The following is a 144,179-nucleotide window of genomic DNA, read 5'->3' as shown; positions in this document are numbered from 1 at the left end:
TAAACATGCTGTCGCTGGAGAAATCGAGCAGTTTGCAAATCTGACATAAAACTTGGATTAGCGTACTCACACTTTCCCCAATAGGACTAGCTTTTACAGCACAGGAGTAAACGAATCTGTCACATTACGTATATTTTTTGTTGTATTATAAGGCTGTACACTTTATTCTATTATGTGAGCAGCACAAGAAATTAAGCTTCGAATTTAACCTACAGTACTCAGTTTACATATTACTTTATACTTAAAAACGCACGTTGTTAACATTTTACTTAAACAGTGCTTTGGAGAAGTTCCGCGTACTTTCTGTCGCAGCTGCGAAGATAATATTTCTAATAGCGACCGATAACCTACAAACATATAATATGAAACACTAATAATCGTTCTAACATCAACTAAAATGTACCCGGAGTTAATAAGCTAAGGTTATGACACGATTCATACGACATTCCTGCTATGTCACACTACTCGCAGTTATACTGATAACTAAACTGATGGATTCCAACTATGTGGTTATTTAACTGTCGGAGTTATCGGTATTCGCTAGCGAAAAATAACTTGGCAGTTATTAATAACGGTTAACGATAACGGTTATCAAAGAATAACTGGAACTGTGATAACGGTTACTCCAGAATAACCGTTTGGCCCACCTCTAATAGTAAATATACCTTTAAATGAAACAGAACTTCCAACGTCAAACGTTTATCGGTAGACAAAGAGGTTCGGACAAACATAGTCCGAACCTTCCAAAAATTTATCTTTCAATTTGCTAACAGCACTGTGGTGCAATTTCCCACATATAATAAACACATTAGCAAGAACGTTGCTGGGTGTAAAGTACATTCCTTACAAGTTGACCATATATATGGACATTTATTTCAATTTCCTAAAGCAACTGGAAATAAGTAATTGATATCGATAAGAACATCTTTCTTATTTTAAGCATTTTCCTGCTGAACTACTTATTGCGAGATCCAGTACACAGCTGTTGGGTTCTGCACTGTTGCTCGGCGCCGCCGACAGATGTCAGCTCGAAACGCTGTCGGGGAAAACGTGGCGATCGTTTTAACCACGTCTCTTGTCTGCGTCTGCAGTTCGTCACTACCCGAAATCCAGTCACATTGATTGTGTGCAGTGTGTTAACTTTTAAGAACCCGTTACGGAAAAACAGTTTGTGAAACTGTACTACATTAACTAAATCGCGTTGGAGTGTTTCCGCGAAATTTTGTTAGACGGATAGTTTGACAGAATGGCGGCGGACGTTGTTTGTATCGTGTTTGGCCTCATATGGTTTGGGAAAAAATAGTTCTATTACGATTTATCTAACTGTGTCACAGTGTCGGCCACTGGAGATTGGTGGTGAAAAAAAAAAAAGAAAAAAACTTCGTTGCTTAGCACCAAAAGTAGTAGTATATGCGTCGGTATAGGACGCTTCCCAAGTAAAAACCAAGTAAAAATAAAATTTCTAATCTTTTTCACTTGAAAAACTGACGGAATGGGGCGAAATGAGTGAAAACAAAGTGAAAAATTTTCAACATTAAATTTTAAAACATTTTTGCGCAAAAGTGGTCGCCTCTTTGAACCTGCATCTTTTTGGGCAAAAGATGGCGGACACTTTTTGGCGGTCACCGGTCACTTCTTCGCAAAATTCTGGCGTCGTTTTTTGGCAGTCACGTTTTGCGCTCGCTTTTTTTTTTGTAATGAATTTTTGGCAGTCAAAAGTTTGAAATTTTGTAGGCCTTGACCAATAAAATTATCCTTAGTAGTGTTTATATGTCACCTTTATTATTTGCTCGTTGATGAACGTCGTACAATTATTTCTGTATTGTCATCGAGTATGAGCTCGTACCAACGAGCAGGATCATCGATGTATTCTGTAATCACTGTTTCCATTTACATATACAAAAGTTTTTCTTCAGTAACTCGAGGGAAGGATATCAATTAATCCGCCTTTTTCCTCTTGGAGCATACGTATAACACAGTTAAATTTAAACTCTTTTGGTATAAATTTATTCACGCAATTTTTGGTTTTCTTATCTCTCGTGATCATGTTTTTGCTTATGATAACCTAATCTTCAGAAGTCCGTATTAATTCAATCATCGTATTCATGTTGAGTTTTACGGAATTTCTGTAGTTTAGAGTCAAGCCATTAATTTTGGTAGTCTGTTAGCCTTTATATATTTGATAAACATAGCTTTTTGGCCCAGTGCTTCTCCATTCAATGCCAAAATCGTCTTTCCAAATTTATCTGTCCATTCGCCAAGCATGCAACCTGTTTGCACTGTGTTTGTGCCATCGTCAACGTCTGTGTCGTAGTGTACAACATTATCGCCTAATCTATCGAACATGTCATTCAAACTCACTCTAGATTTGGCGGTGGGGAAACCGGCCACAAATATATAAGTGCTTGTGCTATATTCGACATAGAAATCATTGTAGCGATATGTCACCTCAATTATTGCCTCGTTGAATGGTATCTCATTAGTTATCTCTATTTTGGCGTCGAGCAAGAGTTCGTACCACTGTTTAACGTCGTCTATAACTTCTGTTTGTGACAAGTTCAGCCTCTGACCGAATTTCCCCCAAAGAGAGAATTGAGACGTATTTTGGCAACAGCTCACTTGCCGGCATTCGCTTCAATATCGCTAATGTCGGACTCGATGTCTTGCTTTTCCTTGATAACTCGACCATCGACTCGTAATCATCTTCCCAAGGACTAGTTTCCAGTTTCATCTTCATCAATGTTTTAACGTAGTCTCTGGACAACTCATTACTTACAAGATCAAAAGATCACTGTTGGATATAAATTGCAGATGTCTACGTATCGCAGCATTTGTTCTTCCACCGAAAAACGCGCCTCTCGGATTCAGTGGTTCTACGACATTGATTGCTTTATTTACGTTCTCTTTGTACCCCTTCGAATTTTTCCACTTACAACTCCACATCTCGACAACGTTATAACCGGCATTCCTCAACGCCTGTGTTCGCTCTGCCGTCAATGAAACGAGATCATCCATTGATTCATTGTTCACATTGTTGATAGTATCTGGAGAATAACATTTAGGACAACTGTGCCAAAAGCAACCGTGATACTGGTACACGGTTTTCATGCTTGCGTCGTAACCGTCAACTACTGCACCACATATTGTAACTTTCCCGCCGTTCAATGCATATTGCACATTAGGGAACGAGTTTAACCACACAACTGACTTCTTGCTGAAACATTTCCTTCTTTTGATCTTTGGCTACATCAGTCGTGTTATTCTCAAGGAATTTTGTCCTGTAAGTAGCTATACATACACTAGCGATTGTTATGTACTGAAATCGATCAATATTTGCTATTTCCAGGAAATATCGCCTAAATTCAATAATCCGCGTTGGAATACGTCGACATCAGAATGGCAGTATTGAGCTAGTTCCTTCTGGAAGTCAAACACGTGGTTTTCCTTCACTCTCTGAGCGTGCCATTCTAAGAACGCTTCTCTAGCTTAGGGTTTCATGGTGTCAACACCATAGTACTTGGTCGGCCACACTGGATAAAATTTATGCTGTCAATTAGTTTGAGGTTTAGGTTAGGTATTTTCAGCTCCATAAGCTTCGTCCATTGGTAAATGGTTTTGATCTTAAACCCGTTACTGACACAATATTGCAAAATGAAGTCCGCATCATAAGCCTTTCCAATGTGTGCTATATTTATACTTCCTGTTACTGTGTGATATCAACCATATACAAAATTGATTGTTATTTCTGTACTCGTATCTGTTTTTTCGTAACAGTGCTCAGCGACAAAGTTTGGCATCTGCACTCCCGTATCTTTTTCTGCTTCGAAATCGAAAAAGTAGTACATTTCTGTGTAAGTGCATTTTTTAATTCCTTTAGTGCCTCTCGCTTATCTTTACATTTTCATCACAATTTCGGCATTCAAAGAAACCACCGTTGTGTCCTCTTATGCTTTTACTGCGTATCTTTTTTTCACTTTTTGCACTTACAAGCTGTTTCACAAACTCGTTTGTGGTTATTCATGCATTTCTTACCAAAACAAAACCTGTTGCACTTTTTACAATAAATCCTTGATCACTTACCTTCTGTATTATCATGTTTTGGACTTAAACACAAATTGCACACATTTCGTTTACCTTTTTTGCAAGATTATTTGTCTTTGTGATGGAAGGGAACATCGCACTTCTTGCTGTAGTATATGCCACCACTAAAACACTCATGTGGTTGTTACTTAAGTACATGTAAATCGTTTGCTCTCTTTCCACGCCTGAAGAATGAATTACCTTGTTAAATGCAGCAGCTGAAACGACCGTGGTCTGAACAATCAAAAATTGTGCTGCATCGTTGATATCGGCAAGGGTGAACGCTTTTCATAATTCTTTCCTAGTTTCTCGCACAACTTCTTCGCTAAAACTTCCTGCAGAGCTCTCCCTTTCCAAATGCAGAGAACTTCATTACCCGTCAATTCCTTGCCCAGTATGTTTCTGGTTTGGTAGGCAAGTATTGTGATTAATGCTCGTGGACTGCACAGGCTGTCAGTGTAGGTTATACTGTTTGTGCTTCTCTTACTAAAGATATCATTAGCAATATTCACTATTTTCTTACGATTTGCACCTTTTCCTCTGGACATTTTGTAGACCCCGAAGTAAAAAGTGGTGTTGTTTATGCCTACATGTTCATTAGATGCCAATATTGTTTCAGTTTGTGCAAGTAGCCGTGAAGCATTGACTTTGAAATTCCTTTCCGACGAAATTGCGTGATTTGATTATTTTCAACAACTACCTTCATTTGATCGCCTTGCTTGAAATCAGTTAACTTTCTAACCTCCTTAATGCCTGTGTGTACAGCTTTCCTGACAGCTTTCATCTGCGATATTTCACGGCATCACCTTTCAAGTATTTGATTTTGTAAGTTGTCTGCCAAAGTTATATTTTTTTAACAATACTGTACGATTACCTGGAATAATCTCGAACGGCAGCTTCTTCTCTTTCAACGGCTTCAACAGTTTTTTCTTGAAAGGAAAAGTACCGCCTAGTGTTTCTGTTGTTTTCTTGACTTTATGCTTTGGCGCTGTTTCGGGTAAGTCTGGAGCAAACTGAAACTACCGAATTCTCTCCAACCGCTCCTTCTCTAAATTTATCAAATTAAATAGCTTTTCCTTTGAACGTATCACAGAATATCCTTCGACTCTATTTTCCCTTGCTATTTCACTGAATTCATGAAAATTGTTTTTGGAAAAGTCGTCATAGTTAAACAATCCGCTAACATTTGCTGAAGCTTCACCATGTGCTGATTTCTTCATTTTGTAAAAATCTTTGACCCTGAGCTCTTTTGCAAGAGCTTTTAATTCAGTAACAGTAGCGCCATTGCGGCACTGCTTATTATTATTCTTATTATTGTCATTAGCCATTTATTTATTATACAAAATATTTTTTATTTTTCGATTATGCAATTCAATTTTTATGGTACAACTAATATTTAGAGTGTTGCCACCTGTGGCGAAAGAGCGGTCGCCGTGTAACCAGATAAGAAGTAGGAAGCACGTGTGTGCACGGCCTTCGCTGGGGTTGATTGTGTTCTCTTCTTCTTCTGTCAACAGATTTCGCTGATGTTTGCGCCACATTAATTACTACGGTACGCGTTTTTCTTTATTCATTATGGAAATGAAGACAGGATGGTCATCTCGGCTGAAAATGAAAGAGAATTGAACTTTGCTTTTAGTCTCTTCAAATGAGCTGCAACTAACTTGCGAAGACCATACATTTCACGCGAAAAATAAGCTGGTACCTTAGGCACTTTTAGAAAGTACTTTATCACTGCCACACCAACTATATACAGGGTGAGTCACCTAAAATTAAGGTGGCTGATGACCACAGATGTTAAGTCCCATAATGCTCAGAGCCATTTGAACCTAAAATTACCGCTGGATATATTTCGTAAACCACATCAAATACTGACGAATCGATTCAACAGACCGAACGTGAGGAGAGGAGCTAGTGTAATTGGTTAACACAAACCATAAAAAAATGTACGGAAGTATGTTTTTTAACACAAACCTACGTTTTTTTTAAATGGAACCCCGTTAGGTTTGTTAGCACATCTGAACATATAAACAAATACGTAATCAGTGCCGTTTGTTGCATTGTAAAATGTTAATTACATCCGGAGATATTGCAACCTAAAGTTCACGCTTGAGTACCACTCCTCCGCTGTTCGATCGTGTGTATCGGAGAGCACCGAATTACGTAGGGATCGAAAGGGAACGGTGATGGACCTTAGGTACAGCAGAGACTGAACAGCACATTACGTCCGCATGCTAACACCTTTTTATTGGTCTTTTTCACTGACGCACATGTACATTACCATGAGGGTTGAGGTACACGTACACACGTGGTTTCCATTTTCAATCACGGAGTGGAATAGTGTGTGTCCTGACATGTCAGGCCAATAGATGTTCAATGTGGTGGCCATCATTTGCTGCACACAATTGCAATCTCTGGCGTAATGAATGTCGTATACGCCGCAGTACATCTGGTGTAATGTCGCCTCAGGATGTCACAGTACGTTGTTCATATCCTCTGGGGTTGTAGCCACATCACTGTTCACATTCTCCTTTAACGTACCCCACAGAAAGAAGTCCAGAGATGTAAGATCAGGAGAACGGGCTGGCCAATTTATGCGTCCTCCACGTCCTATGAAACGCCCGTCGAACATCCTGTCAAGGGTCAGCCTAGTGTTAATTGCGGAATGTGCAGGTGTACCATCATGCTGATACCACATACGTCGACGCGTTTCCAGTGGGACATTTTCGAGCAACGTTGGCAGATCATTCTGTAGAAACGCGATGTATGTTGCAGCTGTTTGGGCCCCTGCAATGAAGTGAGGACCAATGAGGTGATCGCCAATGATTCCGCACCATACATTTACAGTCCACGGTCGCTGTCGCTCTACCTGTCCGAGCCAGCGAGGATTGTCCACAGACCAGTAATGCATGTTCCGTAGATTCACTGCCCCGTGGTTTGTGAAACCCGCTTCGTCGGTAAACAGGTAGAACTGCAACACATTCTCTGTTAATGCCCATTGACAGAATTGCACTCGATGATTATAGTCATCACCATGTAATTGCTGATGTAATGACACATGAAACGTGTGAAAGCGGTGACGATGCAGTACGCGCATGACACTACTTTGACTCAGTCCACCGGCTCTCGCAATGTCCCGTGTACTCATGTGTGGGTTCCTGGCAACAGCAGCTAACACATCAACTGCATCCGCTTCTCCTGTGACGGGCCTGTTACGGACCCATTTGCGTGGTACGACCATACCTGTTGCATACAGTTGGCGGTAGATGTTTTGCAATGTGCGGCACGTTGGACGCTCTCTGACCGGGTACCGTTCTGCATACACCCTGCAGGCTTCAGCTGCATTTCGTCGACACTCGACATTGATGAGTGTCATCTCCGCCTTTTCAGAGTTCGAATACACCATGGTCACAGTTCCTACAACACTACACTATCACACGGTGTACTACAGTTGGTCTGCGTGCGGAGACGAATGCAGAATAACAATAGCAGCAAGCGCTACATGCGGACACTGCGACAGCTAGACCAAACCACAACAGTGCACTACAGCCACACTCGTAAACACGGTCGTCATCGTTAACATGTCCCTGCAGATGCTGCTCGCCGACCGTGGCCCGTGTTTGTTACAACACGCATCTGAACGTCGGAGGTTTAAAGCGTCAACTTTAGGTTACAATATCTCCGGATGTAATTAACATTTTACAATGCAACAAACGGCACTGATTACGTATTTGTTTATATATTCAGATGTGCTAACAAAACTAACGTGGTTCCATTTAAAAAAACGTAGGTTTGTGTTAAAAAACATACTTCCGTGCATTTTTGTATGGTTTGTATTAAACAATTACACTAGCCCCTCTCCTCACGTTCGGTCTGTGGAATCGGTTCGTCAGTGTTTGATGTGGTTTACGAAATGTATCCAGCGGTAACGTTAGGTGACTCACCCTGTGTACAAGACTTAACTCCCGTCGCTGCCCAGCCTCCTCCTTTTTTTCTACGTCCCCTCCCTCCATCGGCTCCCACCATTCTTTCCTCTCCTCCCCCTCCTTTCTCCCCTTAATCAGTCCGGGTCCCCCTCCCCCCACCCCCCATGTCGCCTCTATAGTGCTGGTTTAAGTGCATCCCCTGTCAGTTTTGCGAACCAGCGAACAGTCACCATACTGTCACTAGTTGTTTTTTTATCTCATGCAAACAGAAACCAGATTGTAGCCACGTTTTTTAATTGTGCATGTGTCCTTCTTGAGTGTCTTCATCTGCATCATCAATGCCGTGGCTTTGTATTTTTCTTTCTTCCACTTTCTGCCATTTTACTGTTTTCAGGGAAGTCACCGTTTTATCGCCTTTTTATATATTGTTTGTTCTGTTACCATTGTTTGTTTAACTTTTGTCTTGGATGTAGAGCAGTGTATTAAGCTGCCGTCAGCCCGCACTCCCCCGGGTGGTGGAGAATCAAAAATCAATAAAGGAAAAGAAAAACTCCCGTCGTTCTGCTATCTTTGTTTCCCTCGACCTCCAGAAAGCCTACGACTGTGTCTGGCATCCAAGGCTCCTCTTCAAACTCCAGACCTGTGCTCTCCCTGTCAATTTCTTCCATCTCGTTGCTTCCTTCCTCTCCTGTCATCCCTCCTATGTCACTATCCACAGTGCCAACTCCTGTACTTTCTACCCCTCAGCTGCCGTGCCCCAAGTCTCTGTCCTTTCCCCTCTCCTCTATCTCCTGTACACTGCTGATATGCCCAGTCCTCCTCTGCCTGTTCATCTCCTCCAATTTACTGATGACACCGCCTTCCTGGCCCTTTCTCCTACCCTTCAACGGTCCCAACGTACCCTGCAAAGCCACCTTGTCCAGTTTACTTGGTTCCTTCGTATGAACTCCTATAAGACCCAGACAATCATCATAGGCCACACCACCCACTCTTTCCATCTCCACGATTTCTATCTTAACATTTATGGTCGTCCTATCCACCTCACTCCTACCCTAAAATGCCTTAGCCTCACCCTTGACCGCCACCTCATCTGGACTCCTTATCTTCTTAGTATCCAAAACATAGCCCACAACAGGCTCCACCACCTGAAACTCCTGTCTAGTTGGACATGGGGATTGCATCCTTCTGCCACCCTTCTTCACTTCATTTTCTTTTTGTTGTGCTGCTTTCAGATTCTTCAGTCTGCTGCTGCTTATATGGAATGCCATATATGCTTTCACCAATCAAATTTTGAATGATCTGAATAACCAAACACCACCCATTGGGATTTTTTGTGATCTCTCAAAGGGTTTTGATTGTGTAAATCATGAAATTCTGCTAGACAAGCTCAAGTATTGTGGCATGAGTGGGACAGTGCACAAATGGTTTAATTCATACCTAACTGGAAGAGTGCAGAAAGTTGAAATAAGTAGTTCTCATAATATGCAAAGATCAGCACATTCCTCAAACTGGGGAACTATCAAGAATGGGGTTCCACAAGGGTCAGTCCTGGGTCCTTTGTTGTTCTTAATATATATTCATGACTTGCCATTCTATATTCATGAAGAGGCAAAGTTAGTTCTCTTTGCTGATGATACAAGTATAGTAATCACACCTGACAAACATGACTTAACTGATGAAATTGTCAATACTGTCTTTCAGAAAATTACTAAGTGGTTCCTTGTAAACGGACTCTCACTGAATTTTGATAAGACACAGTACATACAGTTCTGTACAGTGAATGGTATGACGCCATTAATAAATATAGACCTTAATCAGAAGCATATAGCTAAGGTAGAATATTCCAAATTTTTAGGTGTGTCCATTGATGAGAGATTAAATTGGAAGAAACACATTGATGATCTGCTGAAACGTTTGAGTTCAGCTACTTATGCAATAAGGGTCATTGCAAATTTTGGTGATAAACATCTTAGTAAATTAGCTTACTACGCCCATTTTCACTCGTTGCTTTCATATGGCATCATATTTTGGGGTAATTCATCACTGAGGAATAAAGTATTTATTGCACAAAAGCGTGTAATCAGAATAATAGCTGGAGTCCACCCAAGATCATCCTGCAGACATTTATTTAAGGATCTAGGGATATTCACAGTAGCTTCTCAGTATATATACTCTCTTATGAAATTTGTTATTAACAACCAAACCCAATTCAAAAGTAATAGCAGTGTGCATAACTACAATACTAGGAGAAAGGATAATCTTCACTATTCAAGATTAAATCTAACTTTGGCACAGAAATGGGTGAATTATACTGGCACTAAAGTCTTTGGTCACTTACCAAATAGTATCAAAAGTCTGACAGATAACCAACAAGTATTTAAGAATAAATTAAAGGAATTTCTGAATGACAACTCCTTCTACTTCATAGAGGAATTTTTAGATATAAATTAAAAACAAAAAAAAACAAAAATATTAATAAAAAAATAAAAAAAATAAAAATAAAAAAACAAAAAAATGAAAAAGTTGTTATATTAACTTAAGTATGTTGTTAAATTAACTTAATTATGTCATGTATTGGAAAATTTGACTCGTTCCACATCATTACGAAATATCGTATTCATGATCCATGGAACTAGTATTAATCTAATCTAATCTAATCTAATCTGCTTGTTAGGATTGTAGCTCAACTTCTTTTTCTCTTCTGTGAAATAACTTGAATAGATTTGGGTGGCATTCTGATGTCTTTGGAAGTAACCACAAAAGAAGAACTAGGCTGTGGTGACATTGGAGCTGGAATATGTTGTACGTTATTAGAGGTTGTAGATGGAACTGGCTCCATTTGCAGGGTTTCTGAATTGGAAAACGTAGGCCTACCTTGACAACTAAGAGGTCAGCCAGAGGACAAAGAGGCAGCCAAATTTGCTTCTTCAAAAACATCACGGTTAAAAGGACAAATGCCACATTTTATAAACCTGTTAATGGCTGTTATAGGTGTTGCCACCCCCAGATACGCTCTTCCTAAGAGTCTACTTGGCATTGGGTCACTTCCCGTCCGTGGTAGTTGTGGGAAAACTTCTCTATAGAAGACACATTAAATGTGTTAAGTGGAAACATGAATTACACATCCAGTGGCTGGAATTTATGGCTTTGATGAGGCAGAAATGTAACTATTGTCACTTTGTTTTTCGCTGTACACATTATGACTCGCATGTTCTTGATGTGTGTCATGTGACCGTCCTATATGAGAAGAACGGGGTTCTTGTATGATGGCTTAGTATGGCTCAGGAAATGGTCAAACCATGAAGGTAAAGTATAAAGTTGCATCCAAGCTGAAGAATTACAAGAAAATATTGTTTACTGTGCATTACCATCAACTAACTCAGCTTTCATACAGATGAACTAAACTAAACTCCGCCCGGACAGGCCATGAAGGGCCAATGGAACCGTCTGGCTGCCATGCCCCCCCTCCCTCCCCTAGCCCAAAGGCGACGTTGTATGAGGATAAGGAGGGGAATGTGGTCAGCACACCGCTCTTCCGACCGTACGTCAGTTTACACGACCCATCCAAGTGACAGCTCAGAAAAGCAGCACTTAACTTCACTGATCTGACGGGCTCCAGTGTTACCACTGCGGCAAGGCCGTTGGCTTTCAGCCAGATGCAAGGGAAAATAATCATTGAGGAGTGGGTGGATGAAATGTCCACCAGCAGACATACAATTGACTGTGTGGACAGAGAACCACGTTCTGTGGATGTAATGGTCCCTAGTTGCTTCTGTCCTCGAAAGACGATGGCCTTACTGGATTTTGGTTGGACAGTAGGTACACCAATCTCATCGACATTTAAGATACGATGGGGCGGAAACTGCTTTTCATCTGAGAGAGTTTTTAATATGGAGAGAAATTTATCTACATTAGACTGTTTATAGGCCTGAGCTCTCGCGGCAGATGTCGCCTCAGGCGATAGCAGTGTAAGGTATGGGTGATGACTCTTGAATCCATAGAACCAATCTTCTCCAGCAAGACGTGATTCTTTGTCGAAAAGCTGTTTAATGTTGTTTTTCTCAGACCGTTGAATAGCGAGATTTATGACATCTCTAACTGCAAAACCAAATGAACATTGTTCCCATTTTCAAAATATAGTCTTCTAGTTCCTTCTCCTGTTCAGGGATGAAAACAGGTCGTTCTGAACCAAGGACTTTGTCTGTTTGGTTGTCTCTTTAAGTTATGGGCTGGTGTCTTCAATGTCATTCTCGTAATACTAAATATTTCTCGCAACTTCTCATTGCCTTCATAGCCTGACGAATTTTTGTGGACTCCAGCATTGTGGTGAAGTTCTTGTGAACTCAATTTCTAGCCTTTTAAGAGCTGTCTGCAAGAGAAAACCAGAGTCATATGTTTGAATGTGTTCGGGGCAAAGCAGTCCCCTTGTAGAAAGGCAGGACCATCTTGCCCCCAGACGCTCTCAGACTAGAAAAACATGGCTACAAGATGTCTAACACATTCTAATATCTCGAAACATAGAGGTGACTTAAGTTAAAGTTGCAGGTAACCAAAATATCTAATATAAATAATAGTTCTCCCACGTAAATCTGATTTAATTATAAAATGAAATTGACCTTACCTTACTTCAGTTCGTCACAAAATCGATTTTTTTTTCGTTAACTTCAAAGCAACACCGGACATTCAACTGACGCTTGAAACACAAGCAGGACATAGTATAAAATTCCAGCGACATATTACAAGGGCGTCACACCAACTGTACGGATACATGGGCCTCCACTACGTCAGCTAACCTTCAATGGCTGCCATTCAGAATGCAGGTGAATGACAAACATAAATTTGGAATAAGGTACCCTGAACTCCTAAGGTACTGAAGAGTGGAAACACATACCTACGGCACATTTGCAAAGCACTTCACGTAATAGAATCGCCAGACTACTGCCATAAAAACTCCAGTAAGCAGTAATAATGTCCAGCTACCACAACCCAAACAGATCCAGTACAGTACCGTCAAGTATAAGATACGCTATACTTGTCACTTGAACAAATTATGTTTACAGGTTATAACCTATACCTAAAATTTACAATAAGGATTTTGTCTACTTGTGTTTTCCTATGAACTTGCGATTTCAGTCCGTAAATTCCGAACTGCAGTCGAAACCGGTTATAGCGACGTCGAAGTGGCCGACGGTTTACGGTCGTTGTAGCCGAAAAGTCGCACAAACCCGGTTTTTTTATTTGTTTTTGACAAAAATTTCGTATTCGTAAATTTTAGATTGCTGTAGAGGTTGTTGTTGTTGTTGTTGTTGTCTTCAGTCCTGAGACTGGTTTGATGCAGCTCTCCATGCTACTCTATCCTGTGCAAGCTTCTTCATCTCCCAGTACCTACTGCAACCTACATCCTTCTGAATCTGCTTAGTGTATTCATCTCTTGGTCTCCCTCTACGATTTTTACCCTCCACGCTGCCTTCCAATACTAAATTGGTGATCCCTTGATGCCTCAGAACATGTCCTACCAACTGATCCCTTCTTCTGGTCAAGTTGTGCCACAAACTTCTCTTCTCCCCAATCCTATTCAATACTTCCTCATTAGTTATGTGATCTACCCATCTAATCTTCAGCATTCTTCTGTAGCACCACATTTCAAAAGCTTCTATTCTCTTCTTGTCCAAACTATTTACCGTCCATGTTTCACTTCCATACATGGCTACACTCCATACAAATACTTACAGAAATACTGTAGAGGTAACACTTCAAAAAGTAACAGCACTACAGTAGACACGCAGTATTTACAATAAAGTATTTGTGAAGAGGAACAAAAGAGGAATTTTTCTTACATTTATGGAGTGCATACAGCAGTAAAATAACAGTAACCTGTAACAGGTGAAGTAAGAAGTTGAAACAATGTAAATTGTTCAATAATGTCGAACACGGTCTTGGATAATGCACGAGATAAAATGATAAGCACGTATAAAACTTTCTGTAAGTGCTGTATGGTACAATATTCGTGAATGACACAACTTCATTCCTGTTATTGCACAGAGGGGTCCAAAAAATGTATCCACTGTTTACAAGTCCGTAACTGGCAAACTAATTGACAGAGTTGTCTCATCTTTGGTAATGTAATAGTTCGTAGTCCCGGCAATCGCCACACAAGCATTGTACTGCGTTGTTTTGTTTTGTCAGATGACAGTCGCCAGATGGTCAGTGTTTTGTTCTTAGTTGCACCTAGTTACTCGAGTAAACATGGCTGACGCAAGGCTTACATTCGATGAAAGGAAGTCAGTTTTGAAGTGGTATTTTAAGTACGAAAACATTAATGAGGTTCAACAGCAATGGCGAAATGAGTATCAAACAGAGCCACCGACACGTTTAACGATTCGTCGCATTCGAGACAAATTTGAAGCCGAAGGCTGTGTTAAAGATATAAACAAACAACGATCTGGACGACCTGTAACAGTAACAAGTCCAGCTAACTCCCGCCGTGTGTTACAACAATTCACTCTCCCACCACAGAAGTCTGTGAGACGGTGTGCCGGTGAAACTGGAGGGAGTCTCTCAAGTGTTCGGAGAATTTTGAAGACAGCAAAGTGGAAGTGCTACATCACACAATTGCTACACACAATGAACGAGGACGACCCAGATAGTAGAATGGAGTACTACGAGTGATTTACTAACATGGTGCACAACGATGAAGAGTTTGTAGAGATGATTGTGTAGTCTGATGAGGCACAGTTCAAACTCAATGGTACAGTAAATCGCCTCAATTACATCTTCTGGGCCACCGAAAATCCGAACGTCCATGTAGACAAAGCTGTGAAATTGCCAGGAGTAAATGTGTGGTGTGGGTTGTCGATTGGGCCATTCTTCTTTGATGGCACAGTTACAGGTGAGGTGTATCTTCAGAGGCTTCGGACATCCATTTTACCTGCCATCCGAGACTTGTATGGAGATAGAAAAGTTTACTTTCAACAAGATGGAACTCCAGCCCACTACCAAAATCGTGTTAGGGCTTACCCCGACGAAAATCTACCAGGAAGATGGATAGGCCGTAGAGGTGCTGTGGAGTATCCACCACATTCCTCAGACCTAACTCCTCTGGACTTTTACCTGTGGGGAATACTAAAGGACGTCGTTTATCGACAAAAGCCACGCACATTGGATGAACTTCGAGAATCCATCATACATTCATGTGCAAGTAGCCAACTGAATACGTTGCAGTCAGTAGTTCGTGTTGCAGTTCTGTGGCATCGTTTGTGCGTGGATGTTAATGGTGACCATTTCGAACACCTACAGTGATATCTTTAAGATGGACTTTAAGCTACACCTTCACCAAAAATGAGACAACTCCATCAATTAGTTTGCAAGTTATGGACTTTTTAACAGTGGATACATATTTTTTTGGACCCCTCTGTATAACAAAAATCAATCAACAGCAACAAAAGGAAAGGTCAGTATTCTACACACAAATTGCACAAGGAACTACAGTTTCTTCTGTGTTTCTCTTTAATGCTTAGCTTCCCAGATCGTTTTTTGTCACACACAGTCCTGGGCGCAGTCTGACAGATTGTAATATTTAAATTGCCATAAAAATGCATTTAGCAATTTCCCTGAAGCAGTACATATTTTTATGTTTACGTTACATTAACACCACTCACAAAATACATTAAAAGAAATTTTAAAGTTTATTATTTCACGAAACAATAAAATCACAAAAATTCCCATAAAGCAACCTGAAAAATGAAAACTACACTATTACTTTTTAGGTTTTTAGTTTCCGTGTCAGAAGTTTTCTTTGCACTCGCTATAAATGTTGTAGAGAGTTCAAGTTAGATTGGCTTCTTGCAACAATTGATAATGTAAGGCGTTTTTCTCTTCTTTTTTTGGTCATGAGTTGAGGTGTTTCGCGTTTTTGCGATAGTTCTACATTGACATCTACTCCTGGTACAATGGATGCAAGAAGTTCACAGAGCATGCGGTAGTTGCTGACTCACTTGATATCTCTGGTGCCACAAACGAGTTGGCAAGCTTCTTGAGAAAAGTGAAGCGGCCCACCTGAGTATTATCATTGCAGAAATTGTGAAGGAGAAACGCATTCACCTCACTGATGTTCAACATGAAGAAAAATAATGTCGTTAGCTAATGCTGGAAGAGGCTTCGACGGGCAGCAATATTTGTTTCGACCAAATATATTTCTAGCAGAGCAATTCGCTAAAGACTCAGTCTCTACACTTCTGTCTTCATCACTTTGACCACCTGTTTCATTCAAGGAACTCGCACGTGGCAAAACAAATTATTCACCTTTGTGTCGTTCCTATTCTGAACTACGTTCGTTTTCAGTTTCATTGGCACTATCTGAAACCAACATCATTTTGTACTCTCTCCTCAAACCATTTTAAAACATCATTCTCAATGTCAGCGTGCATAACACGAGCAATAGATGAAGACTTGGTAACTTAATCTGTGATGCAAAGTACCAGACGTGGTATCAGAGACCGTCGGCATGAAAGAAGCAGTAATACCATAGGTCCATGTCGCAATCAAGTGGCTACTGACGAAAGGAAGCCATGGAAATACACTCCTGGAAATGGAAAAAAGAACACATTGACACCGGTGTGTCAGACCCACCATACTTGCTCCGGACACTGCGAGAGGGCTGTACAAGCAATGATCATACGCACGGCACAGCGGACACACCAGGAACCGCGGTGTTGGCCGTCGAATGGCGCTAGCTGCGCAGCATTTGTGCACCGCCGCCGTCAGTGTCAGCCAGTTTGCCGTGGCATACGGAGCTCCATCGCAGTCTTTAACACTGGTAGCATGCCGCGACAGCGTGGACGTGAACCGTATGTGCAGTTGACGGACTTTGAGCGAAGGCGTATAGTGGGCATACGGGAGGCCGGGTGGACGTACCGCCGAATTGCTCAACACGTGGGGCGTGAGGTCTCCACAGTACATCGATGTTGTCGCCAGTGGTCGGCGGAAGGTGCACGTGCCCGTCGACCTGGGACCGGACCGCAGCAGCGCACGGATGCACGCCAAGACCGTAGGATCCTACGCAGTGCCGTAGGGGACCGCACCGCCACTTACCAGCAAATTAGGGACACTGTTGCTCCTGGGGTATCGGCGAGGACCATTCGCAACCGTCTCCATGAAGCTGGGCTCCGCTCACGCCCCAACATCGTGCAGCCCGCCTCCAGTGGTGTCGCGACAGGCGTGAATGGAGGGACGAATGGAGACATGTCGTCTTCAGCAATGAGAGTCGCTTCTGCCTTGGTGCCAATGATGGTCGTATGCGTGTTTGGCGCCGTGCAGGTGAGCGCCACAATCAGGACCGCATACGACCGAGGCACACAGGACCAACACCCGGCATCATGGTGTGGAGAGCGATCTCCTACACTGGCTGTACACCACTGGTGATCGTCGAGGGGACACTGAATAGTGCACGGTACATCCAAACCGTCATCGAACCCATCGTTCTACCATTCCTAGACCGGCAAGGGAACTTGCTGTTCCAACAGGACAATGCACGTCCGCATGTATCCCGTGCCACCCAACGTGCTCTAGAAGGTGTAAGTCAACTACCCTGGCCAGCAAGATCTCCGGATCTGTCCCCCATTGAGCATGTTTGGGACTGGATGAAGCGTCGTCTCACGCGGTCTGCACGTCCAGCACGAACGCTGGTCCAACTGAGGCGCCAGGTGGAAATGGCATGGCAAGCCGTTCCACAGGACTACATCCAGCATCTCTACGATCGTCTCCATGGGAGAATAGGAGCCTGCATTGCTGCGAAAGGTGGATATACACTGTACTAGTGCCGACATTGTGCATGCTCTGTTGCCTGTGTCTATGTGCCTGTGGTTCTGTCAGTGTGATCATGTGATGTATCTGACCCCAGGAATGTGTCAATAAAGTTTCCCCTTCCTGGGACAATGAATTCACGGTGTTCTTATTTCAATTTCCAGGAGTGTATCAGCAAAGAACAACTAGTAACGCAGTAATCTCCTACCACCCCATTATGCGTTGGCAGCAAACAACAGATGCTAGTGGTCTGTGCTTTGTCTGTTTAAGAGTTAAAATGCTGTACAAATGAAGTCATGTGCGGAAGAACAGGCTAACCGTCAAATATAAAACCTTAGAGGCAAGTGTTGCCATATGTTGCTGGTATGGGAACTATCAAAATTAAAATTGATCTCGCCCCTAAGTGATACTTAGATGTGAGACCAGTGTCAGTTTTGATACTTCCCACACCCAGCAACAGATGTCAACACTTATCTCTAAGTTTTTACATTTGAGGGTTAGCCCATTCTTTTGCGCTTGTCTTAAAATGTGATGTACTGTACCTGACACATTGAATATATCTAGCACACACAACCACAAAACATCAATAATGGACACACTATTATTCCACTTCCAAACATTGAAGAAATAACACATATTGGAGTTTAATTTTCTACTTTTCTGCAATCACAGCGAAGATAGTGTTGTTTGGTTTTTTAACCTTGCTGTTTTAACTTCAGAATGCAATACAGTATGCAAGATACAGTATACTGATGTACTTAAGGTAATAATTTATTTTTGTTTACTTTCTGCACCTAAGAAGTGCGTACGCATTTTACCAAAAACAAGAGTTTGAAAATGAGCTTTATATTGTTATTAATAATCGCCAAAATACATAACAAACTAAAATTAACATTGGACGTTACAGCCGATATATATATCTCAGAAAGTGTAATTAAAATACGTCGTTTTATATGATAAGTCGCACTAAGCGATTTTTTAAAATATAGGGTTTATGTGTAATTTATATGAGGCCATTCTCTTTCGCTGTTATAGCCAATACGGCTTTAGAAGCGATGTCTCTGTGAACGGTGTCAACTATATATCCCGATTATGATGTTTTTCATCCTCAGAAAGCAACAAACCTCTCCGATGACCATATTAATCAGTTTCTGGCAATCCACGCTTTACTGTCGTATCGGCCATTGTGTCCGAAATCTGTACGTGCACGTCATGAGATCGGATACATTGTGACTGCGCGCATAGTGGTGTACTGATCTGACGACATCCGCCGATGTCGGTCGTCGGCGGAATACACCGACATCAGCGCTACAGTCTATGTTAGGCAGTCATTATAACGTAAATTACGAATCTTTGAGCAACAGGTAAGTGATGACATTCGTGTCAAAATCATGACTGCCTCTGTCAAGTCTTGAAAGTCAGCCAATCAGCATACATTAGATCACAGATATTAATGGAGAACCTTTCAGGATTGAGCGTCACCTCTCTTGGGTAGATTTCAACAGCGAGAATCTTTGTTTGTAAATATCCTGCTGCTTGAGAAATGAGCGCACGCATCTATCTGTGGCTATCTGACACAGTTGCCGCCACAAATTTTACGTATATACCACGAACATAGTTTCCAGTTGTAATACCACAACCCTTTGGGACCCTATATCCTTTTCCAGTCTCATCTCCACTCCCCAAAGAGGGTATAAATATAATATTAGTAAGTTTCACTAATTTAAACTGTCGTTTTGGCATTGTTTACACTAGGTATTACCAGTAAATGGAATGAAGGAAACGTGTTGGAGCCGGCCGCGGTGGTCTAGCGGTTCTGGCGCTGCAGTCCGGAACCGCGGGACTGCTACGGTCGCAGGTTCGAGTCCTGCCTCGGGCATGGGTGTGTGTGATGTCCTTAGGTTAGTTAGGTTGAAGTAGTTCTAAGTTCTAGGGGACTTATGACCTAAGATGTTGAGTCCCATAGTGCTCAGAGCCATTTGAACCAAACGTGTTGGATTAAACGCTAATGTACCATCATAATTTACACACAGTACAACCTTGATGCACATTGTGGGAATAATTTCCTTCTTGTAATTATGGAGTAATTAACGATTAAAGTTCCGATATTTCCAAGTCATAGAGAGACATCTATCTTTACGTTCTGAAGTCAGAAATTGTTTGAGTTCCTAATGAAAATATGACACGATGATTTTTCAGGCAGAATCAATCATACTCATGTTGTAATTGTTGTTAGTTAAGAGAACTGTAGTTACGACCATAAAGAAATGTAAATTTTACTCATACAGAAATTAATTAGTTGCATCTAGACCTTTTATTCGATAAAACTAATCACTCTATACACCTGAAAATGATGGCATGTCTTTTGAGTCAATTAATTACCATATGAAAATTAAAAAAAAATACTGTTGCAATGATAAAACATGCAATTTACAGTCTTAATAGAAACAGATTCTTTCCTGTCTTTGTATGGAATTATTCACTTTTATTCTATGTAAATTTCTATGTAATTTGGGAAGGTGTATGGAAAAACTCTGTTCATATGCAAAATTCAATATGTAACAATGAATTGTACGCCGCCATACTTCAATCTTAGGCCAAATTCTGTATCAGCTGTAGGCTGCCAGACTTTCTTGTAAAACATATTCATCCCACAACATCTAGTGTACAAAATAAAAACCTTTGTAAACAAGAACAACTGAAACTTATTTCGACCATTTCATAATATCCATGTGACGATGCAGTAACATCAAAATGAACCTATGGCAGTATCAAGAAGCAGCAACCCGGGTTACGCAAGATATGTGTAAAACTGGTGGAGAGTTATCTGAATACTGGTAATGTGTTGCAAAACGTGGTGTTTAATAATTAGATAGTGACAGAACATTGTGTTCCTCGTGTTAAACTACGATACACATCCCAAACTTCACATAAACATTTTCGGCTCGTTTTATTACGCAGTACCTTCTAGAACAGGGTGTAGTCAATTTAATATTCTCACTTTTCATTAGAAATTACTTTTCAGATGTAACTTACGTCATTTTTTCTTGAAATAATTACTTTCTCTAAGATTTACGAGATCCAACAGTTACTAACAAAGATTGCAAATTTTGACAGTCTGAAAAGTAGCAACTTCCCGTCTTTGTGTAATGTCGACATCATTGCCGATAGTAGAATTAGGAAAATTAAAGATGAAAATAAATTTTATTTTTTATGGAAACTGAAGCATACAGAAAAGCCGTTCTTGGATAATTTGAGCTGACAGTTGTAATACTAATTCAAAATGGATGCTGTGCAATGGATTCGATATGAAAAATAAAAATATATTGTCAGGAAAGTAACGTTTCAACAAACAAATATATGCAAATATATCTTCAGACTTGGATAATTTAAGTATGAAACGTAAGCCAGGCCAAAATTTATACACAATCGAACATTTCAATTGAGATATGAAAGTTACGAGCAGGGAAGATCCATTACAGTAGGCAACTGCAAACATTTTTTTGCGAAGTCATCGCCTATCATGTATCACAATTGGATAAATATATTAACCGTTATTCGTGTTGAAGTAATACATGAGTTAGTTAATTTTTCCATTTCTCTCGGTTTCTTTTGACTGCAGCTTATCCTTACATCTCTAACTGTTGGAATTACTTCAACATTAATTATATCCATATATGTACATATGAGACTGGCAGTGTCGTGTTCACATGACATGGTAGGGTAACCTATACAGGGTGTGCTGAAATTGTTCGTGCAAATTGATACGAGAGGTAGAGAATATCAAAACAAAAAAAATATATTTTATTAAGTACAGTACGTATGGTTCCTGAGACCAATTTCTGATGCTAGGGACGATTTAAACAGATGGTAGTTTAGTGACAGTTCGATTCACAAAAACTGCTGGAACGTGCGACCTATAGGCGCGAATGCACACAGTACCTCTTTGGACCATCGACTGGCGCGACAGTTCGAAGATTCCTTTTTTTTTTCTTTTATTGGTTTTCATTTCCACCCAGAGGATGTCCGGGCTGGCAGCAGTGTAATACGCAGCTCTGCAGCCAACAGAAAAAAAAGAGGTGCTTAAAACGAACATGGTGAAAGGTTGCGAAGAAAATATAAAAAGAAAGCGCGGGTGATGCTGATTTAACCACGACGTAGTTAGACAGACACAATTCCAAAACAAGGTGACAGTCTGGTTTCTATTCGCAACACTTAACAAGGGGGATGCACAACACTGAACAATAACAGGAACACTGCACTATAGATTACAAATGCATATGCGGGGGGTGGGGGGAGGCCGACAGATGAGGAGGAAAAGAGGGGGAAGGAGAGGTTAAACCAAAAAAGGGGGGAGCCGATGGAGGGAGAGGACACAGAAAAGGGGGTAGGGCAGATGCAAGAAGGAGTGGGGAAGGCAGTTTGGGGGGGGGGGGAAGAAAAAGGACTCAGGGAAGAGAAAGGAGTCAAAGAGAGGGTAGGTGGAGAAAAAACAGGATGAAGAGAGAGCCAAGAAGAAGAACAGGGGGAGGGAAGGGGGGAGAGAGAGTTGAGAAGAGGGATCAATGGAGGGAGAGAGGGCTTCATCCCGGAGGGTGAATTGATGGAAGCCACCTTGGGAAAGGAAATGAAGGGTGTAGAGGTGGATGGGAGAGGGACACAACAGTGAAGGTATGGCAGCAGGATGGGTTTGGATAGGAGTAACCAAGGGATGAGGGGGATCAAGGCTTGGATATGTTCGAGGAATAGGAGCAGATGGGGGAAGGGAATCAGGTCATAGAGGATCCGTGTGAGGAACGGGAGGTGTAAACAGAAGGTGAGGCAGAGAACATGGTGCTTATAGAATTTGGGGGGGGGGGGTGCGGTCTGGTATCCATGCAGGACTGGCATAACAGAGGATGGGATGGACCAAAGATTTGTAGCTGTGGAGGAGGGTAGAGGGGCTCAACCCCCATGTCCGGCCGGAGAGGAGTCAAAGGAGACGGAGGGACTGTGGGCTTTGAATTGGATAGACCTGAGATGAGGGATCCAGGTGAGGTGACAGTCAATGGTGAGTCTAAGGTAGGTGAGGGTGAGGGAGAGGCGCACAGGATGAGTGCATATGGTAAGGGAAAAATCAAGGAGCTGAAAGGAGTGAGTGGTTTGACCTACAATGACTGCCTGGGTCTTGGAGGGATTGATTTTGAGCAACCACTGGTTACAACATGTGGCAAAAGAGTCAAGGTGATTCTTAAGAAGGCGTTGGAACTAGTGAAGGGTAGGAGCAAGGGCAAGGTAGGTGGTGTCATCGGCGTACTGTAGGAGGTGGACTGAAGAGAGAATTGGGGCATATCTGCTGTGGACAGGAGGTAGAGGAGAGGGGAGAGGGCAGAGCCCTTGGGTACCCTGCGGAGGGGTAGAAGGTGCGGGAATCTGCATTTTGGATGGTTTTGAAGGACTGGCAGTGGGAGAGGAAGGAGACAATTAGATTGGCATAGTTGATAGGAGAGGCATAGGTCTGGAATTTAAACAGGACACCAGGCTGCTATAGCAGCCATAGGCCTTTTCGAGGTCTACGGAAACAAAAATGGCAGAGCAACAGGAGTTAAGATGGAGGGAGACGAAATGAGTGAGGCATAGGAGTTGGTCGTTAGCAAATAAGGACAGTTGAAAGCCAAACTGGGTGCTGGGGAGGTGGTGGTGTCGATGGAGGTGGTGGTGGACGCACTGGGTAAGGATGGATTCCAAGACCTTGCTGAACACTGAGGTGAGAAATATAGGGCGATAGGAAGAGGCATCAAATGGAGGCTTGTTGGATTTGGAGAACATCAAGATACAGGAGGTTTCGCATAGGTCAGGGTAGAATCTGGTAGAAAGGATTACATTGTAGATGGCAGCAAGGACTGCAAAGAAGGAGGAAGGGCAGTGTTTGAGATGGCAATAGCTAATGCATTTGTGGCCGGGTGTGCTGTTGCGTCCTGTGGAGAGTGTGAGGCTGATGTCCTGTGTAGTGATTGGAGTGTTAAGTTCTGATGGTGGTGTGTGGCCCAAGTACTGGAAGCTAGGAGCAAGGGGAGGAGCAGAAGTATCCATATGATTGATGACATTTGGGAAGAGGTAATAATCAATTTGGGGATCATCTGGATTGGAAAAGGCATTGGATAGTTGGGAGGCAAAGTGGTTGGACTTACTGATGATATCAGGAAAGGGACAGTCATCAAGGAGGAGTGTGTACTACAGGGTAGGGCGGTTCCCAGTAAGGCGATGGAAAGCAGACCAATACTTGGAAGAGTTTATTGGGAGAGTAGTGTTAAGTTGTGTGCATGTCTGTCACCAGGCATGAAATTTCTTAGCAGTAAGCATGCAGTGGATGTCTCGTAATTGACGGTGGTGGGCGAGTAAGTCCTGGTCATGAGTGTAGACGAAAAAGTGGTAGAGGTGACAGAATTCACGAAGGAGAAGGATGGCCTGTAGGGACAGGGCTGGGTGCTGATATTTTATGGGTTTGGTAGGGATATGGGTGGCTACAGCATCAGACAATGTCTGGTGGAGGAAGACAGCGGTCCAAGACATATCATTGGGAGACTGGAGGGTAGGGTAGTGGCATTAGTCCTGGGTGTTTATGGAGTCCCAGTAGGCATCCCAGTGTTGTGGGAGTAATCGTGGACAATTTTAGGAGGAATGTTGGGGTGAGGAATGGGACAAGGATGGCGACTATGAGAGATGGTGAGCAGAATGGGATTATGGTCGCTGCCAATTAGGTCAAGGACTTCCTTGGTGATGCGCTCAATGAGGTTGGGAATGGTGTTGGATTTTGGTCGATTGTGTTGGGGGAGGGGAACCAGGCCTCCCTGGAGGGTGGTGGATATTGAGGTCTGTAGCAATCACGTAGGTGGAGAAGGTGTGGCCAATGTGGGCCAAGAAAACATACAGGGCAAGGGGTGTATGAGGGAGGATGTAGATGGTGGCACATGTGATGAAAGGGTAGGGAAGAAGAGGTTGAGGGTGAGATGCTTCGCAGGATTGTTGAGGAGAGGTTGCGGCTACACAGAAATGTCCTTGTGGTGGCCAATAGCAACCCTGCCATGAGCCAGGTGGTATGGGTTATCAGTATAAGGAGTTGTGGTGATGGAGATATGGGTTCGGAGAAAGGGTTCATTTAGAATGAAGGTCTCATGTGGTATCATTTGAGGGTGTGATGGAAGAGGAGTTTGTGGGCGGGCAGGGAGCAGACATTATGGTGAAGGAAACTTTAACGTTGTCTAAAGGAAATTTAGACGAGGATGGTGAAGGAGAAGTGGGCATTGTTATGCAAGTAGTTGTCATAGGTGGTGAGGTGGAAGATGGAACATGCAATGAGGGAGATTTAGGAGTGTGGGGGTGTTGGAAGGGGTGGATATTTTGGAGGACAACGGTGACAAAGCGGATGTTGTCCTCTGCAGTAGGAGGAGGGCAGAGTGAGTAATTGGGAGGATGGGGTCATTGATGGGGGAGGGGGGACGGAGATGGTGAGATCTAGGGTGAAGGAAAAGTACATCAGGAAGTCCGAATTTTTGCAGTGGGGACAGATAAGGGGATCTTGCAGGTAGTAGTGATATGGTGGTTATAATTGACGCATCATTGGCAGCAGTAGGAATGAGCGGGAGGGGGGGGGGGAATGGGAGGAGTTAATTTTGTGACGTCTAGTAAAGATTAGCTGTCCCTCTGTAATGAGGTGGTCGATGGAGGACGAGGATCTGTGAATAGGTGCATCAGGTAGGTCAGCTCGGCATCATTAAAGATGCAATGGGCCAATCAGATTTCAGTGTCGGGATGAGAATTTAGTTCCAATGACAATTCAGCTTCTGTAATTACAGGGATAACCATCACAATCAAAGCAGTTAAGGTCAGCAGACATTGGGGAGGTTGAGGCTGTTGGGTTAGAGGATGGGGTTTGGTGGGGGTATGGGTGGCTCGTGGGCAAAATTGGATACATGGAATTTTAGAGAGGAGATCGGTGTGGAAGGAAGCATTGGGGGTTTAATGATCAAGTAATTTCAAGGAATCATAAGGGAGACAGGGGAATTGGGGAAGTATTTATGGATGTCCAGGGTGATGGTGCGAGTGTCGCGGAATTGACAGTCAGGATTGGAGAGGGCAAAGGTGCAGGCTGAAGGGGTTGTAGGGGCAGGATCAACATTAGGGCGTTTAGTTGGTTTCTGGGACAGGACAAGGAGGGAAGGGGGCTGGGGGATGGGTTGATGAGGGGGAGGTGTTGGGGCAGATCCTCCCTGAGGTGCAGCAGGTGTGTGGTGTGCAGCAGGTGTGTGGTGTGTGTGTGGCAGAAAATGTGGCATGGTGGGTGGTAATCCGTGCTGCCTGGGAGCCTGTTGTCAGTGGTTCAGTGAGTGATTGTAAGTCTAAAGATGGCGATGGGGTGACAACTAAGGGTGAGGGAGAAGCAGGGGAAGTGACACCTGAAAACAGGGCAGGAGTGGGGTGGACACGGAGAGAAGGGATGTGGTCTGTGGAAAAGCTCCATGTGATCATGGTTGGAGCAGCTGAGGGGGAGGTGAAAATGATGGAGTTTGTAGGGTGGGACGTGCTGGGTTGTGGAAGTGGGGGGTGAAGATGGTGACTGCTGACAGCGACGACTACGAGGAACGGCGGCAGCAGCGAGGAGAGTGGCGGCAGTGAAGGACTGCAGCGACAGCGGAAGCAGCAGCGGTGTCTGCGTCGGCGACCGTGCTCAATGGCAGCGACAGCAGACACACAGATGTCGACAGCAGCAGCAGCAGCAGCAGCAGGGGGCTCTTCCCAATGTGTTGGTTCTACTGTGAGTGCAGCCCAGGCGCTGCAATCTTCTCACTTGAAAGTGAGGGGATCCAACCCTCGAGAGCTCCGAAGATTGCTGGCACATACACAATGGTACCAGCAACAACAGAATTTCATGCGACGAGGTCTACTTCCGTTTCCACAGCGGTTTCCTACAACAGCTGTTTCCACAACAGTTTCCTACCACAAATCAATTGAAGTGGGATACTAAAAAAAAAACTCCTATACAGTTGGGAGAGCGGTGAGCTGACCACATGCCCCTCTGTATCCATATCCAGTGACGCCTGTGTGCTGAGGATGATACTGTTGAGCCTTCATAGCCTGTTTGGGTGGAGTTCTGTTTCCACTAAAAAAATAACGCTTGGCTTGAACAGGAAAGAAAAGAATTTGATTTCTATACATTTCTCCACGCTTTTCTCTTGAAACGTGCTGTTGTGAAAAACATAGGAAAAAGCATGTACGGAAAAAAAGTGGCGAAGCCCGATGCTGCTCTCTGGGCCTGCTTGTTACGTGGACGATTGCACTTTCCCCCGCTGCAGGTAGTACACAGAGGCGACATGAGAGTTAAGGAGCTGCAGGCAGAGGCTAGCAGTGCGCATTGCCACCAGCAGATGGCAGGCGCGAGGTTTTCGACACCACCTTGAAGTTCCTCACAACCTCGTTCTGTGGCGATGCAGACCAGTTGCCCGTGGACGGTCGCTACCATGACCAGTTGAGGCGGCTGCCGCTTGGTTGCGCTGCAGCCTCCTCACAGTTGATTGTGCCAGGTAAATAAATTTTCATTTACATATTTGTTACTAACGAGGGAAACATAGGAAATAAGCTTCATTTGTAGTTCTAAGTTTCATTAAGAAAATTATCCAATAAAATGTATTTACTTGTGACCTGCTAAGATAATTATTTTCAGACTTGCACACATTAACCACCGTATAAGTTACATATAGGATAGAACGCTAAACCCCCACCCTTAAGTACCTTGGTGTCACCCTCGACCGTCGCCTCTCCTGGACGCCCATCTCTAGACAATCCGAGCCGAGGCACGCTCCCGACTCCGTCTCCTCGAGCTCCTTTCCGGCTGTACGTGGGGTCTGGACCCCTCCAACACACTCCACACCTATAAATCCCTCATCCGCCCTATCCTCTGTTACGCCCATCCTGCCTGGATCTCCGCCCCCCCTACCTTTTACAAATCCCTTCAGATCCTCGAACACCATGCTCTCCGCCTCACGTATCGCATCCGTCTCCCCTCCACCACGTGGCTCCTGTATGACCTAATTCCGTTCCCCCACCTCCTCCTTTTCCTCAAACGGATACGGATCCTTTACACCTCCTGTAAACTCGATCCTCCTCACCTGCTTGTCTCACCCATCCTCTCCCACCCCCACCTGCTGCCCTGCTTGTATCTCCACGTCCCACCTGCTCTCCATCTCTCCACCCTCCTTACCCTCTCCTGAGGTGGCTTCCATCAGCTCCCCCTCCCTGATGATGCCCTCCTCCCCTCCATCTACCCCTCCTACCAACTTTGATCCTCCCCTCCCGCTTCCTATGTTTTTTCCTTTGGGCTCCCTCCTCCCCTTCCCCCCTGTCTTTCCCTCTATCCCCCCTTCCTCCACCCCTCGTCCCCCGGGCTTCCCCTACCCACCCTCCTCCCTTCCTTCCTCCCCCTATCTCCCCTGCCCTTGGCATCTCTGCTCTCCCCTCTCCCTCTCCCACCCCCCTCCTCCTCTCTTGGCAGGTCCCTGGACTCGTACTCGCTCAGTGGACATTCTCGCGCCGAAGATCATCGCCATCAGTGTCTCGTGTGTGTGCCTTTGTGTTTGTGTTTAGTGTTCTTTCGCCGTCACACTCCACCGTTCACCTGTGCCGTTGCAGTCGCCAATGTTTGCGCGCCGTGTCAACAGGTTTTTGTGTTTTTTCTTCTCCAGTGTGAATGGCTTCGTGTATATTGTTTTCTGTGTCTACAGTTTTTTGCCCGCCATTTGTATTGTGTCATCTGTGCCTCCCTTATATCTTATATTGTACCACTCGAGGCTGATGAGCTGATGCTGCTGACGTCCCACCATTGTACAAGGTGTTGAAAATAACAATAAAGAAAAAAAAAGAACGTCAAATTCGTTACACACATTCGAGGGTTGTATCCCCCATTTCAGAGTCGAGGAATTACACTGCCTGGACTACAGTCAGGGTGTCTCATGGATTTGGAAGAGCGCCATTCATTGCTGTCGTCTTTTTGTCCATGTCCGCTGTTGCTGCTGCCCACCGCCTGGTCCTCGCTACCAAGTGTTCACCGCTGCCCACTGCTGCTGTCACCTTCGCCGCCGCCGCCGCCGCCGCCGCCGCCGTCGCCACCTGCTCACTGTAGCCCGGTGCTTGCAGCCGCCATCGCTGCTGCCACCAGGTCGCTGTCTCCTGGTGCTCACAACTGCTGCTGGTGCCGCCACCTATGCCCAGTTTCCGCTGACGCCGTCTCCCAGTGTTCGCCACAGCCCAGGGCTCGCCCCTGCCCACCGTTTCAGTTCCTTTGACACTTTGGTGACTCCTGTCGCCTGTGGCCACCGCCTGCGATCATAGACACCCCCTCTACCACCATGATCTACACCGCCCCTTCACCTGCCTCCACTTTAACATCGTGGAGTGCTTCCTCTGGGATTAACCCATCTCATCCACCTTCCCTACTCACAGTCTCCTCCCCTTCTATCTCCTCCTCTTCCCTGTATCCCCAACTGTATGTCGCTCCTTCCCCTACCCCTGCCCCAGCCCCTGCTCCTGCCCCTGGTTCTGCCCTCCCTCCTACTACTGTCGCCCACCGAGACGACTTTCCCCATTCCCCACCCACGCCCCTACAACTATGCAAGCTTCCCTCGCACGAGTAACCGCCTGCCGCTCCACAGTCACCACCACAGAGCACTCCACCCTCTTACCCAGTACAGAACATATTTTTTGGGCCCATGAATACTGATCAGTCAATATTACCAGCACTGACAACACGCCAATTCTCACCTCCAGACGGTCTGTATATTGGCGCATTGTTAATATACTGACAATAGTACTGAACCTGTGAAGAGCCCCTTAAGAAATTCACTGAATGCATGAGGGAGCACACAAGCTTATCCGATCATTGTGGTTTGGAAGGAGTCGTGTGAAGTTAGCACCCATTTTTCTTGAACGATACATTTTTTTCGTAGTTCTTGATAGACGTGCCATAGTTCGATAGTTCTTTGTGCAAAATTTGAATAGTCCTGCAGATTTTAGCGAAGAAAACAACAATAGTCGAAAAAAATTTCCTATCGAAACCATTCTTTGTTAATTTTTGCAAAAAGTAATTTCTTACAACAGTTTTGAGGACAGTTCTGAACATAACACCAAGAGTTCTATCAAAAATCGTAATAAAATCTTTTTGTGGCGATGATAGTTTATACGATAATAGCTTTATTGTTAGATCCACTTTCTCCACAGAAAAAAAATAAATCCGTACAACAGTTTTGATTAACAGTTCTCGATATCAGCCCAAGACTTCTATCATCAGTCATAATAACATTTTTTTTTGTGGTGATAATAGTTTGTAAGATAATTGATTAATTGTGGGGCTCACTTACTCTACAAGAAAAAATATATCTATTCGTACAACAGTTCTGATGACAGCTCTGGATAGCATTGTAGGAGTTACATCGAAAATGCTAGTAACATATTTTATGCAGGTAATTGTTGACGAAGTAACTGCATTTAATAAGGAATGCTTATGAGCATTTCCCGTAAAGTTTGCACCCCTTTTACGAGAAATATAAAGTATTTTCATAGTTCTTGATATGTATGCAATTGTTCTAGAGTTCCCTGCTCAAAACACGAATAGTTCTGCAGAATTTCTGGAAGAAAACAATAACTCGACAAAATTTTTGTAAATTAAAAATTTATTTGTCAGTTTTGAAAAAAATAAATTTTTATAACAGTTCTGTTGGCAGTTCTTGATAGCACCCGATGAGTTGTATTGGAAATGTTAAGAATATTTTTGTGGCGATAATAGTTTTACTCTGATATTCACTTTCTCTACGAAAACAAAATTCGTAAAAGAGTTCTGATGACAGACCTGAATAGCATCCACAGAGTTCTACCGAAAACTATAATAATATTTTTTTTATGGTAACATTATACCAGATATTTTCTTCAATCTGGGACTCACTTTTGTTGTGTAAAGGTAATAAATTTGTACAAAAGGTGTGATGGCTTTTCTTAATAGTACCCTAAGAGTTCTACTGAAAACTGTAATAACATTTTTGTGGGGATAACAGTCAATGAGATAATATCATTTAGAAGAGACCCACTTAGACCACTTTATCATAAGTTGGCACAACCCTTTTGTTGACAGTTCTGGATAGCACCGAAAGAGTTCTTTTAAAAACCCTCGTATGAAACTTGCTGGCAGATAAAAACTGTGTGCCGGACCGGGTCTCTAACCCAAGGGTGTCACGAAGCAAGATCTTCACAATACCGTTTTTTCCAGGAGTGCTACTTCTGCAATTTTCGTAGGACAGCTTCTGTGAACTTTGGAAAGCAGGAGATGAGGTACTACCGGAAGTACAGTTATGAGGATGGATCATGAATTCCCACTTTTGTTTTGGAATTATGTGAGACATAAACAATGTTACAACGTGCAGTGCAGTACACAAGAAGCTCTTTTATCTGGACTAGTTGGGTCGGATGTAATCCGGATTACCGAAAATCCGGAAATATTGTACTAAATACAAAAAGTCTAAATATTCAGCAATGTATAAATGCCGATACAGCTTCGTAACACTGACTGTAGTAACTGTTGGTGGAAGCGTGGGATGTGCACGCTTAGATGGTTCAAAGAGAGAAGGCTCGTCAGTGCAAAACAAACAGATGGCTGAGAGAGCGAATCCATTCACACGCTCCACTACCCAGACGGTGTCACACCTGTCGAGGAGAGCACCAGCGGTACAATGAGCTGTGGTGGGAGAACTGTTGGCGTGGTTACTATGCAGCTTACTTGATGGGCCCCAACGCTGACAGAGCTTCACATGTCGGCCACTTGGCATTAGTATTCCTTGTTTGCTTACAATTCGCCTTTGTTCGCATCACACCTAAAATCCAATTTTTGAAGTGATCTTTTAACATAGAACAATTTTAATAGACCGATGCGATTGTAATCACTGCATATACCACTTTAGGATGGCAAAGGATGATTGATTCTGTATGTCAATGCCTACCTTAGTATAGTATAGGTTAATGAATTACATAGCAGTTCGAAAGAGCTCTTTGTCTTACAAAAATATGTCATATATCCGAAATGACTAGTAACAAATCCTCGAAAACCATATCAGTTTCACCAAATTATTAAAAAACGTAAAAAAATGTTTACGTCAGTTTCCTGGAAGTATCCTTGCTAGGCAGATGTAATTGTTTTACAAGTTTCCCTAAAATTTTAGTAATTATGTTTGTTGGTACTACAGAACTACACTTTGAGCATTCAAATGACCTACATATCGCCGCAAATCTCTTTGTTACTCCTAATTTCTCGTCGACTGAGACTGACTCTCACATTAACGTATCTTGCTTCTCTGATTTATCTCGTCTCAACATAGTTACTTGTTGTACCGGTAGGGTGCAGGACTCGCCAGAGAAAAAACTTCTGGGTCCATGATTCTGATTGTCTGTAAGTTAACATGTGGCCAGTCGGTCCTTTTTTCAACCATTCTCACACCCATTTCGTCTTTTTTATCTGTCATCCGCTGCTTACAAGCTGTAGCTAATATAACTGCAACACACACGAATCCTTTTCGGTGTTCGACAGCTTAGGCTGTAAGACCAGGGTGTCAACGGACGATTTTTGTCAGTATTATTGATGATGTGAGGTCACTTTAATATATTGAAGGTTTGACAAGCTAGTATTATCAATAAATATTGAGCACGCACAGGCCTCCAACAGTTGGCGATACTATGCCGTCTGCATCTAGTTTTAAAAAAACTTGCACCATCTAGGTAAGAGTGTACGATAGTAAGTTCCAAAGTATACCTGAAATTTCAATTAGAACATGACTAAACAATGTACAACAAAGAATTGACGGAGTTCATAAGCAGCTACGAATGAGTTTCTTAAATTTATTTATAACAACAGAATATGATGAGTGGCGAAAGAAAATAAACAAGAGAATGAAAATGATTTGGGGCTGATGACCTGTAAAGTCAGGGGGCTTCCAAAACTGAGCTTCCGACCTGTCCGAAACAGAGGGTTTGTGAACAGAGCAAATAGGAGGTTGACTTTCAGCAACGAGATATCGCGGTGTTCGTTAAATGCGGGAACAGGGAATAAAAAAACACATTGGGTCAGGGACCAGGCGGGATTGGTGGACGTAGTGAGGCGTGTTGGACGTAGGTTGATTGTGAAATCAGGAAGATGGATTACATAAATGTGGCGCACATCGAACGAGTAAGTTCTTTCCTGCATCCGAGGAAATATGAAGCACTTTATATATATTTTAATTTTTCGTCTGTTTAGCGTGAACGCCATCCCGACTTTCAAAAATTATGCACCGGAAAGTCGCGCTTTTTTTGTATTTATTTATTTATTTATTAACATTACATCAGTAGAACATATCATCTTCACAACAATACATTAACAGAAATGTAATGGCCAGTACAGGTTAATATTATACAGAATAAAAAACAGACAAATTCTTTAATGAAACGAGAATTATAACCAAGGAATTAATTTTTAAATGAAACAGATGTATCGGCAGTTCAGAGGTTCAGACAAACATGGTCCGGACCTTTCAAAACTTAGCCCTTATGTTTTGTGTTTTTCCTACTGCATTGTTTTTTTTCCTTTATTGTTATTTTAATACCTGAACAATCAGGTAGGCTGTCAGCGGCATGCTGCGCCGCTCTTCAGCCTTAGTGTTGACAATAACAGAACACAGAATGGAGAATCAGAATGAAGATAGTGACGGGCAAAAATATTGTGGTCACAGATACACAAAAAACATGGAGCCGTTCACACTCGACGATAACGACACTGAAAACACGTTGACACGGCGCACATAACACTGATGAATCCGACGGCACAAGTGAACGTAGAAGCATGACGGTGGACACTAAAAACACAAAACGACGTCACACACACGAGACACTGATGGCGATGATCTCCGGTGCCCGAAAGTCCACGTAGCGTGTGCGAGTCTGGGGATGAGCCAAGAGGGGAAGAAGGGTGAGGGGGGGTGGAGAGGTTGGAGAGGGGAGAACAACGATGCCAATGGCTGAGGAGATGGGAGGAGGAGTAGAGGGGCAGGGGAGGGGAGGCTCAGGGGAGGAGTGGGGAGAAAGGGAGGAGGGAGGGAGGGTGCCCAAAGGAACAGACACCGGAAGAGGGAGGGAGGATCAAAGTTGGTAGGAGGGGTATATGGAGGGGAGGAGGACATCATCAGGGAGGGGGAGCTGGCGGAAGCCACCTTGGGAGAGGGTAAGGAGGGTGGAGAGATGGAGACTGGGTGGGACCTGGGAATACAGGTGCGGCAGTGGGCCAGGGCGGGAGAGGATGGGCGAGACAAGCGGGAGAGGAGGATCGAGTTTGCGTGAGGTGTACAGGATCCATATCCTTTCAAGGAAAAGGAGGAGGTGGGGGAATGGAATGAGATTGTACAGGATCTGCATGGGGGAGGGGGGACGGATGCGATAGATGAGGTGGAGAGCAAGGATTTGAAGGGATTTATAAAAGGTAGGGGGGGCGAAGATCCAGGCCGGATGGTCGTAACAAAGGATAGGGCAGATGAGGGATTTGTAGGTGTGGAGTATGGTGGAGGGGTCCAGACCCCACGTACGGCTGGAAAGGAGCTTGAGGAGATGGAGTTGGGAGCGTGCCTTGGCTTGGATTGTCCGGAGATGGGGGGTCCAGTAGAGGCGACGGTCGAGGGTGACACCAAGGTACTTAAGGGTGGGGGTGAGGGCGATAGGACGGCCATAGATGGTGAGATAGAAATCAAGGAGGCGGAAGGAAGGGGTGGTTTTGCCTACAATGATCGCCTGGGTTTTGGAGGGATTGACCTTGAGCAACCACTGGTTGCACCAAGCGGTGAACTGGTCAAGATGGGATTGGAGAAGGTGTTGGGAGCGCTGCAGGGGGGGGGGGTAAGGACAAGGAAGGCGGTGTCATCGGCAAACTGGAGAAGGTGGACAGGGGGTGGCGGCGGCGGCATGTCCGCCGTATATAAAAGGTACAGGCGAGAGGACGGAGCCTTGGGGCACACCAGCGGAGGGAAAACAGGTGTAGGAATCCGTGTTATGGATGGTGACGTAGGAAGGACGGTGGGAGAGAAAGGAGCCGATTAGACGGACGTAATTAATGGGAAGGGCGAAGGTTTGGAGCTTGAAGAGGAGACCGGATTGCCATACGCGGTCATAAGCACATTCGAGGTCCAGGGAGAGGAAGACTGCGGAGCGACAGGAATTAAGCTGTTCGGAAAGGAAATGAGTGAGGTGAAGGAGAAGGTTGTCGGAAGAGAAGGATGGCCGAAAGCCACACTGCGTAACGGGAAGGAGGCGGCGCTGGCGGAGATGCTGGTGGATACGGAGGGTGAGGATAGATTCCAGGACCTTGCTGAAGACCAGGAGGACGGCGGTTTGCCAGGTTTAAGGAACATTAGGATACGGGTGGTTTTCCACAGGTCGGGGTAGTAACCGGTGGACAGGGCTACATTGTAGAGCCTGGCCAGGGTGAAGAGGAAAGAGACAGGAGCTTCACAAAGGTGACGGTAGGTGACACGATCGTGACCAGGAGCGGTGTTGCGTTTCATGCGGAGTGTAGCAATGAGATCCTGTGTAGTGATAGGGGCATTGAGTTCCATGTGTGCAATGTTGTCCAAGTACTGGAAACCAGGAGCGAGAGGAGGGACAGAGGTGTCAGTTCAATCGCGGACATCCGGGAAGTGGGAGTAATCGAACTGGGGATCATCGGGGATGGAAAAGACATCGGAGAGGTAAGAGGCAGAGTGATTGGCCTTACTAAGGGTGTCAGGGAAGGGGTGATCATCATGGAGAAGAAGATAGTAGGGGGAGAGTTTAGTTCTGGTAAGGTGACGGAAGGCTGACCAGAACTTGGCCGAGTTTATAGGTAGGGTAGCATTTAAACGGGTGCATGTCTGTCGCCAGTCCCGGCGTTTCTTAGCCACGAGCAAATTTCGAATGTGTCGCTGGAGTTGCCGGTGGTGTCGTAGTGTGTCTGGGTCACGTGTGTGGAGGAAGGCACGGTAGAGACAGCGGGATTCACGGAGGAGGACGGCCTGTAGGGGTAAGGTAGGATGGTGGAGGTGGATGACGACAGTAGGGATGTGGGCCTCCATGGCCTCAGACAAGGTCTGCTGGAGAAAGGAGGCGGCATGGGTTACATCATCAGGATGCTGGTAGGTGAAGGGGTGGCTATCAACCTGGATGGAGAGGGTATCCCGGTAGGCATTCCAGTTGGCACGGGAATAGTCATGACATACTTTGGGGAGGGTCATTACGAGGGTCGGGGCGGGGGCGACAACCTTCTGAAAAGGTGAGGAGGACAGGGAGATGGTCGCTACCAATAGGCTCCAGGACATCCACCATTATGCAGCCAAAGAGGTTAGGGGAGGAAAGGATAACATCGGGAGTGGAGTTGGATTCGGGATGAGTGTGCTGGGGGATGGGGATGAGGTCGCCTTGAAGGGAGGAGAGGAACCGATGCCACCGCCGTAACTGGGCAGCAGAAACGACTATGGATGTTGAGGTTGGCGGCGATCACGTAGGAGGAGAAGGTACGGTCAATGTGGGAGAGGAAGTCGAAGGGAATAGGGACGTTAGGGCGGACATAGATGGTGGCGCAGGTGACGTGAAGGCCGGGGAAGAAGAGGCTAAGGATCAGGTGTTCGGTGGGGTCTGGAAGGAGAGGCTGGAGCCGAACTGGGATCTGGCGGCGGTGACCAATGGTAACTCCCCCACGCGCAATCAGGAGGGGATTATCGGAGTGGTGAAGGAGATAGGGCGACGTGTGGATGGTGTGGTGGGGTTGGAGGAAAGTTTCATTGAGGAGGAAGGCATCCACACAGTGGGTGGCAAGGGTGTGCAGGAAGATGTTCTTGTTGGTGGGAAGGGAGCAGGTGTTGTTGAAAAGGATACGGTGCTGTCGCGCCATGAGAGGGGTTTAGACAAGGGTGTCAAGACGAGAGAAGGTGAAATGGGCCTGGTTGTTGGAGTAGGTGGCATACATTTTTAAGTGGAAAATGGAACGGGCAGCGAGGGAGACCTGTTGGAGGGTGTGAGGGCGCTGGAAAGAGTGGACGTTTTGTAGGACAATGGTGAGGAACCTGATGATGTCCTCAGCGATGGGGAGGGGGGGCGGACGAAGGGTATTGCCAGGAGGGGTGGGGTCGGCCAGAGGATGGACAGGGATGGTGAGTTCAGGAGTGGTCGGAGGGGGTCGGGCTTTACACTTTGGGAGTAGGTGGGATGGGGGAGATTGCAGGTATTGCACGAGGGAGGGGATTGAAGGTTAGGACAGTGCTGGAGGAAGTGTGCTTGCCAACAATGTGGGCAGGTGGGAGCCTTGCGGCACTCGGCTGTTGGGTGTGCCTTATAGTGCAGACACCTCTGGCAGCGCAGGGATTTAGGAGGGGAATGGGAGGGGTCGACCTTATAGCGCTGGTTGAAGAGGAGGGCACCCTCCTTCAGGAGATGGTCAATGGAGGGGGCGTCCTCAGAGAAAACCCACATAAGGTGGGTGGGGCCGGCCAAGTTGAAAATGTGGCGGACCGCCCGCACCTCCAGTGTGGGATGCGCCTTGAGCTCCGCCAACACCTCCTCCTCTGTGATCAACGGACTGAGCCGAGTGATCATGACGGTGAGGGTCGGCGGGCGACGCGGGGTTTGGGGTTGGCAGGTAGGAGATGGGGAAGAAGCAGGGGCGAGGGGAAGGATGTCAGTATGAAGGGTGGGGCTAGGGGAGGAGATGAGAACAGAGTCTCTTAGGGGAGTGAGGAGGGAGATGGTGGCTCCAGGAAAGTGTTGACGGAAGAAGAGTGAGAGGTTCTGGGCCTTGAGGAGGGAAGGATCAGGACGAGAGAGGAGATATTTGTAGGAAGAGGGAGGAGGAGGAGGCGGAGGGAGCAGGGCCAGGCGGGGAGACATCCATGGCATCCTGGGGGGGGGGGGAGGAGGACAGGGGGGGGCCTTTTTGGAACCTGAGGAGGTGGTGGTGCCACTAGAGCGTTTGAGGGCAATGGAAGGGTGAGTGGAGACATGTGGGACAGGACCAACAGGGAGGTGGTGGGAAGTGGCAGGTCCCGGCGTGGATGATGGAGCCGGCGCCGGAGATGGGGATGGCGATGGTGAAGGCGATGGCGACGGCGATGGCGAAGGTGAGGGCGAGAGCTGGGCATGAGCAGTGGCCCGTCAGCCCACCACCCTAGCGCCCTAGCGGGAGCTGCAGTTACAGGCTGGGGGAGCGGGGGGAAAGAATCAGAGGTGGAGGTGTGGGAGGAAGAAGCTGGGGAGGGGGACAAAGACCGAGGGTGAAGGGAGAATGAGAAGATGGGGGATGGAAGGAGGGGGGGCGACTGTGCACCCCATGTAATGATGGTGGTGGCGGCAGAGGGGGATGTATAAACTATGGTGGTGGTCGTGGTAGTGGTAGTGGTGGTGGGGGCTGACATGATAAGTAGGAACTAAGACAGGACAAGACGAAAAGTGTAGAGGAAAACAGGGGACGGATGGATGACAACGGGGGCCAAAGTCCCACGCTGCTGGCGCTGGCAGGAGGTGACTGCTGGCAGGAATGCCGACTGGCTGGCAGGAACACAGGCTGGCTGGCAGGAACACCACAGCTGCTGCGGCTGGCTGGAGTGCTGGACCGCTGCTGCTGCCACTCGGTGGACTGCTGCTGCTGGCTGGACCACTGCTGCTGCTGCTGGGTGGACTGCTGCTGCTGGCTGGACTACTGCCGGCTGGACCGCTGCTGCTGCTGGCTGGACTGCTGCTGCTGCTGGCTGGCTGGACCGCTGCTGGCTGGACCACTGCTGGCTGGCTGGACCGCTGCTGGCTGGACCACTGCTGGCTGGTTGGACCGCTGCTGGCTGGACCGCTGCTGCTGCTGGCTGGACTGCTGCCGGCTGGACCGCTACTGGCTGGCTGGACTGCTGCCGGCTCAACCGCTGCTGCTGCTGCTGCTGCTGCTGCTGGCTGGACCGCTGCCATCTGGCTGAACCGCTGCCGGCTGCCTGGACCGCTGCCGGCTGGACCGCTGCTGCCGCCACTGGGTGGACTGCTGCTGCCGGCTGGACCGCTGCTGCTGCTGCTGGCTGCACCACTGCCGGCTGGCTGGACCGCTGCTGCTGCTGCTGGCTGGCTGGACCGCTGCCGGCTGGCTGCTGGCTGGCTGGACCACTGCTGGCTGGCTGGACTGCTGCTGGCTGGCTGGCTGGACCACTGCTGCTGCTGCTGCTGCTGCTGCTGCCTGGACCACTGCTGGCTGGCTGGACTGCTGCTGGCTGGCTGGCTGGACCACTGCTGCTGGTGCTGCTGCTGCTGCTGCCTGGACCACTGCTGGCTGGCTGGACCACTGCTGGCTGGACTGCTGCTGGCTGGCTGGACCGCTGCTGGCAGGCTGGAGTGCTGCTGGCTGGCTGGATTGCATCTGCGGGTACTGGCTGGCACCTGCAAAACCTAACGCTTCGATTAGTGACAGAAATCACGAATCGAAGAGCAGTACTCGTTACGAGGTACCGCCAGAGATCACTGGATTCTTGCAATTTGCCACGTACACTCCTGGAAATTGAAATAAGAACACCGTGAATTCATTGTCCCAGGAAGGGGAAACTTTATTGACACATTCCTGGGGTCAGATACATCACATGATCACACTGACAGAACCACAGGCACATAGACACAGGCAACAGAGCATGCACAATGTCGGCACTAGTACAGTGTATATCCACCTTTCGCAGCAATGCAGGCTGCTATTCTCCCATGGAGACGATCGTAGAGATGCTGGATGTAGTCCTGTGGAACGGCTTGTCATGCCATTTCCACCTGGCGCCTCAGTTGGACCAGCGTTCGTGCTGGACGTGCAGACCGCGTGAGACGACGCTTCATCCAGTCCCAAATATGCTCAATGGGGGACAGATCCGGAGATCTTGCTGGCCAGGGTATTTGACTTACACCTTCTAGAGCACGTTGGGTGGCACGGGATACATGCGGACGTGCATTGTCCTGTTGGAACAGCAAGTTCCCTTGCCGGTCTAGGAATGGTAGAACGATGGGTTCGATGACGGTTTGGATGTACCGTGCACTATTCAGTGTCCCCTCGACGATCACCAGTGGTGTACGGCCAGTGTAGGAGATCGCTCCCCACACCATGATGCCGGGTGTTGGCCCTGTGTGCCTCGGTCGTATGCAGTCCTGATTGTGGCGCTCACCTGCACGGCGCCAAACACGCATACGACCATCATTGGCACCAAGGCAGAAGCGACTCTCATCGCTGAAGACGACACGTCTCCATTCGTCCCTCCATTCACGCCTGTCGCGACACCACTGGAGGCGGGCTGCACGATGCTGGGGCGTGAGCGGAAGACAGCCTAACGGTGTGTGGGACCGTAGCCCAGCTTCATGGAGACGGTTGCGAATGATCCTCGCCGATACCCCAGGAGCAACAGTGTCCCTAATTTGCTGGGAAGTGGCGGTGCGGTCCCCTACGGCACTGCGTAGGATCCTACGGTCTTGGCGTGCATCCGTGCGTCGCTGCGGTCCGGTCCCAGGTCGACGGGCACGTGCACCTTCCGCCGACCACTGGCGACAACATCGATGTACTGTGGAGACCTCACGCCCCACGTGTTGAGCAATTCGGCGGTACGTCCACCCGCCTCCCGCATGCCCACTATACGCCCTCGCTCAAAGTCCGTCAACTGCACATACGGTTCACGTCCACGCTGTCGCGGCATGCTACCAGTGTTAAAGACTGCGATGGAGCTCCGTATGCCACTGCAAACTGGCTGACACTGACGGCGGCGGTGCACAAATGCTGCGCAGCTTGCGCCATTCGACGGCCAACACCGCGGTTCCTGGTGTGTCCGCTGTGCCGTGCGTGTGATCATTGCTTGTACAGCCCTCTCGCAGTGTCCGGAGCAAGTATGGTGGGTCTGACACACCGGTGTCAATGTGTTCTTTTTTCCATTTCCAGGAGTGTATAGTAAACACATTAGCAAGAACGTTGCTGGGTGTGAAGTAAATTCCTTACAAGTTGATCATAGATATGGACGTTTATTCCAATATCCTGAAGCAGCTGGATATAACTATTTGATGCCAGTAAGGACATCTTTCTTATTTTCAGCATTTTCCTGCTGAACAGTTTACTGCGAGATCCAATACACAGCCATTACGTCCTGCACTGTTGATCGACGTCGCCGACAGATGTCAGCTCGAAACGCTGTCGGAAAAACATGGTGATCATTTTAACCCCGTCTCTTGTCGCCGTCTACTGTTCGAGACTACCTTAAATCGAATCACATAGTATTTGCAGTCACATTGATCGTGTGCAGTGTGTCAACTCATAAACGATAAAACAATTTGTAAAACTGTAATACATTAACCAAAATTATGACAGTGTTTAGAGCTAACTGTCGTTTTCGTCGAACAAAGATCGCGTTGGAGTATGTCAAAAGCTGTAAGCACTTTAAAGATAAGCAAAGTATGTCTGCTGCCTTCCTCTTAAGCAGTCACATGGTTTAATTCTCAATAACAGTTCCTGTTGATATTTTCCCACAAAAATTCTTCTCTTTTTATATATTTCATTTGCATGTTGTGGATGCTCTCATTTCAATCATAATATTTTTCACATCTCCTATTATGTATCGGACAAGAAACACAAAAATAAAAATGTGGAACCTTAACATTTCCTGACATTGTCTCGTCATCATAATTCCTCCTCCTCCTGTTTAGTGAATAATTAAATGTTATTTGCTTCATGTGATTAACCAGAAAAGCAAGTGGAGTTATCTTAATGGTGGGAGTGGTGATAATCTGCACAGTCAGTAGTAGTTGGCCCTTTACTGACCGTGATGTATGACAGTGGGAAGAAATTAAGTATTTCAAAGCCAGTATATGTGTTGCACACAATGCTTGTTTTGAAAGGATTGATTGGACTTCGTGATACTGATTCTGAATTAACGCAGGTTCATACTGATTGTCCAAAGTGCATTTAAGGTTGTAGAAATGGTGGCTGACCACTAGCAGCACCATATTAGAGACACCCATCTTCATTAGACGCTCGCCGCTACGGTCTCGAAAAAACATTTAAAAGCAATTTTAGGAAATATTAGTGATGTTAAACAAAAGCATGGCAACTTTAGATCACATGTAATTAATGTAAGTTGTACGATGATTAGCAATATCACCTTCTGCTTTCTGAGCAGACAGAAGAGGCGCCAAGTGGTAAGTGGTACAACAAGCTCACCTGAGCTAGTCCCAACAAACGTTTTAAAACAAATACACAACGAAAAGTTTACACTGAGGTTACAATTCTTTTGCATTGTCTCAGATTTTGAGTGGCTGTGGATTCTCTTTCATAATCTTTTATTACATCAGCCTAGACTAGGGAGCGGATTTGTTGACATGGAGAGGTGAGTCTGGACAAGTAGAGCAAACTTAAGGTAGCCTGCCACGCCACATGTTAGCATCCCCATGTCATACCATTCCACCTGCTCCCTGTCTCTCCATTGTCCTAGTATTGACTGTTTCTGTTGTTCATTTGATTTCATTTCCTATCTTGCCTATTACTGCAGTTTTTCACTTTCTCCAAAACATTTCCATTGTGTGGAGTCCGCATTTTCTTTGTCAGCATCTTCCTTCAGCATCAAAAGACACAGTGCTCTCCACGAAAATCCTCTATAGCGGATACTTCGTAACTTTGGAGATATCTGCGCTGCCTAAATTATAAATTACTAAAATTATTTTTTACCTTATGACACTGTTGCAGATATCCAAGGTTATATCACAATATGGGTTACCTTGTTCATCACCATCTACGCAGCATGGAAAACTTGTTGTTTATACGATCTTCCGAAAGTTTGGTACATCTGTTTAGTAACGTGCATTCAATAGACTGCTGTGGCCTAACTAGTTGTCCTAATGTTCGCATTATGTATTAGGTAAGTGTGATGACAGGCAATAAATGAACATTAATGTGTGTTGCGATGGTGTAATTCTGCAGAGGAAATTGTAAAATTAAATTGAGAGTGTTATGAAGAAATGGAACCGTTCGACAAAAATCCATTGGGTAAATACCAGTACTGACAGTATAATGCCGGCTATTTTGTTTAACTGCGATGGAACCTTAAAAATAATTAAAGAGATGTGATGTCAAACATGGAGCTAATACCGTTTTTATTCCTTATTGAGTTGTGAAAGTGATGACTAAATACAGGTACGGTGTACTTCCTGCCATGTACTGCAAAAAGGTGGGAATTTAAGGAGATGCGACCTGGATAAACTGACTAAACCAGAAGTCGTCCAGAGTTTCAGGGAGAGCATAAGGCAACAATTGACAGGAATGGGGGAAAGAAATACAGTAGAAGAACAATGGGCATCTTTGAGGAATGAAATAGTGAAGGCAGCAGACTATCAAGTAGGTAAAAAGACGAGAGCTAGTAGAAATCCTTGGGTAACAGAAGAGATACTGAATTTAATTGATGAAAGGAGAAAATAGAAAAATGCAGTAAGTAAAGCAGGCAAAAAGGAATACAAACGTCTCAAAAATGAGATCGACAGGAAGTGCAAAATGACTAAGCAGGGATGGCTAGAGGACAAATGTAAGGATGTAGAGGCTTATCTCACTAGGGGTAAGATAGATACTGCCTACACGAATATCAAAGAGACTTTTGGAGAAAAGACAGCCACTTGTATGAATATCAAGAGCTCAGATGGAAACCCAGTCCTAACCAAAGAAGGGAAAGCAGAAAGGTGGAAGGAGTATATAGAGGGTCTATACAAGGGCGATGTACTTGAGGACAATATTATAAAAATGGAAGAGAATGTAGATAAAGATGAAATGGGAGATACGATACTGCGTGAAGAGTTTGACAGAGCACCGGAAGACCCGAGCCGAAACAAGGCCCCAGGAGAAGACGACATTCCATTAGAACTACTGACATCCTTGGGAGAGCCAGTCCTGACAAAACTCTACCATCTGGTGAGAAAGATGTATGAGACAGGCGAAGTATCCTCAGACTTCAAGAAGAATATAATAATTCCAATCCCAAAGAAATCAGGTGCTGGCAGATGTGAAAATTACCGAACAATCAGTTTAATAAGTCACGGATACAAAATACTAACGCGAAATCTTTACAGACGAATGGAAAAACTGGTTGAAGCCGACCTCGGGGAAGATCAGTTTGGATTCCGTAGAAATATTGGAACACGTGAGGCAATACTGACCTTACGACTTATCTTAGAAGAAAGACTAAGGAAAGGCAAACCTACGTTTCTAGCATTTTTAGACTTAGAGAAAGCTTGTGACAATGTTGACTGGAATACTCTCTTTCAAATTCTAAAGGTGGCAGGGGTAAAATACAGGGAGCGAAAGGCTATTTACAATTTGTACAGAAAGCAGATGGCAGTTTTTAGAGTCGAGGGGTATGAAAGGGAAGCAGTGGTTGGAAAGGAGTGAGACAGGGTTGTAGCCTCTCCCCAATGTTATTCAATCTGTATATTGAGCAAGCCGTAAAGGAAAAAAAGAAAAATTCGGAGTAGGTATTAAAATCCATGGAGAGGAAATAAAAACTTTGAGGTTCGCCTATGACATTGTAATTCTGTCAGAGACAGAAAAGGACTTGGAGGAGCAGTTGAATGGAATGGAAAGTGTCTTGAAAGGAGGATGTAAGATGAACATTAACAAAAGCAAAACGTGGATAATGGAATGTAGTCGAATTAAATCGGGTGATGCTGAGGGAATTAGATTAGGAAATCAGACAAAGTAGTAAAGGAGTTTTGCTATCTGAGGAGCAAAATAACTGATGATGGTCGAAGTAGAGAAGATATAAAATGTAGACTGGCAATGGCAAGGAAAGCATTTCTGAAGAAGAAAAATTTGTTAACTTCGAGTGTAGATTTAAGTGCCAGGAAGTCGTTTCTGAAAGTATTTGTATGGAGTGTAGCCATGTATGGAAGTGAAATATAGACAATAAATAGTTGGACAGGAAGAGAATAGAAGCTTTCGAAATGTGGTGCTACAGAAGAATGCTGAATATTAGATGGATAGATCACATAACTAATGAGGAGGTACTGAATAGAATTGGGGAGAAGAGGAGTTTGTGGCACAACTTGACGAGAAGAAGGGACCGGTTGGTAGGACATGTTCTGAGGCATCAAGGGAACACAAATTCAGCATTGGAGGGCAGCGCGGAGGGTGAAAATCGTAGAGGGAGACCAAGAGATGAATATACTAAGCGGATTCAGAAGGATGTAGGTTGCAGTAGGTACTGGGAGATGAAGAAACTTGCGCAGGATAGGGTAGCATGGAGAGCTGCATCAAACCAGTCTCAGGACTGAAGACCACAACAACAACAACTGCGAAATGGTTGGGTGGGTTTCTGAACTTTTATTGAGTGAATCAAAACATGCCAAAATAGAGTTGTGTATGGCACTGGCAATTCAAGTAAATTGCACATACAACATCTGAGCGACCAGCGGCAAAAGAAGTTGAAAATAACTTTTAAATTAAATATACTCCAGGTTGAATGTATGTCTGATAAATGACTAAATGACAGACATTAGTCGTACAGCTGTATCGAGGTACTGAAGTATGAAACGGCATAATTATTGTTTAGGTGTTTATATTAACATGGAATAGCTGTAAAAGATTTATACTACCTTTCGTTTAAAGCACGCGAAAGTGTACAATTGCCACCAATAAAAAGATCAACGAATTAAATAACTTTACTGTATTTCACTCGTACAGTATACATTATTCATTGCAATTATTTAGTTGATTTATGTGCTCAAGTTAACGTAATTGTATTACCTGTAGTTTGATGACTTCCGACCTTATTAGTTCTATTCTGTCTGGTATCTATCAAGTTCTGTGTGTGACATTGTGAAATCTGTATTGATGGCTGGTGTTCAAAGTTGCCAACATGTTCTCCTATATTTATTATAATTATTATTACTGTGGCAGCTGTAACTTCATTAAGACAATGCTACAAGGACTGAACTTTTTTGCATGTGCCTTCGATTATCTCCAATTTTATTTCTGTGTCTGTCAATTGTTTCAGCTGTATTTCTGTAATCGAGGTGGATGTTTGGCATTGCCAAAAAGGAAAGGATGTAGAATGAACTATCTGTAAATTCTACAGTCAAATTTGCTGGATTTCGGACAGATTTATGTTGTACTCTCTGTATTCATTTTTTTGCATTGGAAATGATATATATATCTCGTGTGAAATGTTCCATTTTGTGACCTAAACGAGTGAGGTGGCGCAATGGTTAGCACATTGGACTCACATTCGGGAGGACGACGGTTCAAATCCGCGTCCAGCCATCCTGATTTAGGTTTTCCGTGATTTGCCTAAATCGCTTCAAGCAAATCCCAGGATGGTTCCTTCGAAAGGGCATGGCTGACTTTCTTCCCCATCCTTCCATAATCCGATGGGACCAATGACAAAGCTGTTTGGTCTCCTCCCTCAAATCAACCAACCAACCTAACTGCCTACACGACTGCACAGCATTCCAGTATCAGTTGTACAGTTCCTCATGCTGTAGTTCTGCGTTGTGCCGGCTGGGACACAGGGGGCACTATTGGCTGTGGTGCTGTCCAGCAGAGCTCCTGCGTGGTGGCTACTGTGGCAGTCCCTGCAGGTGCTCTGCTGAAAAGATGCCAGGATGAGAGAAATCACCGAAGATCAATAGAAGGTGAAGTGTAAAGTGACAATTTGCTGTCGCATCCTGCAGTATCAGAGCTAAGATACACGTTACCTGCCAGCACATTTCATATCAGCAGCATTACAGCTCTCTGGGAACCACTCAATTGGAATGTCAACTGATAACTCGATTCCAGATGAAAAGCGCATAATGCATTGTGAATATTACTACTAATGTCAGATTATAATAAAAGACAAGAAGTACTGCACCATGTTTGCTGCGGATGTACAAGTAAATGCAATCTGAAATCAGTATGGAAAATTCTGTCCCTAGAGATCATTCCTCATTAATCTGGGTGTGGTGCGATAATCAGTGGTTTCACGTACACAAAATGATCAAAAGTATCCGCACACCACCAAAAACAGATGTTTTTCATATTAAGTACATTGTGCTGCCACATACTGCCAGGTACTCCGTATCAGGGACCTCAGTAGTCATTAGACATCGTAAGAGAGCAGAATGGGGGAGGAACTCATGGACTTCGAACGTGGTCAGGTGACTGGGTGTCACTTGTGTCATACGTCTGTACGCGAGATTCCCACAATCATGAACATCCCTAGATCCACTGTTTCCTATGTGATAGTGAAGTGAAACGTGAAGGGACACGTACAGCAGAAAGGTGTACAGGTCGACCTCGTCTGTTGACTGACAGGGACCGCCGACAGTTGAAGAGGGTCGTAATGTGTAATAGGCAGACATCTACCCAGACCATCACACAGGAATTACAAACAGCATCAGGATCCACTGCAAGTACTATGACAGTTAGGCATGAGGTGAGAAATCTTGGATTTTATGGTCAAGCGGCTGGTCATAAACCACCCATTACGCCGGTAAATGCCAAACGACGCCTCACTTGGTGTAAGGAGCGTAAAAACTGGACGACTGAACAGTGTAAAAACGTTGTGTGGCGTGACGAATCGCGGTACACAATGTGGCGATCCGGTGGCAGGGTGTGGGTGTGTAGTGCCAACAGTAAAATTAGGAGTCGGTGGTGTTATGGTGTGATGGTATTTTTCATGGAGGAGGCTTGCAGCCCTTGTTTTGCGTGGCACTATTTACAGTATAGGCCCATTCATGTTTTAAGCACCTTCTTGCTTCCCACTGTTGAAGATCAATTCGGGGATGGAGATTGCATCTTTCAACACGATCAAGCACCCATTCATAATGCACGGCCTGGCATAATCCATGGTCTGGCCTGCACAGAGTCCTGACCTCAATCCTACAGAACACCTTCGGGATGTTTTGGAACGCCGACTTCGTGCCAGGCCTCACCGACCGACATCGATACCTCTCCTCTGTGCAGCACTACGTGAAGAATGGGCTGCCATTCCCCAAGAAACCTTCCAGCAGCTGATTGAAGTATGCCTGCGAGAATGGAAGCTGTTGTCAAGGCTAAGGGTGGGACAACACCATACTGAATTCCAGTGTTGCCGATGTAGGGCGCCACGAACTTGTAAGTCATTTTCAGCCAGGTGTCCGGATACTTTTGATCACATATTGTAGCAGGATATAAGCCAGCCTGATATACATGCTGTTTCAGAAAGGTCTCTACAACTTTGAAAATTCATATTAATTCATAGTACCTACAGAGGTGATAGTAGTGTCAATTGGTAGGGAAATACATCGAGTTTTGTCTCTCGTAGCTCGCTAGTGTCGAATCGCACTGTACGGAGCAGTAGAGGCAGTTGCGTTAAAGATGGCTGCCTTCGTTGGACCAGAGAGTGCTAACTGTGTGTTTTGGTTTGAATAATCGAAGTCGGCGAGCGTTATTTCCTCGACCATTATTTACTTTTCATGTACGCAAAAGATCCTCCTAGTAAGTCTACAAGATGGTGCAACACCCCACAACCTGGCTGATGTCCGGAATTTTCCCAGTGACCGCCTTCCAAGTCAATGGATTGGTCGCGATTCGCCAAATGCATGGCCCACCACGTCCCCCAGACCTCATACCACTCGACATTTTTGTGGGGATTCATGAAGGTTATCGTGTTTGTACTACCTGTGCTGGCTTCTCTACCTGGACTTAGAGCAAAAATTTAGGCCGCCACTGATCAAGTTACACCTGCAATGCCACAGCGAGTTTGGGAAGAAATTGACTTCCAAAGGGACGTTAGTTTAAGGTTAAGAAAACTTAATGTGTTCTCCTACAAAGTAACACTAAACTCTGCTCTGCATCTTCTTTCAATAAATTTATATGAGTTTTTTAAAGTTGTAAAGCCCTTTTTGAAACAGCCTGTACTTTTCAGTTACCAGATACCATGCAGTAGTTACGACGTCTGCAAAGCATAGCCTAGAAATGCATTTGAGTTTTTTCTTATGAACAGAGGTAGTGTCTTGTATTTTCAATTCGTTTTCCAGAACCTCAGTTCTCACACAATGCTAATACAGTACCTTCATGTACTACTTAAATGTGGATGTAAATGAGTGACCGGAGAATTAATTTTTTACATTCTTTATTGAAAAATTATACAAAATAAATGTTGAGATGTGTTGAAATGTTACAGCAAAAGAATTTTTTGGACTGCATGCTTCATGATAGCATATCTGCAACCTGCTGCACTCAGTTCTGCATGGCTAGGTCCGGAGGTAAGTGTCCGTAATCATCCCAGGGCCCTCTGTCGACCCCCACATCGAGCAGCACAGCCGCCACCTCTGCGTGGCCCTGCCTCGCTGCATAGTGCAACGGTGTCAACCGGTACTTGTCCTTGGCGTCGGGGTCACCAGAGGAGGCGGCCAGTAGCCGCACCACAGCCGCGTGGCCGCGGTATGCAGCCCAGTGCATGGGTGTGTTCCTCCTGCTGTCTCTGCTTTCGACGTCCGCCCCACCCTCCACCAGACACCTCACCACATTCTCGTGTCCCCTCACTGCCGCCCAGTGCAGGGCAGTCCACATGTCCTCGTCCCTCGCCTCCACATTCGCACCTGCTGCCAGAAGCGCCCTCAGCTCCTCCACTGCCCCCTCCTTAGCTGCCTCGATCAGCCTCCTGCCACACTCCTTTCCAGGAAGGCGTCTGCAACAAACAGAAATATTCCCAGAGTTTACTACAAAAAAACTCACCTAATGAAGAAACCCATCACACACAAAAAACTCGAACAGTTCTGAATGCAGATATAATCAACTTAGACAGTAGAAAAGAGTGTCCAACACCGTTCATATTAAGGTACAGAGATTCTGTTCTACCCTACGATCAAAGTCTTCATCCCTTTTCCATTAAAAATTCCCTTGTTCAGTCTCTCAAGAAACTGTGCTTCTCCTTGTTATCTGGAAGTCAGTTTATTCGACCTTAAAGTGCTATTGCTAACCAATCGTTGACCTCTACTGAAACAGATGCTTCATACTACAGATACTAGTTATCTGTGTGTGCAGCAATCCTCCTAAAACTATTGTCGGTAACACGCCAAACAAATCACCTCTCCATGTATTTAAACATTTTCCTTAGAAGGAGCCAAAAGATTTCAGTCCAGTTATTGCCAAATTTCGTAACATAGCCTCCCCATAGCAATAGAAAAAGTTTCTCCTTCACACAAAACATGAATTTGTCAAAACATTAGGAAAAACACCAACACACACACGAAAACAAACACACACACACACACACACACACACACACACACACACACGAAAACAAACACACACACACGAAAACAAACACACACACACACACACACACACACACGAAAACAAACACACACACACACACACACGAAAACAAACACACACACACACACACACACACACACACACACACAAGCACACACACACACACACACCCACCCACACACAAGCACACACGAAAACAAACAAACACACACACACACGAGCACACACGAAAACAAACACACACACACACACACACACACACATACACACACACACACACACACACACAAGCGCGCGCGTGCGCGAAAACAAACAAACGCACACACGAAAACAAACAAACGCACACACGAAAACAAACAAACGCACACACGAAAACAAACAAACGCACACACGAAAACAAACAAAACTCAAACCTGTAATTAAATTCTTGTGTGCACCACATGTCTGCTGGGTACTGCAAAACTTGCGGTCTCAGACTAAATTTATGCTTCATGCACTTTGCTAGATTATGATTATATATCTAATCTTCCTCTACGCAGACATCAGCTTTGTGAACACAACGTCTACCTCATACCACTGATGCAAGTACTGAGAAATCCATAGCATCACTTTCGTATTACAAGATCACTATAATCACTCTAGCACATAACAGCCTATTTTCTGATACCGCAGACTGTGACTTGCATGCGCTATTACATAAAACATGGCAATATTTCTACAAACATCAAGTGGACAGGAACAATGTACTTTTTTTATTCTGTCAATGAAGTTATTACAGCTAATCAACCTAATATTCGCTTCCAGATACTTTATTTTCGATAAATGTTAAATGGACACAGATAGTGGTGCTACTCTGCCAACTGAAAATAGATCTCTGCAAAGATGTGTCATATACTCAAGATGAATCTCAACTTTCTGAAGATTTACATTTTACATTCCCTATCCTTTTCTATGCAATGACGAGATTGAAAACGTGAATTATGAACGACTATACACAGTTTTATAACCTGGAAGTTGTTCTGATCGCCAGAGTGCTTTACTAGGTGTGGCCATGCTGGAGGTTGTGCTCCATTGGCTGTTTCTGGTGTGTACACTGGCTCACGTGAAACCAGTCTGATTTAGGGTACTAGCAATTAGCCCCAGATCTATGACATTTCAGAACTGGGGCAAAAGTTTGAAACTTTATAGTTGCCATCGCCCCCATCCCCTCCAAGCGTTTGAGACGGGGCGTCAAACATTAAAAAATCAATTTTTAAAAAATATGTTCATTTTGTAGCGCACACCTTTCTGAAGAGCTTTTATATATCAAACGCATATGTTCGAGGAAATGTAAAATATGTTATTTGGTCTCAAGTATGCCAAAGTGTAATGCCACGCCTCTTCACACAGCATTCTTCTATCGCACGTCACTGTATACACTCAGCGGAGTTCAGACGTGTATATTTTATAATGAAGTCCATCAGACATCTATTCAGGACAGTGGAAATTAAAATGTCGTGTGGAGCCTCTCCAGCTCCCTGTCGGCAGGTTTGATGTCGTGCCCCCCTTAAAAAACTCAAAAGTAACACTGGATGAGGTTATCTGTAACCGGGAGAATACGAACTCTTCAGAGAAATTTGCACTCTTTGTTACCTATTATCTAATAACTCTCTGTTTTGTGTGACAAAAATAAATACGGGAAATGTAAAACCAGTAAAGACGAGAGACAAGCAAGACAGTACACATTTTTTCAATCTGTAGGTCCCAACATCTTTTTCTCTTTCTCATCTTGCTGCAGCTTTACACGGCATGCTTTCCTTTCTACGAAAGGGTCTATTACCTCATCAAATTTCGGCAAAGGTTTGCTACGTGGTAAATCAAAATGTCGTTATCTAATACTAAAAAAGCTGTTGATATGAATAGTACGAAAGACTGATATGGTTTCTCGATATGAGTACATATATTTTGGCACTGTATGCTAGATAAAACGAAAGAGACATTTCAAATATTGCAGCAATTGTAATACACGCCAAATACGTGAGACTGGTTTGGCACAAATAGTAATTTTTGTACAACTAATTTACATAAATAACTCATTTACATAAATATCATGACAGAATATAGTTCACAAAGTACCAATATTGCTGTTGTTGTCGTCGTCTTCAGTTCTGAGACTGGTTTGATGCAGCTCTCCATGCTACTCTACCCTGTGCAAGCTTCTTCACCTCCCAGTACCTACTGCAATCTACATCCAAATCTACTTAGTGTATTCATCTCTCTGTCTCCTACCATTTTTACCCTCCACACTGCCCTCCGATACTAAATTGGTGATCCCTTGATGCCTCAGAAGGTGTCCTTCTAATAGATCCCTTCTTCTCGTCAAGTTGTGCCACAAACTCCTCTTCTCCCAATTCTATTCAATACTTCCTCATTAGTTATGTGATCTACCCATCTAATCTTCAGCATTCTTCTGTAGCACTGCATTTCGAAAGCTTCTATTCTCTTCCTTTCCGAACTATTTATCGTCCATGTTTCACTTCCATCATGGCTACACTCCATACAAATACTTTCAGAAAACACTTCCTGGCACTTAAATCTATACTCAATGTTAATAAATTTCTCTTTTTCAAAAAAGCTTTCCTTGCCATTGCCAGCCTACATTTTACATCCTCTGTACTTCGACCATCATCAGTTATTTTGCTCCCCAAATAGCAAAACTCATCTACTACTTTAAGTGTCATCTCCTAGTTCCTCAACATGACCTGATTTGATTTAACTATATTCCATTATAATAGTTTTGGTTTTGTTGATGTTCGTCTTATATCCTCCTTTCAAGACATTGTTCCAAAATACTAAATGCCTAATAGGACTACTACAGGCAAAAAGTAGTAAGTTAGGAAACAGTTTCACATTTCGTTCAAACGCTCCTGTTTCTCAAGCATGAGATCGAAAAGTAGTTGTACCGAATTTTTACATTAATTTTGAATCGTTATATTCTTCCATATAATGTGTGTGATGTCCCCATTTCTTCCCCTTTCTCGTTCTGACAAACAATCTTGTCAGTAATTCGATAACTATTGCTACCACCATCAAAACGTATTCTCCGGTGAACTTCACCAATCCTGCCAGAATCACCAGTTCAGTTATCCTACGTTTATTCTCCAGTTAGGTGTTATTACGTGTTCGTACAACGAGTTTTCCGCACTATTTCGAGAACAGAACTTAAGCGGACGCTAACCGGGGACTCTTCAAGCGGCCCTTAGTGGTGTAGCGACCTGGTAAAAATTTTCTTACAAAATTTCATTTTCTTGGAAACATTGAGGATTAATATGTAACCTTTCTTACTTGTAATTCCCATTAGTCGTTCATCTCCACTCCGGTAGTCTGAATTTATGGATTTTGCAAGTAATTACAACAAAGCCGATCATTCGTAAGTCAGTCACCCACATAAACCGCGACTGGCATTTAACCGTTCGGGTTTATTCGGCTCAGCTCGTGTAGCACCGTCCCCTTTTGTATGCGGGACAGTTTTCTTAGTTCTATATGCGACTGGGATTCCCCTGGCAGAGAATCATGTACACTATGCACGCATTCAAAAATCAACTTATTATTCGTTCAGTAATCAACTTAGAATGTGTTCGAAAACCAACAGCGATATGTTTTAAAATCATACAAATAATAGATAGACCAACATGAGCTGGCTGCCAGGTGGTTTGTGAAACAAGGCTTTCTTTTCTTCAAAATTATGAATTTGGCGCCCTATGAAATTGCCGCCTGGGGCAGATTCTCTGGCTTGCCCACCCTTTCCCCCTAGATCTGGGCCTGCTGACTATGATGGTATTTCATTGTAGACCACAGAATGCAGACCAGTGTGAAAGTCCAGTTGAAACAGCATAGAACTGTGAGTGAATCAGTCCCTAACATGTGGAATCAGAAGCTTTGGTATGCTTCACCTGCATCTACCTTGCAAATCAATGTGGAGCGCGTGGCAGAGGGTACATCCCAGTGTACCACTTATGGTTTTTCCCATTTCGTTCACGTTTGGAATTTGAGAAGTCATTTTAAGTGTGTGTGTGTGTGTGTGTGTGTGTGTTTGGTGATTTTTCTTCAAGATCCCTACCGCAGTGGTACATAGGAGACTGGAGTATATTCTCAGTATTATAGTTTAAAGCCGGATCTATAAACTCTGTAAGTAGGCTTGTTCAGGAAAGACACAAACTATCCTCAGGAGTCTGCCAATTTAGTTTCACACTTCCCCATAGATGAAACAGACCTGTGGCCTTTCATGCTACCGTGCTCTGTATACATTCAACACCTCCCGTTAGCCGTATTAGTATGGGTCCTGCATACTTGAGCCATATTGTAGGATGGGCTACGCAAGTGATTGCAAGGAATCGCCTTTGATTTCATTTCCCTAGTATTCTACCAATAAATCTAAGTCTACCACCCACTAGACCCATGACTGAGGCTACGTTATTACAGTTCATACCCCCCTACACAGTGCTACTACCACGTCTGTGACTCACTCATATTATATTCATAGATACAGAGATTTTTGTGTGTCAGCTCGCCTGCTTAGATGGGTGGTACTGTGCTTACCTCCCATTTAAGTGGGCCCGAGTTGGATTCTTGGCCAGGTTGGAGATTTTCTCCACTCGTGGACTGGCTGTTCTGTTATCATTTCATCCTCATCACCGGTGCGCAAGTCGCCCAATGTGCCATCGAATGAAGTAAGACTTGCACTTGGCGGCCGAAATTCCCTTGAGGGGGTAAACTGGCCAACGATGCCATACGTCATTTTCTTTTTGTGTGTCATAATGATATTGGACAGTAACAGCAATGGTAACCATCAGTGAAATTTAATTATGATAACTTACCACATACTCTCATCACTGAAGTGCATTTTCTGGGACCCACTCTGCTAATTACTAACTACTAATTAAAATTAGCAGCTCATTCTCGCCACACCAGTCGGTGTGCGAGACCCCCTCACTGCTCCATTCCAACAGATTTTCAGGATGGTGCAGGTACCGGAAGTTTACATTCTCTACACTGGGACATCCATATGAGCTGTTCAGTGCCTCAGTGTTTTGGGCTGTTCGTAGAGTTGGAGGTATACTTGGCAAAGGCCTGGAGACGGAGGAGAATACCTGTTGGATTACATCATGGCCAGACAGATTCTGAAATCAGATACTGAATTGTGAGGAATATGTGGGAGGAGATGTAGACTCTGATGACATTTTTATTGTGATAATGAATGAACTGAACCTTAACGAAACCGTCAAGAGAATTCAGTTTGCAAATGAATGGGACTCTACAGTAGTGAGGAGTAAAACGCGAATCGGAAGTTCAATGAAACTTAAGATAATGCGACAACGAATACCGAAACTAGAAATTCAATCGAACAAGAGTGGACTTCTCTAAAAGGAGAAATCACAGGAGACGGCAGGTACGAGAAAAGGGACTGAAGAAATGCTGGCGAATGTGAAGTCCAGTGAAATTGATTGACAAAATAAGAAAATATAACAATATTCATGAAAAGACAAGAAAACAGTGGTACAGCTCGCTAAGGAATGAAATCTATAGGTAGATCACGACAAATAAAGCAAAATAGATGAAGGAAAAATTAGATGAAATCGAAAAATAAGTAGGAAGGGCAGTTTCAGCACAAAGCAAACTCGAAACAACCTTTTGTGAAATTAAAAGTGAGGGTTTCAACAAACTAATAATAGAAAGGAATTCCATTAGTATAAGCAGAGAAGAGAAAGGATGGATGGAAATAGTACACTGGACACCTCTATGAGGGGGAGGAACTATTGGATGATATGATAGACGGAGAAATGAAAGACGAATAGGAAACATAACTTTCAGAAAAATATCATCCAGACGCTCCAGAAGCGACATATTTGGAACAATGAACTAAACAGCTCATGTATAGGAATTACTGACAACAATATACAAAAGAGTAGACAAGAAAGCTAAAAATCTAGTAGAGGATAACGAGTTTGGGTTTAGGAAAGGTAAAACACCCAGAGAGGTAGATACGACATGGAGGCAAGAGTTAAAAAGCAAGGAACCTTCATTTTATTTGTTGACATTTAAAAAGCCTTTGAGAATGTAAAATGGTGCAACACATATGACATTCTCAAAAAAAACCTAATTATAAGATATATGGAAAGTCAGGCAGTATACAATATTGTATGCACTATAATCAACAGGGAAAAATAAGAACGGAAGAAAGAAGTACCGTGATTAAAAAAGTGCAGGACAGGGATGCAGTGGTTCTTCCCAGTTGTTTAAAGTGAACATCAAAGATCGATGGTGGAACAGAAGAAAGTTCCAGGAATGGAATTAAAATCCTAAGGGAAAGGTTTCCGCTAATACGATTCGCTGATGCCATTGCTGTGAACCACGAAAGAGCGAAAAAATTATAAGAGCTGTTAAGTGGAATGAACACTTTAATGAGCACAGGATTAGGATTTATAAACGAAAGGAAAAGTGAGGTATTGGCAGTAGGAGAAATAACATTGGTGGCAAATTTAACATTAAAATTAGGGGCCACAAAGTAGACGAATTGAGGGGATTCTACTACACTGGAAGCAAACAGACATAAGAGACGAAGCGAAGTTGTTACAACAAACAGTAATGTAGCACAGGAAAACAGGGCATTCATCGAAAAACAAGGCCTCTAAGTCTTAATTTGGGGAAGAAATATCTGAGAATGTTCGTTTGGAACACAGTATTGCATGAAAATGAATCACGAATTGTGGGGAAAACATGGAAAGAAGAGAATGAGTGCATTCAAAATGGGGTGCTATAGAAGGACTTTGAAAATTAGGTGAATTCGTAAGAGAGGAACTGTAAGTTCTCTGCAGAATAGCTGAGAACAGCAATATGTGGAAAACAGTGACATGAAAAAGGAATAGGATGGTAGGACTTGTGCAAAGACATCAGCGAATAACTAGCACTGTACTACAGAAAGCTGTAAAGGATAATAAACAGGGGAAGACAGATTGGAATTGTATGGTACTTCAGGGAGCTGTGGAGGGTAAAAACAGCAGGGAAAGACGGAGATTTCAATGGAATGAAGGATAAACACAATAGGGAGAGAGAGATTGCACTGGAATGGTACGACAGGGAGATGTTAACGAGAACAACAACAAGATAGAGATTGGAATACATGCGACAAATAACTAAGGACGGTGGGTACAAATCACACGCTACAGTAAAGAGACTGAACACTCACCGTCCCAGAAATTCAGGAGGGGAATTCGCCAGTCTAAATCTGTTGCTGAAACAGCCAGAAACATCATCTACAGTGGGTGGAGAATCTGGTATGCATACTGTGTGTCGTTGCTGAGACTGGTTGCTACGCCAAACGACGCCAGTGCGACGGGGGTGATCCACACCCTGAGATGGCGAGGTGGAAAAGGCTTCTGATTTTATTCCTGAGCAGTGCATTTCTTGTTACTAGCGGAAATATAACGCGGAATTCTAGCACGCTTGCTCCTCTCTCATTCCAGCGACCCCATATTGTTTCGTTACTCTGTGTTCAAACTTTCCCTTACTACAGCATTCCAATACCGCGTGATTATTATATATTCATCGCTTTTTATATACGAAGTTAGCTGTTCATTGTTGTCATATACTCGTCCTGTCACTAAACTTTCCGCACGTGATGCTGCATTATTGTTGACATCGGTTTGGAGATTGTGATGACAAATCACTGGACTGTTCACAATAACTCACTGTTTGCCCTATCTTCCTATTCATACCTAACCTTTCATGATACAACTCTCTCATCCTGTTCATATATTCCGTTATTCGTCTTTCACTTCACTGAGCACGACTAAATCTAGTGTGGCCAATTACATTTATTTTTCGATCTTCTACCATCCCTACGACATAATGGTGGTGGTGGTGGTGGTGGTGGTGTGTTTGTGTGATGAAGAATGTTTGCAATTTATGATACTGTGGAGTGTAAGCTGTTTTCTGAGCTTCCTATTAATGTGCATACAGGCGGCGTGAATGCTGAATTCTAAGAGGAATTGATGTTAAGCATACAACAAAAAAGCATTGTATTAATGTATGATGTGAAATTGTGCTTATACTGGAACAGTTAAATATTTTATTTTTATTATTATTGAAATTTTACGCATCTGTAGCATTTTAAAAGTAAATCAATTTAAGTTTGGGAGGGCAGGGTGTGAAGAATGCACCAAAAGGGTGCGAAGTATTGGGCAGAGAATGATCTTATGTCATCAGTAACAACAAGAATCTGATGTACATCATTAAGAGTAGAAGAGGTGGGAAAAAAATCAGCCACCGAGTTTCAAACCAAAGGTTTATTTAGCCCTTGGTCCAGGTTACGATATTTCTAAAAAATCTTCTTCAGAATAAGTTGGTCCTATAAACGTATACAAACGGTTACAAACTATTTTTACATATCTAACAAAATATCAATAATCGCGAAATATTTGTAAGGTAAGTGTACTCAATAGTTACACCACAGGGTGGTAAATTACATTAGCTGAAGCTGAGCGGCTATTGCCTAATACATAATTGATGTGAAAACGAGAAACATCACATACCATGGCTTACGGACAGCAGCCAGAATAAATTCGGCGTATGTCAGAATAAATGCACAAATGTATTCGCCCATTGGTAAAGGCTCTTGTCTATATAAAATTATAACGTGAGTCCAAAGGATAAAATATTTGGTAACCTGAGTATTCAGCATGTCAGAGAAAGGTCAACTGTTCACAAGTACAGGCTCAATCGATGAGGAAAATTTGGGATGCGGAGGGTGCTAAATACATGTGCGTAAGAAGTACGCTTGGATTGCGTTCAGTAACAGCATTTTACATTAAAGTAAGAATGAAAATTTCCACTACCAGGATACTAACAAGCGATAAATTTACTGATATACATTACGCATAAAATCTCTAACACATTTGCTGACAGAGTAGTACTGTATGTAAATTCAGCGTGCAGAAGAGAGTTCTATTTACAAAGCACCACTGTTACAAATACATGGGTAAGGAGCAAAGACAACGTCACTAAAAAGAGAAGCTTGCGCTTAACACTACGGAAGCTTAAGCAATAAGGAAAAATTGGGATACAGCAGGCGGTATATACTGCGTCTTGCTGGTAGCAATTAACGGAATTTTACATTAAAGCAAAATGACATTCTCTTATTGAAGATTAGTGATAAGCAGTACTCTTAGAGGTATGCATTAAATACAAAATTATCTGTGAAACATGTATGCAGCAGAGTGAGACTGCACGTAAATGTAATGTGTAGAAGATAAGAATTCTATTAGAAGAAATTGCTTCTGTTTCGGAAAAGTGGAGGAAAGAATAAAATGGATAAAGGTACAACATAAAAAAATGAGAATCTTCTGCTTAACTGTACTAATTCAGTTTTTCTTTTCGGAATGCCAACTGTAGGAACATGTGATGAAAAAGCCAAGAAAAACGAAACCCAGTGATATGAAATGTCAGTAGCTCAACAATAGAGAAAAAAATATTTTGAAGATAGCGGCGCACATTCGCCGATGTTAGCGGAGATCGGTAAACACGTCTTGCGTGTCCGCGAGCGGTATTTTAAAGCCAGCAATGGAGTGCTCACTCGCGTATTGCAACTGATAGTTCAAAATGTTACCGTCTCTCTAACAGGATGTTTATAAATTTGAAGTTGTTCTAGTAAATCTAATTTTCAGTCTTATATTCTTACGTAAAATTACGGTTTCTTCTAATTACCTTCGTGAATGGTGCAAGGTGGCTATTTTTTGATAGCGTTATTGAATGTGTTAATATTTGTAAAGGAAAATGTTGTATTTGAAGAAATATGGTCAGAGACGTACACTACTGGCCATTAAAATTGCTACACCACGAAGATGACGTACTACAGACGCGAAATTTAACCGACAGGAAGAAGATACTGTGATATGCAAATGATTAGCTTTTCCGAGCATTCACACAAGGTTGGCGCCGGTGGCGACACCTACAACGTGCTAACATGAGGAAAGTTTCCAACCGATTTCTCATACACAAACAGCAGTTGACCGGCGTTGCTTGGTGAAACGATGTCGTGACGCCTCGTAAAAGGAGGAGAAATGCGTACCATCACGTTTCCGACTTTGATAAAAATCGGATTGTAGCCTATCGCGATTGCGGTTTACCGTATCGCGACATTGCTGCTCGCGTTGGTCGAGACCCAATGACTGTTAGCAGCATATGGAATCGGTGGGTTCAGGAGGGTAGTACGGAACGCCGTGCTGGATCCCAACGGCCTTGTATCACTAGCAGTCGAGATGACAGGCATATCATCCCCATGGCTGTAACGGATCGTGCAGCCACGTCTCGATTCCTGAGTCAACATACGGGGACGTTAGCAAGACAAGAACCATCTGCACGCACAGTTCGACGACGTTTGCAGCAGCATGGACTATCAGCTCGGAGACAATGGCTGCGGTTACCCTTGACGCTGCATCACAGACAGGAGCGCCTGCGATGGTGTACTCAACGACGAACCTGGGGGCACGAATGGCAAAACGTCATTTTTTCGGATCAATCCAGGTTCTGTTTACAGCATCATGATGGTCGCATCTGTGTTTGGCGACATCGCGGTCAACGCACATTGGAAGGGTGTATTCGTCATCGCTATAGTGACGTATCACCCGGCGTGATGGTATGGGGTGCCATTGGTTACACGTCTCGGTCACCTCTTGTTCGCATTGACGGCACTTTGAACAGTGGACGTTACATTTCAGATGTGTTACGACCCGTGGCTCTACCGTTCATTCGATCACTGCGAAACCCTACATTTCAGCAGGATAATGCACGACCGCATGTTGCGGGTTCTGTGCGGGCTTTTCTGCATACAGAGAATGTTCGACTGCTGCCCTGGTCAGCACATTCTCCAGATTTCTCACCAACTGAAAACCGTCTGGTCAATGGTGGCCGTTCAACTGGCTCGTCACAATACGCCAGTCACTACTCTTGATGAACTGTGGTATCGTGTGGAAGCTGCATGGGCAGCTGTACCTGTACACGCCATCCAAACTCTGTTTGACTCAATGCTCAGGCGTATCAAGGCCGTTATTAAGGCCAGAGGTGGTTGTTCTGGGTACTGATTTCGCAGGATCTATGCACCCAACTTGCGTGAAAATGCAATCACATGTCAGTTGTAGTATAATATATTTGTCCAATGAATACCCGTTTATCATCTGCATTTATTCTTAATGGCCAGTAGTGTAGTTGTTAGGCAACGGTATCTGTGTCTGCGATGGCAGACGTAGAGGTGGAGTCGTAGAATCTTTGAAAGTCAGTAGTGGACAGCTGCGGGGTTCGTCGAGTGTGCAGTGTAATGCATGGACACACTTTTGGACCGGTGTGAACTGGAGATTTATTACGAGGAGGAATGATGACTCAGAACACAGGTTGGATAGCATACGGACATAAAAAATGTTTTGAAATGAAGAACAAGGTATTATTTGATGAGATAAAAGGTTTATTTTTATTTTTCTAGGCTTGAGTTGTTGGTACACTTCCCCATCGTCACAGTCCAGTTTTTGATAATTATTCTATTGATTGATCTTCTGACTTAATTTACGGTACCATGGAAGTTAGTAAATGAATTTTCATATTAGAGTTTATAACTGATTTTTTTTGACAGGTTCCCTCCTAACTGAAATTTCTGTACTTAAAGGTATATATATATATATATATATATATATATATATATATATATATATATATATATATATATATATATATATAAGGCTCACAGGCCATTTGACCATCTTCTTCTGTGCGGATGCACAAACAGTGGCCGAACTCTTACGGGAATCGGCAACAAGCCGCGAGTAATGAGTATAATGGGCACGGACACTATGAACATAGTGCGGGACAATAAGTTGTGAATTTGGGTCTCACGGGAGGCGTGGCAGAGGTAAGTCCCCGCAGTCGCACTGTCCTCTGTGTCTTCGGTGGCTGAGATGGATAGAGCGTCTGCCATGTAAGCAGGGGATCCCAGGTTCGAGTCCCTCCGGGGAACACGTTTTAAACTGCACCTGTTGACATATCAACGCCTCTATGGAGCTAGGGGTATTCATTTCATTGTTAAGTCATGTGTTTCATTGGCTCACTCTGTCAAGATTATCAACCCAATTTCCCTGCACCAACTATAGTTAGTTTTAAGCAGGATTTTTTTCAGTTGTTGCTGAGTCTTGCTGTGTTGCTGTTTCTGCCAGTACTTCATTTTGCAGGTGAGATTCATAATATGTGATTGTTTCGTTTCCTTTGCGCAATGTAGGTTCTGTCAAGTTTCTTTATTTTACCAGAGCCGTATGTCAGTGGAGAAATTTTCGTGTGTTTCAGGTTGCAGTGTTATACAGGTCGACATTACATTTTTTATACAGTTACATTTTTTTTCTTGAACAGTTCGCACTGATCATGTCTCCTGAGCGTGAAACTATTGGTTTGCTTATGAATAAGACCCGTTTTCAGAAACACAGCATTCTCTTCAGTTTCGTGCAAGTGAAGTGGCTTTGATTTAACGGCACATTTAGGCTGTCAGTTCACATTCGCGGGTTTGTATTTACAATAAAACACACACGCACACACACACACACACACACACACACACACACACACACACATGTAGGAGTGGGAAAAACAGGTGAGGATATTATGCTGTCATAATGAGTTTTTCACTCTGCAGCGGAGTGTGCGCTGATATGAAACTTCCTGGTAGATTAAAACTGTGTGCCCGACCGAGACTCGAACTCGGGACCTTTGGCTTTCGCGGGCAAGTGCTCTACCGACTGAGCTACCCAAGCACGACTCACGCCCCGTCCTCACAGCTTTACTTCTGCCAGTACCTCGTGTCCTACCTTCCAGACTTTACAGAAGCTCTCCTGCGAACCTTGCAGAACTAGCACTCCTAAAAGAAAGGATATTGCCGGGACATGGCTTAGCCACAGCCTGGGGGATGTTTCCAGAATGAGATTTTCACTCTGCAGCGGAGTGCGCTGATATGAAACTTCCTGGTAGATTAAAACTGTGTGCAGGACCGAGACTCGAACTCGGGACCTTTGCCTTTCGCGGGCAAGTGCTCTACCGACTGAGCTACCCAAGCACGACTCACACCCCATCCTCACAGCTTTACTTCTGCCAGTACCTCGTCTCCTACCTTCCAGACTTCACAGAAGCTCTCCTGCGAACCTTGCAGAACTAGCACTCCTAAAAGAAAGGATATTGCCGAGACATGGCTTAGCCAAAGCCTGGGGGATGTTTCCAGAATGAGATTTTCACTCTGCAGCAGAGTGTGCGCTGATATGAAACTTCCTGGTAGATTAAAACTGTGTGCCCGACCGAGACTCGAACTCGGGACCTTTGCCTTTCGCAGGCAAGTGCTCTACCATCTGAGCTACCCAAGCACGACTCACACCCCATCCTCACATCTTTACTTCTGACAGTTCCTCGTCTCCTAACTTCCAAACTTTACAGAGGCTCTCCTGCGAACCTTGCAGAACTAGCACTCCTGAAAGAAAGCATCTCATTCCAGGAACATACCCCAGGCTGTGGCTAAGCCGTATCTCCGCAATATCCTTTCTTCCAGGAGTGCTAGTTCTGCCAGTACCTCGCAGGAGAGCTTCTGTAAAGTTTGGAAGGTAGGAGGCGAGGTACTGGCAGAAGTAAAGCTGTGAGGACGGGGCGTGAGTCGTGCTCGGGTAGCTCAGTCGGTAGAGCACTTGCCTGAGTTCGAGTCTCGGTCCGGCACACAGTTTTAATCTGCCAGGAAGTTTCATGTCACGCCGTGCTTACCTGTATTCTGTCGACGGCTCAGCGAGTAGCCGACTCACTTCGACCACTTCGTCAGGGTGGTTGAGGACTGCATCGGCCCAGCCCTGTGTGGCCAACACCTGCCAGTTGGCCTTTATGAAAGCGACAGCGGCCTCTGTGAGGCTGAGACACGAGTGCCCGACTGCCAGCACCACCGTGGCTGCCGCGTTCTCCACTGTCAGCTGAGCGGCCAGCTGCCGCTCACAGTCTCCCTTCAGCCCCGGGACACAGCAGGTGTCCGCAGCTGCCAGTAGGGCGGCCGTACCGGACAGCCGGGGGGCCCGGAGGGAATACACGTAGGCCGGCAGCTCCCGGAGTGCTGGACCCTCCACGTCGGGGACCGTGACCTCTCCGCCGCTGGCCTCCAGTGTGACGCGCTGGAACGTGGCGGCCAACACGGGGCTCCCGCCTGCCTGGAGAGGCGTGTCGCCCGCCACCGGCGCCACCTCCTCACTGTCCCCCCTGCCTGCGGCCACAGCCTCCTGCATCTCTTCACTGTCCCCCCTGCCTGCGGCCACAGCCTCCTGCATCTCTTCACTGTCCCCCCTGCCTGCGGCCACAGCCTCCTGCATCTCTTCACTGTCCCCCCTGCCTGCGGCCGCAGCCTCCTGCATCTCTTCACTGTCCCCCCTGCCTGCGGCCACAGCCTCCTGCATCTCTTCACTGTCCCCCCTGCCTGCGGCCGCAGCCTCCTGCATCTCTCTGGCAGCTGTCATTGTGGACGGTTCTGAAACAAAATTAGAATCATATTAATACTGCCAGCTGCCGACGGGCGTTGATATACACTCCTGGAAATTGAAATAAGAACACCGTGAATTCATTGTCCCAGGAAGGGGAAACTTTATTGACACATTCCTGGGGTCAGATACAACACATGATTACACTGACAGAACCACAGGCACATAGACACAGGCAACAGAGCATGCACAATGTCGGCACTAGTACAGTGTATATCCACCTTTCACAGCAATGCAGGCTGCTATTCTCCCATGGAGACGATCGTAGAGATGCTGGATGTAGTCCTGTGGAACGGCTTGCCATGCCATTTCCACCTGGCGCCTCAGTTGGACCAGCGTTCGTGCTGGACGTGCAGACCGCGTGAGACGACGCTTCATCCAGTCCCAAACATGCTCAATGGGGGACAGATCCGGAGATCTTGCTGGCCAGGGTAGTTGACTTACACCTTCTAGAGCACGTTGGGTGGCACGGGATACATGCGGACGTGCATTGTCCTGTTGCAACAGCAAGTTCCCTTGCCGGTCTAGGAATGGTAGAACGATGGGTTCGATGACGGTTTGGATGTACCGTGCACTATTCAGTGTCCCCTCGACGATCACCAGTGGTGTACGGCCAGTGTATGAGATCGCTGCCCACACCATGATGCCGGGTGTTGGCCCTGTGTGCCTCGGTCGTATGCAGTCCTGATTGTGGCGCTCACCTGCACGGCGCCAAACACGCATACGACCATCATTGGCACCAAGGCAGAAGCGACTCTCATCGCTGAAGACGACACGTCTCCATTCGTCCCTCCATTCACGCCTGTCGCGACACCACTGGAGGCGGGCTGCACGATGTTGGGGCGTGAGCGGAAGACGGCCTAACGGTGTGCGGGACCGTAGCCCAGCTTCATGGAGACGGTTGCGAATGGTCCTCGCCGATACCCCAGGAGCAACAGTGTCCCTAATTTGCTGGGAAGTGGCGGTGCGGTCCCCTACGGCACTGCGTAGGATCCTACGGTCTTGGCGTGCATCCGTGCGTCGCTGCGGTCCGGTCCCAGGTCGACGGGCACGTGCACCTTCCGCCGACCACTGGCGACAACATCGATGTACTGTGGAGACCTCACGCCCCACGTGTTGAGCAATTCGGCGGTACGTCCACCCGGCCTCCCGCATGCCCACTATACGCCCTCGCTCAAAGTCCGTCAACTGCACATACGGTTCACGTCCACGCTGTCGCGGCATGCTACCAGTGTTAAAGACTGCGCTGGAGCTCCGTATGCCACGGCAAACTGGCTGACACTGACGGTGGCGGTGCACAAATGCTGCGCAGCTAGCGCCATTCGACGGCCAATACCGCGGTTCCTGGTGTGTCCGCTGTGCCGTGCGTGTGATCATCGCTTGTACAGCCCTCTCGCAGTGTCCGGAGCAAGTATGGTGGGTCTGACACACCGGTGTCAATGTATTCTGTTTTCCATTTCCAGGAGTGTATATCGACGGGGACAGGTGAAAATGTGTGCCCCGACCGGGACTCGAACTTGGGATCTCCTGCTTACATGGCACATGCTCTATCCATTTTCTTTTTTTAGAAAATTTTAATTCAATATTTGTTCATTATAATTTCTACTTGACAAAAAATAGACCTTAAATAAAAGTAAGAAAAGGTTTACTGTAAGAGAGATTCGAACCAGACACACTCCACTTACCAGACATCGACGCTGTTTATATACATGGTGTCCCAGTTATCTTGTCCACCCAAAATATCTCTGGAACAATAACAGCTATTGGAAAACGACTTTCACCGGTATCAGTGCAGCGCTGGGGCCCACGAATGTACATATTTGGAAACATTCTAAAACGAAAGCATATGTGTTTTTTAATACAAACTTATGTGTTTTTAAATGGACCTCCTATATTTTTTCTTCAGCAGTCCATAGCATGGCAAAGCACATACACAATGGCCTTTTTTCCATCGCAATATTCCCATCACATCCCGAGATATTGAGACGCGAAGTTGACGCTTGAAACACCCGACATGCGCTGCTAGCGCTGGTCCTGAGGCTCAGGCGTGAACCCCAGGCTGCCCGTAATCGCGATGTGATTGACATGCGTAATCACACCTCCATACTTATCAAGAGGGACACTTACTTGTCAATCACATCACGATTACGGGCAGCATGGGGTTCACGCCTGAGCCTCAGGACGTGCGCTAGCAGCGCATGTCGGGTGTTTCAAGCGTCAACTTCGCGTCTCAATATCTCGCGATGTAATGGGAATATTGCGATGCAAACAACGCCATTGTGTATGTGCTTTGTCATGCTATGGATTGCTGAAGAAAAAATATAGGAGGTCCATTTAAAAAAAACATAAGTTTGTGTTAAAAAACACATATGCTTTCGTTTTAGAATGTTTCCAAATATGTACATTCGTGGGCCCCAGCCCTACATTGATACCGGTGAAAGTCGTTTTCCAATAGCTGTTATTGTTCCAGAGATATTTTGGGTGGACACGATAGATGGGACATCCTGCATATGTACAGGGTGAGTCACCTAACGTTACCGCTGGATGTATTTCGTAAACCAAATCAAATACTGACGAACCGATTCCATAGACCGAACGTGAGGAGAGGGGCTTGTGTAATTGTTTAATACAAACCATACAAAAATGCACGGAAGTATATTTTTTAACACAAACCTACGTTTTTTTAAATGGAACCCCGTTAGTTTTGTTAGCACATCTGAACATATAAACAAATACGTAATCCGTGCCGTTTGTTGCATTGTAAAATGTTAATTACATCCGGAGATATTGTAACCTAAAGTTGACGCTTGAGTACCACTCCTCCGCTGTTCGATCGTGTGTATCGGAGAGCACCGAATTACGTGGAGATCCAAAGGGAACGGTGATGGACCTTAGGTACAGAAGAGACTGGAACAGCACATTACGTCCACATGCTAACACCTTTTTATTGGTCTTTTTCACTGGCGCACATGTACATTACCATGAGGTGTGAGGTACAAGTACACACGTGGTTTCCGCTTTCAATTTCGGAGTGGAATAGAGTGTGTTCCGACATCCCAGGCCAATAGATGTTCAATGTGGTACCGTGTGTACCGTGATGTGCCTACAACCCCAGAGGATATGAAACAACGTATTGTGGCAGCCTGCGGCGACATTACACCAGATGTACTGCGGCGTGTACGACATTCATTACGCCAGAGATTGCAATTGTGTGCAGCAAATGATGGGCTCACGGAACAGCCCATGGTGTAGTACACTGGTAGGACAATTCCTCCCTGCCGCTGTTACGCAGCTATACCCCAGGGTCGGGTAACAGGACAAGAGAACGAAGGTTCTGCAAATCTCCAACAAATTACACTACTGGCCATTAAAATTGCTACACCACGAAGATGACATGCTACAAACATGAAATTTAACCCACAGAAAGAAGATGCTGTGACATGCAAATGATTAGCTCTTCAGAGCATTCACACAAGGCTGGCGCCGGTGGCAACACCTACAACGTGCTGACATGAGGAAAGTTTCCAACCGATTTCTCATACACAAACAGCAGTTGACCGGCGTTGCCTGGTGAAACGTTGTTGTGGTACCCCGTGCAAGGAGGAGAAATCCGTACCATCACGTTTTCGACTTTGATAAAGATCGGATTGTTGCCTATCGCGATTACGGTTTATCGTGTCGCGACATTGCTGCTCGCGTTGGTCGAGATCCAATGACTGTTAGCAAAATATGGAATCGGTGGGTTCGGGAGGGTAATACGGAACGCCGTGCTGGATCCCGACTGCCTCGTATCACTAGCAGTCGAGATGACAGGCATCTTATCCGCACGGCTGTAACGGATCGTGTAGCCACGTCTCGATCCCTGAGTCAACAGATGGGGACGTTTACAAGACGACAACCATCTGCACGAACTGTTCGACGACGTTTGCAGCAGCACGGACTATCAGCTCGAAGACCGTGGCTGCGGTTACCCTTGACGCTGCATCACAGACAGGAGCGCCTGCGATGGTGTACTCGACGACGAAACTGGGTGCACGAATGGCAAAACGTCATTTTTCCGGATGAATCCAGGTTCTGTTTACAGCATCATGATATTCGCATCCATGTTTGGCGACATCGAGGTCAACGCACATTGGAAGCGTGTATTCTTCATCGCCATACTGGCGTATCACCCGGCGTCATGGTCACCTCTTGTTCGCACTGACGACGCTTTGAACAGCGGACGTTACATTTCACACGTGTTACGACCCGTGGCTCTACCCTTCATTCGATCCCTGAGAAACCCTACATTTCAGCAGGATAATGCACGACCGCATGTTGCAGGTCCTGTACGGGCCTTTCTGGATACAGAAAATGTTCGACTGCTGCCTTAGCCAGCACATTGTCCAGATCTCTCACCAATTCAAAACGTGTCGTCAATGGTGGCCGAGCAACTGGCTCGTCACAATACGCCAGTCACTACTCTTGATGAACTGTGGTATCGTGTTGAAGCTGCATGGGCAGCTGTACCTGTACACGCCATCCAAGCTGTGTATGACTCAATGCCCAGGCGTATCAAGGCCTTTATTACGGCCAGAGGTGGTTGTACTGAGTAGTGATTTCTCAGGATCTATGCACCCAAAATCCGTGAAAATGTAATCACATGTCAGTTCTAATATAATATATTTGTCCAATGAATACCCTTTTATCATCTGTATTTCTCCTTGGTGTAGCAATTTTAATGGCCAGTAGTGTAGTAACAAAGTCGCAGAAATGAGTTAAAAACGTTTAATAACCTTTGTGACTTGTTGAATGATTAAATCTGCAACACTGCTTGTAATAAAACACAAAAAAATCCCTAAGTGCAAATAATCAAGCGTAGGTAAACTTCAAAGTACATAGCAATGCAATTTACGATAATTGTCTCTTCATTTCTAAGAGTTCACTAAAGGATGTTCCCTGTCTAGGCCAGCCCTGGGCGATGATCTATAACCAAGTGGGTGAGGCCTGCTCTTCTGAGTGGGCTAGGCTTCTGTCCCTTGTCTGGTCATTGGCGGATTGTACTCGGGCGGCAATTGGCAGAGGCGAAGTCGATATCTTCATCCTCATCGTCGCCCGTGGCGGTGGTGGAATTCGCGCAAATGGAAAGAGTCTCTACGGCACTGGCTGCGGGTCGCATCTTCGCGCCTGTGGTGCTTTGGCCCTGGCAGTGTACTGTTCGGACGACACAGCACTTCTGACATCTGTTGATCTTACGGCGGGTCTGTTGTATCTGCACTGTAAGCCCACATTGTACGTACATATTAACATTCCGGAAATGTGGCTCACTGGTTCCTCACTAAAATGTGGGATCGAAGACGGTGTACTTTTGGCCTATATGGTTGTCAGCTCCTCATTTGTATTCTAGTCAAGTGACCTTGTTGGTAGATCGTACTATCTGAACCCGCAAATGGCACTTTGTGTCTGGAGTTGGTTGCTTCCTGTGCAGGAATCAGCTTTCCTGTGCAGTGTCGACCTGAACTTAGAAGAAAAGAAAATTACCGGGAAAAATTAGCCACAAAGGAATTAGGGCCATCCAGACCAGATCCGTTGTCTGAGAGAATGACGAAATCAAATAACCATCACTACAAACGAATATTTAACAAAGAATTGTGTAAGTTGGGTGTAATTTAAGAATGCCTGAATTTCAACCCGGAAGTTTATTCAGGAACTAATACATGTATTAGGGATGTTTTACGTTTGTCTGACAAAATAAAAAATGCACAGAAATTCCCACTTACACAAAAATACGAAATGAAGAGTAGGGAAAGCTTAAAAATTATTTCGTTCTTCCCACAAATTGCATTTAATTATGTACAAAACAACAAAATTCCACAAAAACTTACCTTTCTTTTTTCGGACAAGCTATGCATATTATTATTAATATCGCCGGAATCGCCGGCTGAAGTTGAATACGTATGTTGATAAGCGTAACTGCTATGCAGCAGATGCTGTTGAATTGACGCTTTCATATTCATCCGAATTTAAAAATTTGTGAACACTCAGAATGTATACTTACTAAACGCTACTGACAATACCGAACTTTTCTTTTTGCAGGATATGTCAACAGAAGGAGTGGAGATACTATTTCTACAAACTGTAACTATAGTGCAGTGTCACATGATCAGAAAGGTTTCCAAAATGGGCACCTAGCACAATGAAACAAGCCCAGAAGGGTCTATAGTGTTGTGTCACGGAAAGATTTACCTTCCTTATTATGCAATATATTTAGGAAAACGATATTTTGCTATTGTAATCTAAATTAGTCTGCTCTTAACAACTAGTCTATGTTGCAGTGCGGGATTTGATAGGCACAGCCAACCGACCTACCGCTGCCGAAGTTTGGGGTTCGACACCTGGAAATGTTACCTCAGGCCAGCTGCTCCAGTCCGTCTGCAACTCCTTCCCAGCTCACCTGTCGTATACCAAGCGTGCGTACGACGAAATGTTGGTCCAGTTATAGAGAATGTGCCCTCCACCAACTAACATACGTTTTATCATTTTGGACCTCCTCTCACATTACCACTGCTCTGGAGATGATACTGGAAAGAGGAAAGTTTTCGCTTGTACACTCCTGGAAATGGAAAAAAGAACACATTGACACCGGCGTGTCAGACCCACCATACTTGCTCCGGACACTGCAAGAGGGCTGTACAAGCAATGATCACACGCACGGCACAGCGGACACACCAGGAACCGCGGTGTTGGCCGTCGAATGGCGCTAGCTGCGCAGCATTTGTGCACCGCCGCCGTCAGTGTCAGCCAGTTTGTCGTGGCATACGGAGCTCCATCGCAGTCTTTAACACTGGTAGCATGCCGCGACAGCGTGGACGTGAACCGTATGTGCAGTTGACGGACTTTGAGCGAGGGCGTATAGTGGGCATGCGGGAGGCCGGGTGGACGTACCGCCGAATTGCTCAACACGTGGGGCGTGAGGTCTCCACAGTACATCGATGTTGTCGCCAGTGGTCGGCGGAAGGTGCACGTGCCCGTCGACCTGGGACCGGACCGCAGCGACGCACGGATGCACGCCAAGACCGTAGGATCCTACGCAGTGCCGTAGGGGACCTCACCGCCACTTCCCAGCAAATTAGGGACACTGTTGCTACTGGGGTATCGGCGAGGACCATTCGCAACCGTCTCCACGAAGCTGGGCTACGGTCCCGCACACCGTTAGGCCGTCTTCCGCTCACGCCCCAACATCGTGCAGCCCGCCTCCAGTGGTGTCGCGACAGGCGTGAATGGAGGGACGAATGGAGACGTGTCGTCTTCAGCGATGAGAGTCGCTTCTGCCTTGGTGCCAATGATGGTCGTATGCGTGTTTGGCGCCGTGCAGGTGAGCGCCACAATCAGGACTGCATACGACCGAGGCACACAGGGCCAACACCCGGCATCATGGTGTGGGGAGCGATCTCCTACACTGGCCGTACACCACTGGTGATCGTCGAGGGGACACTGAATAGTGCACGGTACATCCAAACCGTCATCGAACCCAACGTTCTACCATTCCTAGACCGGCAAGGGAACTTGCTGTTCCAACAGGACAATGCACGTCCGCATGTATCCCGTGCCACCCAACGTGCTCTAGAAGGTGTAAGTCAATTACCCTGGCCAGCAAGATCTCCGGATCTGTCCCCCATTGAGCATGTTTGGGACTGGATGAAGCGTCGTCTCACGCGGTCTGCACGTCCGGCACGAACGCTGGTCCAACTGAGGCGCCAGGTGGAAATGGCATGGCAAGCCGTTCCACAGGACTACATCCAGCATCTCTACGATCGTCTCCATGGGAGAATAGCAGCCTGCATTGCTGCGAAAGGTGGATATACACTGTACTAGTGCCGACATTGTGCATGCTCTGTTGCCTGTGTCTATGTGCCTGTGGTTCTGTCAGTGTTATCATGTGATGTATCTGACCCCAGGAATGTGTCAATAAAGTTTCCCCTTCCTGGGACAATGAATTCACGGTGTTCTTATTTCAATTTCCAGGAGTGTATTAAGATCTCATGCTGTGCTAAGGTATTCTCAGTTAGTGTAGGAACACAAAGAACGCCGACAGTGTGCGTGTGCGTGTGTGTGTGTGTGTGTCAGTTTGACGCACACGGCGCTTGCCACAGAGAATGCTGGTCTGCCCGCCAGCCACACCGTAGCAGAGACGCTACCAGCGGAACGCCGTCCAAGCTCAGTTTTGTCTGAAGTTTCTCCTCACACGACCTTAAAGAAACTATTCAGGGAAAGAAATGATTCTCTGATATCTTACAGATGTACTCGTCAGCTACACGACGAACTTCCTACGGTTTCACTAATGTTGGTAGTTATTGTGATATTTATGGGGGGTAGGACGTCAAACGGGCCGACTTGGGGCACGAGAGCCATCACAGGACATTTCAATTTCCGCTGTCTATACTTTTACAAGTAAATTCATGAGACTTTGTCAGCATCACCAAGGAGGATTCAGGATTCACACTCATTGCAGTGGAAGTTCGAAAACATAACAAATTAAATTTTTCTTACGTGTGAAATTTCATCATTTTTTACACTTACTAATGGCTACATTTGTTGCTATAGGTACACTTTCCTTCATAAGTTAGAGAGATTCTTCGATGAATTTTTCATATCATACATACCATACTTACAGGCGTATGAAACTCTAGAATTTTTTAAATTTATGAAAAAACGAATGAGCTGTTGTATTTTAAACATCATGTTTAGAAAAAACACAAATTTTATAGTTAATTACCTTATTTTTTACCACAGTTTTTAATAGATTCGGAAAATTCTAGAGTTTCATACACCTTTAAGTATGGTTTGCATGCTGTGCAAAATTCATCGAAGAATCTCTCTTACTTATGAAGAAAAGTGTACCTATAGCAACAAATGCTGCCGTTAGTAAGTGAAAAAAAATGATGAAATTTCACATGTAAAAAAATTATTTCGTTATGTTTTCGAACTCTCACTGCTAAGAGTGTGAATTCTGAATCCTTCCTGGTCATGCTGACAAAGTTTTATGAATTTATTTGTAAAAGCATAGACAGTGGAAATTAAAATGTCCTGTGGTGCCTCTCCTGCTCCAAGTCGGCCCGTTTGACGTCCTACCCCCCTTAATGAGCACTTAGCTCACTGCACGAAATTTCAGTAGTGTGCAAAGAAAAACAGAATCTTTGAATTTGCATTTGGTGCATGTTGCACCATACATTATTGCAACGAAAAAAACCTGCCAAATTTAAAAGAACGCAAAATTCCCAAGAGTGGCAAAGTTTTACAGAAGTTCGAAATATAGCGCATACTTCAATGCGAGATGCTTTTAATAATTTCCACAACGAAATTATTTCTCGAAATCTGGCAGAAAACACAAAGACATTCATGTCATACATAAAGACGCAAGACGCAATCAATACTTTCACTGCGTGATAACAACGGTGAAGTCACTGATGACAGTGCCACTAAAGCAGAGTTATTAAACAGGGTTTTTCGAAACTCCTTCATCAAAGAAGACGAAGTAAATATTCCTGAATTCCAATCAAGAACAACTGTCAATATGAGAAACATAGAACTAGATATCCTCGGTGTAGCGAAGCAGCTTAAATCACTTAATAAAGGCAAGGCTTCCGGTCCAGATTGTATACCAGTCAGGTTCCTCTCAGAGTATGCCGATAAAATAGCTCCATATTTAGCAATTATATTCAGCCACTCGCTCACAGAAAAATCCGTACCTAAAGACAGGGAAATTGCTCGTCACACCAATACCCAAAAAGGGAAGTAGGAGTAATCCGCTGAATTACAGGCCCATATCACTAACGTCAATTTGCAGTAGGGTTTTGGAACATACACTATATTCGAACATTATGAAGTACCTCGAAGAAAACGATTTATTGACACATAGCACAGCTTCAGAAAATATCGTTCTTCTGAAACACAACTAACTGTTTATACTCATGAAGCAATGAGTGCTGTCGACAGCGGATGGCAAATTGATTCCACATTTTTAGATTTCCAGAAGGCTTTCGACACAGCTGCTCACAAGCGTCTTCTAACTAAACTGCGTGCCTACGGAATATCGCCTCAGTTGTGCGACTGGATTCGTCATGTCCTGTCAGAAAGGTCACAGTTCGTAGTAACAGACGGAAAGTCATCGAGTAAAACAGTAGTAATATCCGGCGTTCCCCAACGAAGTGTTATAGGCCCTCTATTGTTCCTGATCTATATTAACGACATAGGAGACAATCTGAGTAGCCCTGTTAGATTGTTTGCAGAAGATGCTGTAATTTACCGCCTTGTAAAGTCATCTGATGACCAAAACGAATTGTAAAATGATTTAGATAAGATATCTGCACGGTGCGAAAAGTGGCAATTGACCCTGAATAAAGAAAATTGTAAAGTTATTCACATGAGTACTAAAAGAAATCAGCTAAATTTCGATTACGCGATAAGTCACACAAATCTTAAGGCAGTAAATGCAACTAAATGCTTAGGGATTACAATTACGGATAGCCTAAATTGGAAGGATCACATAGATAATATTGTGGGTAGAGCAAAGCAAAGACTGCGCTTCATTGGCAGAACACTTAGAAGGTGCAACAAAGACTGCTTAAACCACGCTCGTCCGCCCTGTTCTGCAGTATTGCTGTGCGGTGTGGGATCCGCATCAGGTGGGACTGGCGGATGACATCGAAAAAGCTCGAAGAAGGTCAGCTCGTTTTGCAGTATCACGAAATAGGGGAGATAGTGCCACAGACATGATACGTGAATTGGAGTGGCAACAATTAAAACAAAGGCGTTTTTGGTTGCGACGGGATCTTCTCATCAAATTTCAATCACCAGTTTTCCCCTCCGATTGCGAAAACATTCTGTTGGCACCCACCTACATAGGGAGAAAGGATCGTACGGTAAAATATGAGAAATCAGGGCTCGCACAGAAAAATTTTAATTGCTCGTTTTTTCCGCGTGCCGTTCGAGAGTGGAACGGTAGAGAGACAGCTTGAACACATACAAGCTTCACCACAACTGGGTTGTTCGCAACGGGCGGAAAATCCAGAGGAAAACATGCAGTCTTCATCATAAGCAACAGATATGCCCTCGACAGTGACAACAGAAGAATCTCAAATAACCCCTGGCAAACTCTTGGACCATATTTCGCCGATACCTATCCTAGATAAAGTTGCATCTGCAAGGAAGAAGTCCAGAGTTTTAGCTGAGGTTTTGACTTCTCCAGAAATCATCGACAACCTGCGAAAAAGAAAACGACAAAATGAGTCAGTGAAGAGTTGAGCAAATGCTAAAAAGAGGACCAAAGGAGAAACAGTAGCCAAAGGGAAAACCGTAACCAAAGGAAAAACCGTAACCAAAGAGACTACCAAAGGAATTATCAAAAAGAAGCAGCCTAAGAAAAGAAAAACGTCTACCACTGACACCGAATCCGACTCGTCGCTGGATGATGACGACGAGGATGGTAAAGAGTGTTGTTGTGTAGGGTGCGGTGAGCTGTACAGTCGCACTAAAAAGGATGTCGATTGGATCAAATGTATTAGCTGCCAACGTTGGGTGCACGAAGACTGTTCAAAATATGAATCTATGTGTGACGTATGTGGCAAAAAGCAGGGGAAATAAGTTCACCATTTCACCCAAAGGGCATAAAAATAAGTATTGTTTATTTTTATCTTTTGTAGTGCCTTAAAGAGGATGTGGTACTGTTAGTGTGTTACTTATGTATTTTGTGAAAGGAGTGTGTTTTTATTTTGTTTAAATAAACAATTCCTTGTCTTGTGATTCTTGAGTTTCTCCCGGCGTATTTGATAATCAAAATATCCACGGGTGTACTGCCGGTCTACAGCGTCCAACGGGCACAATATTTCGGCGATCATACATGTCGGACTGAGCTCCTGTGAACGTGCCGGCACGGAGATCCGTACGCTACGGCTGCTCAGAGGGAACTGGGTTCGATCGCGGCGGCGGCCGATTTAAATACCCTCCGCCCGCGGCGCGCTCCCTCCGCCGTCCGCGCCCCGCGCCACGGTCGCGCGGTGGAACAGATTGCGACGGCGTCTGAGATGACGTCGGTGTGATGGCTCTGCCCGGCGTGGTCGTCACAACTATACGTTTGCTCGATTTACTCTCGATTAACCCAATCGCTGGTTGCCAAGCCTTGCTAGGATTATAGCCACAGTAACGGTTTATGAGGTCGTCATTGGTGCGAATTTCGATGTCCTCTCTTAACAACGCTGTCCCAGTATCTCGACGTCTGTACCAGAATCCTCGTGCGTTCGTACTCCATAGCGTGATTTTCCGACAAACAATGTTCAGCGACCGCCGACTTGCTCGGATACATCAGTCGAGTGTGCCTCTGGTGTTCACGGCATCGATCCTCGACGGTACGCATCGACTGACCAATATACGACTTGCCACATTGACACGGAATCTGGTACACGCCGGCCTTCCTCAAACCGAGGTCATCTCTGGCGCTCCCTACCAGTGCACGAGTTTTATTTGGAGGACAAAACACAGTTCCGACCCGGTGTTTCTTCAGAATGCGGGCGATTTTCCCCGAGAGTGCGCCTGTATATGGAATAAACGCAGTGCCTACCTCCTCCCTCGTGATTTCATCCATCTCCACAGGTTGTACTGTAGTGGTTGGGCGGAGAGCACGTTGAATCTGCCACTCTGAGTACCCATTTTTTCGAAATACAGTTCTCGGATGTTCCAATTCCTGGGGTAGACTCTCTGCGTCAGAGATAGTGCGCGCCCTACGTACTAGAGTTTTAAGTACCCCATTCCTCTGTGAAGGGTGGTGGCAGCTGTCTGCGTGCAAATACAGATCAGTGTGCGTTGTCTTCTACGAGGCCCAAATCTTTTGTTCACCATATCACCCTAATTTACCCTACACAGCGATTCCAGTATCTCCGTGGGTAGTACCGTCGAAATACTGCAACGTCATAAGTATCTTTCATATCACGTGCCATTGCATCAAGAACTTTAGGGCGCGGATTTCCATAACCAGTTAGTGTTTCGAGAATGAGCACGTCAACAAATGCAAACAACCCCCATCATCTTTTCCGAGCTACTATTTTGCGATGGGTTTACACTCACAAACCAGTGTTAAGTTGCATTACTGGAGTGTAGACAATCCCCACTTATCACGGCAAGTTGACCATCGACGTCCTTGGTCGGTTAACCTACGGTGTGGCATCATGGGGAATGAACTCATTGGTCCGTTTTGTATCGACGGTACGTTGAATGGACGAAGTAGTAGTCGTTGTTGTTGTTGTGGTCTTCAGTCCTGAGACTGGTTTGATGCAGCTCTCCATGCTACTCTATCCTGTGCAAGCTTCTTCATCTCCCAGTACCTACTGCAGCCTACATCCTTCTGAATCTGCTTAGTGTATTCATCTCTTGGTCTCCCCCTACGATTTTTACCCACCACTCTGCCCTCCAATACTAAATTGGTGATCCCTTGATGCCTCAGAACATGTCCTACCAACCGATCCCTTCTTCTGGTCAAGTTGTGCCACAAACTTCTCTTCTCCCCAATCCTATTCAATACTTCCTCATTAGTTATGTGATCTATCCATCTAATCTTCAGCATTCTTCTGTAGCACCACATTTCGAAAGCTTCTATTCTCTTCTTGTCCAAACTATTTATCGTCCATGTTTCACTTCCGTACATGGTTACACTCCATACAAATACTTTCAGAAACGACTTCCTGACACTTAAATCTGTACTCGATGTTAACAAATTTCTCTTCTTCAGAAACGCTTTCCTTGCCATTCCTGGCCGAGCGGTTCTAGGCGCTTCAGTCTGGAACCGCGCGATCGCTACGGTCGCAGGTTCGAATCCTGCCGCGGGCATGGATGTGTGTGATGTCCTTAGGTTCGTTAGGTTTAAGTAGTTCTAACTTCTAGGGGACTGATGACCTCAGATGTTAACTCCCATAGTGCTCAGAGCCATTTGAACCTTGCCATTGCCAGTCTACATTTTATATCCTCTCTACTTCGACCATCATCAGTTATTTTGCTCCCCAAATAGCAAAACTCCTTTACTACTTTAAGCGTCGCATTTCCTAATCTAATTCCCGCAGCATCACCCGACTTAATTCGACTACATTCCAGTATCCTCGTTTTGCTTTTGTTGATGATCATCTTATACCCTCTTTTCAACACACTGTCCATTCCGTTCAACTGCTCTTCCACGTCCTTTGCTGTATCTGACAGAATTACACCGTCATCGGCGAACCTCAGAGTTTTTATTTATTCTCCATGGATTTTAATACCTACTCCGAATTTTTCTTTTGTTTCCTTTACTGCTTGCTCAATATACAGATTGAATAACATCGGGGAGAAGCTACAACCCTGTCTCACTCCCTTCCCAACCACTGCTTCTCTTTCATGTCCCTCCACTCTTATAACTGCCATCTGGTTTCTGTACAAATTGTAAATAGCCTTTCGCTCCCTGTATTTTACCCCTGCCACCTTCAGAATTTGAAAGAGAGTATTCCAAGTCAACAGTCAAAAGCTTTCTCTAAGTCTATAAATGCTAGAAACGTAGGTTTGCCTTTCCTTAATCAAATCTCTAAGATACGTCGTGGGGTCAGTATGCCTCACATGTTCCAACATTTCTACGGAATCCAAACTGATCTTCCCCGAGGTCGGCCTCTACCAGTTTTCCCATTCGTCTTTAAACAATTCGCTTTAGTATTTTGTAGCTGTGACTTATTAATCAGATAGTTCGTTAATTTTCACATCTGTCAACGGCTGCTTTCTTTGGTATTGGAATTATTATATTCTTCTTGAAGTCTGAGGGTATTTCGCCTGTCTCATACATTTTGCTCACCAGATGGTAGAGTTTTGTCAGGACTGGCTCTCCTAAGGCTGTCAGTAGTTCTAATGGAATGTTGTCTACTCCTGGGGCCTTGTTTCGACTTAGGTCTTTCAGTGCTCTATCAAACTCTTCACGCAGTATGATATCTCCCATTTCATCTTCATCTACATCCTCTTCCATTTCTATGACAATGCCCTCAAGTACATCGCCCTTGTATAGACCCTCTATATACTACTTCCACCTTTCTGCTTTCCCTTCTTTGCTTAGAACTGGGTTTCCGAGCTCTTGATATTCATAGAAGTGGTTCTCTTTTCTCCAAAGGTCTCTTTAATTTTCCTGTAGGCAGTATCTATCTTACCCCTAGTGAGATAAGCCTCTACATCCTTACATTTGTCCTCTAGCCATGTCTGCTTAGCCATTTTGCACTTCCTGTCGATCTCATTTTTGAGACGTTTGTATTCCTTTCTGCATGCTTCACTTACTGCATTTTTCTATTTTCTCCTTTCGTCAATTAAATTCAATATTTCTTCTGTGACCCAAGGATTTCTACTAGCCCTCGTCTTTTTACCTACTTGATCCTCTGCTGCCTCCACAACTTCATCCCTCAAAGCTACCCATTCTTCTTCTAATGTATTTCTTTCCCCCATTCTTGTCACTTGTTCCCTTATGGTCTCCCTGAAACTCTGTACAACCTCTGGTTTAGTCAGTTTATCCAGATCCCATCTCCTTAGATTCCCACCTTTTTGCAGTTTTAATCTGCAGTTCATAACCAATAGATTGTGGTCAGAGTCCAGATCTGCCCCTGGAAATGTCTTACAATTTAAAACCTGGTTCCTAAATCTCTGTCTTACCATTATATACTCTATCTGAAATCTGTCAGTATCTCCAGGCTTCTTCCATGTATACATGGACGAAGATACCGAACGGTTTCCGAACAGGAACTACCGGTACTACTGCAGGGTGCTGCCCTGGACGTTCGACAACGTATGTCGTTTCAGCATGATGAACGGTTGCCCTGCGTATTGCTCAAGTGAAGCAGAGGAGGTATCAGACTACACTGGTCGCTGGATCAGCAGAGCTGGCTCTATTAATTGACGCACTGTGTTGTCTGATTTGATGTTGCCAGATTTCCTTCTGTGGGGATATTTAAAAGATAAAGTGTACCACCAAGTTCCAACAGGCCGTGAAGACACAGTCGACTGCATCAGAAACGCCTGTGCCGAAATCTCCACAGGCATGCTTCTGTCCTGTGCACGATCATTTGGAAAGCGGATCATGAAGTACAGTAAAGTTGACGGTACTGCTTTTGAACAGTTACTATGATTGGAAAAGCCTCGAGCCACGGCCACAGTGACGCTCCGAGCAGTCCACTCTTAGATGTGACAGAGGAATACAACGATGTGAATGGGGCTTCCAATTAGCAGTTAGGAAACACTGGCCCGTCCTACCCTCGCAGCACGGATTTGCGGTCTCAGATGGCACTGGATATTCAGGGCCATTGAGTAGCACGTCATAAATTACTACTGTGAATCCATTTCTGTTCTGCATCCACACAGATGCTCCGTAATGCGCCGTACGGTATGTGACGAAGGGTACCATCTACCATTACTAGTCATTCCCTCCCCTGTTCCACTCGCAAATAGAGTGAGCAACAAACGACTGATTGTATTTCTCCGTATGAGCCCCAATTTCTGGCGGAAGAATCGGCCAGTTCCCATTTGAATAGCAATCACATAACACGGTTCCTTAGAAACCTAAGACGAACGTACAGGGTGTTTCAAAAATGACCGGTATATTTGAAACGGCAATAAAAACTAAACGAGCAGCGATAGAAATACACCGTTTGTTGCAATATGCTTGGGACAACAGTACATTTTCAGGCAGACAAACTTTCGAAATTAAAGTAGTTACAATTTCCAACAACAGATGGCGTTGCGGTCTGGGAAACTCTATAGTACGATATTTTCCACATATCCACCATGCGTAGCAATAATATGGCGTAGTCTCTAAATGAAATTACCCGAAACCTTTGACAACATGTCTGGCGGAATGGCTTCACATGCAGATGAGATGTACTGCTTCAGCTGTTCAATTGTTTCTGGATTCTGGCGGTACACCTGGTCTTTCAAGTGTCCCCACAGAAAGAAGTCACAGGGGTTCATGTCTGGCGAATAGGGAGGCCAATCCACGCCGCCTCCTGTATGTTTCGGATAGCACAAAGCAATCACACGATCATCGAAATATTCATTCAGGAAATTAAAGACGTCGGCCGTGCGATGTGGCCGGGCACCATCTTGCATAAACCACGAGGTGTTCGCATTGTCGTCTAAGGCAGTTTGTACCGCCAGAAATTCACGAAGAATGTCCAGATAGCGTGATGCAGTAATCGTTTCGGATCTGAAAAATGGGCCAATGATTCCTTTGGAAGAAATGGCGGCCCAGACCAGTACTTTTTGAGGATGCGGGGACGATGGGACTGCAACATGGGGCTTTTCGGTTCCCCATATGCGCCAGTTCTGTTTATTGACGAAGCCGTCCAGGTAAAAATAAGCTTCGTCAGTAAACCAAATGCTGCCCACATGCATATCGCCGTCATCAATCCTGTGCACTATATCGTTAGCGAATGTCTCTCGTGCAGCAATGGTAGCAGCGCTGAGGGGTTGCCGCGTTTGAATTTTGTATGGATAGAGGTGTAAACTCTGGCGCATGAGACGATACATGGACGTTGGCGCCATTTGGACCACAGCTGCAACACGGTGAACGGAAACCCGAGGCCGCTGTTGGATCACCTGCTGCACTAGCTGCGCGTTGCCCTCTGTGGTTGCCGTATGCGGTCGCCCTACCTTCCCAGCACGTTCATCCGTCATGTTCCCAGTCCGTTGAAATTTTTCAAACAAATCCTTTATTGTATCGCTTTTCGGTCCTTTGGTTACATTAAACCTCCGTTGAAAACTTCGTCTTGTTGCAACAACACTGTGTTCTTGGCGGTGGAATTCCAACACCAGAAAAATCCTCTGTTCTAAGGAATAAACCATGTTGTCTACAGCACACTTGCATGTTGTGAACAGCACACGCTTACAGCAGAAAGACGACGTACAGAATGGCGCACCCCCAGACTGCGTTGTCTTCTATTCTTTCACATCACTTGCAGCGCCATCTGTTGTTGAAAATTGTAACTACTGTAATTTCGAAAGTTTGTCCGTCTGAAAATGTACTGTTGTCCCAAGCATATTGCAACAAACGGTGTATTTCTATCGCTGCTCGTTTAGTTTTTATTGCCGTTTCAAATATACCGGTCATTTTTGAAACACCCTGTACAAGTTAGCAATGTTTAAAGTATTTACTGCAGATGTATAAGGCGTGAAGTGTATAGTGACGTTTACTTCGATGACAAAGTATTATTGACTGTTTACGGTCTAATAAAAGTATCATAGATTACGAAAATGCCTAAGGATGGAAAGAGAAAGCGTCACTTTTCGGATGACTGCACAATAGAGTGGTCTTTTGTCAAGAAAGGACGTGCAGATCAGGAAGACAGAGATTTTTAGCTGTTTCATCTCAGTAACTACACAGCCCATTTCTCTGAGTAATCAAACGCTACAGCATAGAAAGTCATTCTCTCTTCCTCAAATTTCGAAATCAAATTATTTATTGGTTTAGGGTTCTCATTCTTTAATTTGTTCAAAGTCAACTTGGTTTGTATGCCAAGAAAATTGGCAGTCTTCCTTTCATTCAGACGTCATTAAGTTCCGATTAATAATTTCTTATCCAAATTATCTAGACTTTATTCTTCTCCATGCTTTAAATTTTTTTCCGACAGATCCAAGTTTGTCTGCAGAAAGATGAAGTAAATTTCACTTATCGGACTACCAAGGAAGTCTGAAATTATTTTAGGAGGCCTGTCTTCAGCGTCAAAAGATTGTTGGAATGGAATCCAAAGCTTAAGAATTCTCTCAACTGTGACATTAACGACAGCGATCTTGTTTTTGAGTGAGACAAAAAAGTCTGATGACTGACGATGTACAAGCAGAACTCTTTCAGATTCTCTGTCCTTGAAGTGTATATTGAAAAATAGTGAAACATTTTCAGGGCGATTAATAAACATTCAAAAATGGTTCAAATGGCTGTGAGCACTATGGGACTTAACTTCTGAGGTCATCAGTCACCTAGAACTTAGAACTACTTAAACCTAACTAACCTAAGGACATCACATACAATCATGACCGAGGCAGGATTCGAACCTGCGACCGTAGCGGTCGCGCGGTTCCAGACTGAAGCGCCTAGAACCGCTCGGGCACTCCGGCCAGCGTATTAAACATTTTCGTGATGATTATTTCAATGTCGACAGTTAAGACTCCAGCAGCGCTTGATACAATATTGTGGAGGATATGGGCAGAGCATCCTATTTATTCTACATTGTTTTCTAGCTCTTTAACACTTTCGCTGCGGCTGACGCTTACGAGATGCATTCAAGTTCTAAGGCCTCCGATTTTTTTTCTCCGGACAGGAAAGAGATAGAAACATGCGCATTGTTTTAAAATGAGGCCGTGTTCATTGTCAATACGTCCCAGAGATGGCAGCACCGTATGGCAGATTGAATTTTACCGCCAGCGGCGAGAATGAGAACTGTTTTAAATACTTAAAATGGCGACGTTTTCCTTACTTGAACAGCGTGCAATCATTCGTTTTCTGAATTTGCGTGGTGTGAAACCAATTGAAATTCATTGACACTCAAAGGAGACATGTGGTGACGGAGTTACGGACGTGTCGAAAGTGCGTTCGTGGGTGCGACAGTTTAATGAAGGCAGAACATCGTGTGACAACAAACCGAAACAACCTCGGGCTCGCACAAGCCGGTGTGACGACACGATCGCCTCCAGAGTTGGCATTTCTGTGGGTTCTGTGCACACAATCCTGCATGACGACCTGAAAATGCTAAAAGTGTCATCCAGGTGGGTGCCACGAATGCTGATGGACGACCACACGGCTGCCTGTGTGGCATGTTGCCAAGCAATGTTGATGCGCAACGACAGCACGAATGGGACTTTCTTTTCGTCGGTTGTGACAATGGATGAGACGTGGATGCCATTTTTCAATCCAGAAACAATGCGCCAGTCAGCTCAATGGAAGCACACAGATTCACAGCCACCAAAAAAAATTTCGGGTACTGTCAGTGCTGAAAAATGATGGTGTCCAAGTTCTGGGACAGCGAGGGCGTAATCCTTACCCATTGCGTTCCAAAGGGGACTACGGTAACAGGTGCATCCTACGAAATTGTTTTGAAGAACAAATTCCTTCCTGCACTGCAACAAAAACGTCCGGGAAGGGCTGCGCGTGTGCTGTTTCTCCGAAACAACGCACCCGCACATCGAGCTAACGTTACGCAACAGTTTCTTCGTGATAACAACTTTGAAGTGATTCCTCATGCTCCCTAATCACCTGACCTGGCTCCTACTCACTTTTGGCTTTTTCCAACAATGAAAGACACTCTCCGTGGCTGCACATTCACCAGCTTTGCTGCTATTGCCTGAGCGATTTTCCAGTGGTCAAAACAGACTCCTAAAGAAGCCTTCGCCGCCGCAGCGTTGTGAAAAATGTGTACGTCTGCAGGGCGATTACGTCGAGAAGTAACGCCAGTTTCATCGATTTCGGGTGAGTAGTTAATTAGAAAAAAAAATCGGAGGCCTTAGAACTTGAATGCACCTCGTATAAGCGTTCGCGCCCACTGCCCAATTACTCAGTCTACTTGCAGCGTCTGAGCCAGCATCAAAGAGTGTAAACTTTTGTTTTGTGTGGTCAGTTATCGAACGTATATTGTCCGTAATGGCGGCTAATGAACCGACACCTGGACCTTCCAGTGTGAAGAGGAGCAGGAAAAGTGTTCAACTGACAGAGGAACAGTTACATAGTGTACTAGACGCCAGGATTTTCTGTGTAGTGAGGACGAGGCGTACCACGGAGATTGTCATTTAGAGGCCGCAGAAGAATTGCAGAGTGATGATAGCGTGGAGGCACAGCTTTCGAATCTGTTTCGTGACAATTCCGAATCTGACGGTACGGATCACAACGACTGTGTCAGGAAATCGACGACGAAAAAGAGCCCGACCTGTCACACAGAGATAATCCAGTTGAGTCCTGGCATAAAGAACCGCATAATATGCAGTACCACCCGTTTACGAAGGAAGAAGTTTTGAAAATTCACCCTGCTGGTAATTCTCCTATGGATTTCTTCAGATTATTCGTAACAGACGAAATGTTGCAACTTGTAGTTGACGAAACGAACGATAGCGCAGTCAACATATTGCTGAGCTAAAATACAAAAGAGGGATCTGGGAACTGTAAATGGAAACCTCTAAGTATAGGCGAATTACTAGTTTTCCTGGGTGTTTCGTTACATATGGGTAACGTTAAACATCCGCGATTACAAGACTACTAGAAGAAAGAATCGCTGTCTGAGAATAGAGGAATAGCGATGATATAAGCAGAGACCGGTATTTGATCATATTACGCTGTCTGCATTTTGCAAAAATATTCACTTTCAGGAAACCCGAAACCAGACGATCGTTTATACAGGGTGTTACAAAAAGGTACGGCCAAACTTTCAGGAAACATTCCTCACACACAAATAAAGAAAAGACGTTATGGCGACATGTGTCCGGAAACGCTTAATTTCCATGTTAGAGCTCATTTTAGTTTCGTCCACCTACGCTCAATGGAGCACGTTATGATGATTTCATACGGAATACTCTACCTGTGCTGTTAGAACATGTGCCTTTACAAGTACGACACAACATGTGGTTCATGCACGATGGAGCTCCTGCACATTTCAGTCGAAGTGTTCGTACGCTTCTCAACAACAGATTCGGTGACCGACAGATTGGTAGAGGCGGACCAATTCCGTGGCCTCCACGCTCTCCTGACCTCAACCCTCTTGACTTTCATTTATGGGGGCATTTGAAAGCTCTTGTCTACGCAACCCCGGTCCCAAATGTAGAGACTCTTCGTGCTCGTATTGTGGACGGCTGTGACACAATACGCCATTCTCCAGGGCTGCATCAGCGCATCAGGTATTCCATGCGACGGAGGGTGGATGCACATATCCTAGCTAACGGAGGACATTTTGAACATTTCCTGTAACAAAGTGTTTGAAGTCACGCTGGTACGTTCTGTTGCTGTGTGTTTCCATTCCATGATTAATGTGATTTGAAGAGAAGTAATAAAATGACCTCTAGCATGGAAAGTAAGCGTTTCCGGACACATGTCCACATAACACATTTTCTTTCTTTGTGTGTGAGGAATGTTTCCTGAAAGTTTGGCCGTACCTTTTTGTAACACCCTGTATAAGATACGACCTATATTGGATTATTTTAACACGAGAATGCCTCAAGTGTATTACCCAGGAAGAGATTTATTAATAGATGAATCAATCATTCTTTGCAGGGGAAGATTGTCATTTAGACAATACACAAAAAGCAATCGTAATAAATATGGCATAGATATACATGGAATCAAAATTTTTCCTGAATGCAGTGGATTTGTTGCTTGTTTGAATTGTATTTTTTGTTACATTATCAACAAATCACGAACATTTGAATGACGCCTGTAACCCCTACAGGTGTCAGACAGCAAACAGACTTTAAAACATGACCACCTGCGATGTTTCGTTATTCAGCCAATCAACCTTCAACAGCTTGCGTTACATGCCGTCAGTTTCAGTAAAGCATCGGACAACTAAAGGAATCATCTCTTCGGCCTTGTGGTTCGATGCATCGGTGTCTGTGCGCTCGGACACTGGGTGTGGTGCGAGAATATTTTTAATAATCGCTGTGGCTTTGGTCCTGGCTGTAGGCTGCTTTCAGGCGGCTTTGGAGTCAGGATACATTTTCGCATTCAGTTTTACGGTACAGTCAAAGCAACTGAAGGATTTACGATTCTTGACAAAATCGCTCTGAGCACTATGGGACTTGACTGCTGTGGTCATCAGTCCCCTAGAACTTAGAACTACTTAAACCTAACTAACCTAAAGACATCACACACATCCATGCCCGAAGCAGGAGTCGAACCTGCGACCGTAGCGGTCGCGCGGTTCCAAACTGTAGCGCCTAGAACCGCTCGGCCAATGAGTCCGGCGATTCTTGACAATTTTATAAGCTGTGATTAGTTCTGCTGTAGTAACGAGCAATTGCTCCTGAGTATCTTCTTTCATGACGAATGTAGAAACAGGCTTTAATGTCTGTTTTACTGCGTGTCTATTTGATTCTGCGTAAAAATAGGATGCCTCACATCTGACTTACCTCCATTAGTTACTTCGACGAAACAGCTACAAATTTGACCCATCGCTTCCTGATCCGAACGTTCTTTCTTGACACTGGACCACTCTTTTGTGCAATCATTCGGAAAGGACACTTTCTTTTATCATGTTTCGATCCTTAGGCATTTTCGTACGCTATTGTAAGTTTATTAGACTGAACAGTCGATAATAACACTAATCATTGAAGCACACGTCACTATACACTTCGCGCCCTCTATACCCGCAGTAAACACTTCAGCCGTTACCAACTTGCGCTCGTGCGTATTGATCGGGAACTGCCAGATTCCTCCGCGTGGCGCTGCTTAAATGTTTCCGGCTCCGTACTGCCGGAGAAGTCTGGTATTTTCTAGAATAATGGCACTAAATCTAAAAGGAGCTTGCGTCGTGGAGGGAAGATACGCAACATGCAACGCCATCTATGAGCCGATCTTGCAATCATATGTTGACATAAATAAATCTAACAGGCTGAATTTACGTGTCGCGCCAACAGATGGCGTTCCGTCAGTACCGAAGTCAAATTCTTAACCTTTTTTTTTGTGTCGGAATATCGGGACAAGAAGCTCCATAATGTTGAAACTTTTTCCGTTAAAGGAGTTGGATTGCGCGTGGCAAATTTAGAAACATACCAGTAGTAAAAGCGTTACGTTCACAGGGCAGCTTCGCCTACATAGGAAACGATTCCACGTTTGTTTCTAAACAACTAGATGTTATCACTATAGCCAACATAATCGTCTACAGAGAGTGAGCAACTGTACTTATATAAGATAATTCTCATTTATTGTTCGCTCCCACTTATACATTTTTAATTACATTAAGTGTTTCCATCGCTCTCTGGACCATCTTCAGATCTAAAACAACGTAATACGAAATAAGTAACATCTAAAATTTTCCAATAAGTTGAAAAGGAAAGAACTGTTGATAAATGTAAAATTTACCAAAGTAGTTGTATTTACTCAGTGCCACATATCAGAGTAATGTGTTTCTTAATTGCGGTCTTTTTATTGTAATACGGATGTGTTGGAAGAAGGGAGGGATGGGGGAAGGGGATGTGGAGTGAGGCTTCCCAGTCAGACTCCCCCAGTCAGCGATCCACACATTCAATGTAATTAAAAATGTGTAACTGGGAGCAAAGAATAAGTGAGAAATACCTTAAACGTGGTACTACCATGATTCAGTTTAGAACCTACTGAAACACATGGGAAAACTAAATACGAACTAATCATAACGTGTAGGCTTTCACAGCCCGCGTCTTCATTAGTTAAAAGTTATTGGGCTGAGAGGCTGGGATGGGTTTGTAAAACTACTTCCTGGCGTTTCGTTGCCAACTGCAGGCATCTTCCGAGGGGAGTCAAAGACTGGCTGCCAGAAACCCATGTGTGTTTTGAAGAGCCATCGTTCTGTCAACGCTCTGTCTCACGAAATGGTCCTACGTGTACGAATATGGCTTGTGTGTGGTACTGGCTTGGGGAGTACGACCCCAGGTGGATGATGTTAATGATGAGGATGATGTTTATACTGATGGAGATGAGTATATTGTTTTATGATGATGAGACGAAGTTTACCGCCTAAAGTGGCGATGAAGTGTATTGATTGGAGCTCTGAGTTCAGGATGTGCGTTCCTTCCCAGAGTACTGATGAGATGATACGGTGATGAAGGAGCTGATAGTCCGTGGGGGTCCCGTTTATATAGAGCGCATACAGCGCACCACCATTCGTCACGTGGAGCCGACTAAGTCTATCTCTAACGTCATTATTCTCGATCGAAGATAATCGATTGCCACATCGCTGGTGCAAAGTCGACAGCATATCTTGTCTAACTTTAAGCGTTCCTCTTTTCTGTTGCAATTATTGTGGTGTTTCTGAATCCCTATAGCGTCTCTATACACACGTGCATAATAATGCGATGTCTGGGCTAGCACACTCGTCTCACTAAATTTTATTTTCATGATCTCCGTCTTTAAAAACATGTTCCGCTACGGCTGATTTGTCGGTATGTCCCAGTCCACAGTTCCTTTTGTGTTCGGTTAAATGGGTATTGACACTTCTTTTCGTCTTTCCAATATAAACCTTCCCACAGCTGCACGGAATTTCATACACCCAAGGAGTTGCTAGGGGGTGTCGAGCGACTTTCGCCAATCTCGAACACTCACTAATCTTCTTGGTGGGTCTAAAGATGGTTTCAGATGGAAACTTGACCAGAACTTTATGCCATTACGGTCTGTAATATTGCTGATAAGTGGAAGAAAAAGCTACTCCGGTTGACAGTTGTTATTGCTGATTGTTGTCAGACTCTTTTCTTCTGGGATGGAGTACGCGATCTAACTCGTTGTCAGCGTATCCATTTTTCTTAAAAGCCATTCGCAAATGATTTAACTCAACTTGCAAATAAACTGGCTCGCAGATACACTACTGGCCATTAAAATTGCTACACCACGAAGATGACGTGCTACAGACGCGAAATTTAACCGACAGGAAGAAGATGCTGTGATATGCAAATCATAAGCTTTTCAGAGCATTCACACAAGGTTGGCGCCGGTGGCGACACCTACAACGTGCTGACACAAGTTTCCAACCCATTTCTCATACACAAACAGCAGTTGACCAGCGTTGCATGGTGAAACGTTGTTGTCATACCTCGTGTAAGGAGGAGAAATGCGTACCATCACGTTTCCGACTTTGATAAAGGTCGGATTGTAGCCTATCGCGATTGCGGTTTATAGTATCGCGACATTGCTGCTCGCGTTGGTCGAGATCCAATGTCTGTTAGCAGAATATGGAATCGGTGGGTTCAGGAGGGTAATACGGAACGCCGTGCTGGATCCCAACGGCCACGTATCACTAGCAATCGAGATGACAGGCATCTTATCCGCATGGCTGTAACGGATCGTGCAGCCACGTCTCGATCCCCGAGTCAACAGATGGGGATGTTTGCAAGACAACAACCATCTGCACGAACAGTTCGACGCCGTTTGCAGCAGCACGGACTATCAGCTCGGAGACCGTGGCTGCGGTTACCCTTGACGCTGCATCACAGACAGGAGCGCTGCGATGGTGTACTCAACGACGAACCTGGGTACACGAATGGCAAAATGTCATTTATTCGGATGAATCCAGGTTGTGTGTACAGCATCGTGATGTTCGCCTCCGTGTTCGGCGACATCGAGGTCAACGCACATTGGAAGTGTGTATTCGTCATCGCCATACTGGCGTATGACCCAGCGTGATGGTATAGGGTCACCTCTTGTTCGCACTGACGACACTTAGAACAGTGGACGTGACATTTCAGATGTGTTACGACCCGTGGCTCTACCCTTCATCCGATCCCTGCGAAACCCTACATTTCAGCAGGATAATGCACGACCGCATGTTGCAGGTCCTGTACGGGCCTTTCTGGATACAGAAAATGTTCGACTGCTGCCCTGGCCAGCACATTCTCCAGATCTCTCACCAATTGAAAATGTTTGGTCATTGGTAGCCGAGCAACTGGCTCGACACAATATGCCAGTCACTACTCTTGATGAACTGTGGTATCGTGTTGAAGATGCTTGGGCAGCTGTGCACGCCATCCAAGCTCTGTTTGACTCAATGCCCAGGCGTACCAAGGCTGTTATTACGGCTAGAGGTGGTTGTTCTGGGTACTGATTTCTCAGGATCTATGCACCCAAATTGCGTGAAAATGGAATCACATGTCAGTTCTAGTATAATATATTTGTCCAATGAATACCGGTTTATTATCTGTATTTCTTGTTGGTGTAGCAATTTTAATGGCCAGTAGTGTACTATTACCTCTGGCCACTAATGTTTTAATGACACCTCTCTTCTGCCTAGGACGATCGTTCGAATCCCTATGGAGGTTACGGTCGGTGTGTGTGTATCTGTTCTATGCAGTGTATAACATACACTCCCATTGCCCGTTTAATTACTGCTACATCCAAAAAATTAAGCCCTCCATTACTCTCTTTCTGCATAGTAAATTGTATCTTTGGATTATTTTATTTATTTATTTATGTATTTATTTTACCTGGCAAGATTAGGGCCTTCAGGCCCTCTCTTACACCTAACCAGGCATACTCAGATTCAACAAATTTCATTTTCTACAGAACATTAAGGGCTTATAACATGTTATACAGTATTAATGTTAAAGAAAAAAATAGAGATTATAAAAGTAGTACAATGATAATTATAACAATCAAAAAATAATTATAACAATCAATAATAATAATAATAATAATAATAATGACTATGTATATGAAAGTAAACATATTTTTCTTTTATGAATGTCAGTCCTATTGCTAGCAGGGAATTTTCTCGTTATATTCTCGCAGCTTGTGAGTTATTCTCATCAAGCAGAGACATAAGACGATAGAATGGGGTGAAAGAGATATAGAAGAGGTAGATAGGTTAGAGGAAGAGAAATAGAATGGTAAAATTCAAAGCTATGATGGAGAGGAGAAAGAAAGAGATGAGAGGGGCACTACAATGGTGGCTATACCGTCCCTAATATGTAAGTCTTGAGTTCCCTCTTGAATGTTAAGTGGTTCTGAATAAGACGCAGATCACAGGGGAGCGCATCCATAGTCGTATGGCTTAGATGGAAAATGACATGGAGAAAGATTTTGTGTTATGTAAAGGTACAGCCAAGATGCTAGACGTATCCGATCTGGTATTGAGGTTGTGGAATGATGATAGGTGTTTAATGTGAGAAGATAAGTATTGGGGGCACCAGTGGCTAAGAAATCGATGAAGTAAGCACATCGTGTGGAGATCGCGTGCCTTATGTGGGCGTATCCAACCTAGCTGGGAGTATGAAGGACTGATATGATCATACAACCGTATATTGCATACGTATCTAACGCAAGCGTTCATCACTAGCTCGAGGCATCTCGAATTTTCACTATTTGTGCCGTGTTGAACTACATCACAGTAGTAAAGAGTAGGCAAGACTAGTGTTTGGACTAATTTTTGTTTAACATGGGTTGGAAATATTTTTCTAAATTTTTGAATTGCATGTAGGGAGGAGAGCGATTTCCGGCAAGCTGTGACTGTTTGTTCTTCCCAATTTAGGTGTTCATCCAAGATTATTCCAAGGTCTTTTACTGTTTTTTGGTATGGTAGTTGGGTACCATTGAGGAGTATTTGAGGGACTGTTTCGCGAAAGTACCGACTGATTAACTTTGGATGAGATATAAGTATGACCTGGGATTTCTTGGGGTTTAGTTTCAGACCTAGGTTCTGTGCCCATCGAGAAACAGAGCAAAGATCTGCGTTCATACTCGCTACTGCGTCAGCAATGTTCTTGGGGCTTGCACTTATGTACAGTTGGATGTCGTCGGCATATAGATGGTAGTTGCAGGAGTGAATCACTGGAGAAATATCATTAATGTACAGTGAGAAGAGTAATACTATTTAGGTGCAACAAGAAACCATACAATTCCCCTCCCCCATGATTCCATACCACAAAAGTGTCATCCACATACCGATACCACTTCAGAGGGCTTTCACTGGCAGAGTCCAGTAGCTGCGACTAATTTCCAGTATGATAATGAGTTTTACGAACAAAGCGCCCGAGTCCAGCTGTTGCAATTTATGGAATATTTCGAACAGCAGGCGCTGCAGTGTGCCAGTAAAAGCCCTTTGAAGTGGTTCAGCTTCCCATTTAAACGGAATGTTTCCTCATCACCAAACACTGTGCAAGAAAGCACTCATCCTGTTATCTTGGCAAGAAGGAAATTACATAGCTCTACATGTTTGTCACCGTCACCAAAAGCTTGCAGTAGTTGAATTTTGTTTGGTTTCGTGTGTAAACGTCGACGCAACACACGCCAGACGGACATCGGGGGCACGTGCTGTCGAGCCGCACGGCGGACGGATTTCTGCGGACTCCTCGTGAAATATGGCGGATACGTTCGTCGTCTGTGGGCTATTTGCCTTTACACAGACAACCTGTTTCTCGGAACTGTTCACGCCATCGTCTAAGGCTCGATTCACACGGTGGGAAACGTCACGTCAACGTCAGTGACGTCACACACCGTCAAAAATCCACTTGCATTCACACTGGACGGAACGTCAAGCGACGGCAAAACTTCAACCGCGTTTTGGCGCGTTATTGGAAACTCGCAGAAGTGTTCACGAGAGGATGGCGGACATTATATTTAGTCTTGATGAACTTGCTACGATTGCAATTGCTTTAGATGACGAGGAAAGAGAGCAAGGCAATCAAAACGAACGTGGGTGAAGAAAATGATTTTGAAGAGAATGTGTGAAGGCGAATGTCACACATTGTATAGAGAGCTGGAAGAAGAGGAGACGTCATTTTATAAATATTTACGAGTGTCGAGACAGCAATTTTTTAATTTGCTGTCTTTGATAAGCAGCAGCATCAAGAAAGCAGACACAAACATGCGCCGTGCAACTTCTCCACGAGAAAAAATAATAATTTGTTTGAGGTGAGTCTGATGCTCCAGCTTTAGCAATTCCTTTGAGGGTTCCTGTTCAGTACGTTTACGTATTTTATAGAACAGAATATTGATTGTAATATTGCACACTATCAACAAATTGATCTATAGGCTAAACATTCACAATTTATGGCCCCTTGTTATGTAGATCTAAATCTGCTACAGTTCGTCCTGCATAAACTTTGGCACTGCAGAGAACCAACTGCACACTGTATATGAATGTGGAACATCGAACTTTTTACTGCAGTTGTGCTTAAATAAGCTGTATCCATACGAAATGTTGAGTGAGACTCAGTACCAGAAAGTATGTAAATAAATACTATACATAAGTAAACTACTAGCCAAAATGAGTATGTGGCGTAGAGTACTCATATTTGCTTCGGAATGATAAGTATTACATATAAACGTGGTCGAAATAAACTTTCACGACTCGCGAATAATTCTGAAATTGGAAAGCAGGAAGGCTCTAACCTCTGCTAAGCGTTTACACCTCCTAATCGTGAGTACATACATACATACATAAATAGATGCAGGTGCGATGTTATACATCTAAACACATTACATACAAAATAATCTGCAGTAGGCCTACAATATTCATACAGTTATTTACCTGGGCAGCCGATAACCAGTCCAATTTTCTTCCATATTTCTTCTTTAAACAATGTGTTGCTGTTTTTTACTTTTTTAATTTTTTTTTTCAACTCATGTCATACAACTCCACATTTTGGCGAACAAGTTCGATTAACTTCTCGTCGTTCATGTTCATATAAAAACATTTTATAACTAAAAATTCGGTAGATATTTTCGATGTGGAGAACACTGCTAGCAGAATCAAACTCGTGCCATGCGAGCAGCCGCAGAACAGAGAGAAAAGTAACAGCCAATCGTATGCAGTTCGCCAACCACGTGGCCCCCACCGTCAACGTCGAACTATTCTTCCGAAGTATACCGGCCGGCAGGCAAACTGACGTTGACGTGACGTTGCTCTCCGTGTGAATCGAGCCTAACGCTCTGTGCTGTTGGAGGATCCACACCATGCCCAGTGCGAAACTCACGCTTAACAGTTATCACTGATCCGCATTGCGCAAAACGTAGAATACGAAACGGTTTCTGTTGTCCCGACACCATTTTTACCAGAACTGAAGTGGGCACACACTGCTGCTACCTAGCGGGAACCGTGAAAAACTCGGCAGTTTACTCTTTCCAACTGTACGTTGCTCACGCACATATGTCAAACATTTTTTTTATATATCTGATGATTCTTTTCGATACATCCTGTATTTTCAAATACACACCTGGAAATGGAAAAAAGAACACATTGACACCGGTGTGTCAGACCCACCATACTTGCTCCGGACACTGCGAGAGGGCTGTACAAGCAATGGTCACACGCACGGCACAGCGGACACACCAGGAACCGCGGTGTTGGCCGTCGAATGGCGCTAGCTGCGCAGCATTTGTGCACCGCCGCTGTCAGTGTCAGCCAGTTTGCCGTGGCATACGGAGCTCCATCGCAGTCTTTAACACTGGTAGCATGCCGCGACAGCGTGGACGTGAACCGTATGTGCAGTTGACGGACTTTGAGCGAGGGCGTATAGTGGGCATGCGGGAGGCCGGGTGGACGTACCGCCGAATTGCTCAACACGTGGGGCGTGAGGTCTCCACAGTACATCGATGTTGTCGCCAGTGGTCGCCGGAAGGTGCACGTGCCCGTCGACCTGGGACCGGACCGCAGCGACGCACGGATGCACGCCAAGACCGTAGGATCCTACGCAGTGCCGTAGGGGACCGCACCGCCACTTCCCAGCAAATTAGGGACACTGTTGCTCCTGGGGTATCGGCGAGGACCATTCGCAACCGTCTCCATGAAGCTGGGCTACGGTCCCGCACACCGTTAGGCCGTCTTCCGCTCACGCCCCAACATCGTGCAGCCCGCCTCCAGTGGTGTCGCGACAGGCGTGAATGGAGGGACGAATGGAGACGTGTCGTCTTCAGAGATGAGAGTCGCTTCTGCCTCGGTGCCAATGATGGTCGTATGCGTGTTTGGCGCCGTGCAGGTGAGCGCCACAATCAGGACTGCATACGACCGAGGCACACAGGGCCAACACCCGGCATCATGGTGTGGGGAGCGATCTCCTACACTGGCCGTACACCACTGGTGATCGTCGAGGGGACACTGAATAGTGCACGGTACATCCAAACCGTCATCGAACCCATCGTTCTATCATTCCTAGACCGGCAAGGGAACTTGCTGTTCCAACAGGACAATGCACGTCCGCATGTATCCCGTGCCACCCAACGTGCTCTAGAAGGTGTAAGTCAACTACCCTGGCCAGCAAGATCTCCGGATCTGTCCCCCATTGAGCATGTTTGGGACTGGATGAAGCGTCGTCTCACGCGGTCTGCACGTCCAGCACGAACGCTGGTCCAACTGAGGCGCCAGGTGGAAATGGCATGGCAAGCCGTTCCACAGGACTACATCCAGCATCTCTACGATCGTCTCCATGGGAGAATAGCAGCCTGCATTGCTGCGAAAGGTGGATATACACTGTACTAGTGCCGACATTGTGCATGCTCTGTTGCCTGTGTCTATGTGCCTGTGGTTCTGTCAGTGTGATCATGTGATGTATCTGACCCCAGGAATGTGTCAAGAAAGTTTCCCCTTCCTGGGACAATGAATTCACGGTGTTCTTATTTCAATTTCCAGGAGCGTAGTTACTCAAAGTGGCCTACAGCAATGTAAAAACTGGAGCTGTAGTGGGAAAAATGTTTGGTCGGCTTTACTGACAATTAGTGAATCGAATGTACGGGGTGTTCAAAAAGTCTCTCCGCAGTGCCGTATGATTGTTCGCCTGCCTGGGTTACTTCCCTCCAAGCGGACTCTCCCAACATTCCACTGTTTCGCGTATCTCAGCCAGCGGCAGCAGTATCGTTGGTGTGTGTCTTACGTGTTCACGTGAACGTTTAAGTTTAGTTCCCTTGTTCGTTTGTTTCTTTTTTGTTACTATTAAAATGCTAACCATTGAAGAATGTGTGTTTTTAGTCGAACAAGTGTTCAAAGCTGGCGGCAAATACACACTTTCAGTTCGTCAAACATTTAATTCAGCTTGCCCAGAGACAACACTCGCACATCACGATACTGTGCGAGATCTGACAAACAAACTTCGAAGTACGGGTTCAGTGACAGATGCACCGAGAAGTGGTCGTCCTAGCGTTTTGTCTGAGGATAAACTACTCGATATTTCCGATAAAATGTCCACGAGTCCGAACAAGTCAGTAAGAAAACTCGCTCAGGAAATCGACGTTAGTGTCGGAACGGCCCACACAGCTGTAAGGAAAAAATTAGAACTTTTCCCATACAAAGTGACAGTCGTGCGAGAACTGAAAAATACTGATCATGGCAAGAGGCTGCATTATTGTCAATGGTTCCAAAATTTCGTTCAACAAATTGGAAGGGGTATTCTTAATGAAACGTTTTTCAGTGATGAGGCGTGGTTTCATTTATCCGGGTACACGAACTCGCAGAATTCTGGTCTGTGGAATAGTGCAAATCCATTGTGTATTCATGAGGAAGCACATCATTCTGTGAAAATAGGAGTTTGGATTGCAATTTCTAGACGTCAGATTGTGCGTCCCATATTTTTCAACGCAACAATAAACGCACAACGATACTGCAGTGATATTCTGCAACCATTCATAGCCGGCCGCTGTGGCCTAGCGTTTCTAGGCGCTTCAGTCCGGAACCGCGCGCCTGCTACGGTCGCAGGTTCGAATCCTGCCACGGGCATGGATGTGTGGGATGTCATGAGGTTAATTAGGTTTAAGTAGTTTCTACGCCTAGGGGTCTAATGACCTCACAAGGGAACCTCCCCATCGCACCCCCCTCAGATTTAGTTATAAGTTGGCAGAGTGGATAGGCCTTGAAAAACTGAACACAGATCAATCGAGAAAACAGGAAGAAGTTATGTGGAACTATGAAAAAAATAAGCAAAATACACAAACTGAGTAGTCCATGTGAGATAAGCAATATCAAGGAGAGTGTGAGCGTAGGAGGACCGTGGTCCCGTGGTTAGCGTGAGCAACTGTGAAACGAGATGTCCTTGGTTCAAGTCTTCCCTTGAGCGCAAATTTTAATTTTTTGTTTTCAGACAATTATATCTGTCCGTCTGTCCGTCCGATGCGATCACATTTTTGGGAGTGATAATCACATCCAGAAGAAAATCTAAATCGGGCAAGGTAGAAGAATCTATTTACCCATTCGCCAAATGTACAAGTTAGATGGGTCGACAACATATTACTGTCATATGACGCACATGCCGTCACCAGTATCGTATAGAATATATCAGACGTGTTTTCCTGTGGAGTAATCGGTTGACCTATGACCTTGCGATCAAATGTTTTCGGTTCCCATTGGAGAGGCACGTCCTTTTGTCTACTAATCGCACGGTTTTGCAGTGCGGTCACAAAACACAGACACTAAACTTATTACAGTGAACAGAGACGTCAATGAACGAACGGACAGATCATAACTTTGCGAAAATAAAGAACATAGAATTTTCACTCGAGGGAGGACTTGAACCAAAGACCTCTGTTTCCGCAGCTGGTCACGATAACCACGGGACCACGGCGCTCCTGAACTTCCGTCGTCCATGTTGTTGCCAATGTTGCACAAGGACTACGCAGTTTGTACAATTTGCTTATTTTTTCGTAGTTCCACAGAACTTCTTCCTGTTTTCTCGATTGATCTGTGTTCAGTTTTTCAAGGCATATCCACTGTTCAAACTTATAACTAAATCTGAGGGGTGTGTGATGGGGAGGTTCCCTTGTCAGAACTTAAGTCCGATAGTACTTAGAGCCATTTGTACCCATTCATAGGAGAACTTGTGTTAAGTGAAATAGTGAACGGTTTTTTTCAACAAGATGGTGCAACCGCGCATGCAGCTCGCGTTTCAGTGTCACTGCTTGCTGATGTTTTTGGTGATCGCATAATTTCACAGGGACTTTGGCCTCCACGATCGCCTGACGTATCAAAAAAAAAAAAAAAAATGGTTCAAATAGCTCTGAGCACTATGGGACTTAACTTCTATGATCATCAGTCCCCTAGAACGTAGAACTACTTAAACGTAACTAACCAAAGGACATCACACACATCCATGCCCGAGGCAGTATTCGAACCTGCGACCGTAGCGGTCGCGCAGTTCCGGACTGAAGCGCCTAGCACCGATCGGCCACCCCGGCCGGCGCCTGACCTAACACCACGTAACTTTTTCTTCTGGGGTGCAGCGAAAGCAACTGTCTATAAAAACTGTCCAAAATCCGTCGACGAATTGAAAACTGCAATATCCACTTTCACTGCTCCTGTTACAGAAGAGATGTTACAGCCTGTGTTTGGAAACATGATTAGACGAATGGAATTGTGTATTCAGCAACAGGGGTGACACTTTCAACATTGAATTTGAACATTTTAAGTAAAAATGAATATTCAATAAATTAATAACTTGTATTTCACTGAGTTTTATTTCGGTATATTCACTGCAGCATACGGCACGCGTGGCTAACTATCATACGGCACTGCGGAGAGACTTTTTGAACACTCCGTATCTACGAAACGGGATCTGCATCTTTTCCAAATAACATTAAACAAGTCCGCGACAGAGCGATTACACACTTCGTACGAGGGCAGTTCAATACGTAATGCAACACATTTTTTTTCTGAAACAGGGGTTGTTTTATTCAGCATTGAAATACACCAGGTCATTCCCCAATCTTTTAGCTACACAACACTATTTTTCAACGTAATCTCCATTCAATGCTACGGCCTTACGCCACCTTGAAATGAGGGCCTGTATGCCTGCACGGTACCATTCCACTGGTCGATGTCGGAGCCAACGTCGTACTGCATCAATAACTTCTTCATCATCCGCATAGTGCCTCCCACGAATTGCGTCCTTCATTGGGCCAAACATATGGAAATCCGACGGTGCGAGATCGGGGCTGTAGGGTGCACGAGGAAGAACAGTCCACTGAAGTTTTGTGAGCTCCTCTGTGGTGCAAAGCCTTGTGTGAGGTCTTGCGTTGTCACGAAGAAGGAGAAATTCGTTCAGATTTTTGTGCCTATGAACACGCTGAAGTCGTTTCTTCAATTTCTGAAGAGTAGCACAATACACTTCAGAGTTGATCGTTTGACCGTGGGGAAGGACATCGAACAGAATAACCCCTTCAGCGTCCCAGAAGACTGTAACCGTGACTTTACCGGCTGAGGGTATGGCTTTAAACTTTTTCTCGGTAGGGGAGTGGGTGTGGCGCCACTCCATTGATTGCCGTTTTGTTTCAGGTTCGAAGTGATGAACCCATGTTTCATCGCCTGTAACAATCTTTGACAAGAAATTGTCACCCTCAGCCACATGACGAGCAAGCAATTCCGCACAGATTGTTCTCCTTTGCTCTTTATGGTGTTCGGTGAGACAACGAGGGATCAAGCGGGAACAAACCTTTGAATATTCCAACTGGTGAACAATTGTGACAGCACTACCAACAGAGATGTCAAGTTGAGCACCGAGTTGTTTGATGGTGATCCGTCGATCATCTCGAACGAGTGTGTTCACACGCTCCGCCATTGCAGGAGTCACAGCTGTGCACGGCCGGCCCGCACGCGGGAGATCAGACAGTCTTGCTTGACCTTGCGGCGATGACGACACACGCTTTGCCCAACGACTCACCGTGCTTTTGTCCACTGCCAGATCACCGTAGACATTCTGCAAGCGCCTATGAATATCTGAGATGCCCTGGTTTTCCGCCAAAAGAAACTCGATCACTGCCCATTGTTTGCAACGCACATCCGTTACAGACGCCATTTTAACAGCTCTGTACAGCGCTGCCACCTGTCGGAAGTCAATGAAACTATACGAGACGAAGCGGGAATGTTTGAAAATATTCCACAAGAAATTTCCGGTTATTTCAACCAAAATTGGCCGAGAAAAAAATGTGTTGCATTAGTTATTGAACTGCCCCCGTAATTTCAAAGGAATCCCACAAGCCAAGGTCACTCAACTTTAGCTTGGAATGCACCTGTTACGCACGATCGATAGTAACATTCGCAATGCAATGTAAGAAAACACACTGTGAAACCGTTTTCTGGTATTCAGACTTGAGAAGTGTTTTTACTCCATCGAGTCTTAAAACATCCAGAGATCATAGTTATATGTGAAACAGTTTTGTGCTCCACGCAGTGAATTACCTGCTCCGTACTCGCAGCACTGCGCTCTCCGCCACGCCTCGCCAGCGACTGCCTGGCCGCCCAGCACAGCGCGAGAGCGGCGCAGCTGTGTCGTCACGTGACCCACGCTCTCGGGACGCTGGCGGAAACGGCGAGGTGCGGCCTCGGAGTTGAGCAACGCCCTTCCGACAAACCAGCCGACTCGACTCTTCCTTCTGCGAAACACTGCCGTCGTTGAAACTTCCTGGCAGATTAAAACTGTGTGCCACACAAAGACTCGAACTCGGGACCTTTGCCTTTCGCAGGTAAGTGCTCTACTGACTGTCGTGCTGGGGAAGCTCAGTCGGAAGAGCACTTGCCCGCGAAAGGCAAAGGTCGCGACTTCGAGTCTCGGTCTGGCACACAGTTTTAACCTGCCAGCAAGTTTCATATAGTGCACAATCCGCTGCAGAGTGAAAATCTCATTCTTGAAACATGCCCCAGGCTGTGGCTAAGGCCGGTATTACACTATCAAATTTCTTTGTCAATGATTTGATCAAATATCCCGTCAAATATGTTTGGCAAAGATCTTTGACGTGGCGCTAGAAGGGGTATTACACTGTCATCAAATTTGTCGTCAAAGTTCAAGATGGCTGACAACAACTTGTTGTTAACCGCAGCAGTTCCACGTACCGCAATTGCATTGTGTGCACATGCGGAAAAGAAGTGGGGGACAAAAAGGAACCATACGTACGAGGTTGACACTCTTAAATTCCTGGGACTACAACTTGATAATACTTTCAGTGGGGAGGAGTACACCACAGAACTGCAGAAACTCCTTAACAAATCTGTATTTGCAATTCGAGTGTTAGCAGACATAGGCAACATAAAAATGAAAAAGCTTGCATACTTTGCCTGCTTTCATTCCATAATGTCATATAGTATAATATTTTGGGGTGAATATTCAAGTCAAACAAAAGTTTTCAGAGTCCACAAGCGTGTAATACGTTTTATTTGTGGAGTAAATTCACGGACGTCATGTAGAACCCTCTTCAAAGAACTGGGTATACTAACCACTGCCTCTCAGTATATTTACTCCTTAATGAAATTTGTCCTAAATAATATATCTCTTTTTCCAACAAACAACTCAATTCATACATACAATACCAGGAACAAAAATGATCTGCACAAGGACTTAAAAGCACTTACTTTACTTCAAAAAGGGGTCCACTACTCAGGAACACTCAGCTTCAATAATTTGCCAGCAAACATAAAAAGTTTATTTACAAATAAAGATCAGTTTAAAAGGAGCCTGAAAGACTTACTAGTGGCCAACTCCTCCTACTCCATTGACGAAATTTTTAATAGAAATATATGATGTATTGTATTTATTCATACTATTAGTGTTGTTATTTCAGATTTTAAAAAAATTGACATGTTTCACATCCATGAGGATCTCCTTAGCACGGATCTATGGAACGAAAAACTAATCTAATGTGGGTGAAGCCGTGGGTTTTACGACGACACAATAACAGCATTGAACAAAACTTGTTACGTGAGCTTACAGTGGAAGACGTCAAGTCATACATCAGTTACTTAAGAATGGATGAGCATACATTTCTGTATGTGCTCAATGAAGTGTATCCTCATATCACAAAGCACATTACTCACTTAAGAACTGCAGAAGACAGGCTCACTGTAACACTCCAATTCTTGCTACAGGAGAGGTTAGGTTAGGTTAGGTCAGGTTAGGTCTCCAATCTTCTTATTTTATTTTTGTATTCAGGGTGCCTCACGTTGTAAAGCGCCTCATCAGGTTCATACATCCCTATTAATTTTGTAGTTGTCGGCACACACCAATTGTATTTACCGGCAATGTTTATAAAAACACTACAGACAACAGAATGCTGCAGCGATGCTAGCGCTCCATGTGGTAACATGTCACATTGCAGTGAACAGAATACAACCGACTTCTTTGATCAAATCTACAGCGAGGCCCCAGATTTCGTCAAATATTGGACGACATTTGACAAAGTTCCTACTACACCATCAAATATCTTTGACAAAGATTTTTGACAAAGATATGTGACAAAGAAATTTGATAGTGTAATACCAGCCTAAGCCATCTTTCCGCAATATCCTTTCTTCCAGGAGTGCTAGATCTGCAGGTTCGTTTCTGTGAAGTTTGGAAAGTAGGAGACGAGGTAATGGCGGAAGTAAAGCTGTGTGGACGGGGCGTCAGTCGTCCTTGGATAGCTCAGCCGGTAGAGCACTTGCCCGCGAAAGGCAAAGGTCCCGAGTTTGAGTCTCGGTCTGGCACACATTTGTAGTCTCCCAGGAAGTTTCATATCAGCGCACACTCCGCTGCAGAGTGAAAATATCATTCTGGAGGCTGCCATAGATTTTTCCAAGACGCCCTCTCAAACCTCCTTACTAGCGGCACGTGCAACTTGCCATATTGAAAAGTAGAGACGCCGGTGAACAAGCAGCTTCAGCCTCACTATATTCGAAAGGCTTTTCATACTGCCCAACACTGTCGACCGCCAACCGAGATATTAGGTTCGTTTGAGCAGTTGCCAGCGGCCTCGTGCCCATGCGCAGAGCTGAATTCGCGTACGAGCAGTGCCTTCCTCCCGCTACTGGCTACTTGAAGCGTGGCTGTTTACCGTATGAGCAGTAGCAGCAAGTAGCCAGATGCTACAAGGAAAAACATTTTCGGCGCGTCCAAGTTGCCAGATTCGCGCATGCACAGAGCAAGAGGAGTTATAGTGGGGGGTCACTCTCCACGTAACCCGTGTATATGATTCGTGATATTGCTGTTCTCTCTTCGTTTATAACTCCCACACTGAATGAAAACAAAACAGATTTCTCTGGCCGGGTGTCATCAAGTGAAAAAATATACACTCCTGGAAATTGAAATAAGAACACCGTGAATTCATTGTCCCAGGAAGGGGAAACTTTATTGACACATTCCTGGGGTCAGATACATCACATGATCACACTGACAGAACCACAGGCACATAGACACAGGCAACAGAGCATGCACAATGTCGGCACTAGTACAGTGTATATCCACCTTTCGCAGCAATGCAGGCTGCTATTCTCCCATGGAGACGATCGTAGAGATGCTGGATGTAGTCCTGTGGAACGGCTTGCCATGCCATTTCCACCTGGCGCCTCAGTTGGACCAGCGTTCGTGCTGGACGTGCAGACCGCGTGAGACGACGCTTCATCCAGTCCCAAACATGCTCAATGGGGGACAGATCCGGAGATCTTGCTGGCCAGGGTAGTTAACTTACACCTTCTAGAGCACGTTGGGTGGCACGGGGTACATGCGGACGTGCATGTTGGAACAGCAAGTTCCCTTGCCGGTCTAGGAATGGTAGAACGATGGGTTCGATGACGGTTTGGATGTACCGTGCACTATTCAGTGTCCCCTCGACGATCACCAGTGGTGTACGGCCAGTGTAGGAGATCGCTCCCCACACCATGATGCCGGGTGTTGGCCCTGTGTGCCTCGGTCGTATGCAGTCCTGATTGTGGCGCTCACCTGCACGGCGCCAAACACGCATACGACCATCATTGGCACCAAGGCAGAAGCGACTCTCATCGCTGAAGACGACACGTCTCCATTCGTCCCTCCATTCACGCCTGTCGCGACACCACTGGAGGCGGGCTGCACGATGTTGGGGCGTGAGCGGAAGACGGCCTAACGGTGTTCGGGACCGTAGCCCAGCTTCATGGAGACGGTTGCGAATGGTCCTCGCCGATACCCCAGGAGCAACAGTGTCCCTAATTTGCTGGGAAGTGGCGGTGCGGTCCCCTACGGCACTGCGTAGGATCCTACGGTCTTGGCGTGCATCCGTGCGTCGCTGCGGTCCGGTCCCAGGTCGACGGGCACGTGCACCTTCCGCCGACCACTGGCGACAACATCGATGTACTGTGGAGACCTCACGCCCCACGTGTTGAACAATTCGGCGGTACGTCCACCCGGCCTCCCGCATGCCCACTATACGCCCTCGCTCAAAGTCCGTCAACTGCACATACGGTTCACGTCCACGCTGTCGCGGCATGCTACCAGTGTTAAAGACTGCGATGGAGCTCCGTATGCCACGGCAAACTGGCTGACACTGACAGCGGCGGTGCACAAATGCTGCGCAGCTAGCGCCATTCGACGGCCAACACCGCGGTTCCTGGTGTGTCCGCTGTGCCGTGCGTGTGATCATTGCTTGTACAGCCCTCTCGCAGTGTCCGGAGCAAGTATGGTGGGTCTGACACACCGGTGTCAATGTGTTCTTTTTTCCATTTCCAGGAGTGTAGAATGAACTATCTGTAAATTCTACAGTCAAATTTGCTGGATTTCGGACAGATTTATGTTGTACTCTCTGTATTCATTTTTTTGCATTGGAAATGATATATATATCTCGTGTGAAATGTTCCATTTTGTGACCTAAACGAGTGAGGTGGCGCAATGGTTAGCACATTGGACTCACATTTGGGAGGACGACGGTTCAAATCCGCGTCCAGCCATCCTGATTTAGGTTTTCCGTGATTTGCCTAAATCGCTTCAAGCAAATCCCAGGATGGTTCCTTCAAAAGGGCATGGCTGACTTTCTTCCCCATCCTTCCATAATGCGATGGGACCAATGACAAAGCTGTTTGGTCTCCTCCCTCAAATCAACCAACCAACGTAACTGCCTACGCGACTGCACAGCATTCCAATATCAGTTGTACAGTTCCTCATGCTGTAGTTCTGCATTGTGCAGGCTGGGACACAGGGGGCACTATTGGCTGTGGTGCTGTCCAGCAGAGCTCCTGCATGGTGGCTACTGTGGCAGTCCCTGCAGGTGCTCTGCTGAAAAGATGCCAGGATGAGAGAAATCACTGAAGATCAATAGAAGGTGAAGTGTAAAGTGACAATTTGCTGTCGCACCCTGCAGTATCAGAGCTAAGATACACGTTACCTGCCAGCACATTTCATATCAGCAGCATTACAGCTCTCTGGGAACCACTCAATTGGAATGTCAACTGATAACCCGATTCCAGATGATAAGCGCATAATGCATTGTGAATATTACTACTAATGTCAGATTATAATAAAAGACAAGAAGTACTGCACCGTGTTTGCTGCGGATGTACAAGTAAATGCAGTCTGAAATCAGTGTGGAAAATTCTATCCCTAGAGATCATTCCTCATTAATCTGGGTGTGGTGCGATTATCAGTGGTTTCACGTACACAAAATGATCAAAAGTATCCGGACACCACCAAAAACAGATGTTTTTCATATTAAGTACATTGTGCTGCCACCTACTGCCAGGTACTCCATATCAGGGACCTGAGTAGTCATTAGACATCATGAGAGAGCAGAATGGGGGAAGAACTCATGGACTTCGAACGTGGTCAGGTGACTGGGTGTCACTTGTGTCATACGTCTGTACGCGAGATTCCCACAATCATGAACATCCCTAGATCCACTGTTTCCTATGTGATAGTGAAGTGAAACGTGAAGGGACATGTACAGCACAAAGGTGTACAGGTCGACCTCGTCTGTTGACTGACAGGGACCGCCGACAGTTGAAGAGGGTCGTAATGTGTAATAGGCAGACATCTACCCAGACCATCACACAGGAATTACAAACAGCATCAGGATCCACTGCAAGCACTATGACAGTTAGGCATGAGGTGAGAAATCTTGGATTTTACGGTCGAGCGGGTTGGTCATAAACCACCCATCACGCCAGTAAGTGCCAAACGCCTCACTTGGTGTAAGGAGCGTAAAAACTGGACGACTGAACAGTGTAAAAATGTTGTGTGGCGTGACGAATCCCGGTACACAATGTGGCGATCCGGTGGCAGGGTGTGGGTGTGTAGTGCCAACAGTAAAATTCGGAGTCGGTGGTGTTATGGTGTGATGGTATTTTTCATGGAGGGGGCTTGCACCCCTTGTTGTTTTGCGTGGCACTATTCACAGTACAGGCCCATTGACGTTTTAAGCACCTTCTTGCTTCCCACTGTTGAAGATCAATTCGGGGATGGAGTTTGCATCTTTCAACATGATCAAGCACCCGTTCATAATGCACAGCCTGGCATAATCCATGGTCTGGCCTGCACAGAGTCCTGACCTGAATCCTACAGAACATCTTCGGGATGTTTTGGAACGCCGACTTCGTGCCAGGCCTCACCGACTGACATCGATACCTCTCCTCTGTGCAGCACTCCGTGAAGAATGGGCTGCCATTCCCCAAGAAACCTTCCAGCAGCTGATTGAAGTATGCCTGCGAGAATGGAAGCTGTCGGCAAGGCTAAGGGTGGGCCAACACCATACTGAATTCCAGTATTACCGATGTAGGGCGCCACGAACTTGTAAGGCATTTTCAGCCAGGTGCCCGGATACTTTCGATCACATATTGTAGCAGGATATAAGCCAGCCTGATATACATGCTGTTTCAGAAAGGTCTCTACAACTTTGAAAATTCATATTAATTCATAGTACCTACAGAGGTGATTGTAGTGTCAATTGGTAGGGAAATACATCAAGTTTTGTCTCTCGTAGCTCGCTAGAGCCGAATCGCACTGTACGGAGCAGTAGAGGCAGTTGCGTTAAAGATGGCCGCCTTCATTGGACCAGAGAGTGCTAGCTGTGTGTTTTGGTTTCAATAATCGAAGTCGGCGAGCGTTATTTGCTCGACCATTATTTCCCGTTCATGTCCGCAAAAGATCCTCCTAGTAAGCCTACAAGATGGTGCAACACCCCACTACCTGGCTGATCTCCGGGATTTTCTCAGTGACCGCTTTCCAAGTCAATGGATTGGTCGCGATTCGCCAAATGCATGGCCCACCACGTCCCCCAGACCTCATACCACTCGACATTTTTGTGGGGATTCATGAAGGTTATCGTGTTTGTACTACCTGTGCTGGCTTCTCTACCTGGACTTAGAGCAAAAATTTAGGCCGCCACTGATCAAGTTACACCTGCAATGCTACAGCGAGTTTGGGGAGAAATTGACTTCCTAAGGGATGTTAGTTTAAGGTTAAGAAAACTTAATGTGTTCTCCTACAAAGTAACACTAAACTCTGCTCTGCATCTTCTTTCAATAAATTTATATGAGTTTTTTAAAGTTGTAAAGCCCTTTTTGAAACAGCCTGTACTTTTCAGTTACCATATACCATGCAGTAGTTATCTCCATTTGCAGTGAAGTATTTATTTTTCGGTACTTGTTGACGTCTGCAAAGCTTAGCCTAGAAATGCATTTGAGTTTTTTTCTTATGAACAGAGGTAGTGTCTTGTATTTTCAATTCGTCTTCCAGAACCTTAGTTGCCACACAGTGCTAATAGAGTACCTTCATGTACTACTTAAATGTGGATGTAAATGAGTGACTGGAGAATTAATTTTTTACTTTCTTTATTGAAAAATTATACAAAATAAATGTATAGATGTGATTAAATGTTACAGCAAAAGAATTTTTTGGACTGCATGCTTCATGATAACATATCTGCAAGCTGCTGCTCTCTGTTCTGCATGGCTAGGTACAGAGGTATGTGTCCGTGATAATCCCAGGCCCCTTTGTCGGCACCCACATCGAGCAGCACAGCCGCCACCTCTGCGTGGCCCTGCCTCGCTGCATAGTGCAACGGCGTCCACCGGTACTTGTCCCTGGCGTTGGAGTCACCAGAGGAGGCGGCCAGTAGCCGCACCACAGCCGCGTGGCCGCGGTGTGCAGCCCAGTGCATGGGTGTGTTCCCCCTGCTGTCTCTGGTTTCGACGTCCGCCCCACCCTCCACCAGACGCCTCACCACATTCTCGTGTCCCCTCACTGCCGCCCAGTGCAGGGCAGTCCACATGTCCTCGTCCCGCGCCTCCACATTCGCACCTGCCGCCAGAAGCGCCCTCAGCTCCTCCACTGCCCCCTCCTTAGCTGCCTCGATCAGCCTCCTGTCACACTCCTTTCCGGGAAGGCGTCTGCAACAAATAGAAATATTCCCAGAGTTTACTACAAAAACACACTCACCTAATGAAGAAACCCATCACACACAAAAAACTCGAACAGTTCTGAATGCAGATATAATCAACTTAGACAGTGGAAAAGAGTGTCCAACACCGTTTATATTAAGGTACAGAGATTCTGTTCTACCCTACGATCAAAGTCTTCATTCCTTTTCCATTAAAAATTCCCTTATTCAGTCTCTCAAGAAACTGTGCTTCTCCTTGTTATCTGGAAGTCAGTTTATTCGACCTTAAAGTGCTATTGCTAACCAGTCGTTGACCTCTACTGAAACAGATGCTTCATACTACAGATACTAGTTACCTGTGTGTGCAGCAATCCTTCTAAAACTATTGTCGGTAACACGCCAAACAAATCACCTCTCCATGTATTTAAACATTTTCCTTAGAAGGAGCCAAAAGATTTCAGTCCAGTTATTGCCAAATTTCGTAACATAGGCTCTCCATAGCCATAGAAAAAGTTTCTCCTTCACACAAAACATGAATTTGTCGAAACATTATGAAAAACACCAACATGCACGCACACGGACACGCACCTAACCTAATCTAACCTAACCTAACCTAACCACACACGCACACACACGCACACACACGCACACACGAAAACAAACAAACAAACAAACACACACACACACACACACACACACACACACACACGAAAACAAACACACACACAAGCACACACGATAACAAACACACACACACACACACACACACACACACACACACACGATAACAAACACACACACACACACACACACACACACACACACACACACACACACACACACACGATAACAAACAAACACACACACACACACACGATAACACACACACACACACACACACACACACACACACGCGCGCGCGCGCGTGCGCGCGAAAACAAACAAACGCACACACGACTTTGCTGTTTTCTGTTCCTCCTCTAGTGTTGCATCCGCGAGCCATCAATTGCAACTAACGGTGCGGCGGTTAGAGGAGTGGGCTGCAAAGACGGGTTTTAGGTTTTCTGCCGATAAGTGTGTTTGTGTTCATTTTAATCGTTCACGTCGTCTTTTTACGTTGCCTGCCTTGCATATGGGGGATACTGTCCTACAGTTTGGAGACACAGTGCGGTTTCTGGGCCTAATTTTTGACTCCAGGTTGTCATGGTTGCCACACCTACGTGACTTGAAAACCAGAACGCTGAAGGCACTGAACATCCTCAAGTGCCTCAGCCACAGGTCTTGGGGAGCGGACAGGGCGCGTTCCCTTCAGTTTTATCGAGCTTTGGTGCGCTCACGGCTGGACTATGGCTGCACAGTATATGGGTCAGCGAGGCCGTCTTATTTGCGGATCCTTGACGCTGTTCACCATGCTGGGATTCGACTGGCTACGGGTGCTTATCGGACCAGTCCCGTACCCAGCCTCTGTGCTGAGGCTGGCGAACCGCCACTTACCATCCGGCGGCAGCTCCTGCTGGTGCGCCAAGCTTGTAAGTTTCTTGCAGCTCCCAGCTCGCCTGCTCCCCATCTTGTTGCCCATCCACCTCTGGATCGCCTTTTTTCCCGCCGTCCCCGGGCTACGTTGCCGTTTGGGATCAGAGTGCACCGTGTGCTTGAGTCCCTCGGTGTGGAGTCTGTACAACCCCAAATCCAGGGTTTTAACCGCCTGCCACCATGGTTACTGAAGAGGCCACGTGTGATTTTAGATTTATTGCAGTACAAGAGAGATTGCACTCCTGCCACCGTTTTTAATGCAGCATTTTCTGCCATTTTATCTGAGCACCACGACTATGTAGCTGTTTTTACGGATGGGTCGAAACAAGGGGATTCCGTGGGTTGCTCAGTTGTTTCTCTGGATTGTGTCCTCAAGGTCCGCCTGCCTCAGACTTTTACTGTCTTTGATGCAGAATTGTCTGCGATCTTGCGGGCACTGGAGCCGATGAGTCTTTCTTCCTCTCTTAAATTTCTTGTCTGTTCCGATTCCCTCAGTGCCCTTCAATCATTGCACCATTTGTATCCGGCGGATAAAGTAGTCCAGACCATCCAGGATGCCCTCCTCCGGCTACAGCGACTGGGGAAGGTTGTAGCTTTCTGCTGGGTTCCGGGGCATGTCGGCATTGCTGGGAATGAAAGGGCAGATGTCGCAGCCAAGGAGGCGTGTCTTGATCCACACCTATCTCAGTGTGCTATCCCGTTGCACGCACTCACCTCGCTGTTGAGCTCCCGAGTCATGTGTCGGTGGGAGGATGAGTGGCTGGAAGTGACTGACACTAAGCTCCGTCTACTCAAGCCCACAACGCGTGTGTGGTGTACTTCCTTTCAGCCCCGTCGACGGGACGAGGTTCTCCTCACTCGGCTTCGAATAGGCCACAGCCCTATGACGCATGGCTTCCTGCTCCGGCGAGAAGACCCTCCATTGTGTGGTGCTTGCGGCGTTCAGGTCACTGTGAGAGACATTTTACTGGATTGCGTTTTATTTTCTGACCAGCGGGCCTCGGCTGATTTGCCAGCGGACCTGCCAACTCTTTTAGGCAACACTCGGACGAATGTGGTTAAAGTTTTAAAGTTCTGTGCCTTGTCAAATGTTTTTACAAAGATTTTAGGGAGAGGATTTTAATTTGCTCACTGTGTGACAAGCTCGCCCATCTTTTATGTAAGTGGCCAGCCAATGACACTTTCCTGTGTCATTCTTGTTGCTATGTTTTCCCTTCCCTTAGGTTTTACTTTCTTATGTAGTATTTTCCCTCTTTTCCTGCTTTCTTTGAATGTGTTTTTCAGTTTTATTAGGTCTCTCCACATTCGTTCCTTTTAATGTGTGTCAGGGCGCTGATGACCTCGATGTCGAGCGCCCATAAACCCCAACACACACACACACACACACACACACACAATTAAATTCTTGTGTGCACCACATGTCTGCTGGGTACTGCAAAAGTTGCGGTCTCAGACTAAATTTATGCTTCATGCACTTTGCTAGTTTATCTAATCTTCCTCTAAGCAGACATCAGCTTTGTGAACACAACGTCTACCTCATACCACTGATGCAAGTACTGAGAAATCCATAGTATCACTTTCGTATTACAAGATCACTATAATCACTCTAGCACATAACAGCTATTTTCTGATAGCGCAAACTGTGACTTGCATGCGCTATTACATAAAACATGGCAATATTTCTACAAACATCAAGTGGACAGGAACAATGTACTTTTTTTATTCTGTCAATGAAGTTATTACAGCTAATCAACCTAATATTCGCTTCCAGATACTTTATTTTCGATAAATGTTAAATGGACAGACACAGATAGTGGTGCTACTCTGCCAACTGAAAATAGATCTCTGCAAAGATGTGTCATATACTCAAGTTGAATCTCAACTTTCTGAAGATTTACATTTTACATTCCCTATCCTTTTCTATGCAATGACGAGATTGAAAACGTGAATTATGAACGACTATACACAGTTTTATAACCTGGAAGTTGTTCTGATCGCCAGAGTGCTTTACTAGCTGTGGCCATGGTGGAGGTTGTGCTCCATTGGCTGTTTCTGGTGTGTACACTGACTCACGTGAAACCAGTCTGATTTAGGGTACTAGCAATTAGCCCCGGATCTATGACATTTCGGAACTGGGGCAAAAGCTTGATACTTTATAGTTGCCATCGCCCCCATCCCCTCCAAGCGTTTGAGACGGGACGTCAAACATTAAAAAATCAATTTTTAAAAAATATGTTCATTTTGTAGCGCACATCTTTCTCAAGAGCTTTTATATATCAAACACATATGTTCGAGGAAATGTAAAATATGTTATTTGGTCTCAAGTATGCCAAAGTGTAATGCCACGCCTCTTCACACAGCATTCTTCTATCGCACGTCACTGTATTCACTCAGCGGAGTTCAGACGTGTATATTTTATAATGAAATCCATCAGACATCTATTCAGGACAGTGGAAATTAAAATGTCGTGGGGAGCCTCTCCAGCTCCCTGTCGGCAGGTTTGATATCGTGCCCCCCTTAAAAAACTCAAAAGTAACACTGGATGAGGTTATCTGTAACCGGGAGAATACGAACTCTTCAGAGAAATTTGCACTCTTTGTTACCTATTACCTAATAACACTCTGTTTTGTGTGACAAAAATAAATACGGGAAATGTAAAACCAGTAAAGACGAGAGACAAGCAAGACAGTACACATTTTTTCAATCTGTAGGTCCCAACATCTTTTTCTCTCTCTCATCTTGCTGCAGCTGTAGACGGCATGCTTTCCTTTCTACGAAAGGATCTATTACCTCATCAAATTTCGGCAAAGGTTTGCTACGTGGTAAATCTAAATGTCGTTGTCTAATACTAAAAAAGCTGTTGATATGAATAGTACGAAAGACTGATATGGTTTCTCGATATGAGTACATATATTTTGGCACTGTATGCTAGATAAAACGAAACAGACATTTCAAATATTGCAGCAATTGTAATACACGCAAAATACGTGAGACTGGTTTGGCACAAATAGTAATTTTTGTACAACTCATTTACATAAATAACTCATTTACATAAATATCATGACATAATATAGTTCACAAAGTACCAATATTGCTGTTGTTGTCGTCGTCGTCTTCAGTTCTGAGAACAGTTTGCTGCAGCTCTCCATGCTGCTCTATACTGTGCAAGCTTCTTCACCTCCCAGTACCTACTGTAATCTACATCCAAATCTACTTAGTGTATTCATCTCTCTGTCTCCTACCATTTTTACCCTCCACACTGCCCTCCGATATTAAATTGGTGATCCCTTGATGCCTCAGAAGGTGTCCTTCTAACAGATCCCTTCTTCTCGTCAAGTTGTGCCACAAACTCCTCTTCTCCCAGTTCTATTCAATATTTCCTCATTAGTTATGTGATCTACCCATCTAATCTTCAGCATTCTTCTGTAACACTGCATTTCGAAAGCTTCTATTCTCTTACTTTCCAAACTATTTATCGTCCATGTTTCACTTCCATCATGGCTACACTCCATACAAATACTTTCAGAAAACACTTCCTGGCACTTAAATCTATACTCAATGTTAACAAATTTCTCTTTTTCAAAAAAGCTTTCCTTGCCATTGCCAGCCTACATTTCACATCCTCTGTACTTCGACCATCATCAGCTATTTTGCTCCCCAAATAGCAAAACTCATCTACTACTTTAAGTGTCATGTCCTAACCTAATTCCTCAACATGACCTGATTTGATACAACTATATTCCATTATAATAGTTTTGGTTTTGTTGATGTTCGTCTTACATCCTCCTTTCAAGACATTGTTCCAAAATACTAAATGCCTAATAGGACTACTACAGGCAAAAAGTTTTAAGTTAGGAAACAGTTTCACATTTCGTTCAAAGGCTCCTGTTTCTCAAGCATGAGATTGAAAAGTAGTTGTACGGAATTTTTACATTAATTTTGAATCGTTATATTCTTCCATATAATGTGTGTGATGTCCCCATTTCTTCCCCTTTCTCGTTCTGACAATCAATCTTGTCAGTAATTCGATAACTATTGCTACCACCATCAAAACGTATTCTCCGGTGAACTTCACCAATCCTGCCAGAATCACCAGTTCAGTTATCCTACATTTATTCTCCAGTTGGGTGTTATTACGCGTTCGTACTACGTATTTTCCGCGCTATTTCGAGAACAGAACTTAAGCGGACGCTAACCGGGGACTGTTCAAGCGGCCCTTAGTGGTGTAGCGACCTGGTAGAAATTTTCTTCCAAAATTTCATTTTCTTGGAAACACTGAGGATTAATATGTAACCTTTCTTACTTGTAATTCCCATTAGTCGTTCATCTCCACTCTGGTAGTCTGTATTTATGGATTTCTCAAGTAATTACAACAAAGCCGATCATTCGTAAGTCAGTCACCCACATAAACCGCGACTGGCATTTAACCGTTCGGGTTTATTCGGCTCAGCTCGTGTAGCACCGTCCCCTTTTGTATGCGGGTCAGTTTTCTTAATTCTGTATGCGACTGGGATTCCCCTGGCAGAGACTCATGTACACTATGCATGCATTCAAAAATCAACTTACTATTCGTTCAGAAATCAACTTAGAATGTGTTCGAAAACCAACAGCGATATGTTTTAAAATCATATAAATAATCGATAGGCCAACATGAGCTGGCTGCCAGGTGGTTTGTGAAACAAGGCTTTCTTTTCTTCAAAATTATGAATTTGGCGCCCTATGAAATTGCCGCCTGGGGCAGATTCTCTGGCTTGCCCACCCTTTCCCCCTAGATCTGGGCCTGCTGACTATGATGGTATTTCACTGTAGACCACAGAATGCAGACCAGTGTGAAAGTCCAGTTGAAACAGCATAGAACTGTGAGTGAATCAGTCCCTAACATGTGGAATCAGAAGCTTTGCTATGCTTCACCTACATCTACATGTATACCTTGCAAATCAGTGTGGAGCGCATGGCAGAGGGTACATCCCAGTGTACCACTTATGGTTTTTCCCATTTAGTTCACGTTTGGAGTTTGAAAAGTCATTTTTAAGTGTGTGTGTGTTTGTGTGTGGTGCTTAATCTTTTCTTCAAGATCCCTACTGCAGTGGTACACAGGAGACTGGAGTATATTCTCAGTACTATAGTTTAAAGCCGGATCTATAAACGCTGTAAGTAGGTTTGCTCAGGAAAGAGACAAACTATCCTCAGCAGTCTGCCAATTTAGTTTCACACTTCCCCATAGATGAAACAGACCTGTGACCTTTCATGCTACCGTGCTCTGTATACATTCAACACCTCCGGTTAGCCGTATTAGTATGGGTCCTGCATACTTGAGCCATATTGTAGGATGGGCTACACAAGTGATTGCAAGGAATCGCCTTTGGAGACTGATTTCATTTCCCTAGTATTCTACCAATAAATCTAAGTCTACCACCCACTAGACCCATGACTGAGCCTACGTTATTACAGTTCATACCCCCCTACACAGTGCTACTACCACGTCTGTGACTCACTCATATTATATTCATAGATACAGAGATTTTTGTGTGTCAGTCCACCTGCTTAGCTGGGTGGTACTGTGCTTACCTCCCATTTAAGTAGGCCCGGGTTGGATTCTTGGCCGGGTTGGAGATTTTCTCCACTCGTGGACTGGCTGTTCTGTTATCATTTCATCCTCATCACCGGTGCGCAAGTCGCCCAATGTGGCGTCGAATGAAATAAGACTTGCACTTGGCGGCCGAAATTCCCTTGAGGGGGTAAACTGGCCAACGATGCCATACGCCATTTTCTTTTTGTGTGTCATAATGATATTGGACAGTAACAGCAATGGTAACCATCAGTGAAATTTAATTATGATAACTTACCACATACTCTCATCACTGAAGTGCATTTTCTGGGACCTACTCTGCTAACTACTAATTAAAATTAGCAGCTCATTCTCGCCACACCAGTCGGTGTGCGAGACCCCCCCACTGCTCCATTTCAACAGATTTTCAGGATGGTGCAGGTACCAGAAGTCTACATTCTCTACACTGGGACATCCATATGAGCTGTTCAGTGCCTCAGTGTTTTGGGCTGTTCGTAGAGTTGGAGGTATACTTGGCGAAGGCCTGGAGACGGAGGAGAATACCTGTTGGATTACATCATGGCCAGACAGATTCTGAAATCAGATACTGAACTGTGAGGAATATGTGGGAGGAGATGTAGACTCTGATGACATTTTTATTGTGATAATGAGTGAACTGAAGCTTAACGAAACCGTCAAGAGGATTCAGTTTGCAAATGAATGGGACTCTACAGTAGTGAGGAGTAAAACGCAAATCGGAAGTTCAATGAAACTTAAGATAATGCGACAACGAATACCGAAACTAGAAATTCAATCGAACAAGAGTGGACTTCTCTAAAAGGAGAAATCACAGGGGACGGCAGGTACGAGAAAAGGAACTGAAGAAATGCTGTCGAATGTGAAGTCCACTGAAATTGATTGACAAAATAAGAAAATATAACAATATTCACGAAAAGACAAGAAAACAGTGGTATAGCTCGCTAAGGAATGAAATCTATAGGTAGATCACGACAAATAAAGCAAAATAGATGAAGGAAAAATTAGATGAAATCGAAAAATAAGTAGGAAGGGCAGTTTCAGCACAAAGCAAACTCGAAACAACCTTTTGTGAAATTAAAAGTGGGAGTTTCAACAAACTAATAATAGAAAGGAATTCCATTAGTATACGCAGAGAAGAGAAAGGATGGATGGAGATAGTACACTGGACACCTCTATGAGGGGGAGAAACTATTGGATGACATGATAGACGGAGAAATGGAAGACGAATAGGAAACATAACTTTCAGCAAAATATCATCCAGACGCTCCAGAAGCGACATGTTTGGCACAATGAGCTAAACAGCTCATGTATAGGAATTACTGACAACAATATACAGAAGAATGGACAAGAAAGCTAAAAATCTAGTAGAGGATAACTAGTTTGGGTTTAGGAAAGGTAAAACACCCAGAGAGGTAGATACGACATGGAGGCAAGAGTTAAAAAGCAAGGAACCTTCATTTTATTTGTCGACATTTAAAAAGCCTTTGAGAATGTAAAATGGTGCAACACATATGACATTCTCAAAAAAAAACCTAGTTATAAGATATATGGAAAGTCAGGCAGTATACAATATTGTATGCACTATAATCAACAGGGAAAAATAAGAACGGAAGAAAGAAGTACCGTGATTAAAAAAGTGCAGGACAGGGATGCAGTGGTTCTTCCCAGTTGTTTAAAGTGAACATCAAAGATCGATGGTGGAACAGAAGAAAGTTCCAGGAATGGAATTAAAATCCTAAGGGAAAGGTTTCCGCTGATACGATTCGCTGATGCCATTCCTGTGTACCACGAAAGAGCGAAAGAATTATAAGAGCTGTTAAGTGGAATGAACACTTTAATGAGTACAGGATTAGGATTTATAAACGAAAGGAAAAGTGAAGTATTGGCAGTAGGAGAAATAACATTGGTGGCAAATTTAACATTAAAATTAGGGGCCACAAAGTAGACGAATTGAGGGGATTCTACTACACTGGAAGCAAACAGACATAAGAGACGAAGCGAAGTTGTTACAAACAGTAATGTAGCACAGGAAAATAGGGCATTCATCGAAAAACAAGGCCTCTAAGTCTTAATTTGGGGAAGAAATATCTGAGAATGTTCGTTTGGAACACAGTATTGCATGAAAATGAATCACGAATTGTGGGGAAAACATGGAAAGAAGAGAATGAGTGCATTCAAAATGGGGTGCTATAGAAGGACTTTGAAAATTAGGTGAATTCGTAAGAGAGGAACTGTAAGTTCTCTGCAGAATAGCTGAGAACAGCAATGTGTGGAAAACAGTGACATGAAAAAAGAATAGGATGATAGGACTTGTGCAAAGACATCAGCGAATAACGTGCACTGTACTACAGAAAGTTGTAAAGGATAATAAACAGGGGAAGACAGATTGGAATTGTATGGTACTTCAGGGAGCTGTGGAGGGTAAAAACAACAGGGAAAGGCGGAGATTTCAATGGAATGAAGGATAAACACAATAGGGAGAGAGAGATTGCAATGGAATGGTACGACAGGGAGATGTTAACGAGAACAACAACAAGATAGAGATTGGAATACATGCGACAAATAACTAAGGACGGTGGGTACAAATCACACGCTACAGTAAAGAGACTGAACACTCACCGTCCCAGAAATTCAGGAGGGGAATTCGCCAGTCTAAATCTGTTGCTGAAACAGCCAGAAACATCATCTACAGCATGTGGAGAATCTGGTATGCATACTGTGTGTCGTTGCTGAGGCTGGTTGCTACGCCAAACGACGACAGTGCGACCGGGGTGATCCACACCCTGAGATGGCGAGGTGGAAAAGGCTTCTGATTTTATTCCTGAGCAGTGCATTTCTTGTTACTAGCGGAAATATAACGCGGAATTCTAGCACGCTTGCTCCTCTCTCATTCCCGCGACCCCATATTGTTTCGTTACTCTGTGTTCAAACTTTCCCTTACTACAGCATTCCAATACCGCGTGATTATTATATATTCATCGCTTTTTGTATACGAAGTTAGCTGTTCATTGTTGTCATATACTCGTCCTGTCACTAAAATTTCCGCACGTGATGCTGCATTATTGTTGACATCGGTTTGGAGATTGTGATGACAAATCACTGGACTGTTCACAATAACTCACTGTTTGCCCTATCTTCCTATTCATACCTAACCTTTCATGATACAACTCTCTCATCCTGTTCATATATTCCGTTATTCGTCTTTCACTTCACTGAGCACGACTAAATCTAGTGTGGCCAATTACATTTACTTTTTCGATCTTCTACCATCCCTACGACATAATGGTGGTGGTGGTGGTGGAGGTGTGTTTGTGTGATGACGAATGTTTGCAATTTATGATACTGTGGAGTGTAAGCTGTTGTCTGAGCTTCCTATTAATGTGCATACAGGCGGCGTGAATGCTGAATTCTAAGAGGAATTGATGTTAAGCATACAACAAAAAAGCATTGTATTAATGTATGATGTGAAATTGTGCTTATACTGGAACAGTTAAATATTTTATTTTTATTATTATTGAAATTTTACGCATATGTAGCATTTTAAAAGTAAATCAATTTAAGTTTGGGAGGGCAGGGTGTGAAGAATGCACCAAAAGGGTGTGAAGTATTGGGCAGAGAATGATCTTATGTCATCAGTAACAACAAGAATCTGATGTACATCATTAAGAGTAGAAGAGGTGGGAAAAAAATCAGCCACCGAGATTCAAACCAAAGGTTTATTTAGCCCTTGGTCCAGGTTACGATATTTCTAAAAAATCTTCTTCAGAATAGGTTGGTCCTATAAACGTATACAAACGGTTACAAACTATTTTTACATATCTAACAAAATATCAATAATCGCGAAATATTTGTAAGGTAAGTGTACTCAATAGTTACACCACAGGGTGGTAAATTACATTAGCTGAAGCTGAGCGGCTATTGGCTAATACATAATTGATGTGAAAACGAGAAACATCACATACCATGGCTCAGGGACAGCAGCCAGAATAAATTCAGCGTATGTCAGAATAAATGCACAAATGTATTCGCCCATTGGTAAAGGCTCTTGTCTATATAAAATTATAACGTGAGTCCAAAGGATAAAATATTTGGTAACCTAAGTATTCAGCATGTCAGAGAAAGGTCAACTGTTCACAAGTACAGGCTCAATCGATGAGGAAAATTTGGGATGCGGAGGGTGCTAAATACATGTGCGTAAGAAGTACGCTTGGATTGCGTTCAGTAACAGCATTTTACATTAAAGTAAGAATGAAAATTTCCACTACCAGGCTACTAACAAGCGATAAATTTACTGATATACATTACGCATAAAATCTCTAACACATTTGCTGACAGAGTAGTACTGTATGTAAATTCAGCGTGCGGAAGAGAGTTCTATTTACAAAGCACCACTGTTACAAATACATGGGTAAGGAGCAAAGACAACGTCACTAAAAAGAGAAACTTGCGCTTAACACTACGGAAGCTTAAGCAATAAGGAAAAATTGGGATACAGCAGGCGGTATATACTGCGTCTTGCTGGTAGCAATTAATGTAATTTTACATTAAAGCAAAATGACATTCTCTTATAGAAGACTAGTGATAAGCAGTACTCTTAGAGGTATACATTAAATACAAAATTATCTGTGGAACATGTATGCAGCAGAGTGAGACTGCACGTAAATGTAATGTGTAGAAGATAAGAATTCTATTAGAAGAAATTGCTTCTGTTTCGGAAAAGTGGAGGAAAGAATAAAATGGATAAAGGTACAACATAAAAAAATGAGAATCTTCTGCTTAACTGTACTAATTCAGTTTTTCTTTTCGGAATGCCAACTGTAGGAACATGTGATGAAAAAGCCAAGAAAAACGAAACCCAGTGATATGAAATGTCAGTAGCTCAACAATAGAGAAAAAAATATTTTGAAGATAGCGGCGCACATTCGCCGATGTTAGCGGAGATCGGTAAACACGTCTTGCGTGTCCGCGAGCGGTATTTTAAAGTCAGCAAGGGAGTGCTCACTCGCGTATTGCAACTGATAGTTCAAAATGTTACCGTCTCTCTAACAGGATGTTTATAAATTTGAAGTTGTTCTAGGAAATCTAATTTTCAGTCTTATTTTCTTACGTAAAATTACGGTTTCTTCTAATTACCTTGGAGAATGGTGCAAGGTGGCTATTTTTTGATGGCGTTATTGAATGTGTTAATATTTGTAAAGGAAAATGTTGTGTTTGAAGAAATATGGTCAGAGAAGTACACTTCTGGCCATTAAAATTGCTACACCACGAAGATGACGTGCTACAGACGCGAAATTTAACCGACAGGAAGAAGATACTGTGATATGCAAATGATTAGCTTTTCAGAGCATTCACACAAGGTTGGCGCCGGTGGCGACACCTACAACGTGCTGACATGAGGAATGTTTCCAACCGATTTCTCATACACAAACAACAGTTTAACGGCGTTGCCTGGTGAAACGATGTCGTGACGCCTCGTAAAAGGAGGGGAAATGCGTACCATCACGTTTCCGACTTTGATAAAAATCGGATTGTAGCCTATCGCGATTGCGGTTTATCGTATCGCGACATTGCTGCTCGCGTTGGTCGAGACCCAATGACTGTTAGCAGAATATGGAATCGGTGGGTTCAGGAGGGTAGTACGGAACGCCGTGGTTGGTCCCAACGGCCTCGTATCACTAGCAGTCAAGATGACAGGCATATCATCCCCATGGCTGTAACGGATCGTGCAGCCACGTCTCGATTCCTGAGTCAGCATAGGGGGACGTTAGCAAGACAAGAACCATCTGCACGAACAGTTCGACGACGTTTGCAGCAGCATGGACTATCAGCTCGGAGACAATGGCTGCGGTTACCCTTGACGCTGCATCACAGACAGGAGCGCCTGCGATGGTGTACTCAACGACGAACCTGGGGGCACGAATGGCAAAACGTCATTTTTTCGGATCAATCCAGGTTCTGTTTACAGCATCATGATGGTCGCATCTGTGTTTGGCGACATCGCGGTCAACGCACATTGGAAGGGTGTATTCGTCATCGCTATAGTGGCGTATCACCCGGCGTGATGGTATGGGGTGCCATTGGTTACACGTCTCGGTCACCTCTTGTTCGCATTGACGGCACTTTGAACAGTGGACGTTACATTTCAGATGTGTTACGACCCGTGGCTCTACCGTTCATTCGATCCCTGCGAAACTCTACATTTCAGCAGGATAATGCACGACCGCATGTTGCAGGTCCTGTACGGGCCTTTCTGCATACAGAGAATGTTCGACTGCTGCCCTGGCCAGCACATTCTCCAGATTTCTCACCAACTGAAAACCGTCTGGTCAATGGTGGTCGTTCAACTGGCTCGTCACAATACGCCAGTCACTACTCTTGATGAACTGTGGTATCGTGTGGAAGCTGCATGGGCAGCTGTACCTGTACACGCCGTCCAAACTCTGTTTGACTCAATGCTCAGGCTTATCAAGGCCGTTATTAAGGCCAGAGGTGATTGTTCTGGGTACTGATTTCGCAGGATCTATGCACCCAACTTGCGTGAAAATGCAATCACATGTCAGTTGTAGTATAATATATTTGTCCAATGAATACCCGTTTATCATCTCCGTTTATTCTTGGTGTAGCAATTTTAATGGCCAGTAGTGTAGTTGTTAGGCAACGGTATCTGTTTCTGCGATGGCTGACATAGAAGTGGAGTCGTAGAATCTTTGAAAGTCAGTAGTGGATAGCTGCGGGGTTCGTTGAGTGTGCAGTGTAATGCTTGGACACACTTTTGGACCTGTGTGAACTGGATATTTATTACGAGGAGGAATGATGACTCAGAAAAAGGCTGGATAGCATACGGACATAAAAAATATTTTGAAACGAAGAACAAGGTATTATTTGATGAGTTAAAAGGTTTATTTTTATTTTTCTAGGCTTGAGTTGTTGGTACACTTCCTCATCGTCACAGTCTAGTTTTTGATAATTATTCTATTGATTGATCTTCTGACTTAATTTACGGTACCATGGAAGTTAGTAAATGAATTTTCATATTAGATTTTATAACTGGTTTCTTTGACAGGTTCCCTCCTAACTGAAATTTCTGTACTTACAGGTTAAGTCATATATAGTTAAGGCTCACAGGCCATTTGACCATCTTCTGTGCGGATGCACAAACAGTGCCCGAACTCTTACGGGAATCGGCAACAAGCCGCGAGTAATGAGTATAATGGGCAGGGGCACTATGAATATAGTGCGGGACAATAAGTTGGGAATGTGGGTCTCACGGGAGGCGTGCCAGAGGTAAGTCCCTGCAGTCGCACTGTCCTCTGTGTCTTCGGTGGCTCAGATGGATAGAGCGTCTGCCATGTAAGCAGGGGATCCCGGGTTCGAGTCCCTCCGGGGAACACATTCTCAACTGCACCCGTTGACATATCAACGCCTGTACGGAGCTAGGGGTATTCATTTCATTGTTAAGTCATGTGTTTCACTGGCTCACTCTGTCAACATTATCAACCCAATTTCCCTGGACCAACTATAGTTAGTTTTAAGCAGGATTTTTTTCAGTTGTTGCTGAGTCTTGCTGTGTTGCTGTTTCCGCCAGTACTTCATTTTGCAGGTGAGATTCATAATATGTGATTGTTTCGTTTCCTTTGCGCAATGTAGGTTCTGTCAGTTTCTTTATTTTACCAAAGCCGTATGTCAGTGGAGAAATTTTCGTGTGTTTCAGGTTGCAGTGTTATACAGGTCGACATAACTTTTTTTATACAGTTTCGTTTTTTTTTCTTGAACAGTTCGCACTGATCATGTCTACTGAACGTGAAACTATTGGTTTGCTTATTTATTTGCTTACGAATAAGATCCGTTTTCAGAAACACAGCATTCTCTTCAGTTTCGTGCAAGTGAAGTGGCTTTGATGTAACGGCACATTTAGGCTGTCAGTTCACATTCGCGGGTTTGTATTTACAATAAAACACACACGCACACAAACACACACACACACACACACACACACACACACACACACACACACGTATCCAAAAAAATACACACATACAAATGTAGGAGTGGGAAAAACAGGTGAGGATATTATGCTGTCATAATGAGTTTTTCACTCTGCAGCGGAGTGTGTGCTGATATGAAACTTCCTGGCAGATTAAAACTGTGTGCAGGACCGAGACTCGAACTCGGGACCTTTGGCTTTCGCGGGCAAGTGCTCTACCGACTGAGCTACCCAAGCACGACTCACACCCCATCCTCACAGCTTTACTTCTGCCAGTACCTCGTCTCCTACCTTCCAGACTTTACAGAAGCTCTCCTGCGAACATTGCAGAACTAGCACTCCTAAAAGAAAGGATATTGCCGAGACATGGCTTAGCCACAGCCTGGGGGATGTTTCCAGAATGAGATTTTCACTCTGCAGCGGAGTGTGTGCTGATATGAAACTTCCTGGTAGATTAAAACTGTGTGCAGGACCGAGACTCGAACTCGGTACCTTTGCCTTTCGCAGGCAAGTGCTCTACCAACTGAGTTACCCAAGCACGACTCACACCCCATCCTCACATCTTTACTTCTGCCAGTACCTCGTCTCTTAACTTCCAAACTTTACAGAAGCTCTCCTGCGAACCTTGCAGAACTAGCACTCCTGAAAGAAAGCATCTCATTCCAGGAACATACCCCAGGCTGTGGCTAAGCCGTATCTCCACAATATCCTTTCTTCCAGGACTGCTAGTTCTGCAAGGTTCACAGGAAAGCCTCTGTAAAGTTTGGAAGGTAGGAGGCGAGGTACTGGCAGAAGTAAAGCTGTGAGTACCGGGTGTGAGTCGTGCTCGGGTAGCTCAGTCGGTAGAGCACTTGCCCGAGTTCGAGTCTCGGTCCGGCACACAGTTTTAGTCTGCCAGGAAGTTTGATGTCACGCCGTGCTTACCTGTATTCTGTCGACGGCTCACCGAGCAGCCGACTCACTTCGACCACTTCGTCAGGGTGGTTGAGGACTGCATCGGCCCAGCCCTGTGTGGCTAACACCTGCCAGTTGGCCTTTATGAAGGCGACAGCGGCCTCTGTGAGGCTGAGACACGAGTGCCCGACTGCCAGCACCGCTGTGGCTGCCGCGTTCTCCACTGTCAGCTGAGCGGCCAGCTCCCGCTCACAGTCTCCCTTCAGCCCCGGGACACAGTCGGTGTCCGCAGCTGGCAGTAGGGCGGCCGTACTGGACAGCCGGGGGGCCCGGAGGGAATACACGTAGGCCGGCAGCTCCCGGAGTGCTGGACCCTCCACGCCGTGGACTGTGACCTCTCCGCCGCTGGCCTCCAGTGTGTCGCGCTGGAACGTGGCGGCGAACACGGGGCTCCCGCCTGCCTGGAGACGCGTGTCGCCCGCCACCGGCGTCACGTCCTCACTGTCCCCCCTGCCTGCAGCCGCAGCCTCCTGCATCTCTTCACTGTCCCCCCTGCCTGCGGCCGCAGCCTCCTGCATCTCTTCACTGTCCCCCCTGCCTGCGGCCGCAGCCTCCTGCATCTCTTCACTGTCCCCCCTGCCTGCGGCCGCAGCCTCCTGCATCTCTTCACTGTCCCCCCTGCCTGCGGCCGCAGCCTCCTGCATCTCTTCACTGTCCCCCCTGCCTGCGGCCGCAGCCTCCTGCATCTCTTCACTGTCCCCCCTGCCTGCGGCCGCAGCCTCCTGCATCTCTTCACTGTCCCCCCTGCCTGCGGCCGCAGCCTCCTGCATCTCTTCACTGTCCCCCCTGCCTGCGGCCGCAGCCTCCTGCATCTCTTCACTGTCCCCCCTGCCTGCGGCCGCAGCCTCCTGCATCTCTCTGGCAGCTGCCATTGTGGACGGTTCTGAAACAAAATTAGAATCATATTAATACTGCCAGCTGCCGACGGGCGTTGATATATATCGACGGGGATAGGTGAAAATGTGTGCCCTGATCGGGACTCGAACTTGGGATCTCCTGCTTACATGGCACATGCTCTATCCATCTTTTTTTTTTTAGAAAATTTTAATTCAATATTTGTTCATTATAATTTCTACTTGACAAAAAATAGACCTTAAATAAAAGTAAGAAAAGGTTTACTGTAAGAGAGATTCGAACCAGAGACTCTCCACTTACCAGACATCGACGCTGTTTATATACAGGGTGTCCCAGCTATCTTGTCCACCCAAAATATCTCTGGAACAATAACAGCTATTGGAAAACGACTTTCACCGGTATCAATGCAGGGCTGGGGCCCATGAATGTACATATTTGGAAACATTCTAAAACGAAAGCATATGTGTTTTTTTAACACAAACTTATGTTTTTTTTTTTTAAATGGACCTCCTATGTTTTTTCTTCAGCGATCCATAGCATGGCAAAGCACATACACAATGGCGTTGATTGCATCGCAATATTCCCATTACATCCCGAGATACTGAGACGCGAATTTGACGCTTGAAACACCCGACATGCGCTGCTAGCGCACGTCCTGAGGCTCAGGCGTGAACCCCACGCTGCCCGTAATCGCGATGTGATTGACATGTGTAATCACACCTCCATACTTATCAAGAGCGACACTTACTTGTCAATCACATCGCGATTACGGGCAGCATGGGGTTCACGACTGAGCCTCAGGACGTGCGCTAGCAGCGCATGTCGGGTGTTTCAAGGGTCAACTTCGCGTCTCAATATCTCGGGATGTAATGGGAATATTGCGATGCAATCAACGCCATTGTGTATGTGCTTTGTCATGCTATGGATTGCTGAAGAAAAAACATAGGAGGTCCATTTAAAAAAAACATAAGTTAGTGTTAAAAAACACATATGCTTTCGTTTTAGAATGTTTCCAAATATGTACATTCATGGGCCCCAGCCCTACATTGATACCGGTGAAAGTCGTTTTCCAATAGCTGTTATTGCTCCAGAGATATTTTGGGTGGACAAGATAGCTGGGACATCCTGCATATATACAGGGTGAGTCACCTAACGTTACCGCTGGATATATTTCGTAAACCAAATCAAATACTGACGAACCGATTCCATAGACCGAACGTGAAGAGAGGGGCTAGTGTAATTGTTTAATACAAACCATTAACAAATGCACGGAAGTATGTTTTTTAACACAAACCTACGTTTTTTAAAATGGAACCCCGTTAGTTTTGTTGGCACATCTGAACATATAAACAAATATGTAATCAGTGCCGTTTGTTGCATTGTAAAATGTTAATTACATCCGGAGATATTGTAACCTAAAGTTGACGCTTGAGTACCACTCCTCCGCTGTTCGATCGTGTGTATCGGAGAGCACCGAATTACGTGGGGATCCAAAGGGAACGGTGATGGACCTTAGGTACAGAAGAGACTGGAATAGCACATTACGTCCACATGCTAACACCTTTTTATTGGTCTTTTTCACTGGCGCACATGTACATTACCATGAGGGGTGAGTACAAGTACACAGGTGGTTTCCGCTTTCAATTACGGAGTGGAATAGAGTGTGTTCCGACATGCCAGGCCAATAGATGTTCAATGTGGTATCGTGTGTACCGTGATGTGCCTACAACCCCAGAGGATATGAAACAACGTATTGTGGCAGCCTGCGGCGACATTACACCAGATGTACTGCGGCGAGTACGACATTCATTACGCCAGAGATTGCAATTGTGTGCAGCAAATGATGGCCACCACATTGAACATCTATTGGCCTGACATGTCGGGACACACTCTATTCCACTCCATAATTGAAAACGGAAACCACGTGTGTACGTTTACCTCACCCCTCATGGTAATGTACATGTGCGCCAGTGAAAAAGACCAATAAAAAGGTGTTAGCATGTGGACGTAATGTGCTGTTCCAGTCTCTCTTGTACCTAAGGTCCATCACCGTTCCCTTTGGATCCCTACGTAATTCGGTGCTCTCCGATACGCACGATCGAACAGCGGAGGATTGGTACTCAAGCGTCAACTTTAGGTTACAATATCTCCGGATGTAATTAACATTTTACAATGCAACAAACGGCACTGATTACGTATTTGTTTATATGTTCAGAAGTGCTAACAAAACTAACGGGGTTCCATTTAAAAAAAAGTAGGTTTGTGTTAAAAAACATACTTCCGTGCATTTTTGTATGGTTTGTATTAACCAATTACACTAGCCCCTCTCCTCACGTTCGGTCTGTGGAATCGATTCGTCAGTATTTGATGTGGTTTACGAAATATATAGGCAGCGGTAATGTTAGGTGACTCACCCTGTATATAAGGAACCGCTGCAAGGGCAAGATGACGGGTAGGGCAGGGTTCGACACCTGAAGCCTGGCCATCACCACCGCCAGGCCCAAGCAACGAGGATCGAAGGATCAGGAAGAGGATGTAGCGGGTTGGTCTATGTTGTTTTATTTATTTATTTCTTTAATCATCATCATCATCATATCATCATTTAAGACTGATTATGCCTTTCAGCGTTCAGTCTGGAGCATAGCCCCCCTTATACAGTTCCTCCATGATCCCCTATTCAGTGCTAACATTGGTGCCTCTTCTGATGTTAAACCTATTACTTCAAAATCATTCTTAACCGAATCCAGGTACCTTCTCCTCGGTCTGCCCCGACTCCTCCTACCCTCTACTGCTGAACCCATGAGTCTCTTGGGTAACCTTGCTTCTCCCATGCGTGTAACATGACCCCACCATCTAAACCTGTTCGCCCTGACTGCTACATCTATAGAGTTCATTCCCAGTTTTTCTTTGGTTTCCCCATTGTGGACACCCTCCTGCCATTGTTCCCATCTACTAGTACCTGCAGTCATCCTAGCTACTTTCATATCCGTAACCTTAACCTTGTTGATAAGGTAACCTGAATCCACCCAGCTTTCGCTCCCATACAACAAAGTTGGTCGAAAGATTGAACCGTGCACAGATAACTTAGTCTTGGTACTGACTTCCTTCTTGCAGAAGAGAGTAGATCGTAGCTGAGCGCTCACTGCATTAGCTTTGCTACACCTCGTTTCCAGTTCTTTCACTATGTTGCCATCCTGTGAGAATATGCATCCTAATTTCCTTAATTTTTTCTTTTTTTTAAATTTTTTATAACATTTTTAATTTTTTTGTATTTATGGATTTATTTTGGTTTCATTACAAAAAGGATCCTAACAACCGCCGTAGTTGAGCGTCCGAGTCGTCTTCTCGTCTGTTGGGAGGGGTTCCGCCATAATCCGTCCGTAGAGGATCAATATGCTCGAGGACTCTTCTTCATTTTCAGCGTCTCATACCCGGAACGCCCCAGTGAGCAGGAGGATCCGTAAATAATGAAACTAAATAATTTGCGAAAGGGGTTCTGTACTTCGGGTGGCGGCTGAAAGCTGCACGTGTCGTCATCAATAGGGACCAAAAGTCGAGTGGGCCTTTGGGAGCTCCGCAAAATATGCAGTAAAGGGCCATGCCTTTTAGCCATCTAACGGCGTTCGTCCCGGTTGATGGAAAGTATACGCCGTCGGGGCGCAATATATCATCCGGGGAGACAGACTCCGGCAATCGCCGCAAGAGCAATGCCAGCCAGCATGCGCTGGGTCAGTAGCCAGCACTCGCTGGTCGCGGCACAAGCCAGACGGTGTGTGATCCATCTGAGCCACCGAGGGCACAGAGGGTAGCGCGACTGCAGGGACTTGTCCCTTGCACGCTCCCCGTGAGACCCGCATTCTCACCTTGTACGTCCACACACTACGTACGTAGCGTCCCACCCCAAGACACTCATGACTCGTGGAAGGCATTCTAACCAAGTCCCGTAAGATTTCGAGGAATGTGTGTGCATCCGCACAGAAGAAAAAGGTCATGGCCGGTATTGCCACAACTATATATCTATACGGATACGGTGTCTGTTCTTTCGGTCATAGTTCAAATGGCTCTGAGCACTATGGGACTTAACATCTCAGGTCATCAGTCCCCTAGAACTTAGAACTACTTAAGGGTCTCCGGAAAGGCTCAAAATCATGAAAAGTTCAATTTTTACTTTTTTGCGTTTTCTGAATCTGCAGACTATTACCTTTTAATAGATATATAATTTATTCAATTCCGAAGACTACAACTATTTTTAATTTTTTTTTGAAATGTATTCTACATGGGCGTGACCCACTGTGGCGCTGTTAAACTGCTGTCAAATGGTGTTATTATTAACTTCCGTGTTCATCAGGTACATTTTAGTGATGTGAGATAAAGTATGTGTTGTGGCTAACCTGTGATGGTTCAATATATATCGCTGGTGTGATTGTCGATTGTTTCATGTTTATTTACTCTGTCGTTATCTCGAAAATATTCGTAATTAATTCTGTTTCTTGAGTCTCTGTTTTGTTGAAGTATAATAATGAGTAAAAGTAATGTTATTAGAAATCCTCTGAAGGCTTTTAAGAAAAGGAGAAATGTTGGAAAGCCAAAGGTATGTGTTATTACTGTAAACAATAATGGGAATGAAGATAGGTTCTAACATGGTACGAAGGAACGCCTTCGGGCTGCAGACAGGGCTGTAAAGAGTCTAGAAATACTAGGAAGAGTAAACAGGAGGAGGAACAAGAGGAAGCTGGAGGAGTAGTTTGCAGAGGATGAAGATAATCCATCCTATGGACCTGGAATGCACTAAAAAATAATCCAATCTTTGTCGCTCGATTCCCAAAACTTTTATTTTCTCATACTAATTACATGTTTTCTAGGGATCTTCCAAACATATTTGTTTCAAACTTTCAGTAAATGTTACACAATACCTTCTGCATAATTTAACACAGCCTTTTTCCAAAAAAAACTGTATATTTTTTAATATATAAATAAAAAATTGCAAAAAATGTTGTGAATTTTCATTACAATTGAAAAAAATCATCTTTAATAACTGAACTAAAATTTTGTAAAATCCCTGTGTTAAGTTGTAGCCCATATTCCAATAAATAATCTGTAAAAAGTTCAACTTCCTACCTCAAATACTTTGTGAGGAAAGATGTAATTTATAAGCGTTATTTTAACATTGCAAGTATAGGGCATTCCGGAGCCCCTTAAACCTAACTAACCTAAGGACATCACACACAACCATGCCCGAGGCAGGGTTCGAACCTGCGGCCGTAGCGGTCGCGCGGTTCCAGACTGAAGCGCCTAGAACCGCTCGGCCACCAACGGCCGGCTTTCGGACATCTCAGAAACAATATGATTCTAATTTCTTTCTAGGCGGCTGCAGGTCATCAATGGTGTCCGTCCGAAAGAACACCCACCATTTCCGTGTAAGTGTATAGTTCTGAACCAAGTCGCCACTGAACAGGGCTCTGCCCTTATGCAGTACCCTCAGGCGCACGTAGACCTGTGGCAAGCAACAAACAACTGCCAAATGTAACCCGCTACCAAGTAAGTTACAACACTGCGATATGCTTGTGTTTCAGGCAGATGCCACAGGTGTACAGCTACAGATCTCGAACAACACAATATCAGCTGTTGTGCAAGAGTAAAAGTACACGTTAACACCCCAACTTTTGACACCTAGCGGATTTCTTGGTTAGTTTTCTCCGAATGCTGTTAAATGTAATCTAGAAGCGGTAATCTGAAATACGTCGCACTGAATCTATTGTGCTGTGTTGGTAAAATCTGGCATCTGGGTCGCGAGCACACCATCGGTTGGGCCAATTTTAAGGAGCTTTCTGCTCCAAATACATACAGAGTCGATAAACAACGTGCACAGTTCATGGCATGCACAGCTAGCCTTTACCATACAACTACAAGTTCACGTCAATGCCGCTAGGTGCTAGGACATTCCTTAGATATGCCAATTCACTCACTACGTAGTAAAGTTAGACCGGACATCACTATGTGATATTTATACTGACAGAAAAACCTATTTTGTGGCTTTCTGAGTAAGTTTTGGATTGTGTCGTACAGTAATAAATTGTGGCGCCGAGAACCACAAAACACACTGACTCGTGCTAGACCTTGCGTTTAAATTTCATTGGTTTTCCTTTTCTTCCCCTGACATGTTTGTTTGATATGCTGTCTGTCATTGAGTGGCTGCTCGGTTGGCTTTTCACTCTGCTATCGATATCTGCGTTTTTGCTTTCGGGAAACTGCTATGCAGGAAGTGAGATCTTTGGCTAGGCGCAGATTGAGACGCGTATAGCGCGTGTGGCTCGACGCAGCGCAGCGCAGCACGCGTTTTTGTAACACCACAGGTTCAAGTGGGGCCGCGCAAACTGCGACGCGACGCGACTGGGCCGCGACACGCGTCGGCGCCAGGTCGCGCGGCGTTGTGGTTGCGGCTAGAGATGGGGGTCCGCTCTTGAACTAATTCATAGAGTTGAATCTTTCAAAGGAATGAACAATCAGTGATTCAGAAAAAAAGAACGGTAGCTCCAAACGTTTCCCACGGCAGAGAGAGAGAGAGAGAGAGAGAGAGAGAGAGAGAGAGAGACGGAGCATATCAGCAGCGCCTCTGCTGGTCAGAGCACAGTGCACGCCACACAACACAGCCAGCGCCGGCCTCTGCCCTGCTTCTACCTTGGCTGCCTGCATTGTGCAGTGCCCCATTGGATTTTGTGTTTCACATATGCCGTGCCGTCTCTGTGCGTCGTCTGCCGCGTGCAGTGTCGCACTCTGTCGGCGATCATTTCAGTCGCACGTCCTGCCCTCTGGGCAGCTGATGCGAGCAACAGGAAGAGAGCCACCTAGCGGATAACATAGGAACTACTTGCAACAACCTGCTCGCAAGGGAACGGACGATTTGTCTCGGAGCGGGTGAGTTCACCGCTCCCCCCCACCCTCGGAACTCGCCTGCTCAACTCTCACCCCACCGTCTCGACTCTAGCCAGAGCGTTGAGCAAAGCGACTCAGGTGTCACTCTGGTCTCTGCGGTCTCAGCTCACGCAGTAATACAGCTCGCGGCTCGACCTGCTCGACTCAGCGCCTCTGCATCGGAGTTCGTCCCTACTGGATATTGTTCTTCGTAGTAATACCGCTATGTATATTACATTATTATGTTATGTATACATCAATTGTTTTTATTTTATTTTTATTTGTTTAAACTGATTAGATTAGGTTCCTGATGACTCCTCTTACTATAGGATTTTTATTATGGACACTCGAATTTACGCTTTAATTACGAGCGAACCGATAAATGTATCGCAAAATGTGATACACCAATATTTTCCTTGTTTTATTCTGCGTAAGGCTATATGCAGCACTTTCGTTTTATAGTCAAATTTATATTTTGCGATTTTAGGCGTCTTCGGAAGGAAACGTTCACTTTAAAAATATATGGCTTGCGATGTATTTGTATGAGGTTAATGAAATTTTAATACATTATAGCCAAATACATTGTTAATGTAAATCTCAAGTTACGAAATTTTCCGATCACCCAAAAAACCACGATAGTGCAAAATAAATCAATAATCAAAAACTTTGTCATATCGTGGAAATTTCAATAAACAATACAAAATTCTTACTCATTATCTGTGTTCAAGATCAAAATACAGGTATAGTACTGGAATAAACCAAGTTTAAAGGGCAATGTGACTTCCATTTATTTTCTACTGTAAATGAGTGGTGAGTCATGAAAAAGAGCTAATTCATTTCAGGGAGTGAACAGTTCTGATCCAATCTCTGAAAAGAACAGTTTTGCCCATCTCTAGTTGCGGCACAGTTTCTCGCGCAGCGCGTTGCGCTTGCCTCGCTAGCACTGTGGTAAATTTGAGGCGGGGAGCGGAAAAGTAGCCCGGCCATGTGCTCACATCGGAAAGGCGCATATCAGCAGTGGTGGTATTGCCCATACGATAAATTTTGCCTTACTGTGTACTGAATTTTATTGCCTTTGGGTAGTGTTTCGTTTTTCGCCATTTAAACGCCCCAGCTTTCTTCGTTAGCACGTTATACTTTTCTGTTATTTATATCTGCATAGTTTTGTTTTGTTTTTCTTCTGTCAAGAAAAATGTATACTTCAGTAACTGATGAGCCACTGGCCGCTGGAATTTGCACCATATGCCTCCGCGATGTTTTCAGATCGCAAGAAGGGACAGAGGGTAGTGAATACGAAAGCAAGGAATACTATAAAATCATGTGATTAAGAATGAAGGCAGGAAAGTAAAGCAAGGTTATATTCTGGCTGCCTAGTATTCTGGCGTATCTGTACGATCTGTTACAAAAATTTAGAAAGGGATAATCTCCACAGGTGTGATCCCTTTGTTCTTGTGGTAAAAAGCGTCCATGATCTGAAGTATAAAAGTTTCACTGTGATTACTCTGATATGTATGTAATAATGTAATACGACACACTGTACTACATGCGTTTGAACAACATATTTCCACTGGAAGCTAGAAACAGTCGAAAAGCAGTCACAAATGACAATGTTCTAATTGGTTCGCCGTGATGAGAAAAAGCATTTCAATTGTTGCGCGCACATTATCAGCATTAATAAACTAATTATAGAACAACAGGCTACACAAATGAAGAAAATGGTCGGTATTATTACGAAAAGTAGGAATATCCTAAAAGAGTGTTATGATTAGATGTATTTAATTTGTTGAAATGTGCTGCTGACAAAGGCATATCTACTGTCATGACAATGTTTTTCGAACTCCATCTCACATGGCTAGCTTGTGCATTCCTGTCGCGCGCATTATCCTTCGCTGCTGACAATACACTGACCATTGTGTTGTGAGACAGATCAATTGTTTATTTTTCTCAATAACAACTATTTTATTCGCGATCACGCATTGTCGGTTTGGTCAGCCCTAGGTGAGTAAACAGGAACGCTCGTCATTATTTTAATACTGCTCAGATCAAGAGAAGCAATAAAATCCTTTGGTAAGTTTCCATTCCAGTGGCTCAGTGTTAAAAATACGATGGGTTACGGGGATTCCACCAAAATTCCAACAGAATTTCCAATCTGTTTTTGTGTGAGTTGTTAACCTTTTCTCATTCGAAGATGCATCACCATTTATGAGTAAGGCCAAATTTCTCTTGGTGACTGGTTTAATTGTACTTGCTTTGTCACAATGTAATTTGCCAAACTCATCTCACAGCAGCTATTGAGACAGAAATCCGAAACGTAGGGCCTCATTAAACAAGTAATTGGCAATCACAGAGCTCAATAGCTTACGAAAAACCTCATAGTATCGGTTTGAAGTAACATAAAAGAAGAAATTTCATGTTTATTTTCGTACTAGGAAGCTTTTGTTTCGCTAGATGTATATAACTCTTAAAAAATTACAGTCACTGGAGTGAAATAAATAAAAAAAGAAGTATAAATAGTGATATATCGCCATAGATAAGAAAGTTCCGTGTGTTTAAGAATTGGCTATCATTCGCCAAACTTTCGTTTCGATGTCTCCAGCGGTTTAAGAGATACGAGAGATGTTGCGAGTATTTCATTCTCGCGGGCGTGAGATCGGAAGTGAGCGCGCTACATGGGATCCATTTCATCGAGATCGGAGGCAGATAGAGATCTCCTCCCCAGTCTAAACAAAAATTCAGCATGTTAGCTAAATTTCATACGCAGCAACATATGGTGTAATACGCACCAAACGCAAAATCATAGCGACCCCTAATTTTCGTTGCAAACTTTTTGAATTTTGGGTAGTGTCTTACTAAAACGTGTACATCACAATAAGAATGGTCATTAGCGAGGTGACGGGCACGAAGTTGACATACAACGCTACAAGTAAGGCAGAAATCATATACACTCCTGGAAATGGAAAAAAGAACACATTGACACCGGTGTGTCAGACCCACCATACTTGCTCCGGACACTGCGAGAGGGCTGTACAAGCAATGATCACACGCACGGCACAGCGGACACACCAGGAACTGCGGTGTTGGCCGTCGAATGGCGCTAGCTGCGCAGCATTTGTGCACCGCCGCCGTCAGTGTCAGCCAGTTTGCCGTGGCATACGGAGCTCCATCGCAGTCTTTAACACTGGCAGCATGCCGCGACAGCGTGGACGTGAACCGTATGTGCAGTTGACGGACTTTGAGCGAGGGCGTATAGTGGGCATGCGGGAGGCCGGGTGGACGTACCGCCGAATTGCTCAACACGTGGGGCGTGAGGTCTCCACAGTACATCGATGTTGTCGCCAGTGGTCGGCGGAAGGTGCACGTGCCCGTCGACCTGGGACCGGACCGCAGCGACGCACGGATGCACGCCAAGACCGTAGGATCCTACGCAGTGCCGTAGGGGACCGCACCGCCACTTCCCAGCAAATTAGGGACACTGTTGCTCCTGGGGTATCGGCGAGGACCATTCGCAACCGTCTCCACGAAGCTGGGCTACGGTCCCGCACACCGTTAGGCCGTCTTCCGCTCACGCCCCAACATCGTGCAGCCCGCCTCCAGTGGTGTCGCGACAGGCGTGAATGGAGGGACGAATGGAGACGTGTCGTCTTCAGCGATGAGAGTCGCTTCTGCCTCGGTGCCAATGATGGTCGTATGCGTGTTTGGCGCCGTGCAGGTGAGCGCCACAATCAGGACTGCATACGACCGAGGCACACAGGGCCAACACCCGGCATGATGGTGTGGGGAGCGATCTCCTACACTGGCCGTACACCACTGGTGATCGTCGAGGGGACACTGAATAGTGCACGGTACATCCAAACCGTCATCGAACCCATCGTTCTACCATTCCTAGACCGGCAAGGGAACTTGCTGTTCCAACAGGACAATGCACGTCCGCATGTATCCCGTGCCACCCAACGTGCTCTAGAAGGTGTAAGTCAACTACCCTGGCCAGCAAGATCTCGGGATCTGTCCCCCATTGAGCATGTTTGGGACTGGATGAAGCGTCGTCTCACGCGGTCTGCACGTGCAGCACGAACGCTGGTCCAACTGAGGCGCCAGGTGGAAATGGCATGGCAAGCCGTTCCACAGGACTACATCCAGCATCTCTACAATCGTCTCCATGGGAGAATAGCAGCCTGCATTGCTGCGAAAGGTGGATATACACTGTACTAGTGCCGACATTGTGCATGCTCTGTTGCCTGTGTCTATGTGCCTGTGGTTCTGTCAGTGTGATCATGTGATGCATCTGACCCCAGGAATGTGTCAATAAAGTTTCCCCTTCCTGGGACAATGAATTCACGGTGTTCTTATTTCAATTTCCAGGAGTGTATTTTCAGAGAACAGTTTCTGTAAAATCGTTTGAGACAGATAAGAGGTTGCGCGCGCTTCGGTTCAGTCAGCGCAGAGCGTCGCCAGTCGGCGCGTGCGAAGTACGGTGTACGCGTCGCAACATGCGCTGCACCCGCCCAACACGTGCGTGTCGCGCTGCAGTGTCGGGTCACGTCACACGCGCTGTACGCTTCTCAATTTGCGCCTAGCCTTTGACCGGTTGTAACGTCGTGTGGTGGCGTGGAAGTAGGAGGGGAGGGGGGGGGGTTGCGCTCAGAGAGTCTGGTGGACACGGGAGGGCAGTGTGGCTCTCCAGCGCGGACCAGGCGTGGTCGGCTGTACCGAGTCGCCAGGTGATGTATGTCGGTCGTGTGTAACGAGCGGGTCGAGTTGACGGAAGAGCTCCCCGCGGGTTGGTTGTATACAGAATCGCCCCACGAGTAGCTGCTGTTCATGTCGCCTCGGTGGGACGTTAACGAGCTTCTTCAAATGCTCCGTTTCAACACTGGAGTTTAAAAAGGAGACACCTAACGTGAAGGAGCGGTGACTAGCCGTCAACGTTGCAGAGGAGACGTGAACTCCGGTGACAGAGCGTGTTGTGGCTCAGAGGAGGCCTCGGCGCTTGTTGGTGACGTCACGTCAGCTAGGCACGGCCAACGCCAGGTCTGTTGCAGGCAGAAACGCCTGGGCGTGCTTATCACTATAAATCTCTTATTTTTGGACAAAATGTTTGGTACTGTTTTGGAGTCTGCAGTTCTGTTTAGATGAAAGATTTTCTTACTTTCGTAAAGCTACAAATGAAGATCATAGTTCTGTATTACTGAATCCTGTCGAAACAAACGCAGATCAATATGAGAAGGCGCTCTGCCCCATTGCGAGCTTCGGAAATTTTACATTCGAGTAACTATATTTACTTGATCCATTTTGTCATCGAAACTTACCCCAACCCCCTTACAATGAACGTGTTTCTCTTATTTATTTTCGTTTGACATCGTCACTGGAAATGTGAACTAATTTACATGTGTAAATGTCCAGCTGTTGCCAGTCATTAGATTACAGTCGTTTTCAACGAAAGGAATTCTAAACAGGAAACAGCTTCATACATCGAAAATACTGCTGAGCTTAAACTTTGTTAAACATGCACATTAGAAAAGATAAATATTCCCCTCTTGCAACTGAAAGGAGAAATTTTATGAGATAAAAAAAATTTATTTGATAAAACAAGTATCTCTCTTTTGCCTCTTCTTCTGTCCACGACCCCTCCCCCAACGTGTACAATCGCAAGATATTTCATTAACATTCAGTGCTCCTCACCCCATAGTCAACCAAGATACCTAAAGAAGGGCACCAATATGTTCACAGTTTCTTGTAAAAGCAACCCAGTACAAACGTAACTTCCTCAGATTTACAAATACGGTAAAGAAGCACGAATTCTGTTGCTGCTGGACCGTGAAGTTCTTTTTGTATGTCAGTCCTTAAAACAGGTGGAAATTTAAGTTCAGGAGTACACTATTTGTTAAGAAGTGTAATGAATTGCACAATTAATTGATTGCAGAAATCTCTCAGAACTATGTGTGTTGGTCAACTACCGCCAATAGTTTCACATTTTCCTGTGTCAGAGAGGGAGACACCACCATTATGAGTATGCCTGCAACAGACCTGGCGTTCGCCGTGCCTAGCTGACGTGACGTCACCAACAAGCGCCGAGGCCTTCCTTTGAGTCGGTGTTGGTCGGGTACGCTGGCGACGCGTGCGCGGTCGGATGTGTGCATCCCTGCCATCGGAGGTCGTGTCCTGCCTGTTCGAGCATAATTCCCAGTTAAGTTCGTGGAAGGTTTAATCATTAAGTAATGATTTTGTGTAACCAGCGTCTCTTCTGCCTTGTGGCCTCCGGCGATCGGGTTTCCTGTCCCCGGCACCGGTGTGATTGAAGACAGTGATCTTTCCTCCTCTCGTTACTGCCAGATGGGAGGTGTAGTTTTGGCAGTTTAATTGTTTCGCTATTCTGTCGTGTGTTATGAGTAAGTTCATGCTTCTTGTCGTTTGATCATGTGGTCGCTCATTCAGGACTGTGTGGTGTAATGTTTCCTTTCACGAGGTCAGCAAGTTAAGCCATCTTATTACAAGTTTTCGCTGGCTAAAAGTCGGAGCAGTGACCAGCCTGAGAGTCGCAATTGTGTTTACGGGCGTATTTAGATTGGTCAGTACTCTGCCTAGCCTGAGCATCCCTGAGTGGGCGATTTGTGGCCGCCTTACAGGGGTCCGTCATATCTGCTATGTTCTAATGATATTCCAGGACACTTCTGTTTAAAAACTTTTTTTAATTCCTCAATTTCTTTATTGCCATTAATCGTGTGTTTGCTGAGACATTTGATTTTTTTTTTAAATGGCGGTGTTGGTAGCTTCACTACCTCACCGTACTTTATTAAAGTTCTGTACTTACTTTAGTAGCTTGTTTACTAATGCCGGCCGCGGTGGTCTCGCGGTTCTAGGCGCGCAGTCCGGAACCGCGCGACTGCTGCGGTCGCAGGTTCGAATCCTGCCTCGGGCATGGATGTGTGTGATGTCCTTAGCTTAGTTAGGTTTAAGTAGTTCTAAGTTCTAGGGGACTGATGACCGCAGCTGTTAATTCCCATAGTGCTCAGAGCCATTTCAACCATTTTTTTGTTTACTAATGTTCTTTAAATTTGTTTAAAACTGATGTATTGCTATAAATTACTTGATTGCCGGTAGCGGCGTGTTTTGAAAGGCTGTTATTGCTTTACTGCTAGCTTTTCTTTTTTTTAAAGATTTTTTTTAAAATTGTGGGATTGCTATAAATGACTTGATTGCCGTTAGCGGCGTGTTTTGAAAGGTTGTTGATTGCCGTACTGCTGGCTTTTGTTTAAACTGTTGTATTGCTATAAATTACTTGATTGCCGGTAGCGGCGTGTTTTGATAGGTTGTTTATTGCCGTACTGTCACTTCTATTTTCTTTTAAAAAAGAAATTTTTTAAAAATTGTTGTATTGCTATAAATTACTTGATTGCCGTTAGCGGCGTGTTTAAAAGGCTGTTTATTGCCGCACTGCTAGTTTCTGTTCGATATGAATAAAACATTTGTGTGTGAAACTCTCAACTCGACAGTAAACTACTAGAAATTTGGCCCCGTTTCCCAACTTGCGGTGTTGCTTGTAGTAACCGTAACCACTGTGTGTGTCACACACCATCGTCGATTGTGACGATCTAGTATTTATTTACGCTTCTTTTTGTAGACCCCCGTCGCCAGTTTAGTGAAGGCCTCGTCGCTATTGCTGTGGAGGCCGAGTTGCCACCGCTGTTACGGCAGGCCGAGCTCGTGGGCTCACGGCACAGCCCATGGTGCGGTACGCTGGTAGGACAATTCCTCCCTGCCGCTGTTACGCAGCTATACCCCAGGGTCAGGTAACAGGACAAGGGAACGAAGGTTCTGCAAATTTCCAACAAATTACACTACTGGCCATTAAAATTGCTACACCACGAAGATGACGTGCTACAGAGGCGAAATTTGTCCCACAGAAAGAAGATGCTGGGATATGCAAATGATTAGCTTTTCCGAGCATTCACACAAGGCTGGCGCCGGTGGCAACACCTACAACGTGCTGACATGAGGAAAGTTTCCAACCGCTTTCTCATACACAAACAACAGTTTAACGGCGTTGCCTGGTGAAACGTTGTTGCGATGCTTCGTGTAAGGAGGAGAAATGCGTACCCATCACGTTTTCGAGTTTGATAAAGATAGCATTGTTGCCTATCGCGATTACGGTTTATCGTGTCGAGCCGGCCGCGGTGGTCTAGCGGTTCTGGCGCTGCAGTCCGGAACCGCGGGACTGCTACGGTCGCAGGTTCGAATCCTGCCTCGGGCATGGGTGTGTGTGATGTCCTTAGGTTAGTTAGGTTTAAGTAGTTCTAAGTTCTAGGGGACTTATGACCTAAGATGTTGAGTCCCATAGTGCTCAGAGCCATTTTTTATCGTGTCGACATTGCTGCTCGCGTTGGTCGAGATCCAATGACTGTTAGCAGAATATGGAATCGGTGGGTTCAGGAGCGTAATACGGAACGCCGTGCTGGATCCCAACGGCCACGTATCACTAGCAGTCGAGATGACAGGCATCTTATCCGCACGGCTGTAACGGATCGTGCAGCCACGTCTCGATCCCCGAGTCAACAGATGGGGACGTTTGCAAGACAACAACCATCTGCACGAACAGTTCGACAACTTTTGCAGCAGCATTGGACTATCAGCTCGAAGACCGTGGCTGCGGTTACCCTTGACGCTGCATCACAGACAGGAGCGGTTGCGATGGTGTACTCGACGACGAAACTGGGTGCACGAAAGGCAAAACGTAATTTTTCCGGATGAATCCAGGTTCTGTTTACAGCATCATTATATTCGCATCCAGGTTTGGCGACATCGAGGTCAACGCACATTGGAAGCGTGTATTCTTCATCGCCATACTGGCGTATCACCCGGCGTCATGGTATGGGGTGGCATTGGTTACACGTCTCGGTCACCTCTTGTTCGCAATGACGACACTTTGAACAGTGGACGTTACATTTCGGATGTGTTACGACCCGTGGCTCTACCCTTCACCTGATCCCTGCGAAACGCTAAATTTCAGCAGGATAATGCATGACCGCATGTTGGAGGTCCTGTACGGGCCTTTCTGGATACAGAAATAGTTCGACTGCTGCCTTGGCCAGCACATTCTCCAGATCTCTCACCAATTCAAAACGTGTGGTCAATGGTGGCCGAGCAACTGGCTCGTCACAATACGCCAGTCACTACTCTTGATGAACTGTGGTATCGTGTTGAAGCTGCATGGGCAGCTGTACCTGTACACGCCATCCAAGCTCTGTTTGACTCAATGCCCAGGCGTATCAAGGCCGTTATTACGGCCAGAGGTGGTGGTTGTGGGTAGTGATTTCTCAGGATCTATGCACCCAAAATGCGTGAAACTGTAATCACATGTCAGTTCTAATATAATATATTTGTCCAATGAATACCCGTTTATCATCTGTATTTCTTCTTGGTGTAGCAATTTTAATGGACAGTAGTGTAGTAACAAAGTCGCACAAATGAGTTAAAAACGTTTAATTACCTTTGTGACTTGTTGAATGATTAAATCTGCAACACTGCTTGTAATAAAACACAAAAAAATCCCTAAGTGCAAATAATCAAGCGTAGGTAAACTTCAAAGTACATAGCAATGCAATTTACGATAATTGTCTCTTCATTTCTAAGAGTTCACTAAAGGATGTTCCCTGTCTAGGCCAGCCCTGGGCGATGATCTGTAACCAAGTGGGTGAGGCCTCCTATTCTGAGTAGGCTAGGCTTCTGTCCCTTGTCTGGTCATTGGCGGATAGTACTCGGGCGGCAATTGGCAGAGGCGAAGTCGGTATCTTCATCCTCATCGTCGCCCGTGGCGGTGGTGGAATTCGCGCAAATGGAGAGTCTCTACGGCACTGGCTGCGGGTCGCATCTTCGCGCCTGTGGTGCTTTGGCCCTGGCTGTGTATTGTTCGGACGACACAGCACTTCTGACATCTGTTGATCTTACGGCGGGTCTGTTGTATCTGCACAGTAAGCCCACATTGTACGTACATATTAACATTCCGAAAATGTGGCTCACTGGTTCCTCACTAAAATGTGGGATCGAAGACGGTGTACTTTTGGCCTATATGGTTGTCAGCACATCATTTGTATTCTAGTCAAGTGACCTTGTTGGTAGATCGTACTATCTGAACCCGCAAATGGCAGTTTGTGTCTGGAGTTGGTTGCTTCCTGTGCAGGAATCAGCTTTCCTGTGCATTGTCGACCTGAACTCTCTTGATTCTGTTTTAAGTACTCGAGGAAAAGAAAATTACCGGGAAAAGTTAGCCGCAAAGGAATTAGCGCCACCTAGACCAGATCCATTGTCTGAGAGAGTGACGAAAACAAATAACCATCACTACAAACGAATATTTAACAAAGAATTGTGTAAGTTGAGCGTAATTTAAGAATGCCTGAATTTCAACCCGGAAGTTTATTCAGGAACTAATACATGTATTAGGGATGTTTTACGTTTGTCTGACAAAATAAAAAATGCACAGAAATTCCCACTTACACAAAAATACGAAATGAAGAGTAGTGAAAGCTTAAACATTATTTCGTTCTTCCCACAAATTGCATTTAATTATGTACAAAACAACAAAATTCCACAAAAACTTAGCTTTCTTTTTTCGGACAAGCTATGCATATTATTATTAATATCGCCGGAATCGCCGGCTGAAGTTGAATACGTATGTTGATAAGCGTAACTGCTATGCAGCAGACGCTGTTGAATTGACGCTTTCATATTCATCTGAATTTAAAAATTTGTGAACACTCAGAATGTATACTTACTAAACGCTACTGACAATACCGAACTTTTTCTTTTTCTTTTTTGTTTTTTTTTTGCCGGATATGTCAACACAAGGAATAGGGATACTATTTCTACAAACTGTAACTATAGTGCAGTGTCACATGATCAAAAAGGTTTCCAAAATGG

At 44.9% G+C, this 144,179-nt stretch overlaps 1 protein-coding gene across 4 annotated transcripts; it reads right to left on the bottom strand.

Annotated features, from left to right (window-relative positions):
• Positions 1–49,031: 49,031 nt before the first annotated feature.
• LOC126108729 (uncharacterized abhydrolase domain-containing protein DDB_G0269086-like) lies at positions 49,032–126,190 on the bottom strand. 4 transcript variants are annotated; one of them, XM_049914066.1, is made up of 3 exons: positions 125,472–126,190; positions 109,093–109,453; positions 49,032–49,185 (listed from the first exon to the last, which is right to left on the bottom strand). In XM_049914066.1, the coding sequence occupies exons 1-3, from the start codon at positions 126,185–126,187 to the stop codon at positions 49,096–49,098; spliced, it is 1,167 nt and encodes a 388-aa protein (XP_049770023.1). In that variant the 5' UTR covers positions 126,188–126,190; the 3' UTR covers positions 49,032–49,095. The 4 variants fall into 4 exon arrangements, with proteins under 4 accessions (XP_049770023.1, XP_049770022.1, XP_049770021.1 ...); XM_049914065.1 differs by having other exon boundaries at positions 49,032–49,457; positions 109,365–109,453; XM_049914064.1 differs by lacking the exon at positions 109,093–109,453 and having other exon boundaries at positions 49,032–49,546.
• Between the last annotated feature and the right edge of the window lie 17,989 nt (positions 126,191–144,179).

This window comes from Schistocerca cancellata, chromosome 11 (assembly GCF_023864275.1).
Source record: "Schistocerca cancellata isolate TAMUIC-IGC-003103 chromosome 11, iqSchCanc2.1, whole genome shotgun sequence".
NCBI lineage: Eukaryota > Metazoa > Arthropoda > Insecta > Orthoptera > Acrididae > Schistocerca > Schistocerca cancellata.
Note: the sequence above shows the minus strand (reverse complement) of the source record. Positions and strands in the feature narration are given on the sequence as shown.

Excerpts from the sequence above, each read along its gene's own strand:
- LOC126108729 (XM_049914063.1), bottom strand. The coding sequence starts at position 126,187 with ATGCAGGAGGCTGCGGCCGCAGGCAGGGGGGACAGTGAAGAGATGCAG. Across the intron at positions 109,454-125,471 it reads GAGCCGTCGACAGAATACAG|ACGCCTTCCCGGAAAGGAGT; the intron begins GTAAGCACGGCG and ends TATTTGTTGCAG.